This window comes from Ovis aries, chromosome 3, assembly GCF_016772045.2.
Source record: "Ovis aries strain OAR_USU_Benz2616 breed Rambouillet chromosome 3, ARS-UI_Ramb_v3.0, whole genome shotgun sequence".
Lineage (NCBI taxonomy): Eukaryota > Metazoa > Chordata > Mammalia > Artiodactyla > Bovidae > Ovis > Ovis aries.
In genome coordinates, this window is record NC_056056.1 from 196,572,579 (window position 1) to 196,716,757 (window position 144,179).

Consider the following 144,179-nt stretch of genomic DNA (forward strand, 5'->3'; position numbering starts at 1 on the left):
ATAAGATGTCCATATATGTGTGGATTTATCTCTGGGCTTTCTATTTTGTTCCATTGATCTATATGTCTGTCTTTGTGCCAGTACCATACTGTCTTGATTGACTGTGGCTTTGTAGTAGAGCCTGAAGTCAGGCAAGTTGATTCCTCCAGTTCCATTCTTCTTTCTCAAGATTGCTTTGGCAATTCGAAGTTTTTTGTATTTCCATACAAATCTTGAAATTATTTGTTCTAGTTCTGTGAAAAATATGGCTGGTAGCTTGATAGGGATTGCATTGAATTTGTAAATTGCTTTGGGTAGTACACTCATTTTCACTATATTGATTCTTCTGATCCATGAACATGGTATATTTCTCCATCTATTAGTATCCTCTTTGATTTCTTTCATCAGTGTTTTATAGTTTTCTGTATATAGGTCTTTAGTTTCTTTAGGTAGATATATTCCTAAGTATTTTATTCTTTTCGTTGCAATGGTGAATGGAATTGTTTCCTTAATTTCTTTTTCTACTTTCTCATTATTAGTGTATAGGAATGCAAGGGATTTCTGTGTGTTGATTTTATATCCTGCAACTTTACTATATTCATTGATGAGCTCTAGTAATTTTCTGGTGGAGTCTTTAGGGTTTACCATGTAGAGGATCATGTCATCTGCAAACAGTGAGAGTTTTACTTCTTCTTTTCCAATTTGGATTCCTTTTATTTCTTTTTCTGCTCTGATTGCTGTGGCCAAAACTTCCAGAACTATGTTGAACAGTAGCGGTGAAAGTGGGCACCCTTGTCTTGTTCCTGACTTTAGGGGAAATGCTTTCAATTTTTCACCATTGAGGATAATGTTTGCTGTGGGTTTGTCATATATAGCTTCACACTGTGCTTTCTTCAGTGTTTTTATTTTCTCTTCACTGCTATCAAAATTGCCTAATCTGGGTTGAATTACTTTAAGGCTCAGTTTTCTGATTTTAGATATAATTTGTTTTTTTTTAAAAAAGATAATTCTGGGACTATAACAGATAGGATGAATTGTCTCTTTGGTTGTTCCATACTGCAATCTGCTGAGCTATGGGACAGTGAAATGACCCTGTTATATTTTCTCAAGTATCCTCGTATTAAGGGCTTCGCAGATGGCACCAATGGTAAAGAATCCACCTACCAATGCAGGAGATGCAAGAGATGAGGGTTTGATCCCTCGGTTGGAAAGATCCCCTTGGAGAAGGAAATGGCAACCCACTCTAGTGTTCTTGCCTGGAAAGTTCCAAGGACAGAGGAGCCTGGTGGGCTACACTCCGTTGTGCAGCAAAAAGTTGGGTGTGACTGAACACAGACAGAGCACGTCCTTCTGTTCACTGTTTTCTGGACATAGTAGGAAAAGTAGAATTGCCTTGCTCCCACTTGTTGAGAAAAATCCCATTCAGTTCAGTTCAGTTCAGTTGCTCAGTCATATCTGACTCTTTGTAACCCCATGGACTGCAGCACACCAGGCCTCCCTGTCCATCACCAACTCCCAGAGTCCGCCCAAAGCCATGTCCATTGAGTCGGTGATGACATCCAACCATCTTGTCCTCTGTCGTCCCCTTCTCCTCCTGCCTTCAATCTTTCCCAACATCAGGGTCTTTTCAAATGAGTCAGTTCTTTGCATCAGGTGGCTAAAGTATTGGAGTTTCCAGCTTCAGCACCAGTCCTTCCAATAAATATTCAGGACTGATTTCCTTTAGGATGGACTGGTTGGATCTCCTTGCAGTTCAAGGGACTCAAGAGTCTTCTCCAACACCACAGTTCAAAAGCGTCACCACAGTTAAAAATCCCATTAGGATATTTAAATAGCCAGAACATGTTACATAACTTGTCAGCCTGCATTTTGATGGAATATACATCAAATGGTGATTGAGATTAGTTTCAGAATTGAATCCCTGACAGGCAGAAAGATGAAGTCACTCACCTCTTTTATGATGTCGAGATAGTGTTTGTGGGTGAGTGTACATGGGTTCTTATTTCAGGTGTATGTGGTTTTAAACTCAGATCTGCAAGTCACTAGGGGTGCTTCCTTAGGTGTTCTTTTGATATAAATTATTAAATGCTTTACAGTCCTGGCAGTGGATTGCTTGTTTTGCTAAGAATAACTTTAATCTTTGAGTTCTCACCAAATTCAGGCTTAATTATTCTGCAACCAGATATTCCATACCATCTGTTGGTGTTGTTTACAAGGGAATGAAAGGAGGCATGTATAAATCTGAAGCAAATTAAGTCATGTAGAGAATCCTTAAAGCTTCCAGGTAAAGGAAAAAACAAATTTCATATAGGGGAGGCTCGGTAATTTTTCTTGCATTAGATGATATGAAAACAAGGCTTCACAGATTACTAGCATCTGTGCTTGGTGCTGTAAAATTTTCATGATGATGAAGCATTTTTACTCTTTCCTCAGTCTTACTGCAGGATTTTAGGAGTACTGATGTAAATGGGAAAATGTGTTGAGTAGTCTTTTGACAAGATTGCTAGAGAATAACGGAATAATTATAAGAAAATATTTAATATGAACATCTAAAATTATTATTCTCCATCCCCTTCTTTTGGGAGCCTAAAGCCTGACTGGTGATAGTTGTAGGACTAAAACAAACAAGAAGAAATTAAAGTCAACCGCAACACTTCCCTCCTCCACTCAATATCATGGCGAGATTTGATTTTACTGGCACCTTGGCACCTTAGGCACCTAAGCCTAAGTCACCATCATCTCCTTCCTGGACTATTCCAACAGCTTCCTAACTTGTCCCCATCCAGTTTGTTTGCATTTTTCCAAATGATCACATGATAGCCAGAGTATTTCCCCAAAACAGAAATCAGATCATGCCACTCTCCTCCTTAAAACTTCTCAGTGGTTGTTCAGTTGCCAAGTTGTGTCCAACTCTTTGCAACCCCATGAACTGTAGCCCACCAGGCTCCTCTCTCCTCTCTCCTTGCCATTTCTTTCTCCAGGGCATCTTCCCAACCCAGAGATTGAGCCTGTGTCTCCTGCATTGGCAGGCAGGTTTCTTACAGCTTAGCCACCCAGAAAGCCCTGTGGTTAAGTGGTTAAAAATCTGTCTTGCAATGCAGGGGATGCGATTTCGATTCCTGGTCAGGGAAGTAAAACCCCACATGCCACAGAGCAACTAAGCCTGCTTGCCACAACTACTGAGCCCACAGGCAGCAGCTGGAGAGTCCATGTGCTGTAACAAATGATCCTGAGTGACCCAATGAAGATTTCACGTGCTACAACTAAGATCCAGTGCAGCCAAATAATAAAAATAAAATTAAACTTTCTGTATTAAGTTAAAAAAAAAACCCTTCCCAGTGTTTCCCACTGAACTTAGACTAAAAGCCAACTCTTTTCTCAGGTCCTACAAGAATCTGCATTTTCTGGCTTCTGTAAATCTTTCAGTCTGGTCAGCACTTCTTAATAAACAAGCTTGAGACCCACAGTCTACTCAGTAATGCTTTCCCACTCAGCCTCTGTCTTCTGCCTTTTCCCACTCTTCACTGGGTATTTTCCTCATCTTTCAGGTCCCAGTTTAATGATAACCTTATCCAGGAAGCGCTTCCCAATTACCCCCTCCTTCTTTCTCTGGTGTCCTCTATTACAGCACCTGTTTTCCTCTCAGGCCTTTGTTGTTTGTATTGAATAATTAGCTACTGATTTGTTTATTGTGCTTCTCTCCCACTAAGGTATAAGCTGCATAGGGTACAGAGACCATGTCTCTTTTGTTCACCACTCATTACTTGACCTCTGGAGGATGCCAGGAACATAGTAAGTGCTCAGAAAATAGTTGATGAGTGAATGAAATGAACAGTGCTTACAAAAACAAACATCTCTTAGACCCTTCTTTTGTGCTGGATAGCTGTCCTGCCATGATCCTAACAAGAAACATTTAAGATAGGTGCTAACATCTATGGTTTATGGATGAAGAACCCAAGGTTTGGAGAGTCTCAATAGCTTGTCCAAAGTTTGACAGCTAGTAGATCATGAAGCTAGGACTCTGACTTAATTCAAACTTAAAGATCATGCTGTTAACCACTGTGCTGTATTGCTGTCTATCCATTTATCCTGCAAATGTTCAGTAAGGATATAAAGTGAATAGAACTATTAGGAAACAAGGAGCAATAGTAGTAGTGGTGCTTCATTTTGAATTTGTAAATGACTGGCATTTGAAGCATATTTATGGATGAAATGACCAGATGATATTTGTAAGGCAGACTGGAATCCAGCACAATATTGAAGTTTCCTGTCCAGAGGGATTACAGGGCAGAGATAATTGAGAGTGAGAAGTGATTGATGGGAGTTGGCTCTGCCGTGAGGAACGTGATGGGCGAGACTGCAAGAAGCCTCTGATTGAGCTTGTTCTGCTACTAGAGAGGAGACCATGGAGATCGTAACAAATGACAAGGCTGTGTCTAGGGTGATAGGAGCAGAGCCAAAATCAGGTTTTCAGTCTACTGTTGAGGAAACAAATGGTAATGTTTACTTTATAAATGTTTGTTGCCTCCATGGAGAAAATGCCCCTTCAAGCCATTTGAAAATGTTCCATAGTTTTGTGTTGTTATGGTGATGTGATAGAGCCGCTGTAGAATGAGATTTGTGAAGGAAAAAAAAGACTCTTAAGCCTCAGTGCTTACAGCCTGTCTTATCAATTGACTTTATTTCTCTTTGAAAACATGGAGGGGTTCTTGGGGCATTAGAAAGTGTGCAGCCATCGAGAGATTGTTCTAGCTTTTGGATATCCAGCAGGTTGAATATTCTAATACACAATTACATTAAAGCACAAAGGTCCCTTCTAGGTTTATCGGTATTAAAGTAGCAACTTTAGAGGTTGTCTTTAAAAAGGAATCATGAACTAATTAAACAGGAGGAAGTTTTACTTGAGCAAAAGGTCAAGATGCTTAAAATTATACTTTCCCATATATCTTGAAAAATCTCAGAAAAAAATGATTATTGTTTTGTCAATCATTTGGTTATTTGCTTTTAAATTCCAGTTATTACATTTAGGCTGAGAAGTACTTTGTACAAAAGCACAGTTCAATTAAATATTTTAATACTTCCAGTTAGGTGTTTATTTGTAGACAGAAATATGACATTTCAGACACTGATTGGACTGATTAATGGTGCTCATCAGGAAGAACCAAGGGATCATAATTAAACACCAAACCTACATGGTCTGTTGGTTTTATGTTATATAAATTATGTATGAGTTTGGCATTTATATTTCATGGAAAAATTACAGTGCTGTTTCCTCAATGCATTTTCTACATAAAGAATATTATATGTGTGTGAATGTGAATACGAATTTTCAGAACCTGATGTATTACCTTTTTTTAATAAGCAAAAATTTCAAACAAAGATTCATGAGTTTCTGCTTGAGGATGCAGGAGGCTCTACTTCTGGTTGTTCTATACTATTGCCTCTTACAAAATAGTCAATTGTTTAAGATAAAAAGCAGTCTAGATACTGTTACCTTTTGAGTCAGTTCCTAGACTTGTGTATTTCACAGAACGCAAGAAAATACCTCAAAGTCAGATGAAAGTAGTTTTGCGGGTGCAATAGAGTTGCTCCTTTTTGATTTTCTACGTAAAGACATTGAAAATAAAACCGACTATCATCACTATTATTTCACAAAAAACTAATAAGGACACAATTATAAAATTCAAAATTGAATGAATGTATTAACAGTTCTCTACATTGTCCTGTTTTTCTTGCCGCACTTCCAGGCTCTAAAATTTATTATTCACGATATGGCACAAACCTGCAGACCACACTTTGGAAATTATTTGCTTCATAGGTCATTAATTTCTATTTCTTAGGTAGTATTTGCACGTTATTGGCGATTAGTAACAGCATGGCTATAGTAACATATGCCTAGCCTCTCAGGATAGGCGTTCTATGCTAGCTATTATGAAAAAGGCATATATCTTAGTATCTTATTATATGCCCCACCTGCTGATTAGACCACAGCAGCCTTCTTTCAGCTCTAAGAATGTACAAGTCTTCTCCTTCAGTCTCATACTGCTTTTCCTCCATCCATAACAATCCGTTGAGCATTCTTACCTGCCTAATACCTCCTTATTATCTTTTTTGGACTCGCTTTAAATGTTTTATCAGGGAAACTCTCCCAGACCATGCGTTTCAGTAAGGTTTCCTTGATAGACCTGCGTATTAAACTTGTGGGCTTCCCTGGTGGCTCAGATGGTAAAGAATCTGCCTGCAATGTGGGAGACCCAGGTTCTCTCTCTAGATGGAGAAGATCCCCTGGAGAAGGGAATGGCAACCCACTCCAGTATTCTTGCCTGGAGAATCCCATGGACGGAGGAGCCTGGCTGGTTACAGTCCATGGGATTGCAAAGAGTCATACACGACTGAGCAACTAACACTTTCACTTTCACTAAACCTGTGGCTTTCCTCTGATGAACTTAATGCAGTTAATAGACTATAAGATCTCAGAAAGTACAGAGTAGGGATGTGCTTATCTTTGTATCCTTGCTACCCATCATATGCTTGTCACATAGCTGATGCTCCAAAAACAGTTGAATGATTACTAATTATACAAAATGATAACAAAAGTATTACTATTTGTTGAGTGCAGACTTTGTTTCTGGAACTTTATGTGTAATAGTTGTCTCTAGTCTTCACAATAAACTTGGGATGTAGTTCTTTCAATGCTTGCTGTGTGAAAGAAGAAACTTAAGTTCACATATTGGTTTTTTGGTCTATGATTAGCTGGTAAATGACAGAGTCAGAGTTTTAACACAAATGTGGCCTGTTTCAGAGCTTGTGATCTTGGCTCTGTAATGCTATTTTTTTTTTTTTTTTACTAAAGAACATGGAAATTACTAATACACAAAATAATTTCTTACTTTTAAGTTTTCAACTACCTCCCATACAAAAGCATTTATTGTTTCAATTATCACTCCAAACCCTTAGTGTCTTAAAACAACAAGAGTCATTTTGCTTGCTTATAACTCTGAAATATGAACAGGACCTGATGGGATAGTTCCTTTCTGCTTCACATGACATCAGTTCTGGCAGCTTAATTATGGCTGAAGGATCCAGTTCCAAGAATCCTCATTCGTATGCTGGCAAATTGATGCTTGCTAGGAACTCACTTGGAGCTATCAGCCAAGGTCTTGATGGCCCTCCACATGGCCTCTCTACAAGGCTAGGTTGGGCTTCTCACCACATGGTCATTGGGTTATGTGAGAGAGTCTCCTGAGGGCAGACACTCCAAGTGGACAGACTACATGTGCAAACATCTGTTTTCATCATGCCCATTAATGTGCATATGTGCTCAGTCATATCCAACTCTTTGTGACCCCATGGACTGTAGCCTGCAGGCGCCTCAATCCATGGGATTTCCCAGGCAAGAATACTGAAGTGGGTTGCCATTTTCTACTCCAGGGGTCTTCCCAACCCAGGCATCAAACCCACGCTCTTGCATCTCCTGCATTGGCAGGCGGATTCTTTAACATTAAGCCACCTGGAAGCCATCTGTTAGTGTACTGTTGGCCAACAGCAAATCCCAAAGTCAGGGTTGAAGTGGTCTAAGCCAGGTCTACCCAAGGAGGCATGGTTCACAGGAGGCCACCAGAGATATCATCTGCTGACTTGCTGTTCAATGCAGAGTCGTAGGAGGAAGATTCTTGGTCTCATTTGCTTTTAGCCTTTTTTTCTTAAAACTGTGAAGTGATGGCTGACTCATAGGTGCTTATTTTTCTGATCACTACTCTTCTGAGAAAAAGTACAGTCATCTCTGTATTGGTCAGGATAAGCTAGGTTTCTAGCAGGAATAACAGACAACCCCCACATTTAATGAACTCAGTGCAACAAAGCTTCCTTTTTTTTTTGCCTTAAAAATTTATTTTTAATTGGAGGATAATTGCTTTATGATGTTGTTTACAACAAAGTGAATCAGCCATAAATATACATATGTTGTTGCCTCGCTCTTGAACCTCCCTCTCACCCCCCTCACCCCACCCCTCTAAGTTGTAAAGAGCTTTCTCCCGAGGGCAAAAACTTATTTCTTGTTCTTGCTGCATTCCCAGTGCCAGTCAGAAGGGAGGCTCTGCTAGTCACAGTTCTTCAGTGACATTGACTGATGGAGGATTGATCTTGACATGTACCTTGACATGACCTGAGCAGAGGGGAAAGAATGCCCTGAATCACACACTGGCCTTTAAAACTTCATCTGGAAATGGTACCCATCACTTTCATTCACATTTTATTGGCCAAACATAGCATATGGCCACACATAACTTCAAAGAGGCTGAAGAAATACAATTCTACGTGGACTCAGAAGGGAGATGGCTGGAAATATTTGGTGACCTGCACTGTTATGAGTTGAATTATGTGGCACCCCCAGATTCACGTGTCAAAGTCTTAACTGCTAGTATCTCAGAAAATGACCTTATTTGGAAGCAGCATAGTTACCAAGATAATTAGTTTAGATGAGGTCATAGGGTGAACCCCCTAACTCCCACTTGACTGGTTTTCTTATGAAAATGGAGAATGTGGACATAGCCATGCACAGAGGGAGAACACCATATGAAGCTAAAGGCAGAGATTGGCATGCTGCAGCAGAAGCCAGAAGGAACACTGAAGGTTGCTGGAAACCAGCAGAAGCTGAGACAGAGGCATGGAGCAGATGGTCGCGTACAGCCTGCAAGGAACCAACCCTGTGGACACTTTGAACTCAAACTGGTATCCTCCATATCTGTGAGACGAAGCTTCTGTGTTGTTCTAAGCCCCCCCATTTTCTGATACTTATTGCTGCTTTAGCAAACTTATACAAGCACTAAGGACCACCACCATCTCTAACCCTCTCCTATTTTCCCTTTAAAATGCTAACTTTCTCTTGGTAGTTTTCCTTTCTGTTCTCCTTCTTCACATATTGTGCACTTGGGTGTTAGTATTAAAGAATAACCCATTTTTCCAATTTAAGACTTTGAAGTTATGTGCAACTCTTTTTTGTTTGTTTGTTTTTTGCATCTAATTGGAGTCAGTTTCTGATCCACAATACTTCTTGCATGTTCTTATCTTTCTTTTAGCCTAAACCTTGTTGCCTCTTGCATGTCAAGGTGATAGGTTTCTACCTACTTTTTTTGTCTCAAGTCATGTGCTACTTCTATCCACCTCATGTACAGTTTTCAGAATTGCCTACTGTCAACACTAAATCTCTATATTATTTCTCTAGTTGGTCTAATGTGTCCTGTTATTTCCTAGTCGAGTTTTTACATCTCTGGACTTATTATGTCTCACTCTCTCTTTCTCTGTAGCTTCTTTCTAAATTTTCATTATGAATAGGTATCGCCTGTCTAACCCAGCAGAATATACCTGATGGTTACCCATTACTATATTCATCTTGGTAATTTTACCTCAGTGCTTTTGTCTGACATTTTTCTGTATGGAATATTCTCCCCAATAACTCATGTCTTTCTTTAATGGTTTTCTCAGAAATCACCTCCCCAGGGAAACTTAATGGATAATACCATCAATACTACTCTTAACCTTCTCAGCAGTTATTTAGGATACATTATTATTATTACTTTGATCTGGGCATTGTGCTAAATGGTCTGTATGAATTATTTAATATAATTTTCTTTCCAGTACAGTAGATAGTATCATTCATATCTTCTAGACAAAGTTTCAATGAGGTTGAAACCCACTGAATCTTTTATAATAGTGAAAATGGTCATGATGAAATAAAATTACTTCAGGTCCAATTTATATAAAATAAAATGCACAGATTTTAACAGTACAATTTGATGAGCTTCAACATGTGTATGCATATATTCTGTTTAATCATCACTCCAGAGAAGATAGAAAATATTTTCATAACCCCAAATCCTTTTCTCATGCTGCTTAGCAGCTAGTTCTCCATCTCCAGGCTCAGGTCTGATTTCTATCACTGTTGGTTAGTTTTGCTTTTTCTAGAACAGTGTGTAAATGGAAGCAAACTGTACATTGACTTTTGTTTTTGGCTTTTTTGGCATTATGATGTTAAGATTCATTCATGTTGTATGTGCATTAGTAGTTCTTTTCTTTTAATGCTGAGTGACCTGCCTCTTGAGAAACCTATATGCAGGTCAGGAAGGAACAGTTAGAACTGGACATGGAACAACAGACTGGTTCCAAATAGGAAAAGGAGTACGTCAAGGCTGTATATTGTCACTCTGCTTATTTAACTTCTATGCAGAGTACATCATGAGAAATGCTGGGCTGCATGAAGCACAAGCTGGAATCAAGATTGCCAGGAGAAATATCAATAACCTCAGATATGCAGATGACACTACCCTTATGGCAGAAAGTGAAGAGGAACTAAAAAGCCTCTTAATGAAAGTGAAAGAGGAGAGTGAAAAGTTGGCTTAAAGCTCAAGATTCAGAAAATGAAGATCATGGCATCTGGTCCCATCACTTCATGGCAAATAGGTGGGGAAACAGTAGAAACAGGGTCAGACTTTATTTTTTTGGGCTCCAAAACCACTGCAGATGGTGACTGCAGCCATGAAATTAAAAGACACTTACTCCTTGGAAGAAAAGTTATGACCAACCTAGATAGTATATTCAAAAGCAGAGACATTACTTTGCCAACAAAGTCCTGTCTAGTCAAGGCTATGGTTTTTCCAGTGGTCATGTATGGATGTGAGAGTTGGACTGTGAAGAAGGCTGAGCACCGAAGAATTGATGCTTTTGAACTGTGGTGTTGCAGAAGACTCTGGAGAGTCCCTTGGACTGCAGGGAGATCCAACCAGTCCATTCTGAAGGAGATCAGCCCTAGGTGTTCTTTGGAAGGAATGATGCTAAAGCTGAAACTCCAACACTTTGGCCACCTCATGCAAAGAGTTGACTCATTGGAAAAGACTCTGATGCTGGGAGGGATTGGGGGCAGGAGGAGAAGGGAACGACAGAGGATGAGATGGCTGGACGGCATCACCAATTCGATGGACATGAGTTTGAGTGAACTCTGGGAGATGGTGATGGACAGGGAGGCCTGGCGTGCTGTAATTCATGGGGTCCCAAAGAGTTGGACACGACTGAGCAACTGAACTGAACTGAATTGAACATTCCATTATGGGCTTCACTGGTGACTCAGTGGTAAAGAATCCACCTGCCAATGTAGGAGGCATGGGGTGGCCCTTGGGTTGGGAAGACACCCTGGAGAAAGAAATGGTAACCCACTCTAGTGTTTTTGTCTGGGAAATCCCATGGACAGAGGAGCCTGGTGGGCTATAGTCCATGGACTTGCTACGACTAAACAACAACATTCCATTATACCACATGCCACAATTTCTTTACCCATTCATCAGTCAATAGGCTTTGGTTTCCATTTTTTACTATTTTGAACATAGTTGCTATGAAAATTTTTGTTGAAGTTTTTGTGTTCACATATATTTTTCTTTTGGGGAAATATCTTTGAGTAGAAATGCTGGATCATATGATCAGTATACACTTAACTTGAGAAACAACCACACTCCTTTCAAAGTGGTTATAGCATTTCACATTCCCTCCAGTATATCAGAGTTGTTGTTTTACATCCTTGTCAACACTTGGTATTGCCAGCCTTTTAAATGTTCACCTTCGTGTAGTGAGTATGTAGTGATAGCTCATAGTTTTTTATTTTTTTTTGACTTTTTATTATTTATTTATTTATTTATTTATTTTTTGGTTAATTACTTTTCAATATTGTATTGGTTTTGCCATACACCAACATGTATCCACCACAGGTATACACGTGTTCCCCATCCTGAAGCCCCTCCCTCCTCCCTCCCCATACCATCCCTCTGGGTTGTCTCAGTGCACCAGCCCCAAGCATCCAGTATCCTGCATTGAACAACGAGTCCAGGTTCAATGCACTGTAGTTTTATTTCTCACTTCCCTGCTGTCTAATGGTAGGGAATATCTTTATGTGCTTCTTGACCATTTATCTTGTTTTGAGAAATTCCTGTTTAAATATTTGGCCTGTTTAAAACGAAGTTATTTGGCTTCAAATAGTTGGAAGAGTTCTTTATATATTGTGGGTACAAGTGCTTTGTAAGACATATCAATCATGAATATTTTCTCCCAGCCTGTGACTTATCTTTTCATTTTCTCAATATTTTTGAAAGAGCAAGAGCTTTAGTTTTGTTCAAGTCTAATTTAATTTTGTGGTATTTTATAGGTGGTATTTTCAGTGTCCTGCCTAAGAAAAATTTGCCTTCCCCAGTGTCATGAAGAGGTCTGATAAGTTGTGTCTTTCAAGAAATTTGTTGATTTTATCTAAGTTTATGGGCATAAGTTTGCTGAAAATACATCCTTAATATTTTTAAGAACTGTGGAAAGCTAAGATTTTACTCTATTTGTAAGTTATTGAGTTGCCAGCTACAGTTTCATGGATGCTGGTAGAAGACACAAGAGCCTTGGGTCAGAGGTGAAGGATAGTTTATTACTCGTAGCAATAACAGTAGTTAGAGTGTTACTGTTTTTTAATCAGTTCCCAAAATCTAGTTCCCATAGGGTGGCATATGGAAGGCCAGATGACACTTGCGCATGCAGTGGGTTGTATTATAGGAATTGCACGCTAAGTTTAGGAAATCCAAAAACTTTCTCTTGTTACAGAGGGAATCACTCTGTCTTCCATGGCTATAAGCAAGTCCTACCCTTATGCTGACCCTTCATTAGAAAGTTCATTAATTAACCTAAAGATGCCAATTTAATATATTTAACAAGTATTCATCTGGCTCTTATTATTTGACAGTCATTGATCTTAGCACTTTGGAAACATCAACACATTTAATGCTCTTAATGACCCTACAAGGTAGGCATAATTAGCACTCCTATTTTACAGACAAAGGATAAGAGGTACAGAGAACTTAAATAACTTGCTCAGGGTTATGTGGCTAGTAAGCGGCAGAGCCAGATTTGAAACCAGACAATCTGCCTCCAGAGCCTGCATCCTCTAAGATTATACTATGCTACCTGTTGGAAATAATTTTTTCTTGGTGAAATAAGTGGTATTTTAAGATATTGTTTGTTGACCAGAAGTAATGTTCAGATATCTCTGTAAATGTTACATAATGATATTATATCATAATATTATGCATTAATAAGAATTAGGGAGCCCATCAGCCTAAAACTCTTTGAAAAAGGACTCAGTACATTTAGTTCAACACTCCACCACTTAATGGAAAATTATGTTGTCTGCTCTAAGTAGAGGATTCGTTGATTCTGTTGCTAAAATATTTTTATGTCTACCATGCTTATGAGATACATGTTTGAGTGTCTAAAGGACTTCCCCCAGGCTCTGAGATTGTGTGGCATTTTTAGTGCCTGCCTGCTAATATATATTGTACATGTCACAGTATTTGGCCTAGGGTTTGCTCTCCTGGTGGCTCAGACAGTTACATATCTGCCTGCAATGCAGGAGACCTGGGTTTGATCCCTGAATCAGGAAGATCCCCTGGAGAAGGAAATGGCAACCCGATCCAGTATTCTTGCCTGGACAATCCCATGGACAGAGGACCCTGATGGGCTACAATCCATGGGTTCACAAAGAGGCAGACACGACTGAGAGACTAACACTTCCTTTCATTATATCCTCCTTGTTCATAAGACTGTAGGTAGAGTTCTCTATTGGAAAAAGACCTTGACACTGGGAAAGATTGAGGGCAGGAGAAGGGGGTGACAGAGGATGAGACGGTTGGATGGCATCACTGATTCAATGGACATGAGTTTGAGCAAACCCCAGGAGTTGGTGATGGACAGGGAGTCCATGGGGTCGCAAAGAGTTGGACATGACTGAGCAACTGACTGACCTAAATTGGAGACAGTGAAGGACAGGGAAGCCTGGCATGCTGTAGTCCATGGGGGCCGTGAAGAGTTGGACGTGGCTTAGTGACCGAACAACAACAACAGGATTCTCATCTACTATTAATTTCTGGAGATTGTAGACATCTACCAAGAAGAACCAGATAATTTGGAAAGTCTTTTTGGCTTAGATCTGTTAGCAATGCCAGGTTTGTCTGAGTCCAAAATGCTTTTGTACAGATTATAGCTAGCTTATAACCCTTCATTCTGTACTTCCTTTAGAAAAAGAAAACTCATTTATTTTGTTTTTCAAAGGGTAATACAAACACATGGCAAAAAAAGTCAAAGTGTATAAATAACTGAGAGTGAAGTGAAGCTGTCCCCACCGTGGCTATCTTTCACTCCTCTTCTGTAGAGGAAACCATTGTGTTTGTGTATTGTCCAGAAGTATTCTATGTGCATGTTAGAATATATTCTTGATTGCCTCTTAATTGTTCTTTATGTGTCATTTCATACCCCCAAATATCTTTTGTGTTCATTAATGGAAGACTATTTGTTAAAAAATTTTTTTCCACACTGCTCAATGTAGTTTCTTAAAAGAAAAAAAAAAAACTCTCAATAAATACATATTTTTGTTTTCTATTTGGGTAAAATGAATAATCAAGAGAAAGGAGAGTTGGATTACATTAAGGGGTATATTCTGGTGTCAAATAGCTTGAAAGCTTCAGACTTATCGTGAAACAATATACACACACATGCACCTACTAGAATGGTTAACTTTTTCTTTTGGCCTATCCGTTCAGGTAAAGAAAATCCTTTCTGTCTTACATTCCTCATACCAAGGAGGGTCCATGGGTACTGTGGAATACCACTTTCTTTCCTTCCGTAAACAAACACAAAATGGTTAACTTTGAATAAGAAGAATATCAATTTACTCATTATGACTGTAGACCACATATCCCCAAACTTCAGTGGTTTTTGTTCCAAATGAGGCTGTGTTTGCTTGTATATTTATTTTGTTAGCTAGTTGACTCCCACCTGAACAACCTCTGAAACTCCCCCGTCGTTCTCAGATTCCCATGTATGCCTAGCATCCCTCCAGTGCTCTTCCATCTAACTCTTCCTGTTGAGAGCTGCTGGCTGCAGGCTGCTTTGCAGCAGCCTCTGGGAAGGCTGCTTCTCTACCCACTGTACTTTCTCACAGAGCTCCCAAAGCTGCAGCCTCTCTAAACTGCCAAAGGCGACTGAATTCCTCTCCAATTTCAGGGCCACATCAGAGCCATGCTGTGTTATTTACAAGACTGATAAAATGTCCTTTGCTCAGCTCTGCCTGGGACATCGTTAACCTGGCACCAAGCTCATGACATGCTTTCTGCAGACAGCCACTTCAACTTTTCTCTTCAGCCCTGTTCTCTAGGATAGTTCAGACTGAGTCTTGGGGGGCAGGCTGTCAAAAGAACTAGATGTTATCCCTTGTCTTTGTTCCTCTCTGGACCCAAGACTCCACATATAAAACCATTCTTCTCTATCCCCATATTCCATCTGGCTCCCACAAATGGATGCTGAAGCTGGGAGGCGTAGGGATGGGTGTTGCCAACCAGACACATCCGATCTCAGCTATGTTAACATTTATTCTAGTTATTCAGTGGAAATATGGAACATGGGTTTACCAAAATGTCTGTTGGCTTCACGTCCTATTTAATGACATCTAGAATTCTCTATTTTGGGGTATCTCTCTAACATCAGTGTTTTTCTTATTTTTTTCAAGTGAAGGATCTTTGCACACTAGATTGTAAATAATGTGTTTGTGTATTTCACATTTTAACTGTTGTGCTGAAATCAGTGGAGACATACTCTGAATACTGATTTGATAGAAATGCTTCACTGATTTTCCTAGCACTGGGCCAAATTCATTAACAGCCTGGATTCATTAGGAAGGCACCATCAATTCAAGGAAAAAAAAAGGTTACATTCTTTTATTATATTTTGTAAAGGATTACACATTAATCAGAATTTAGTATGTTTGGTTTTAAGACTACTTCCATTTCATCTATGAATCTTTACAGAGAATACATTTATTAGTTTGCTTACCAAATATTTATTTGTGCTGGTCTCTATGTTGAGTTTTGTTGAGCTATGTGAATTGCAGGATAGGGTTTTAAAATCCTCATTCTTTCATAGGTTAAGTTCTTAACGTCCCCTCCTGGGGGTTCTGGCTTATGCTAAACTAGAATAATACAACTTGGTAAAAATGGGAAAAAAGACAGAAATTCTTTAGAATCAGAGCTGTGCAGTGAGATGAAGACGCTTCCTGTGGTTCTTAGAGAGAGGTAGTTTCACTTTGTCCCTTCTCTCTGCACGTAAGACCAAGCTCAGGGGATGGAGTGAAATTAGAAAAGAGGTGGATAAGTAATCATGGGAGGAAGACAGGAGGGGAGTTGGAGGCAAGTAAGAGACACTTCCTGATATTCTTCTGAGCTGAACTCAGTAGGGACTGGCTCTGACTTCAGGGAAATGTAGACATCTCATTCTCCATCTCTAGAAGCTGGGTTTATCCCTCCTCTTTCCTTAGTACAGGGCTTCCCTTGTGGCTCAGCTGGCAAAGAATCTGTCTCCTGGGTTTGATCCCTGAGTTGGGAAGATCCCCTGGAGAAGGGAAAGGCTACGCACTCCAGTATTGTGGCCTGGAGATTACTGGACCTATACAGTCCATGGGGTCGGGTTGCAAAGAGTCAGACACGACTGAGCAACTTGCACTGCGCTGCACTTCCTTAGTACAGTTTATTTTGGGGCAATGTGCCTATCAGCTGAGGCAGTGCTAAGGGGATTTTAGGGGTCTTTAGAGCCATCAACATCTCCATCAGAATCCCAAAGCCACCTAAGCAGCTGAGGTGAAAACAGTTTGCTAACCAAGCAAATGCCTCTTCCAGCCAAGTCTTCCATGTCCTCCCTGCCTCCACAGCCAGATTTCTAAACTTCTTCTTGATAGGAATTCTGGAGCCTACTGATTCTTGTTGTTCCAACATTTAATGGCATAGCTAAAGGATTCTTCTGTATGAATAAAACACAGCCCCTTCCTTTCAGGAACAAACAATTTAGATGAAAGTAATGATGTTATACCAACAGCTGAAGTAAAATCAGAGAATAACCCGTGTTAACTTCTGTTATGTCCTTCCCAGGTGGCACAGTGGTAAAGAGTCTGCCTGCCAATGCAGGAGACACAAGGGACACGGCTTTGACCTCTGGGTCAGGAAGATCCCTTGGAGAAGGAAATGGCATCCCACTCCAGTATTCTTACCTGGAAAATTCCATGGACGGAGGAGCCTGGTAGGCAGCAGTCCATGGGGTCGCAAGTGACTAAGCACAGTGCCTGTGCCTGACTTTTGTTACATGCTAGGAAGGGTGTTGAAAAAGCAGGTAGAGATTTGAAAGATTTGAGCCTGACTGATTTGAAGTATGGATCAAGGGGAAGCAAGGATGAAAGCAACTTTAAAGTTTTGTGTCAGGTTGATCTGAATGTTAGTGATGTTAACAGTGAGTTGTCTCAGGGGAAGATAAGAGGATCTCCAGTAGAGAAATGTTGAGTTGAAGGAATGAAGGGATAGATTGGAGGAGATATAGGAGGGCATCTGATGTTTGATTCTGGAGATCAAGAGTGTTCTGAACTAGAGGCATGGATTTGGTGTCACTGAATATGGTGAAACCTGAACTCTGAATAGGATAAAGTGGATGCTGTTCCTGCAGAGAAGGGGTTGACCATTAAAGCACATCTTTAGTAGCAGTTAGAGGAGGAAGAAAAGACAGAAATGAAACCCAAAAGAACAAGTAACATTTTCCCAAATGCAAATGAGAAAAGAGAAAGAACAGGGGGAAGAATCCATGGTGTGAACAGCTGAGAAGTTAAAAGGGACGAGGGCCGAGGAAGCTCCATTAGACTTGATGACAGAGAGGTTATTGGTTTGGAAGAGTGGGTGGGAAAATGGAACCAGACTGTGTTGGAATAAGGAATGATGAGTAAAGAGGAAGTAGGAGCGAGTGCCGATTTCACCACCACCACCGCCTCTGATGAGCACGTGTAGAATATTTTTTAAAAAATGAGGCAATGGTGTCTTGATTCTGTATGTGCCTTATCTGAATTGCTCTGAGATCTCAAATGTATGTATTATATCTTTAGGGGAAAGCAATCTTATATTATTTTATAACAGGAATAAAAAGGTAGTTTTGATCTCCAGTTCCTTAATCCCAAATCAGCCAACTAAATTATTCATTTTCCAGTATCATATTATAGAGAGTAGGTTTCCAAGGTCTTAACACTTATTAAGAAATAGATATTGGTATAAATGAGATTTTTTTTTCCAGCTACCTTAGATTTCTAGAAACAATTAGAAGACTAATGTAAAAGAAACTTAATTAAGAAAAAAGTCCTAAATGTTTAGCTGCTCTTCTGGGTCTTCCAGTTGAATTGCAAATATAACTTGATGAGAAGAATCTCATTTCTCATAATTAGTTGTAGGACACTTAACATAGCTTTAGGAAAAATATAAACTAATTTAAAACGTAGGAACACCTATCAGCCTCATGTATAGGGACTCTTGATTTTAGTGAACTGGTTTTGGTGCCTTTAAAATCCTCCTTGTGAGCTCTGACACTTCAGTTAGGAGCGGGTCAAGAGTCACAGGGACAAGGCTCTTTTTTTAGGTTGACATCACATGGAGTGAGGGCCTAGCTGGAGACAGTCTGAGAATTCTTTAGGAACAATTTTAAAGCAAAAATAGTATCACCCTTCAACTTTGTTGAGCATGAAGGAAAGCTATAGTACTCATCTTAATCTTTTCTTATCTGTAAGTACTAAATAGATATGAAAAGTGTCAGTCTCCGTGAATTTACAGTCTAAAATCTACAGGATTTTTGAGTATCCTGAATTCAGAAACATTTGCATTGCTCTGTCACACATGGATGACAGATACCTTAAAATATCAATCAATCACTTACTTTTACAGGGAGGCGAGGATTGGGTTTCTCCTCCAGTATACTACATGGGGGCAGGAAATTGTCAGTGACGTCACCAGGTGCCCTCTTTACTACCGTGTGACCTGGCAAGATTCTTTTTCCACCATGAGTTTCTACCTGTAAAAAAAAAAAATGAGAAAGTATGCATCTCACAGGATTGTTGTGAAGAGTAAATGAGACAACAGATGTGTGAGTCGTTACTCAAAGCACACCATTTTGGTGCTTTTCCATGCATTTATTTCCTTTTAAAGTGCATAACTGAAAACGGAAATGCTATATATAACTTCACTTAGAAGAAGCTTTAATTAAACAGTCTACTTGTTCATGGATTTCCGTTCCCCATGTGCCCCATTGCTGCAGAGTCCAAACTTTCTTTTTCACATAAAAAAAGAGACCTCCCAGCTATTAGGTTGAACAATATAAAATTGCTAATATTGAACCCTTCTGACCTGTAAAAACCCGATGGCTTCATGTGATTCAGTCTAATAATTTTACTCAACTATAAAGTCCAGCTTAGATCCCAGCATCCAGTTTGAGACTGGAGATGGAAATCATATGAAACACAGCATCTTTTCCTGCCACATTACCTGTTCCATTTATTTGGACACTTCTTGTGTACTGTTTTGTATTGTTGGCAATACTTTCATATGAATGAGTCTTGCTTTCACAGCTGTTTTGTATATTCCTTGAAGGTGTTCACTGTCTATTCTCTATTATGGGAAAATTTTTTTATGATGTTAATAATCATATTTCATAACTATTGACATGACTGCTCTGAGGATAAAAAATTTATCCTGCACTTTCTCCCAACATTTAACCTTTTCCTCAATGTGTCTCACATCCAAGAAGGAAAATTCTTTGGTTTGGAGGTGTCTTCTAGTGATAATATAGGTAATATAATGATAATGCTATCCCTGATACACAAAGATGACTCTTGCTGATCAGTACGAGTCTTAGACTGTTTTCCCACTAAAGGTCTTGGAGTCCTGTTAATCATTATGGTTTCCCCGTAGGTTCCACTTGGTTGGAGAGCTTGGAGAAGTAACATGTTAGCTAAGGTGATGAGGAGCCAAGTTAAATTAACTGGTCCGCATGGGGACTGATCCCTTGTTCTTGGTATGAGTTATGTTGTGCTTTAATCAACAACCCATTCCCGTATTCTTGCCTGTAGAATTCCATGAATAGAGGAGCTTGCTGGATTACAGTCTATTGGGGTCGCAAAGAGTCAGACACAACTGAAGCAACTGACACTTTAATCAATAAAGGTGAGTACCAAATAAAGCTTATTCTAGAAGTAAAAATGATGTATTTTTAGGGGGGATTCTAATCTCATATTTCCAGCAAGAACTTTATGGTTGTTGTATGTCCCGTAGGGCAGGAGCTGGCAGAAAGATTCTCTTGCATGTAGAGCTGGGTTTGATAAAAGTGAGGAAGAAGGCTCAAAGCAAGAGCTGAGCTTCAAAGTTAAAGAAAAAGGTCTAAGTGAGTCACCAACGTGAGGAGAAGGGCTTAAGCCAGGGCATTGTTGAAGTTTGAGGGGGTCAGTGAATCATACACCTTTCTACTCTGGGTTCAGTTTTACTAGGAAATATGATCTTGAACAGCGCCTGTGCTCAAGGTCTAAGTAGCTTCCTGCTCTTTCTTCCAATGAATCAGACTGGTTTGGCTTAGAGTGGACAGAGCAGCTGGGCACAAACCTTCTGGGCAACCCCTGCACTTCATGCCACCTGGGAACAGGCTGATTTATATGAGAGAACAAGAAGCACGGAGGAGGATCGGCCGCCTACCTTCCTAGAACACTTCCTCTCGCAACCTAAGCCACTAGTTATGTTGCTATTCTTCCTATGTGGAGAAGCTAGTGAGAGCTAGAGAGAAAGAAGTTTCTTCTTAAAATTCAGGCAATGTAATAGCTCCCAGTTTCAAGGCTGGCAAAAGTTTTCAAGTAGGAGGAGAAACTGCCTTCCCCTCCTCCTAACCCAGTAAGAATAAACTTGAAGGATTGAGGAGAGAGGTTAAATGTCAAACTGGCAAGCAGTCTGGACAAATGCCAGAGTGAGGGGCTCAGCTGAAGCCAGCACTTATGGGCCTCCTGAGGAATGAATATGGGTAGCTGGCCTCATCATAAGGGTCTGAGACAAAGCAGATGTCAGAAGTGGATTGAATTTTCACTTTGTTGTTTCAGTATCCCCTTATGGTTAATGTCTTTAGTTTTCTGCTTCTGAATGTGATTAAGTTATTGGTACAAGGATAGCCTCATGCCACACACTGTAATGAAACTGGACAAGATGTACGTGGCAATGTTTTTTAGGCTTTGGACAGCAGGTTAATGCAAGACTGTAATCTCTGAAAGAGAGGATACTCACAAGATAAGTGCCATGCTTCACCTGAATGTCAACCTGGGAAACATTTCCCAGTCACAACAGAAGATGCTAAAGAGATAAAGATTAGAGTTCAAGATAGCATAGCAGGTAGAATATTTGGGTACTGGAGAGGAAAATGAGAACCTCAGAAATATGTATGGAAGTTCCCCATACCTACCTTGGCTGAGGACTGGGCTTCATATGTCCCAGCTGAGACTACTCAAGCTTACCAGAGAGCTCAGACTTGCGCCCGTGGGAGATGAGAGTGGAACAGAGATGCTGGAGGTTGAAATGTGCTGGGGACATTGGCGTTCTAGCTCAGTTATAGGGAAAAACCTATGAATAGTTAACATCTCATGAATATTTATTATAATAAAATCCAGCTAAGACATCAGAAAGACCACAAAGAACCACATCCTATAGTAAAAACTGGAGGAGAAAAAGTTTGGAGGGTGAATTTTGCCAACTTAGAGAAGCTTGGAAAACACCTTGTGCTTTCTACCAATCCTTCCTAATGAAGCATAAACCCAGGCACACCAGGTTTTCATACAAGGTTCAAGATAATCACTAAGTAATTGAGCCACCTAAGAAAACAAGTCAACTCTTCAAGGGAAAGATAATAGAATTCAGAGTCTTCATAGTGATTTGTCCACAATATTGAGTGCAAGAAACCCTCCATTATTATAAATTAAAAAAAATACCCAGGAAAATATGGTCCATAACCAGGAAAAAAAATTAATGAAAGCCAACTCCAAGATAACTCATGTATTGAATTTAAGGGACAAAGACTTTGAATTGACTATTATGAATATATTCAAAGAAAGAAGGGGAAATATTACCTTATTAAGGGCAGAGGGAAAATCTTAGGAGAGAATTTTAAACTTTAAAGAAGAACCAAATGGATATTCTTGACCTGAAAATGAAATGTTCAGTGGAAAATTCATTGGGTGGTTTTAACAGCAGATTGGAGATGGAAGGAAAAAATTTATAGTCTTCAGAGTGAAAATTCACCCAGACCAGCCTTGGTCTAAATTTCCTCAGTGATCTCTGCTGAAAGATTTGGAATCATTTTGGAGGTAATTTACTCTTTTTTGTTTGTTGTACTTAGTCAATCTCTAGGGCCTGTTGATCTTGTCTTTAAAATACTTTTCATATAAGAAATTTTAATTCCTGTTTCTACTTCCCTAGTTCCAAGATGTTATTCTCTTGTGCCTAGAGTACTGCTGTAGCCAACATTCTGGTCTCTAATCCTTTTAGTCCAATTTTCACTCCGTCTAGTCTCACTGCTTTAAACATTTATTCATTGAACAGATGCTTATAAATCACCTAATCTGTTTCTGATATGCATCTCTATTCTGTTTTGAAATCGTTAATAGTTCCGATTTTCCTTCAGTAGGAAGCTAAATTCTTTTGTCTAAATTTTAAGTCCTCTATATTCACTTCTTCACCCTCCATTAATTATTCCAGTCATATTTCTGCTTGTCATAAACACTGTAGTAGACTTATGGCCAGCCACTAATGGAATTCCAACCACTAATGGAGCCATTTAACTATGGGAATCCCCTGCCTTATGAAGCAGAACTACACCCCTGTTATGGAAACTGAAGATACCAGATAGTCACCTTTCCTGCCTCCCTTGTGGTGTCATCATCTGTCATGGCACGTAATCTAGGTTCTCTCTTTTGGACATACTTCTAGACTCTGAATCATAAGATAGAGATACAGAGCAATGTGGCCCTCCCAGAATGCACTGTAATATGTGGTGGCAGTGGCAACACCCATCCAGCTTCCAGAGGCATCAGTGATGGTGTCTGGAGTCAACAGTGCGTCCTAAGGTGTCTGTGTCCATTGGTGTCTACATTAGAATCTTCTAGGCTGGTCTTGCATTACATTTTTGGTCGTTGATTCTGGCTGCTTAACCAGTAAACCTAGTTCTGTGTTTCTCCTGTGAGTTTTGTGATCTGTCTGAATCCTTAAATTAGGCAGAGTTGTTTTCTCATTGGATGTGGCTAAATTTTGACTGAACACATGCACACACATCCTACCCTAGACAGGTTAATCTTCTCATCCCAAGAGCATGCAGAACTCATCCTGGTCTGCGTGCTTGGCTGAGGTCATTTTAAAAACTAGGAATTCCTCCATTTTTTATGTCTGTGTTTATTTATTTATTTGCTAGTTTATTTATTTTTTAAAAATTTATTTAATTGGAGGCTAATTACTTAACAGTATTACAGTGGTTTTGCCATACATTGACATGAATCAACCAATGGGTGTACATGTGTTCCCCATTCTGAACCCCCCTCCCACCTCCCTCCCAATCCCATCCCTCAGGGTCACCCCAGTGCTCTGGCCCTGAGCACCCTGTCTCATGCATTGAACCTAGACTGGTGATCTGTTTTATAAATCCTGCATGCCTCCAAGCTCCAGTGCTTTAAAGAGATCTTTTCCCTTGACTTTTCCTAAACCTGAATAATCACTGTCTTCTCTGTCATTCACATCTTAACCCTAGGTTACATACAATTTTATGTTCTTCATGAATTTTAAATATATAATAATTTTCATTGTTTATAAAAGAGACTACAGTACATGCCCTATATGCTCATATCCCTCATCTTGCTTGGCACTCTGTTCAGAACATTATAGTCATTCACTGTGCCTTAAGAGGAGGATGAGTTTTATGAAAGATTTTGCTTTTAGTAGTATTTTGTGAGTACCAGTAATATCCAGGATAATGCTAAAACATGACAGCCTTTGTGTAGGAAGATGGCGCTGCTGACTGGTTGAAACCATCTGACATGAGTGCATTCAGCTTCTCACATTCCCATCACAATATTTCCCAAAGGCCCTGATCTTTCTTCTTCTTGCCTTAGAGGAAGAGGTGCGACTCTTTATACCTTGACCCACTTCCAACTCCTTTGAAATCTTATTCTGTTAATCTTTTCCCCATCCATATTCTTTCTTCCTTGGGACTGCTTCCCTGTACTAAAGCAACAACAAAAGGTCTCATAATCTAGTTCTCTTTTCTGTTAACCTTTCAAGTTGCTGAATCCTTTCCATCTTTTCATGACCAGATTTACTGACACAATGATCTTGCTGAATATGTCACTTTTTCCCATCCTATCACTTCTTGGCACCTCACAAAACAGATTTTTTTTTTCCTCACCACTTTGTGAAACTGCTTTCTTGAGGGTTCCCCCAAATCCTGCTCTGTCAGTCACTTAAAACCACAAAAATTAGCTTCTCAATGTGTGTTACACAGACAACCACTGCAATGTTGGGAGTGGCCTGGGGATGCTGCCCCATGGCAGCATCACTCTCAGATCCAGGCTGATGAAGTAGTCCGTATCTGGAACATTGCAGGTTGCTTTGGCAAAGGAAAAGAGAATTCCACGGGGTTTTGTACTCGCAAATTACATTTTCTCACCTGGAAATGAGATACGGTGCTTGTGCTGAAACTCATTGGCCAGAACTAGTTACATGGCCCCATCTAATTAAAGGGGTCCGTTGAGGAAGTACCAGCTCTCTGTGCTCAGAAGGAAGAAGAAAAGTGGAAATATGTTCAGTGAACTACCAGGTCTCCTCATTATCAGATAGATTTTTCTCTCTTCATTCTCCTTTATCTTCTGCGGCATTCGATATTATTGACTTTCCCCTTCTTACAACTACAGATCTTTCTTGACTTATGAAGGGATTACCTCCCGATAAGTTCCTTGTAAATTGAAATGATCTTATGTTGAAGATGCTTTTTAATACTCTTAATCTACTGGGCATTATAATGTGGCCAGCCTACCTTAAATGTGCTCAGCACTTAACATTAGCCTACGGTTGGGCAGAATCATCTAACACAAAGCCCATTTGATAATCAAGTGTTGGATATTTCATGTAATTTATTGAATACTGTACTAGAAGTGAAAAGCAGATTGAGTGGGTACAGAAGGGTTATAAGTGTATTGAGTGTTTACCCTTGTAGTCATGTGACTAACCGGGAGCTGTGGATTGCTGCCACTGGCCAACAACAGGAGGGGTATCACTGCCTGTCGCTAGCCTGGGTAAAGATCAATATTGAAAATTCAAATACTGTCTTTACTGATACAAACTGCTTCTGCACCATCATAAAGTAGAAAACAAATCGTAAGTTGGGAGCATCTTTAAAGCCTATTTATGAATCCGGTTGAGTATTTAGCCAGTACTTCAAACTCACTGTATATAAACACAAATTCATCATCATTATTTACCTTTCTGATTCCTCCTGGCTCATTTTATCCCGTTTATTTCTAGTCTTTATTTCTGCTTATGGTACTACCATTACCCCATCATTGGATTTTGAATCCTCATACATTTTTAATTTCCCTTCCTTCAATAATTTCTTCCATCTGATCCACTGCCAAATCCTGGCAATTTCCATTTTCCCAGTATTTTCTGAATCTGTTTCTGTTTGCACTGAGTCTTGGATGTAGCTACTGGGAAAGCCTTATTTTCTCTGCTTTTGTCCCGAGTCCCTGTCTCCATGGTTTGCCAAGCCACAATCGGTGTAGTCACTGAACTCTATTCAGGTTATTGCTGTATTAAAATTTTCTACTAATTCTCTGTTTCCTTTTTTTTTTTTTAAGGATTTTTTTTTGATGTGGACCATTTAAAAAAATCTGTATTGTATTTGTTACATTATTGCTTCTGTTTTATGTTTTCGGTATTCTGGCCGTAAGGCGTGTGGGATCTTAGCTCTCTGATGAGGAATCGAAGCTGCACCTCCTGCATTGGAAGGTGAAGTTTTAACTCTAGGTGCCAGGGAAGTTCTTACAAATTCTCTGTTTCTTAAAAGATAAAGTTTATTTATTTAGTATTCAAGGCCTTCTGTTATTTAGTTTTTACCTATTTTCTAGACTTCCCTCTCAATTTTTCCCATAAGCCCCAGACCAAAATTCCTTTTTTTCCACTAAGTCACTTTTGATCACACTAGCTGAATATGAACTCTCTGTTGTTTGTAAGACTATGGAGCTTTTAAAATTTCATGCTGTATTATAATGTAAGAATTAAAGATTTTAAAGTAAAAAAATGAAAAAAATAAAAAAAAAGATAAAAAATAAAAAAATAAAAATTAATATAAAAAGTAGAAAAAAAAAAGAAGTAATTAATAACTCCCCCCCACCTCTGCTGCCAAAAAACGCATAGTCAACCACATTGCTTTTGCTCCAGGGAAGTCCCTGGGAGGGAAGGAAAAAAATTCCTACTTGACAAGAGGTGCTTCCTGGGAAATTCATATATGTAACTAGAAACACACTGACGTTCTGGTCATCACAGAACTCTCAGGGCAAGGCAGCTAAGCTTGAACTTGGATGGGCTCTGTGTCTTTACACAGGTTACCTAAATAGCTGTGTGCTGGCTTTTCTTCCACAACTTTGATTCTTCTTGCTCCAGCAGGTATCACCAGCACTTCTACATAACCTGTAAAAGTCAATAAAACATGAAATACAAAAAAAAAAAAAACAAAACAAAAAAACAAACCTATTTTAGGGCTTCCCTGGTGGTTCAGATGGTAAAGAATCCACCTGCAATGCAGGAAACTTGGTTTGATTCCTGGGTTGGGAAGACACCCTGGAGAAGTGAATGGCTACTCACTCTTAAGAGTCTTCTTGCCTAGAGAATTCCATGGACAGAGGAGCCTGGTGGGCTGCAGTCCATGGGATTCAAGAGTTGGACACAACTAAGAAATTTAACACTTTCACTTTCGCTTTTCATTTATGCCTATTAATTACTCCTTGCTTGTATTGTAGTTTCTTTTTTATATATCTCAGCCTTAATATTTAATTCTTTGTTGGACAGGACTGCTCCTGAAGTCAAATGGCAGATTGAAACTGCTCTGCTCACCTTAGTTTTCTTCCTATCTACCACTGACCTGACATATTACATTGCACGGAGCAGATGTGGGATATTAATTGCTGAGTGAATGACCCACTAATTTCCCTCCATTCTCTAAACAATGATGGTGACCTTCCTTGAGCTACCCACACTCTTTCTCTAAATATTCTTTTGAGCTCACTGGCATGTTTTCTTACATGGCTGACTGGGTTTAGAATTTTAATCTGCATCTGTGGAATGGTGGTTTTGTGTAAGTGAAGTTAATTGGCTCATGTGGAGATGAATCCACAGCCTTGGCCTCATTAGCACCTTGTTCTAATCAGTTGAGCTTTCTGGCCCAGTGCTATAAACTATCCACAAAAGACATAAATATAGGTAAGTTTTAACCGGGCTCATGCTTTTCCCTGTGTACTGTGGCAGGGGTGAAAATTAGTTGCCTGTGAAGCTTTGACAATTGGTTTAAATTGAATCGTGGAATTCAATTTTGAATGAATGAATGAATGAATTTAATTGAGTCAGAATAGGCTAATTAAAAGCGATGGAGCAGACTGAGCCTTTGAAATACATAAGAAAGACATTTTTGTGTGATGTTTTGCACTTTGCACACTTCAAAAATGCTAGACAACTACTCAGTGGGACTTGAAAATTTTTGAAGAAACTGCCTAAATGCCCCAAAGTGGTCTGGCACCACAAGAAACTTCTCTAAAGCCCAAACTTGCGAGCTTTTTTTGGAGCAAAACTTGAAAGCAGCTGCAGGTTGGTCATGTTGACTTGGGCGGGGTGGGGGGTGGGGGCACAGTCTTGAGCCACAGCTGTGAAGAGCGGCTTTGATGAGGGGCTTTGGAACAGTGTTAACATGGCATCGCTTTAAAGTTAACAGGCTCATGCTCTGGGCTAGGAAGGTACCTGATGGGGAGGGAGAACCGTGGCTGACTTGTCTATAATCTATTGCTTTGTCTAGTCATGGCAGACAGTCTAGGGCAGTCAAAGGGCCAGATCATAACTTACCTCCAAAAATCAGAGGATAGAAACTGACATGAGGGACCTGGCACCTGGTCTGAGTTAAAGGGATTTTAAAAAAGCCTACAGTTATTTATTTGCCTGCTGTGTATATTTCAAACTATTTCATTGTCTTGAAAGAGCTCATTAACTTACATCCTAAGTTGAAAGTTTAAATATTTATCATGGATACATTAGTTGGTTTGTTTATATGCCACCTCGTTACTGATTTAATATGGAGCTGGAAATACATGTCTAAATTTGACATAGTTGTAATTTTGCTCCAGGATAATAATTGCCAATTTTTTCCCCCGCACATACTTGAAATATTGAGAATTGATGTATTTGAAGTAATTGTGTTCTGAATGTGGTGCTCTGAGGGCATCATCACTGTCTCTGAAAGGTGAACTTGTATATATGAGGGCCCTCTGAACAGGTCTGAGAAGTTTGTGATATGAAAATATTCATTACTCTCAGGCCTTGGGGAAAAAGGTCAGTCTAGGCCTTTGAGAGAAAACATCTGAAAGGGTTGGGGGTTGGGTAATCTCCATGAAATAAAAATAATTGGCAGAAAGTATTCTTGAAAAGAAGTTTTGGTGAATATTTTGAGACACAGCGAGGAAGATGAATGTCTGTCTTTGTTTCCTATGAGGAAGAGTTTAACTGAGAAGAGTTTGATAACCACACTGCCTCAAATATAATTTCCTTGTTCTTAGTTTATTTTTCCTGGTTATAAAAGTAATCAATGTTCATTGTAGAAAAATGAGAAGTTGCTAATCTAATTTCAAACAAAAGGCTGAAATAAGCTTAAGAGGAAAATGAAATCAGACAAAACTTAATAGCTTTTAATACTGTATCCTCTATATGAAGTGCATCAGAAGAATATTAGGAAGAAAGCTTATGTTGATCAAAATTTGACCACAACGGACCTTCTTTCCTGAAATCTCTACTGGCTGGTATTGATTCTGTTTCTAAACTGGGGATGACAGCCACAGGTAGGTGGGCTTGGGAACTAATTTGTGGACAGCAGCTTTCTGTCTGCATGTGATTCTGACAAGAACCTCTTCTTGCCTCCTTCAGTGTCACTGGACTGTTCCAGGCAGAAACCAGCAGAACTCTGTTTTCACAGCAGAGCTCCCTGTTAAGAGACTGCAGAGTCATCCACTCTGTGGGCACTTCAGTATTCTCTCTCAAAAGGACCAAGCAGTCATTACATTCACAGCCGGGCCTGTCGCTCTATGAGCACAAAACAGGATGCTTTTCTTCTGAGCTGTGCTGTTTGAGTCACCAATTTTATTTGAAAATCTACCCAGTGGACTAGATGCTGCAAAGAAGACGCAAAGTGTTTTCTAGCCAAGAAACATACATAAGTACATAGCAACTGATGAACAAGATTTACTTTCATTGAACTATATGTATTTATATATACAGACACATACACACATATATATGTATATATAGTAGTAAGTCTTGTAAAGGACTAGGACAGGTGGAGGGTTTTATTTTTATTTTGATTGATTTATTTTTTATTGGACTATAATTGCTTTCTAGTGTTGTATTAGTTTCCACTGTACAATAAAGTGAATCAGCTATATATATACATATATTCCCTCCGTTTTGGATTTTCCTCCCACCTACACCCTGTCTCACCTGTCTAGGTCATCACAGAGCACTAAGCTGAGCACCCTGTGATGCCCAGCAGCTTTTCGCCAGCTATCTGATTTACACATGGTAGTAGATATGTGTTAGCACTACTCTTCCAATTCGTCCCACCCTCCCCTCACCCCTCTACGCCCCATGTCCATTCTTTACATCCATGTCTCTGTTCCTGCCCTGCAAATAGGTTCATCAGTACCATTTTTCTAGATGGTGGAGAGTTTTTAAATGCTGTGTATTTTGGACTGGTAGATATTTTGTTGAAGTCTTTCTCTCTGACACTTAATATAATTATGAGTTAATTGAAACAAACCATTTTCTGTCTAAAAGAGCTTGGAATAAAAGGCTTTACCAAACAGTAGTTTTCACTGAAAATAGTGAGGTCTTTGTCTTTCCTTTCTTTAGAACTCACTTCTCAATTGCAGTGAAACACTGCAGTATACCTGTATTTGCAGTGAGGTGTTTTAGCTCAGTGTCAGAAGCGTAAGATAAAAAAGAGAATAGTTCTTTGGGTAACGAGTGCAAATGAACAAGTTTATTACCTAATGAATGTTTCTTAAGAGAATGTCAGAAGTGGATTGTTTCTGTGACTAATGGTAATTCATCTTTGAGGTGCTTTCAAGTAGTGAAACTATGACTTCTTTGTTTTGTGATCAAAATAAAACCAAAACTTGCAGGTGCAATAGGGTATGTCATTAGACTTTGCTTCTGAGCATTTTCTCTTCTCCTTAAGGTAGCTTTTATATTGAAAGTTTAGAATAAAACAGTCTTGTGATGAAGTAGGAGCGATTAATACGAGGAAAATGTTGGTTCCAGAGTTGTGCTATTAGCAAGACTTTCACATAGTGAGAAACTCTTAAACTGGAGCCTGGGTCCTGCTGTGGTCTAAATGTGATTAAAACTATCCCAGAATACACCTTAAGAGGCTGGGTCAGTTGTGGTTGATGATTTGCCTTCTTTTAAATAAATGTTGAGCAAATATCATTTGATCTGAAAACCATGACTGGTTAGATTCCCATCATATAGCCAGATTGTAATCAATTTCCGGCTCTTGTGTTAAGGAAGAAGCTTTGATATTTTTGTTTACCTGTGTAGCTGCTTCCTGTTTATGGAAGTCTATTTTTTTTTAAAGCCATAAATTCTATGTGGCTAAAATCTATTTGGGTGAAAAACAACATGTGTACATAATGAGTTATCTGTATGGCACAAACAAGATAATTGGTGTCAGATGATTAACCCCCAAATCGATTTTTATAAATGCAGTAACAGAGAGTAACTTTGGTCTGCTGAGCATAAACAGGCACACAAAACAACAAAGATTAAAAACAATTAAGTGTCTATAAAACAGAGAGCAAGCAGGTCCTGAGTGTAATAAGCTGCAGAGCAATGGCTTACGACATAATTATCTGATGGTCATATTTGTCAAGTTTCTAGTGAGAAATATCTCACTCTAAAATAGCTTATACAGTTTGGCTGAAATGTATAGGAATTTCAGAAATGGTTCAATTCAGCTCAGTTCAATTGCTCAGTCATATCTGATTCTTTGTGACCCCATGGACTGCAGCACGCCAGGCTTTCCTGTCCATCACCAACTCCCAGAGCTTACTCAAACTCATGTCTGTTGAGTTGGTGATGCCATCCAACCACCTCATCCTTTATCGTCCCTTTCTCCTCTTGCCTTCAGTCTTTCCCAGCATCAGGGTCTTTTCCAATGAGTCAGTTCTTCACATCAGGTGGCCAAAGTATTGGAGCTTCAGCTTTAGCATCAGTTCTTCCAATGAATATTCAGGACTGATTTCCTTTAGGTTAGACTGGTTGGATCTTCTTGCAGTCCAAGGGACTCTCAAAGAGTCTTATCCAGCACCACAGTTCAAAAGCATCAATTCTTCAACATTCAGCTTTCTTTATAGTCCAATTCTCACATCCATACATGACTACTGGAAAAACTATAGCTTTGACTAGACAGACCTTTGTTGGCAAAGTAATGTCTCTGCTTTATAATATGCTGTCTAGGTTGGTCATAGCTTTTCTTCCAAGGAGGAAGCGTCTTTTGATTTCATGGCTGCAGTCACCATCTGCAGTGATTTTGGAGCCCCCCAAAATAAAGTCTCTCACTGTTTGCATTGTTTGCCCATCTATTTGCCATGAAATGATGGGACCAGATGCCATGATCTGTGTTTTCTGAATGTTGAGTTTTAAGCCAACTTTTTCACTCACCTTTCACTTTCAACAAAGACTCTTTAGTTCTTCTTCGCTTTCTGCCAGAAGGGTGGTGTCATCTGCATATCTGAGTTTATTGATATTTCTCCCGGCAATCTTGATTCTGGCTTGTGCTTCGTCCAGCCCAGTGTTTCTCATGATGTACTCTGCATATAAGTTAAATAAGCAAGGTGACAGTATACAGCCTTGACATACTCCTTTTCCTATTTGGAACCAGTCTGTTGTTCCATGTCCAGTTCTAACTGTTGCTTCTTGACCTGTGTATAGATTTCTCAGAAGGAAGGTAAGGTGGTCTGGTATTCCCATCTCCTTAAGAATTTTCCACAGTTTGTTTGATCCACATAGTTGAAAGCTTTGGCGCAGTCAATAAAGCAGAAAAGGTGATACTATACAATTAGCTCATTGTCCGTCCTGGTGATAAACTCTTCAAAATGGTCCTACGAGGTCTGCTCTGCTAGGATGAGGTTTTAAACTATTCTGCACAACCAAAAAGGCTCTGCATGACTTGGCCTCTGCCTTTTGATTCTGGCTTCGTTTTTCCAAGAGGCTTCCCCTAAGCTTTGTTTCTTGGTCTAGGTAAGTCCTACATTTTGCTTAAGAATCATTTTGGGAACCTACTTCGCTGGGAAACTTCTCTTGTCTTTTTTTGCCAACATGGCACCATTCAGCCATAGTGGTTATTACTGAAATTTCTATGTAGTAGGTACGTTACGTTGGGGTCATAAACTGCTTATTTATTCCTCCCAGAGTGTGCATGTCAGCTAGAGAGTTAAAGTTACAACTGTATACTCATAGTTTTCTGGTATTTTATTCTCAGAAGAAAGATATTTGAGAGAGGGTAAGTGGAAGCAACATCTCAGAAGCAGGCTTGTTGCCTGGGTAGCCCAAAGAAGGAGATTTTGGGGGAAGAATAAAGACAAACTAACCTTCATTTTAGAGTTTCTTTCAGAGTGGTATTTTAGACACTTTGTTGATCCAGCTTTTTCCCTTAGTAATATCAACAGCATTTAATGAAAACTTGACTAGGTGGTGAAAAACTGCTATATTATGGTGTTTTTCCCCTAGGTACAGGGCATTTAACTTTGTGATCTCATTTTTTTCCTTTCAATTCTTTGGAGAATTCATAGATTTCCGTAGATCTTTTTAATGTTAAGTCATTTTTCTAATACTGTAGAATTCTTCTTAAACCCTCTTAAGTACGGTGGCTTGCACTGTACCTGTTTGACCATTACAAACTCATGTAGGAAAAGGCCTCTGGTTTATTGCTTGAATATTCAGTTAGTTCATGAGATAATATACGTCCATATCTTTCTCATCTGCATTTAGCTATTTAGCTGTAGCCTTGGCAGCATCAAAAAATGAAACACTGATTTCCCCCTCCCCCATATTTTGGAAGGAGTTGGAGGTTGAAGGAGGGAGGAAGCAAGTGAAATTTTGGCACAGGTTCAATCAGTGAAGTCTTTCAGGGAGCGCGTCTTTTCCTATATGCTTGTAAGGCTTCTCGTATAATGTCCTAGTACTCCCTCTGAGAGGGGAGGAAAGGGATGATTTGAAATTCTGTTAAATTCTGCATGGAAGCTAGTGGAAAGGGCCAAAAAGAAAAGATGCAGACTTCTTTTCTTTATGGTCTTTAACACTATAAAAAAATGACAACAATATCATATACTGTGTTTACAGGGCTGGTTTTTTACAAAGCACTTTCTTTGTCTCACCTTATCTCATCTGACAGGAAAGAGACATCAGGTCTAAAAGTAAATCTCTCAAAATGTTTATTTGTTTTTCATAAGAATTTAAAAACTATTATATAGCTTGCCTCCCTGATGGTTCTGCAGATAAAGAATCTGCCTGCTAAGGCAGGAGATGCGGGAGATGCTGGTTCCTGGGTCAGGAAGATCCCTTGGGGGAGGAAATGACAACCCATTCCAGTATTCTTTCCTGGGAAATCCCATGGACAGAGGAGCCTGGCGGGCTACAGTCAAAGAGTAATGAAGAATCAGGCATGACGAGCAACTGAGCATATAGTTTGCAGTTATGAGAAAACATAGGTCACTTGTCCCGAAGTATGCATTCACTGGAAATAAGAAATATCCCCCTGACAGTTTTTTCCTTTTTTTTTTTTCTGTCTTCAAAGAACTTAAAATTCTAACAAATAATGACTTTTATTCAAAGACTATTTTAGAAAGAAACTGAAGCATTTGCTTTGTAGGGAAATTTGTAGGAAAGATCAGCCACATAGGATTGGATCCCTAGGTTGTAGGATCCCCTGGAGGAGGGCATAGCAACCCACAACAGTATTCTTGCCTGGAGAATCCCGTGGAGAGAAGAACCTGGTAGGCTGTTTAGTCTATAGGATCATAAGAGTTGGACACGACTGAAGCGACTTAACACACACACACGCACATAGTGGGAATTAGACATCTTACTTTACTTCATTTATTCATTAGGTGCCTGTGAAGGAAGTAGTGCTTACTAAGCACTGTGTCACTAAGGCTGGAGACCCAGTTTTTGCTGTTAGGGATCTTAGAGGCTAACATGGAGAAATCAACAGACTTCTGTGATGATGTTACTTTGAAATGTTTCATTACTGTTCTTTGCTGTGCGTTATCAGGAGAAATTGTGAAAAACCTTCAAATGGGCAAATATTGTGTGTCTGCTTGCTACAAAATGTGCTGCTATCTTCACATAGTCAATTTATTTAGAATTTGACAGTTTGCTCTTTAGAACTTCAGAATTTTCCATCCATCCATCCATTTAATTAGCAAATATTTATTCAGTACCTTCCACGTACTACATAATGTTCTGGGTCCTGATGATACAAGTAGTGAATAAAATTGAAAAATCCCTGCTCCAGTGGTGCTCACATTCTGGTGACTAAGTCCTTAAAATATGTGCATACCTAAAATATATAAGATATTAGATAATGATGTATGTAAGGAGAAAAAAAACTTACAAGGAATGAGGTTAGGGAGTGTGTGTGTGTGTGTGTGTGTGTGTGTGTGTGTGTGTGTGTGTGTAGGTGGAGAGTGGTGGTTGAGAAGTTTTGATAATATGACTAAACAAAGCCTCACCAAAAGGTGATGTTGAATTCCCTTTAGGTTTTAGAGTCCTTCTGGTCCTCCCTCCTCTATTTGTCACTTCTGCACATGACACATATTCCTTTGGAGATAGTTCTTCTGTGGGTACCCATTTCATTAAATATGGGCTCAGCTCAGAGTTCTGCAGGAAATGACTTTCACATCTTTTAGAAAGATTTTGCTGTTTCATAATTCTTGTTGCATGTTGAAATGTTGTTTTGACACCTTGGAAAGGGTACTAGTCATCTCTTAAAACCAGATCACTGTAGCTGGACCTCAACCTCAACTTTTTTTTTTTTCTTGAGCTAAAAGAACCCTGCCAAACTGAAAGGCTCAGAGCTTTCTAGGGGCAATTTGAATTCAGCTTTAAGGTAAACTGTTCTTTTGTTTTAAGAAAATGTCTTGACTAAGGCTTTTAGATATGCAAATGAAAGGCTTCTTTCAAGAACCTTTCTTTTTTCTGCCCCCACTCCAGTACTCTTGCCTGGAAAATCCCATGGACACAGGAGCCTGGTAGGCTGCAGTCCATGGGGTCGCTAAGAGTTGGACACGACTGAGCGACTTCACTTTGACTTTTCACTTTCATGCATTGGAGAAGGAAATGGCAACCCACTCCAGTATTCTTGCCTGGAGAATCCCAGGGATGGGGGAGCCTGGTGGGCTGCTGTCTATGGGGTCGCACAGAGTTGGACTGAAGCGACTTAGCAGCAGCAGAAGCAGAGTTGGGGAAGGTCTGAAGGTGGTGCAGTTAACTGGAAGCAGATGTTTCAGAGGGAGGTGCTGAGAGTTCTGTGTAGTCATAAAAGTCAAGAGTATCCTTTATGTTTTCTTTGGAGAATTTTTTCCTCCCTCTACATATAGACCCTCTGCTGCTGCTACTGCTGCTAAGTTGCTTCAGTCGTGTCCGACTCTGTGCGACTCCAGAGACGGCAGCCCACACTAGGCTCCCCTGTCCCCGGAATTCTCCAGGCAAGAACACTGGAGTGGGTTGCCATTTCCTTTTCCAATGCATGCAAGTGAAAAGTGAAAGTGAAGTCGCTCAGTCGTGTCCAACCCTCAGCGACCCCATGGACTGCAGCCTTCCAGGCTTCTCCGTCCATGGGATTTTCCAGGCAAGAGTACTGGAGTGGGGTGCCATTGCCTTCTCTGATAGACCCTCTAGTCTCTGAAAATTATTGTTTTTTCTTGTGAGGACTGAGTATATATTATTACTCATGGCTTTGTCTAAGCACTTGCTAAAGATTGTGTGCTAAGTTGCTTCAGTTGTGTCTGACTCTTTGTGACCCTATGAACTGTAGCCCTCCAGGCCCCTCTGTCTATGGGATTCTCCAGGTAAGAATACTGGAGTGTGTTGTTATACCCTCCTCCAGGGGATCTTCCTGAGCCAGAGACTGACCCATGTATCTTGTTTCTCTTGCATTGGCAGGCAGGTTCTTTTACCACTAGCGCCACCTGCCAAAGATTAAAGGAGAGATATTATTACAGGAAAAAGGATGCAAATAGACACCACAAACTTGGGGGAGGGGTACCTTAAAAATGAATTGACTGAAGTTGTTGAAGCTTACTATTCTGGATTGTTCCGTTGAAGCCCCACAAAGGATGTTATCAAAAAATTGAACAGCTGTAGCACTTCCCTGGTGACTCAGTGGTAAAGAATCCACCTGTCAATGCAGGAGACACGGGTTCCATCCCTGATCTGGGAAGATCCCACCCACATGCCTCGGAGCAACCAGCCCATGCACCACAACTATTGAGCCTGTGCTCTGGAGCCTGGAAACCGCAACCGCTGACGCATGTGCACCCTAGAGCCCATGTTCTGAAACAAGAGAAGCCACCACAATGAAAAGCCTGCACACCACGACTAGAGTAGGCCTCCACCCCCTCGCCGAAGTTAGAGAAAAGCTGGTATAGCAACAAGGGCCCAGCATAGTCAAAACTTAATAACATAAATTTAAAAATGCATATTGAACAGCTTTAGACTTTAGAAACTATGCAATTATTGAGTTGTCGTGGATTGTTGTGTTACAACTCTTAGGCCAAGAATAACCCCCAGTGGGTTGAAAATGGTATGTTTGTGTGTGTTGTGTGTGTCCTTGGTTGTATCTGACTCTTTGTGGTCCCATGGACTATAGCCCACCAGGCTTCTCTGCCCCATAGAATTTTCCAGGCAAGAATGCTGGAGTGGGGTGCCGTTCCCTTCTCCAGGGGTTCTTCTTGACCCAGGGATTGAACCTGCATCTCTTAATGTCTACCTGCTTGAGGCGTAAGTAGGTAGGTAGATTCTTTAAAACTAGCACCACTTGGGAAGCCCTGGAGATGGTATATCCTTTGTAATTTAATTGGAAGAGGCCAATTCTAGGGCAGAGAAATAAAAATTCTTGGAGGTAAATTTTAGATTCTTCTCTCTGAGTCAAGTAACGGTTTTGCTTGGACTGTGGGTTATCGGCAGAGTTCTTAAACCTCCCCCGTGGTGGAAGGGGTGAACTGACATCTGTTACCTGGAGAAATCATGGAGACTAGGCAAGAGGTTCTGAAAATGAGTTTGTATTTTTAGTTTCAGAAGAAGAGTGGTTAACTTCTGGTAGCATTTAAACCACTCTTTGTTTTCTTAGTCCCTTAGTTATCCTTTGTCATTAAGTATGTTGGGCTGGTTCTGAGTTGTGGAGAACTGGGGACTGAACGGACTCCCCTGTGCTTAGGAAGCAGGAACAGCAGTGTCATGGCGGTCAGGATGGGGTCGGGTATGCCCAGCAGAGCAGCCTTGTCATGCAGGAACTGGCACCTACAGTTGGACTAAATGTGGTGAGGATTTAATTTCTGAAACTGAAACTGCTGGGAGCATGAGCTCTTATTAGTTGATATTGAAAAACATGACCTGCTTTTGGTGTTCTGTGTCTCTGAGGCCTGTGACGTATTTACCTAGTCAACAAATGTTTATTGAACTCCTGATCTCTTCCAGGTGCTGTTTATGTGCTCGAGATATACCCATGAACAAAGCAGGCACAGTGACTGAGCTCATGGAGACAGATAGTAAAGAAGCAAATTATGTAGTAGAGTTGGAAGGTAGTGGCTCCTACAAGAAAAAGGTAGAGTGGGTGAGGTAAGGTGGAGGGAATCAGGAATGCAGGAGTGAGGAGTGGTTGACTGTTTTATTTTTATTTTATTTTATTTATCTTATTTTATTTTTTGACCACGCTGTGCAGCTTGTGGGATCTTAGTTCTTTGACAAGGGGTCAAACCCAGGCCCTGGCAGTGAAAGTGTCAGTTTCTAACCAATGATGCATTCATGATAAGTCGCTTTAGTCATGTCTGACTCTTTGCAGCCCTGTGGACTGTACCCCTCTGTCCATGGGATTCTCTAGGCAAGCATACTGGAGTGGGTTGCCATTTCCTTCTTCAGGGGGTCTTCCTGACCCAGGGATTGAACCCATGTCTCTTAGCCTCCTGCATTGGCAGGCAGGTTCTTTACCGCTAGTGGCACCTGGGAAGCCCCTCTAATCACTGGACCTCCAGGGAATTCCCTGTTGTATTTTAAGTAGGATACTCTTTGTTGGTTTTTTTGAGAAGGTGGCACCTGAGAAGAAATATGAATGGGATAATGGAATCAGCCAAGTAATTATCTAGAAGAAGAGTGTTCCATGCAGGGACAGTAGCCAGAGCAAAAGCCCTGCGGTCAGTATAGTAGGCTGAATTATGTAACTGCCACCCACCCCCCCAACACCAATATGTTCATGTCATAATGCCCAGAATCTGTGAATGTTATCTTATATGGCAAAATGGACTTTGCAGATGGGATTAAATTAAGGATCATAAAATGGGGAACCTATCCAGACTATTAAAATGGACCCAGTGTTATCACAACCCTTCTTATAAGAAGCACACTGAGAGGTCTGAGTCAGAGGTGACATGATGATGGGAATAGAGGTTGGAGTGATGCATTTTAAAGTCAGAGGAAGGGGCCACAAGCCAAGAAGCTCAAGAGGCCACTTACCAACTGAAAAAGGCAAGAAAATGGGCTTTTCCCTGAAAGCCTCTGGAAGGAACCAGGACTGCTGACCACTTGGCTTTAGCCCAGTGAAGCTGATTTCGAACTTTTGACCTCTAGACTGTCAGAGAATGAATTTGGGTTGTTTTAAGCCACTGTGTTTGTGGTAATTTGTCGTAGTGGCAAGAGGAGATTAATATAGTCTGCCTGCATCAAAGATTGTTCAAGCAACAGATAGGCCAGTGTGGAGGGAGAGAGGAAAGGCAAGAGAGAGAGCAGTGGTGGGGCTGCTCTCATGAGTTTCATTGAGGTTTTATGCAGAGGAGTGAAGTGATGTGACTTTTACAATAGACTCTGTGTGCCTGTGTGTTTTGGAAGAAGATTGGGGAGCCTAAGGTGGTAGAAGCTTTCCTGTTGGTGCAGTGGTAAAGAATTCACCTGCCAATGCAGGAGATACAAGAGATGTGGGTTTGATTCCTGAGTCAGAAAGATCCCCTGGAGAAGAAAATGGCAACCCACTCCAGTATTGTTGACTGGAGAATCCCATGAGTAGAGGAGCCTGTCAGTCTACAGACCATGGGGTCGCAGAGTTGGACACGACTTAGTGACTGACATGCAAGGTGGTAGTTCAGTAATCAAACAGAGAGATGATGCTGGATCAGATCAGGGAGGTAGCAGTGGAAGTAGTGAGATTTGCTTTAAAGATAAATCCAACAAGATGTCCTGACAGATTGGATATGGGATATGAGTGAGAGGGGGGCAGGGCAGGTCAACGATGGCTCCAAGAGATCTGGCCTGAGAGATTGGGATAGAATTACCAGTCAGCTATGCAGAGGAAGCCACAGGTAGAACGCAGATCTAAAGTTTGAAAGTTTGAGTTTGGGTTAGATATCCAAGTGGAAATATCGAGTGGGCACTCAGTTATACAAGTTTGGGGTTCAGAGGAAGATCTGGGATGGAGTTACAAGTTTGGGAGTTGTTGGCAATATAAATACTATTTAAGTGATGGGATTAGATCACTGATGGGGTCACTGCAGACAGGGAAGAGAAGTGCTAAGGCCTGAAGCATGTCAGTGTTCAGAGAAGAGAAGGGGCAGGGAAGAAGAAGAGCAGTGGGTGAGATAGGAAAAGAAAACATTTTCTTATCCAAAAGACAATAAACTCATATTTATTATTATTATTATTATTTTTATGGCTGTGCCTGGTCTTTGGTGCTGTCCACTGTCTCTAGTTGTGGCGAGTTGGGGTACTCTCTAGTTGTGGTGCATGGACTTCTCATTGTGGTGGCTTCTCTTGTTGTGGTTGGTGGGCTCCAGAGCATGCAGGCTCAGTAGTTGTGGTGCACGGGCTTATTTGCCCCATGGTTGTGGAATCTTCCCGGACCAGAGATTGAACCCATGTCCCCTGAATTGGCAGGGAGATTCTTAATCACTGAACCACCAGGGAAGTCCACCATAAAGTCTTTTACTTAACAGGAAAACACAACACTCCAGAACCCAAGAAGGGAGGCTACTGTTGGGGATGTTTCTCCATAAGACTTTTGTTTCTGCACAGTTTGTTTTTAGTCCAGGCTGTCTTTGTGAAGATATTTGTATAGTGAACAGCTTTGGAAGATAGAGATAGTGTCTCCCTTCTAGAGCAGAGAACAGTTTTATTTACTGTCCAGTATAACAAGGACGGGGCTGTGTTCCTTCCTTGTTGTTTGGCCTGAGGCTAAACTACAGTAGAGGTAATGAAGATAATGGGTTTCCTTGGTGGTACAGAAGGTAAAGCATCTACCTGCAATGCAGGAGACCTGGGTTTGATCCCTGGGTAGGGAAGATCCCCTGGAGAAGGAAATGGCAACCCACTGCAGTCCTCTTGCCTGGAAAATTCCATGGACAGAGGAGCCTGGTAGGCTATACAGTCCATGGGACAGCAAAGAGTCACACATGAGTGAGCAACTTCACTTCCTTCAAAAGGTCTCATGTATGCATTGCCACACTCAGTGCCCCTGGCCCTGCACCAGGCCACTGCTGACCCATGCTGGAGACTCCTGGACGCTTATGGGCAGGTCTGGGTCAGTCTCTGTGGGGTCACTGCTCCTTTCTCCTGGGTCCTGCTGTGCGCAAGATTTTGCTTGTGCCCTCCAAGAGTCTGTTTCCCCAGGCCTGTGTAAGTTCTGGTGGCTCTATGGTGAGGTTAATGGCACCCTCCTGCGAGAGAGCTTAGGCCATACCCAGGTCTGCTGCATCTAGAGCCCCTGCAGCAGGCCACCGATGACCCGCACCTTCACAGCAGATACTCAGACTCTCTGTGGGGTCTCTGGGTCCTGTTGTGCACAAGGTTTTGTTTGTGCCCTCCAAGAGTCTGTTTCCCCACACTCCTGGTCATGGTGGATACTTCTGACAAAACATGGACCACTGGAGAAGGGAATGGCAAAACACTTCAGTATTCTTGCCTTGAGAACCCTATGAGTTCAGTTCAGTCATTCAGTCATGTCCGACTCTTTGCGACCCCATGAATCACAGCACGCCAGGCCTCCCTGTCCTTCACCATCTCCCGGAGTTCACTCACACTCACGGCCATCGAGTCCCTGATGCCATCCAGCCATCTCATCCTTGGTCGTCCCCTTCTCCTCCTGCCCCCAATCCCTCCCAGCATCAGAGTCTTTTCCAGTGAGTCAACTCTTCACATGAGGTGGCCAAAGTACTGGAGCTTCAGCTTTAGCATCATTCCTTCCAAAGAAATCCCAGGCTTGATCTCCTTCAGAATGGACTGGTTGGATCTCCTTGCAGTCCAAGGGACTCTCAAGAGTTTTCTCCAACACCACAGTTCAAAAGCATCAATTCTTCAGCGCTCAGCCTTCTTCACAGTCCAACTCTCACATCCATACCATGACCACAGGAAAAACTATAGCCTTGACTAGACAGACCTTAGTCAGCAAAGTAACGTCTCTGCTTTTGAATATACTATCTAGGTTGGTCATAACTTTTCTTCCAAGGAGTAAGCGTCTTTTAATTTCATGGCTGAAGTCACCATCTGCAGTGGTTTTGGAGCCCCCCAAAATAAAGTCTGACACTGTTTCTACTGTTTCCCATCTATTTCCCATGAAGTGATGGGACAGGATGCCATGATCTTCGTTTTCTGAGTGTTGAGTTTTAAGCCAACTTTTTCACTCTCCTTTTTCACTTTCATCAAGAGGCCTTTCAGCTCCTCTTCACTTTCTGCCATAAGGGTGGTGTCATCTGCATATATGAGGTTATTGAGATTTCTCCCAGCAATCTTGATTCCAGCTTGTGTTTCTTCCAGTCCAGCATTTCTCATGATGTACTCTGCATAGAAGTTAAATAAGCAGGGTGACAATATACAGCCTTGACGTCCTCCTTTTCCTATTTGGAACCAGTCTGTTGTTCCATGTTCAGTTCTAACTGTTGCTTCCTGACCTGCATACAGATTTCTCAAGAGGCAGGTCAGGTGGTCTGTATTTCCATCTCTTTCAGAATTTTCCATAGTTTATTGTGATCCACACACTCAAAGGCTTTGGTATAGTCAATAAAGCAGAAATAGATGTTTTTCTGGAACTCTCTTGCTTTTTCCGTGATCCAGCAGATGTTGGCAATTTGATCTCTGGTTCCTCTGCCTTTTCTAAAACTAGCTTGAACATCAAGGAGTTCACAGTTCACGTATTGCTGAAGCTTGGCTTGGAGAATTTTGAGCATTACTTTACTAGCGTGTGAGATGAGTGCAATTGTGCGGTAGTTTGAGCATTCTTTGGCATTGCCTTTCTTTGGGATTGGAATGAAAACTGACCTTTTCCAGTCCTGTGGCCACTGCTGAGTTTTCCAAATTTGCTGGCATATTGAGTGTAGCACTTTCACATCATCATCTTTCAGGATTTGAAATAGCTCAACTGTAATTCCATCACCTCCACTAGCTTTGTTAGTAGTGATGCTTTCTAGTGCCCACTTGATTTCAGAATCCAGGATGTCTGGCTCTAGATTAGTGATCACATCATCATGATTATCTGGGTTGTGAAGATCTTTTTGTACAGTTCTTCTGTGTATTCTTGCCACCTCTTCTTAGTATCTTCTGCTTCTGTTGGGTCCATACCATTTTTGTCCTTTAGTGTGCCCATCTTTGCATGAAATGTTCCCTTGGTATCTCTAATTTTCTTGAAGAGATCTCTAGTCTTTCCCATTCTGTTGTTTTCCTCTATTTCTTTGCATTGATCGCTGAAGAAGGCTTTCTTATCACTTCTTGCTTTTCTTTGGAACTCTGCATTCAGATGCTCATATCTTTCCTTTTCTCCTTTGCTTTTCTCCTCTCTTCTTTTCACAGCTATTTGTAAGTCTTCCCCAGACAGCCATTTTGCTTTTTTGCATTTCTTTTCCGTGGGGATGGTCTTGATCCCTGTCTCCTGTACAACCCCATGAACAGTATGAAAAGGCAAAAAGATAGGACACTGAAAGATGAACTCCCCAGGTCTGTAGGTGCCCAATATGCTACTGGAAAACAGTGGAAAAATAATTCCAGAAAGAATGAAGAGATGGAGCCAAAGCAAAAAATAACACCCAGTTGTGGATGTGACTGGTGATGGAAGTAAAGTCTGATGCTGTAAAGAACAGTATTGCATAGGAACCTGATATGTTAGGTCTGTGAATCCAGCTAAATTGGAAGAGGTCAAACAGGAGATGGCAACAGTGAATATCAACATTTTAGAAATCAACAAACTGGAATGGGTAAATTTAACTCAGATGACCATTATATCTGGTACTGTGGGCAAGAATCCCTTAGAAGAAATGGAATAGTCCTCATAGTCAACAAAAGAGTTCAAAATGCAGTTCTTGGGTGCAGTCTCAAAAACAACAGAATGATCTCTGTTCGTTTCCAAGGCAAACCATTCAATATCACAGTGGTCCAAGTCTATGCCCCAACCAGTAATGCTGAAGAAGCTGAAGTTGAGTGGTTCTATGAAGACCTACAAGACCTTCTAGAACTGACACCCAAAAAGATGTCCTTTTCATTATAGGGGACTGGAATGCAAAAGTAAGAAGTCAGGAGATACCTGGAGTAACAGGCAAATTTGGCCTTGGAGTACAGAATGATTTAGGGCAAAGGCTAACAGAGTTTTGCCAAGAGAACACACTGGTCATAGCAAACACCCTCTTCCAACAACACAAGAGAAGACTCTACACATGGACATCACCAGATGGTCAATACTGAAATCAGATTGATTATATCCTTTGCAGCAAAGATGGAGAAGCTCTATACAGTCAGCAAAAACAAGACCAGGAGCTGACTGTGGCTTGGATCATGAACTCCTTATTGCCAAATTCAGACTTAAATTGAAGAAAGTAGGGAAAACTACTAGACCATTCAGGTATGACTTAAATCCCTTACGATTATATGGTGGGAGTGACAAATAGATTCAAGGGATTACATCTGATAGACAGAGTGCCTGAAGAACTATGGATGGAGGTTCATGATATTTTATAGGAAGTAGTAATCAAGACCATCCCCAAGAAAAAGAAATTGAAAAAGGCAAAATGATTGTCTGAGGAGGCCTTACAAATAGATGAGAAAAGAAGAGAAACTAAAGGCAAAGGAGAAAAGGAAAGATATACCTATTTGAATGCAGAGTTCCAAAGAAAAGCAAGGAGAAATAAGAAAGCCTTCCTGAGCAATCAGTGCAAGAAATAGAGGAAAACAGTAGAAGGGGAAAGACTAGGGATCTCTTCAAGAAAATTAGAGATACCAAGGGAACATTTCATGTAAAGATGGGCACACTAAAGGACAAAAATGGTATGGACCTAACAGAAGCAGAAGATATTAAGAAGAGGTGGCAAGAATACACAGAAGAACTATACATAAAATATCTTCACAACCCAGATAATCATGATGGTGTGATCACTCACCTAGAGCCTGACATCCTGGATTCTGAAATCAAGTGGGCCTTAGGAAGCATCACTATGAACAAAGCTAGTGGAGGTGATGGAATTCCAGTTGAGCTGTTTCAAATCCTGAAAGATGATGCTGTGAAAGTGCTGCACTCAATATTCCAGCAAATTTGGAAACTCAGCAGTGGCCACAGGACTGAAAAAGGTCAGTTTTGATTCCAATCCCAAAGAAAGGCAATGCCAAAGAATGCTCAAAGTACCGCACAATTGCACTCATCTCACATGCTAGTCAAATAATGCTCAAAATTCTCCAAGGCAGGCTTCAGCAATACATGAACTGTGAACTTCCTGATGTTCAAGCTGGTTTTAGAAAAGGCAGCGGAACTGGAGATCAGATTGCCAACATCCTCTCGATCATTGAAAAAGCAAGAGAGCTCCAGAAAAACATCTGCTTTATTGACTATACCAAAGCCTTTGACTGTGTGGATCACAATACACTATGGAAAATTTTTCAAGAGATGGGAATACCAGACCACCTGACCTGCCTCCTGAGAAATCTATATACAAGTCAAGAAGCAACAGTTAGAGCTGGACACGGAACAATAGACTGATTCTAAATCAGGAAAGGAGTACCTCAGGCTGTATATTGTCATCTTAATTATTTAACTTATATGCAGAGCACATCATGCGAAATGCCGGCTGGAAGAAGCACAAGCCAGAATCAAGATTTCCGGGAGAAATATCAGTAACCTCAGATATGTAGATAACACCACACTTACGGCAGAAAGTGAGGAAGAACTAAAGAGCCTCTTGATGAAAGTGAAAGAGGAGAGTGAAAAAGTTGGCTTCAAACTCAACATTCAGAAATTAAGATCATGACATCTGGTCCCATCACTTCATGGCAGATAGTTGGGCAAACAGTGGAAACAGTGAGAGATTTGATTTTATTTTTGCTCCAAAATCACTGCAGATAGTGACTGCAGCCATGAAACGAAAAGACACTTGCTCCTTGGAAGAGAAGTTATGACCAACCTAGACAGCATATTAAAAAGCAGAGGCTTTACTTTACCAACAAAGGTCCATCGAATCAAAGCTATTGTTTTTCCAGTAGTCATGTATGGATGTGAGAGTTGGACTGTAAAGAAAGCTGAGTACCAAGGAATTGATGCTTTTTAACTATATTGTTGGAGAAGACTCTTGAGAGTCCCTTGGACTGCAAGGAGATCCTGCCAGTGCATCCTAAAGGAAATCAGTCCTGAATATTCATTGGAAGGATTGATGCTGAAGCTGAAGCTCCAAATATTTGGCCACCTGATATGAAGAACTGACTCATTGGAAAAGTCCCTGATGCTGGGAAAGATTGAAGGCAGGAGGAGAAGGGGAGAACAGAGGATGAAATGGTTGTATGGCATCACCGACTCGATGGACATGAGTTTTAGTAAGCTCCAGGCATTGGTGAAGGACAGGGAAGCTTGGCATTCTGCAGTCTATTGGGTCACAAAAAGTCAGACATGACTGAGTGACTGAACTGAACTGAACTGTAACATGGACAATGTTTCCTCCTTCCAGAGCTAAGTTCTGTTCAGTTTGCTAACTCTCCTTATAAAAGACTGGGCGTTACTAGGCTTAATGGCAGCCCACTCCAGTACTCTTGCCTGGCAAATTCTATGGACACAGGAGCCTGGTAGGCTGCCTTCCATGGGGTTGCTTCCATGGGGTCACTATTAGTTGGACATAACTGAGCGACTTCACTTTCACTTTTCACTTCCATGCATTGGAGGAGGAAATGGCAACCCACTCCAGTATTCTTGCCTGGAGAATCCCAGGGACAGGGGAGCCTGGTGGGCTGCCGTCTATGGGGTCACACAGAGTCGGACACGACTGAAGCGACTTAGCAGCAGCAGCAGGCTTAACTTTGCTCAACAATGGCACAGACTCATCTTGGCTCCTCTGTGCAGCCCTTGTGGAAGTTGGGATGGAAGCAACTTGCACAGATAAGAAGCTCATGCTTCCTGCTGTGCTGTGACTAACAGGTTCTTTGTCCCTGGGCCAGAAATCTCCGGTCTTCTGCCAGCATGAAACTGTAGCAGTTGCAACTAGGCTGAAACCTCAGGCCCTCCACAGTTTGTGACAGTCACAGTTCTTCCATTATCTGGATGTCTTGATAGTTATCCTGTTGTACATGAAGATAACAAATAATAAAAAATATTTGTATATTAACAGTTTTCAAGGATAACCATTCTCAAATTGATCACATCCTTTCCCACTTTCTAAGAAGAAGGTTCTGAAATCATCTTTGCCTTTTGAGGGCTTGGTGTGTGGTTTGGCTCTGAAGGCCTACTGAGTTATGTAGGGCTGTCTGTGTCTACACCTGTGATTCTCAAACTGCCCTTTAGGAAAGAATCACCCTGTATGCTTGTGAACACTGGACTTTCCCACACTTCCAAGGATGCTAATTCAGGGCTCAGTACCTTATGAGTTTAACAGATCCCCAGATGATTTTCATGTGCATGCTTCACCCTTTAAGAAACTCATGAAATGACTCTGGGATTAACCAGGGTTTGACCTCTTGGGACAGCATTTTATAGCTGTGTATCTTTTCCCCTTACTGTCATTGCAAATTATTGTTGTTGACAATGTGACTGCTTCTAGCAGCTTTTCACTCCTGCTTCATGTCTTCTGTGCCCCAAGGAACGTGATAACCAAATTTGTTAGCATAGGTCTAAATGAATTAAAGCAAGCTTTAAGTGAAGGACAGAGTCATTCTTCTGGTGCAACTTGTGTGATCTTTGTTGCAGAGCTTTTGTAATGTTTAGAGTTTTCTTTTTTAAAATTTTATCTTTTTGATGATCACAACTGTGTTTTACAGCAGCGTTCCCCAATCTTTTTAGCACCAGAAACTGGTTTCATGGAAACCAGTTTTTCCATGGACCTGGACAGGGGATGGTTTTGAGATGATTCAAGTGCATTACATTTATTGTGCTCTTTATTTATAATCTAATGCAGCCACTGATCTGACAGGAGATACCCATCCCTGGCCTGGAGGTTGGGAACTCCTGTTTGAGAGAGTCAGTGTTGCCATGTATGTACTCTCTGGATAATTTAATTTGCTGATTCCAGTCTCCCCCCCCCAAAGAATTTGAAGTGGTGTTTGCAGTGTTAATAAAAAGATAAATAGAAATTCAGAACTATGGAAAAATGGAGAATTCAAAATGATGCCCTGTGGGAGTCTGGAATAGAGCACAGTGCTCTATCTTAAGTGGATAACCATCAAGGACCTACTGTATAACAGAGGGAACTTTCCTCAGTGTTATGTGGCAGCCTGGATGAGAGGAGCGTTTGGGGAGAATGGATAATATATATATGTATGGCTGTGTCCCTTCTCTGTTCACCTGAGACTATCACAGCATTGTGAATTGACTAGACCCCAATACAAAATAAAAAGCTTAAGAAAACCCCAAACAACAGAAAAACCGAAGTGATGTCCTATGGATTAACTTACTGCCATATTGAACTTCAGACTTACTTGTGGGATTTCTGGCAGTCAGTTTAAAAGGAGAAATAAAAGAAACTACCTGTTTCTTCTTATTTAAAAGGATGAAGCCCAGGCCTTAGAAAAGATGAAGCTTTTCTGGCAGCATTTTCTGGAATAAATTTTGTCCAGGGGCTTTTCTTTATAGAAGACATTGTGATAGGTTCTATAACCTACCTAATTATTATTATTTTTTAAACAGCAGATGCAAAGACAGATCTCTTTTGAATGTTTCTTATAACAACATTTCATAGATGCTTAAGGCAGCATTAAAGCATATCTCAGTCAAAGCAGTGCTGGGAGGTGATGAATTTCTGTGGCCCAAATATATATCTTTTTCGTAATGTGATAAAGTGAGGTATAACTAAGTTTAATTTTTCAGGAAAGAAATGTTTGCAGAGAAAATGTGCACATTCATCTTCTGGAATGAATGGCTGATGTGATATCTCTCAATGATTAAGGGTTAAATTATCCCTGATCTATAACTGCCCTGACCCACCCATTCAGTTTATACATCCCATATTTTGTTGCCTTTCTTACCTAAAGCTCTGTAAAGACTGTATATGGATCCTGGCTGGTTGTGGCTTTTGACTTCCAGATTATTGCTCTGCTCAGCACATGGATTAAACAGCCACCTACTTTTATCTCAAACCTTTAAAGCTTTCAGGTACTCTTGTACTGTGATCATTTGCGCTTGTGCTGTATGCTTTGAACAGGTCATTCATCACAGAGTTCTCTGGGGCACTGCATAAAAATTACCACCTTGACTCTAAGACATTATGTTACCCAACTGTGACTAAAAAAGATGTTTAGATACTAGCTGTCAGCATGGTTGGAAACTCCCACCTAAAGATGGAAATTGTTGCAACAGCAAAAGATTCAACATACCTCTAAACAGTGGCTGTCAATATTAGTCAGAACGATTTGAGAAGGGGAAGGACCAGTGAACAGAAATTTGCAGTGAGACAAAAAGGTAGGCATTTGTCTTTTTAAGTATCCTGTTTAAGTTGGAAATAGACAACTGGTTGCATGGACTTTTATGACGTGTCACAGCAAGATCAAATTTCTGCTGTGGGTAGAGCTCAGTGCTTTTGTATGTAGTAAACACTCTGGCTTTTGTTGTTCAAAGCAATATTCTTTGTACTTTCTTATGGTTCTCTCAATTCGCACCAGTCAACGTCCTTCTTAGGATGTGGTGGTGGTGGTTTATTCGCTAAGTTGTGTCTGACTCTTGTGACCCCATGAACTGTAGCTCACCAGGCTCCTCTGTCCGTAGGATTTTCCAGTTAAGGATACTGGAGTGGGAAACCATTTCCTTCTCCGGGGGATCTTCACGACCTAGGGATCAAACTCGGGTCTCCTGCACTGCAGGCAGATTCTTGACTGAGCTACCAGAGAAGCCTTCTTAGGGTATGGGGAATTTTTTTCCCAGCTAGAATAATATTTGTGTTTTTAATTGGAGGACTGGCATAAAATATCTAGCGTTTCTACTTGAGCAAGGTTTTGATGTCATGTTGAGATGCTCTGTGCCATTCTCCAGCAAGAAGCATAGCAACGAAGATAATTATATAAACATTCCATGTGAAAATATTCTATCTAAATCCGTGTAATTATATAATAACATAATATAGTAAGCTATATATTCAGACCACCTTGCAGGGAGAATTGCAAAGCTCTCATACAGAGGTGCTCTGGGATATATAGGAGTCCGCAGGTAAGGAGGGACTTTAAAATGGGAAACAAAGTGGAAAACAGTTAATGTTTCCAGGTTTCACAGTTGGTGCCTTGAATCTTAAAATGTTATAGCAATAAAAAATTATTTTCTATATCTCAAGAAAATTTTATCTGCTCTCCTCTAATGATAATGTGAATCAAATGGTTCGACATTATGGTCGTAAATTCTTACCCTCTGAGTGAGCAGGTTACATATTTTTCAGAATGCTTGATGGGGCATTGAAGAACCTTTCGGAGCTGTCATGTTGAGCAAACGGGGAGTCTACAGTGGTGGTGAGCTTGGATTCCAGTAGTTTAATGCATCTACTCTCCCTCCCCTCAGAGGACTCCCTGCTACTTCTTGCAAGCCAGGGCTTTTGGGAAAGAGTCCAAGCAGTCCAGAGAAAACAGAAGGATGTGTGTGTTAGTCACTCAGTTGTATCTGACTCTTTGCCACTCCATATACTGTAGCCCGCCATGCTCCTCTGTCCATAGGATTCTCCAGGCAAGAATACTGGACTGGGTTGCCGTGGCCTCCTCCAGGGAGTCTTCCTGACCCAGTCATCAAAGTCGGAGTCTCTTATGTCTCCTGCATTGGCAGGTGAGTTCTTTACCACTGGTGCCGCTGGGGAAGCCCCAGAGAAGGCAGAGAGTCGAACTAATTAGTAAGATAAGCAAAATGGCTTTTAGGTGACTATGACTAAGTGATAAAAAGCAATATGTAAAAAGCCATCTGTTTTTCTCTCTTTAGTTTTGGGAATTTGTTGATCTTGTCATTAGTTTGTGATTTATGGACTAAGAAAAGAAGGAAATTGAGTGGGGGGGGGGGCGGGGAGTGGTGAGGGAAAAAAGCCCGTACTATTTAAACAGGAGGTTAAATTAAGAAGAGTAATGACTCAGTTTGATTTTCCTTCCTTTGACAGCTTGGTGTTAACTTTCTTTTTCCCTGTTGGTTTTGTATGAAAGTAAATAGGGTTCTTTAAAGCCAAATTGTATTTTAAAATAAGTAAAACTACTGCTTATGAAGCATTACCGTATCTTTTTTTTTCAAGACTAAGACCTCCTTTAAAAAAAAAAAAAACTTTATTGAATTTGTTACAGTATTGCCTATGTTTGACTTCTTGGCTTTGGTCGCAGGCATGTGGGACCTTAGCTTCCAGACCAGGTGTGGAACCTGCACCCCCTGCATTGGAAGGCGAAGTCTCAACCACTGAACCAGCAAGGAAGCCCTTACTCTATTTTTTAATGGGAGCAATGTCACAAATTGTCTTGAAATTCCACTTGAGCAATTTTTTTCTGTGTAACCTGGATATGCTTTTCATCATTCATAAAAAGTAAAAATATTTTTAAAATATCATATGAAAGTAAAGTAATAAGCAAAAGCATTCATTCTGCTCTGTATTCCATTATCAATCGTTGTAGGGTGGGCATTATACTCTATGTCCTGTTACAGCTTTATAGGTTAACAAAATTGAGGGTAAGTGGGTGTAAGGAATTCACTCAAGGTTATGTGGTTATTAAATGTATTGTGGGGATTATACCCATTTGTCTAAATGGGAATTTAAACCCAGGTTTATGTAATTCCAAGGCTAGTATTCTTTCCCTGAACTTCCTAAATAATAAGCTCACACAGCTTTAGCTTGATTGATTATATTGGTATCAGCTAAGCTGAATGACTTTTACTACAGAGCACTTATAAAAAGAAAAGTAATCCTAGAGACTTGCTTCATCAGAGGTGTTCAGAAGAAAGCAGGTTTACTCCAGGGAAAAGTTCAAAGGGTTCAAAAGTTCAAAGACCCATAGCTGGGAGGCTGTCCTTCAAAAGGAAGGATTTACTTCGAGGACAAATGTTGCTGTAGGGCAATGTGGTCTAAATTTCCCTTATTAGAAGGCTCACTTGTGATGCTTGTTAAAAAGCATAGACTGTTAGCCCTCCCCTTTAGAGACTCTGATTTGGGAGGGTTTATGTGCTAGAACCCAACAACCTGTATTTTAATGAGGACCCCTCCTCCCAAGAGTTTGTGATCATGGAAGTTTAGAAAACATTGCTTAAAAAGGATGGGTCAGTATTCTGAACTCCCAGAATCTAACAGAGACATGTATTTTAAACAGATGTTAGAAAAAGAGTATCACAAAAAAATCATCAAGGAGATTTTGTGTAAAGATAGCTGTAAATAGACTGTGTGAAAAAAAAAATAAATCAGAGTAAATGAAGTTCAAATAAAATACAGTAAGGTCCTCTACATACCAACCTTCAAGTTTCGAACTTTGAAAGATGCACAGAGTGTTCACGTGTCCAGTCGTGTAAGTTGGTTCCCGAGGCTGGCGTGCGCTGTCACGTGCGTGCCTCCTCTGCAAGTGGTTGTGCAGCTTGCCCTCCGTCTCCTGCTGCTCATGACCATTTAGCTTTACCACCTCCACCTCCCCTCCCTCCTCCAGTCATAATTCTTGCCTGTTTACCCAGTGGCAGCCCCTGTATGCCGGCTGTTGTGCTGTATTACTGTACTGTACCTCAAGGTACTGTACTGTAGGATTTTGGTTCTGGAGAAGACTTTTGAGAATCCCTTGGACTGAAACAAGATCAAACCAGTCAATCTTAAAGGAAATCAACTCTGAATACTCATTGGAAGGTGATGCTAAAGCTGAAGCTCTAATAGTTTGGGCACCCGATGCAATCCACCAACTCATCGGAAAAGATCCTGGTGCTGGGAAGGATTGAAGGCAGAAGGAGAAGGGTGACAGAGGACGAGATAGTTGGACAGCATCACTGATTCAATGCACGTGAACTTGGGCAAACTCCGGGAGATGGTGAAGGACAGGGAAGCCTGGTGTGCTGCAGTCTGCAGGGTTGCAAAGAGTCAGACATGGCAACGCTGTAAGATTTAAAGTGTTTTCTGTATTTTTTTAAATGTATTATTTGTGTGCAAAGTATTAGAAGCCTATTACAGTACAGTACTACATAGCCAATTGTGTTAGGTGGGTAGGTGGGTACCTAGGCTAACTTTGTTGGATGTACGAACAAATGGACCTTTGTGCTTTCAGAACAGAACTTGTTCATAAGTAGGGGACTTACTGTAAAGGATAGTACACATACTATTTAGAACTCGTTCAGGTACATGTGACCAGCTCACACTAGTTTAAGCAAAATAGTTTGGGGACTCGGATCTACTGGTTTACAAATAGTGGAAAGATCCAGGGGTTTAAATAATGTGTGGGTTCTGCTTCCCTGATGCTGCTTCGTTCTCAGGGAAGGCTGTGGCTGGCCATGTGAGTCATGTGCCTGCCCCTGTGGTGATGGTTTATGGTCAGTGATTGACAGTCACGTGTACCTCCTGAAGAGGAGACGCAGGGTTCTTCAAAGAAAAGCATGGTGGTATAACAGAAGGGCGTAGGGAGAGAGATCTAGGGTTGGGGAGCGAGTGGTTCAGGTCAGTCTCTATTGTACCGTCACATACTGTCATTATTTTCCCATTATTTTGTGCCATATTTAAGAATTTCCTTAAATCATATAAGCTGCTTAAAGTATTACAAATAAAATTAAGTATTGTAATTAAAAATGTATACACAATCCTGGGGGTGAAGGTGGCATTTTCCTGAAAATTTCCTATAAACCAGCACCTTAAAATCAAAGCTCTAATTGATCATGCTGCTTATTTTTCACTGCAGTTGAACAGAAAAAGGACATGGCTTCCAGGGCAACCAACAAACCTCTTTTTTTTTTTTTTAATGTGAAGTATAGTTGACTGATAATAGATTAGTTTCAGGTGTACAGTATAGTGATTCAATATTTTATAGATTACACACCATAATCTATAATAACAAAGTTATTATAATAGTATTGATTACATTCCCTGTTTTACAGTTAGCTGCTGCTAAGTCACTTCAGTCATGTCCGACCCTGTGTGACCCCATAGACGGCAGCCCACCAGGCTTCCCCATCCCTGGGATTCTCAAGGCAAGAACACTGGAGTGGGTTGCCATTTCCTTCTCCAATGCATGAACGTGAAAAGTGAAAGTGAAGTCGCTCAGTTGTGTCCGACTCTTAGCGACCCCATGGACTGCAGCCTACCAGGCTCCTCCATCCATGGGATTTTCCAGGCAAGAGTACTGGAGTGGGGTGCCATTGCTATATTCCCTGTTGTACAGTACATCCCTGTAAATTCTTTATTTTATATCTGGTAGTCTAATGTGCCTTTTTAGGGCTTGCTCCACTCCCAAATAATTAGCACATCATTGTTTCATTTACTTTTATATCTAGTATTTCCTTAAAGTACCTATTTGAGCTCATAAATTCTCTTTGGAAATTGAGTTTTTTTCCCCAAATTAAATGCATCAATTTTGCTAGAGTTTTCCAGAAATATTTCCAGTAAAAATTCTGAGACTTTACTTTGTTGACTATGCGTTAACCTTACGAAAAAAGGCTTTGTTCTCAGTAGTTGCAAAGATAGAGCGATAAGATAATATTTGAGTACCTTTTACTGCAAAGTTGTGAAGCTTTTAAAATATTTTAAGCAGACTAAAAATATTGGTTATATTAGCAACTTTTTAAAGCAGGATGTCCTTTGAGACCAAAAACAAAGTGACGATGGAAGAGAAGCTCTTTGTTCACTGAACATATCTTAAATACAAAAGCTTACTGTGTGTCACGTCACAGTAAATAGTTTAGGAGTTTTGGTGTGTGTTATTTGTTATCTGGATAAGTGTTTCTAGAATATTAGTCCTCTAAGTCTCTCAGAAATCTGTTGCATATCAGCTTTTGCTCAATAAAAATTGGAGATTGGGGGCTTCCCTGATAGCTCAGTGGTAAAGAATCCACCTGCCAGTGTGGAAGATGTGGATTTGATCTTTGGTCCAGGGGGGTCCTGTGTGCCTTGGGGCAACTAAGCCCGTGTGCCACAACTACTGAGCCTGTGTTCTGGAGCCCACACGTCCTCGGGGCTGTGCTCCATAACAAGAGAAGCCACCGCAGTGAGAAACCCATGCGCTGCAGCTAGACAGTAGCCCCCACTCACCGCAACTAGAGAAAAGCCGGCACAGCAATGAAGGCTCAGTACAGCCAAAAATAATAATAAAAAAGATTGGAGAGTCATGGCTGTCGCCATCACCAGAAACACAGGGAGGCAGAGCCTGTCCTCACTGCCTGCTTGGCTCCCTTTGGGGACTTCTTGCTTTCCTTCTGTTCCTTCTCCCTCTGGTCAAGCTTCTGCACAGCCCATTCCTGAGTGCTGACTCTCTGGGACTCCAAAGGGTCTCATTACTGCCTCCCTGCCTAGCTCTCCTCTCTCGCAGTGTGCCATCTTTCCAGAATTACCCCCTTGTACCAGTTATGATAAGTATTAGTTGGTTTTAAGATGATGTTATTGTTGTTGGTATTTAGTCGTGTTTAACTCTTTTATGACCCCATGGACTGTAGCCCGCCAAACTCCTCTGCCCATGGGATTTCCTGGGCAAGAATACTGGAGTGGGCTGCCATTTCCTTCTCCAGGGGATCTTTCTGACCCAGGAATTGAGCCTGTGTCTTTTGCATTGTCAGGCAGATTCTTTACTGCTGAGCCACTAGGGAAGCCCTGTATTATGGTTCTCAGGAACACGGTAATACTTGAATCCTGCCAGTCTTTCAGGTACCCTCTTTCTCCAAGTTCCCGAGGGGGATGCAAGCATCTCAAAGTGAATGAAGAAAATGCTTTTCTCCCTGTATTGGGAGAGAAAACCATGAATCTTCCTGCTATATACTCAGAGGCCCATCTAACATACTCACTTCTATGAGAGGATTAAGCTAGAGGGACAGAGCGCCTCCTAGGAGGCTCTGGCCCTGCTGCCTTGTGGGACAACAAATCCTTCAATATGTCCTTAAGATCTGTCTTCCTTCCAAGAGCACTTGTTTCAGAGATGGTTTTGAACAGTGAGCTTTTCCTAATGTTGAGTTGGTTTATTTTTTCCCCTCGGTTCTTGTCTCATCATAACAAATATTTGGAATGATGATCTAATTACAACTCAAGCAGGTAGGATTTCTCAGCTCCTGTCTTGTCATAGCAAGGATTCAAAACTGGTTACAGCTCAGTTACAGCTCAAGCAGACAGATCTTTTATTAAGCAGACAGGGGATAGTACACTCCTGACACAAGGGAGTGAGCCAACCCTGAAGGAGTGGCAGTGATCTCTCTTTGCTTCCCTTTTTATATTCCATTTCCCCCTCTTGGTTCTGCCCTGTGCAAAATAAGGCTTGTACCCACCACCAATCAGGAAAGGCAGTACATGGGCATATGCTCAAGTCTGACTGATAGTTGCAAGTTATGTAACAGTAGGCTCTATTGTGCATGTCTTTCCCATAATTCAGTCTGGTATAATCAGATGTATGTATGGATAGGGTTCATAGCATTTATGAACCCTAATGAACTCCTGAGACTCCCTTGGCTAGCAAGGAGATCAAACCAGTCAATCCTAAAGGAAAGCAACCCAGAATATTCACTGGAAGGACTGATGCTGAAGATCCAATACTTTGGCCACCGGATGTGAACAGCCAACTCATTGGAAAAAGACCCTAATGCTTGGAAAGATTGAAGGCAGAAGGAGAAGAGGGAGACAGAGGATGAGATGGTTGGAGGGCATCACTGAGTCAATGGACATGATGAACTTGGGGCAAACTCCATTAGATGGTGAGGGACAGGGAGGCCTGGCATGCTTTAGCCCTCGGGGTCACAAAGAGTTGGACACTACATGGACACTGAACAACAGCAACAACAATGGGCTCCTGGCTGTCTAAGTTTACTTGAGGACACAGCTGAGCATCAAGGGGCAGGTGTGCTGGAGTTGGAGAAGCCCCTGGGGTTAGTTTGTATCGACTGTGTACCTAGGGCGCATATGCAAAAGTTAAAAAGTCTCTGTTTTTTTAAGAGACTTAAATAAGTCTCTAAATAAGTTAACTTAAATAAGTTAGCGTATCTGTGAGCTCTGCTGGGTGTGTTTGGGAAGGGGTTTAGAGATCAGCTTGCATCCTTTTCAGCTATACCACCCCTCCTTGCTCATGCTTAACTTCCTGCTTAACACCATGAATTGTTGTATACCAAATCCCATGGACAGAGGAACCTGGTGGGCTGCAGTCCATGGGGTCGCTAAGAGTCGGACACGACTGAGTGACTTCTCTTTCACTTTTCACTTTCATGCATTGGAGAAGGAAATGGCAACCCACTCCAGTGTTCTTGCCTGGAGAATTCCAGGGACAGGGGAGCCTGGTGGGCTGCCATCTATGGGGTCGCACAGAGTCGGACATGACTGAAGCGACTTAGCAGCAGCAGCAGCAGCAGCAGCTTTTCCCTTGCACGCTGCACAAAGTGGTATTAGTGGATTAGACCTTACTTCTGAAATGCTGGCTGTCAGTATTTATGTGACCTTCTTATCTAAGGCCCTAGGGTGACTGTAGAGAGGAGGAAGCTGAAAGGCAGGCAACTCATTCCCCTTCTGCTGCTTGCTGCCCCTCGACTTTAGGCAATTCACTTGACTTCTCTGAACCACAGTTGCCTGATCCGTAATCTAATATAATGACTGCCTTTGATATTTTCCTGAAGGCAAGATAAACTCTTGACATATCTGCCACCTCCCAATTCCTAAACCTCTTATTTAGGCTTTGGATGAGCCCCAAAGTGTGAGGATTTTCTTTTTTTCATATTCATTTATTTACTTAAAAGGGAATGAAAATGAAGGTGGAAGCCTCAACTGCTTCTATGATGTCAGAATAGGTCATCCAAATGGCTTGCTTGCATCCAAGTCTCCAGGCCTCCTGGGAGAACAGATGCAGAGAGCTAGGAGGCCTGAGGCCTGGTCTTGGGAATCGCAGGATGGAGATGTTCTAGGAGAAGGGACTCCCCATAGCCCCAGCATCTGGCAGTGCCTCCAGTGGTGGGGTGCTGCAAGAAGGAGCCAGGAGCTCAGTGGCAGCCTCCAGTTCGTGATTGGCAAGAGTAGAGCTTCTGAGAACCATGAAATGTTTCTCAGGAGATGAAAGGCAAACACATGAACAGCAGTAGAATCAATTCCTTCCTGATTGAAAAGTCCACCTGACTTAAAATTCTAAACTATGTAAACCCATTTCTGAATACCTTTCTGATAACCTTGGGGACTTGTTGGGAGCATGGAGAGTTGAAAACTCTAGCTCATAATAATCATCTAATATTTGGACAGAAGGAGTTTGCAGAAGAAAAAGTATGATCTAAAAATGAACTCTGGGTTTTTGTGTGTGTGGTTTTTTTTTTGGCTGTGCCACTTGGCATGGAGGATCTTCATTCCTCGACCAGGAATTGAACCCACACCCCCTGCGGTAGAAGCACAGAGTCTTAACCACTGGACCACCAGGGAAGCCCTGAGAATGAACTCTTACTTAGAGTCTCATTAGTTTCTTGGTTTTCTTTTTATATCTATTTTTATGATGATGATTTATATCCTTTCCCTCTTAAGCCACTCCAGTGTTCTTGCCTGGAGAATCCCAGGGGTGGGGGAGCCTTGTGGGCTGCCGTCTATGGGGTCACACAGAGTTGGACATGACTGAAGTGACTTAGCAGCAGTAGCAGCCTCTTAAGCCTCCCTGCCCCCCTCCCCTTCCATCATTCGTCAGAGTGCGAGGCTGGGCTCCCTGTGTTATACAGCAGGTTTCTGCCAATTATCTATTTTATACATGATAGTGTATATTTGTCCTCCCCTTCTCCTTGGAGAAGGAAATAGCAATCCACTCCCTCTCCTTCTCCTGCTGTGTTCACAAGAGCAGAGGGCAGCCCTGTCTCTACAGATGGACTAGACCTGCGTTCCCTGGGCCTCTCCATCTGTGCACACGCATGGGCTCAGGCTGGTGGTCATGTCCATGGTTCTCTGTCTCTTTCCTTCACCTGGCCACAGCCAGTTCTCTGATGCTCCTCAACTTTTTGACCACTTATTTCTAGCCATATCTGGTGTGTGTCTCTTGTGCTTAGGAGCAATTCTGTTGGCTAAAGATGCTGCCAAGTCTGCCATGTTCTTTCTCCCTTTGGTCCTTTTGCTCTTTGTGACCCCTCTTGGGGGTGGTCACTGCTGCCTGCTGCTGTGGCTAGGATCAGCGGGGGTGCTCTAGGCATGGTCAGTGAAGGGCATTAGGACCACCTCTGAAGTCTCCAAGCAGCAAGGTGAGAATTGGGGAGGGAGGCTTCTTTCACCTCCTCTGAGTCACATTGTTACGCAGTGTTTCCTGTTACTTGGGTAATTGTAGACTCACTCATTCAGCCTGAGGCCTATAGTCAGTCTCTATAAAATGGCTCAGCATGGGTCTCTGGGCGCAGGCCTGGGAATCCCATAGGGGACAGATGCTGTGTATGTCTCCTTCCTGCCTTCCTGCCTCCCCTTTCTCCCTCCCTCGTTCCCCTTTCCCCACCTTCTTCTCCCTCTCAGCATGTGTCTTTCCCTGTCATGTAAATCAGTTCTTGCAAATAGATGCTTGCTGACCACTTGCCTTTTTGTTTCGTGTTTATGTCTTGACCAGTAAAATTTTAGCATTTGGGATCCTTACTATACTAACAATGTGTGTTATTGGTATATTCATTCAAGTATGCTCTCTCTATATAGAATTCCAGATAAAATACAGGATGCCCAGTTAAATTAAAATGAAAAATGAATAAAATTTAAAGTGTAGGAGCTTCTCTGGTGGTTCAATGTTTAAGACTCTGCCATTTCCAATGCAGGGGGTGTACGTTTGATCCCTGGTCAGGGAGGTAAGATCCCACATGTGTTGCTGCTAAAGAAACCAAAATATATAACAGAAGCAGTGGTGTAACAAATTCAATGAAGACTTTAAAAATAGCCTACGTTAAAAAAAAAAAAAAAAAAAACCTTGGAAAACTTTAAACTGTTAAGTATGTTCCCCGATGTTGCATGGGACATTCTTATACCTTATACTAAAAAAAGTATTAGTTGTTCATTTGAAATTCAGACTGAACTAGGTGTTCTGTATTTTTATTTGCTAGTTCTGGCAACTCTAGTCTGTTACTTTATTTTTGTGATTATAAAATATTGAAGAAGCTTTTTATGATCATTCTAGATGTTAGTCCAGTTTTATCTTTGTAAGGTTTTCTTCAGCCAAAATCTCTCTACAGAAGTCTTTTAGAAACCCAAGCTCAAAAGTTGGAAGGTTGACTCTCATAATCAATTTCTTCCCCAAAGCTGAGAACCCAGCGTTGGAAAGCAGAAATGAAGGAGACAGTGGGCTAGGGCTGAGGGACCTGACTTCAGCAGAAGGAGGGTGGTCTGGGGAGTTTGGAGATCTTGAACATTTTTCAATAGAGCTTTGGGAACAGAGATCCCTGAGGTATTGCTCATGACCTTGGTTATTGCTCAAAACACGTGTGATGTGTTTAAGGAAGATTTACCCAAAGTTAGCACTAACAAAACAGGAAATATATGAGAAAAGCATCCAAGCAGTTCTGATGTTAACAGTTATGTCTCCTGAGTTCTCATATTCCGTGTTGAAAAATTCCAAGCTAAGGCTCTGTGGATTTATATAAAATGACAGAAAATACTTTTCCCATAGAGAGATATGAAAATAGAAATAGTGCCTTGAAAGCTTCAGCCTTAGAAATATAATCTCTATCGATCTGAATTGCTAATGCAAAAATATTGTGTTTTTATTTTTAAATCTATATGCCTCTGCCTTAAATTTTTCATAAATATTGTAGCAGAATATTAGCTTTCATTATTTATGAATGTGTTGAACTTTGCAAGGATTTGCTGACAGTTAAAAGATTACAGTTTTAAGGATAGTTCATTTTACATCATAAATAACCTAAAAGGTCATTCAGTATTTTACAGTAACATCCAAAGAGCAGATATTGAGAGTATTAGAAGTAGAAGCATTGATGATTACTTTTAGAAAGATCCATTGATTAAAAGAACTTGGAAATAAAAAAAATAGAAGTTCAATGAGGGTTAATATATGTATTTGCAAAGTGATTGTTTTTGTTTATGTCTTTTCTGAAAGTCCTGTTATTTTGTTAGTATTTTCCTATATTTGAGCTTGCTGTTTTCTGGTTTGTGGGCATTAATTACGGTATAGTCTAGGCTGCTCTAATAAGTGGACACAAAGTGAATGTGACTTAAGCCAAACAAAAATTTCTCTCTTTCTCTCACGTAGACATAGACGCTGCAGACACACATAGACAATCCCACATACTGACACACGTTTGCTTGCTGTGCATGCTCAGTCGCTTCAGGCGTGTCCAACTCTGTGCGACTCTATGGACTGTAGCCCACCAGGCTCCTCTGTCTGTGGGGTTCTCCAGGCAAGAATACTAGAGTGGGTTGCCAGACCCTCTTCCAGGGAATCTTCCTAACCCAGGGATTGAACCCATGGCTTCTCCTGTGTCTTCTGCATCACAGGCAATTCTTCACTGAACAGCCACCCAGGAACACAGGCCTAAATGTTCTGGGACTGGCAAGCACTCTTCCTTTTCTCAACCCGTAGCCTCCATGTTTGGGTCCAAGTTGGCTCTCTCAGTAATGGAAGGGTACAAAGGAACCAGGGGATTTATGTTCAAATGTGTTGAGACCAAGACTCAGAAGCGACACAAATTATTTTTGCTGACATTCCACTGAGTAAAACAAGTAGCCACATGAAACAGTGGGAAGTATCTCGGGCCCTCCCACAGTGCTGTTTTCTGATTTATTTCACTAACAGCTGTTGACAAAATAAGTAGTGAAAATTTTGTTAAGCAGAAACTCTTTTTTAAATATGTCTTTTAGTTTCTAGTAAAATAATCTTAGTTAACATCAATTTAAGATAATAATAAATCAATTCTTATTATATAACTTTATAATAGTATCTGTTCATCATGATATTTTGTGATAATTATTAACTCCATGTAGGATGTGATTGTGTGTGTGTGATAGTCACTCAGTCGTGTCCGACACGGTTTTGTTCTATTTTCTTCCTCACGTCTATGTATATTTTTAAGAAACTAATAATCCTTTTAAAAGTTACTTACTGTGTGGGTAGTGAGATATAGTACATTCAAAATTTAATTATATTTCCAAACTTGAAATGGCGTCAAACCTGTTTAATAACAAATTTGTTGCTTATGCTTCTATTTTTAATCCTCTAAGACTACTGTTGTTGTTGCTAGTCACTCAGTTGTGTCTTGACTCTTTGTGAACCCCAAAACTGTAGCCCCTCCGGGCTCCTCTGTCCATGGAACTCCAGGCGAGAATGCTGGAGTGGGTTGCCATGCCCTCCTTCAGGGGATCTTCCTGACCCAGGGATCAAACCCACATCTCCTGCATAGCAGGCAGGTTCTTTACTGTCTGAGCTATGAGGGAAGCCTAGGATGTGATTAATAAAATATGATTGTTACTGTAAATGAAAAATAAGGTAATATCTAGATTTAATCCTAGATGGGGGTTTTACATGCTTATGTTTCTGTTGGATTTACCATTCAGTGTGCGATTTTCTGTTTTCAGAAGTCTAGTATACTGAAACTGGTTTTCAAATACTATGCCAGCAGAAGCATTTGTTTTGACTTTCTACTCCAAAAACACTTTTGGAGACTTAATGGAAACAACTTCTCTAATGGAACACTGTTTCCTTCTATGCTGCTTAATTGTATAATGTAGTTTAAATTATAGATGTTCTGTTACTTGGTGACATGTAAGCTGTGCAGCTAAGAGTGGTGATGATATGAAGGGCTCTCAATGCTTTTGGAAGCTTGGCAACAAGGTACCACTCAGGCCATTGCATAGGACCTGCCACCCCATTGAGGTTGGTGAATTATGAAAAAGGACCTAAACTGTACTGTTTTCCCTAGCCTCTTGAAAAATAAAACTCTTCTGAGGGCACTTATTCAATATTTAACTTTCCAGGTCCCTCACCTGGAGATTCTGATTCAGTGGTTCAAGGTGGGGCTTGGGTGCTTGTGCGTCTGTCAGTTGCTTGCGGTAGTTCTTATCATCTACTGTGCTGAAGGGCAAGGCAGCATCTTCCTTCAGGGGGTCCTGTGCTCCAAGCGCTAGGTGGGTGGCTGCCAGTCACCACCCAGTAGCTTCTTAGGCTCTTTCTCTGCCGTGGAAAAGCTGAGATGACTGTGGCCAGTCCACTGTCGACACCTTGAGGTGCGCACCTTTGTTATTTGACAGGGAGTTGAAAGATAGCATAAAATGTTTTCTCTCTGGTCCCAGACTCACTACCTGATGGCAACTACTTTTGTTACTGACCAGGATTCTTGGACTTCCCACATCGATAGAAATGGACTTGAGACCAGACAAGAAATTCAGGCAAAGGCTTTGCTGGGGCCCCTGCTGCAGCATGGGGGAGTGAGAGCCAACAGCAGGTTCCCTTCCTCACTTGCTTCCTGAGGTGGGGCAAGCTTGCTCCTTATGTGGGCTGAGGGTAGGGGCGAGGGTTGGGCTGGAGGGGTGGCTTAGATGTTTTGCTTGCCCTTTAGGTACCTGGTGGAGTGTACAGGGGGGCATGTACAGCACCCAGCTTTTGTTCTAGGCTCTTCAGATGTGGCAGTTGGGCTTTTTGGTCTCTTTGTATCTTTTATCCTGAATTTGCCCCTAGTGCAAGTGCATGTGGTTATTTTTAGTCCCACTGTTGCTCAAGGGGAGTTGTGTCCAGGTGCAGGCATTGTAGCTCTGCAGCAAGGGGTCTGGGGGTCCTAGATTGTCTCACTTTCTACAGAGAGGAGATCCTTTTATGACTATGGACGCTGCCTTAGGTGTCCATCCTCACACCCCAGTTCCGAAGCAAAGTTGACAGTGTATGTGCTCAGTCGTGTCCAGCTCTGTGACCGCATAGGGTATAACCTATAGAATTCCAGGCAAGAATACTAGAGTGGGTTGTCATGCTCTTTCTAGGGGATCTTCCTGCCTCAGGGATCGAACCCGTGTCTCCTGTGTCTCTTGCAGTTTGGGCAGATTCTTTACCCAATGAGCCATTGGGGAATCTCACACTACCTCAGAATTGTGGATTCCTCAGTCTACCAACAATGGCTGCTTTACTTTTTACAATCCTTTCATCTCTAGATTCTTGGTGGCAGAACATTTTCCTCTTTTTCTTTTTCACTTGTGGGAGCAGGAAAATTAATGGTCTATGTACTGAAGCTCTCTAACCTTTCTCTGGCTTCTGGCTTCGACTAGTTCACGTTATGGCCAGAGTCCACAATAGGATAAAAATAGCCAGGGCCTATGCTTAGCAGACATGTGGAGACTTTCTTTATCAAACATCTGAACTGAAAACCTCTTCTTCTTCTAAGATTCTGTATCCTTGGTCCTCCAAATGGGGCGCTATTCAGAATCTGATTCTAAGCAGGGGTTTTCACACACGTCTCTCTCCAAGATCTCTTTGCTCTCCAAGATCCAGTGCATCTGTGCTCCACAGAGTGGGGTGACCATCGACTTCGAGTTAATTCCAAGTGGAATTGTGCTGCTGTACCATGAATAAAGAGCCTTGAATCAATAGCGAGATTTTTTTTTTTTTTAAAGCAGCATCCTTTCATGTGGTATGCAGTTGCTTTGAATAGTTAGTAGGCAAGAACTTTCTTTTCTGATGCAGGATGAATGACAAGTGGCTCTAAAAACACACCTCTATTTCTTAGAGTGTCTCCTTGAGGGAAACCACATGGGGCAGTTTCCATTCCGTGTGGGGTAAGTACCATTTTGATGAGGTGGCTCACTAAATTTTAGAAGGCACAGAAAGAATCATTTTGAAACCCTCTTACGGTACTGAGCAGGCACTCATATATAGCAAAATAGGGGGCAGGAGCAGAAGGGGATGACGATGGAGGATGAGATGGCTGGATGGCATCACCGACTCGATGCACATGAGTTTGGGTGAACTCCGGGAGTTGGTGATGGACAGGGAGGCCTGGCATGCTGCAGAAGAGTCGGACATGACTGAGCGACTGAACTGAACGGAACTGAACTGAACTGAGGGATGCAGCAAGTATGTTTTTACAAACAGCATAATGAACAACCATAAGACCCACCTTCTGGAACACTGAAAATTATCATTTGTGGTAGTGTGGGTGATATCTTTCTTTCTGGAGAAATAGTGGCCATTCAGTAAGCATGGAGAGGCAGTCTTTCTTCTTTTATTTTTCTTCTCCTCTTTGCCATTCCTCAAATGCAACTGTCTTCTCGTTTTTATTGTAAACAAAGGGAAAGTGTTAGCAGAGAAGAGTCTGAAGGCCCCCTCCTCCCGTGGGCCGTGGTTCTTTGTAAGGACACCAAGAAGAATCTGAGGTCTTACCCATAGTGAGAAAGTTTATTGATGATAAGGAAAGAAAGAATATAGAGAACACTTCAAAAGAGAGGTGGGTCACACCAACAGAGGCAATGGCCCAGGAGGGCTGGAGTACAGAATTTTTAAGGCAAGGTCATAAGCTAGGAGGTGATTGATTGATAGTCTTGATTGACAGCTGCAGGTTATATAATAAGATGTTCTACTGTGCATGTCCTTCTTATAATTCAGCCTGTTATAATCAGATGTATGTATGGTTTTCCCAGGCTTCCCTGATGGCTCAGATGGTAAAGAATCCATCTGCAGTACAGGAGACCTGGGTTTGATCCCTGGGTTGAAGGCTTAAAGAATCTTTGAATTGTGGTGCTGGGGAAGACTCCTGAACATCCCTTGGACAGCAAGGAGATCAAACCAGTCAATCTTAAGGGACTACTGCTAAGTCACTTCAGTCGTGTCCGACTCTGTGCGACCCCATAGATGGCAGCCCACCGGGCTCCCCCATCCCTGGGATTCTCTAGGCAAGAATACTGGAGTGGGTTGCCATTTCCTTCTCCAATGCATGAAAGTGAAAAGTGAAAGTGAAGTCGCTCAGTCGTGTCTGACTCTTAGTGACCCCATGGACTATAGCCTACCAGGCTCCTCCGTCCATGAGATTTTCCAGGCAAGAGTACTGGAGTGGGGTACCATTGCCTTCTCCAATCTTAAGGAGATTGCATTGGAATATGCATTGGAAGGATGAATGCTAAAGCTGAAGCTCCAGTATTTTTTTTTAAAATATAGATTTATTTATTTTAATTGGAGGTTAATTACTTTACAATATTGTATTAATTTGAACAACTGACTCTTGAACAACTTTTCCAATGGGAAAAGTTCCTGATGCTGGGAAAGACTGAAGACAGAAGGAAGAGAGGGCATCTCAGGATGAGATGGCTGGATGGCATCACCGATGCAATGGACATGAACTGGGGCAAACTTTAGGGGATGGTGAAGGATAGGGAGGCCTGGCATGCTGTAGTCCATGGGATTGCAAACAGTCAGACAAGACTGGGCTACTGATCAACAACAACAACATGGACTTCCCAGGTGGCGCTGGTGATAAAGAATGGCCTGCCAATGCCATTCAGAAGGCATTCAGAAGAGGGCATGGCAACCCACTCCAGTGTTCTTGCTTGGAAAATCCCATGAACCGGGGAGCCTGATGGGCTATGGTCCATAGGGTTGCAAAGAGTCAGACATGACTGAGTGACTAGGCACACACACGAGTCTGATGGCCATCAAAGGTCACTTTAGTGAATGTTACTTTAGTGTGTGAGATCTGTGCATGTGCCAGAGTAGGGAAAGTCCCACCAGTCAGCCGGTGGGGGATTTTTCTTACCGCCTGACTATTTTGGAGTACTGATGGGGGCATATTTGGGGCAGGGCTGGTAAATTGCTTGGTGGGATTAGGTGGCCATTGGATGGTTAGCTTTAAGGAAGGGGCCACCTCTTTAAAGTTAGCCACCTCTCAGCTAACTTCCTGCCTAACAAAAGAAATAAGAGAATCTAGGCTCTCATGGGCTTGAAAGGATATTAATGGTTGTTTAGTTGTCCCACCATCTCTTTAATGCTGGGGAAACTCTTGCATCTCACCAAACTGCCCTGCTCACATTTATCTTACTCCAAGGAACTAGAAGCAGCTTCCCATTCTTGAGACAAACCATTCTTATTGTGAATGACTCAGACTGTTGATCGCTTTTTCTCTCAACTGAGCTGAAAACTGCTTCTAAGTTCTACCTATTCTTTCTCTTTCCCGCATGGCCACTCTTCACATGTTTGCTGCCACCATTGATAACTTCACATGAATCTTTTAATAATAACAACTGCCAGTTAGGGTCTTCCCTGGAGGCTCAGTGGTAAAGAATCTTCCTGCCAATGTAGGAGACATAGGTCTGATTCCTGGGTCAGGAAGATCCCCCGGGAAATGGCAGTCCACTCAAGAATTTGTGTCTGGGAAATCCCGTGGACAGAGGAGCCTGGTGGGCTACAGTCCACGGCGTCGCAAAAGTGTCGGACACGACTTAGCAACTAAACAACAAGAAGACTTTGTGGTTAGCAGTTTACAGGCATCATCTTGCTTAATTATCACAATAAACCTGCGTGTAAGGTGCTGCTGTGATCTTCATGTCATAGATAAAGCCCTGAGGCTTAGAGTGTTTAAGTGATTAGCCTAAAATCACAGAGTTAAGAAGCCACAGAACTGAGAATTGAACATGGCTATATTGGGGTTTGAATTTGGGTCAGCTTTACAGTGAATTTCCCGTTATTTGTTTAAGCAGCTCAAGTTGCTCTTTGCTACTGGTGGTTACAATTGACCTAACAAATGTACTTGCTAGTCTGTACTTTGCAGTATCCAGCTTAGATTTAGAAAAAATGTCAATTTTTGGTTTTCTGTCTCCAGTCTTACAGCCTTTCCTCCTTCTTCCTGGATTCTTCAAGATCACTGGATGTGCTTTGAACTGCTTCTAATAGGAATGGACTATGTCTACGGAGCATGCCTGCCTGTTAAGTCACTTCAGTTGTGTCCGACTCTGTGAGACCCTATGGACTGTAGCCCGCCAGATTCCTCTGTCCATGGGTTCTCCAGGCAGGAATACTGGAGTGGTTTGCTGTGCCCTCCTCCAGGGGATCTTTCCAACCTAGAGATCGAACCTGCATCTCCTTACATTGGCAGGCAGGTTCTTTACCGCTATTGGCACCTGGGAAGCCCTGTCTACAGAGCAGTACAGGTAGGTTCCCACTCTGCCAGGCTGCTGGGCAGTTTCATGGGTGGCCCACGTCTGCTGCTCTGCCTCCTCCTTTCACTAGGTGCAAAACCGGTATGTCACCCAGCAGGGGAAGGGAGAATGGTGGGAAAGTTGAGAAAAGGAATACATTTCTGTCTTGTTTTGTCCTCTCATTTGAATACATTCCCTGTGGCTAATAAACAGAATAAGACTTATGAGTTACTCAGTTTTCTGAGCAATTTTTGACATTTATAAAGCCATCGTTTGAGTATTTTACATTGCTGGGTTGACTTAATCTAGACAGATCACCACAGCCTTTTATCAGAGACAGCATAGTACCCACCTGACTACTGATACATGAAGAGATTTCCCCAAAATATGGGAAGCATAAGTGACCCTAGAGGTAGGAAAGGGGCTTCCCTGGGGGCTCTGTCGTAAAGAACCCGCCTGCCAATGCAGGAGACAAGGGTTCAGTCCCTGGGTTGGGAAGATCTCCTGAAGGAGGGAATGGCAACCCACTCCAGTATTCTTGCTTGGAGAATCCCATGGACCGAGGAGTCTGGTGGGCTACAGTCCATAGAGTCTCAAAGAGTCAGACATGACTGTGCACTAGAAGAGGGAACAGAGGAAACACATTTGGCCGTGAAAGTAAAAACGCCAAATGCGTCGGTACACAATATCCAAAATTCCTCTTTCATACGATTTCTGGGGAGCAATATCTTTGAGTGATCTTAAGAGTGATTAATATTTCTGTGCTTCTTATCCACTCAGGTCCATTCCTGGTGTGGCCCTTGCATACTCCGGTTCAAGTCCTCTGTGCTTTCACGTGCTGTGTAATCTGTTTCCTTATTTTCTGCACTGGCTGCTCTCAGTAATGTCGGATGCAGAAGTCCTGGCTTGCCCACCACGCTGGATGGGGTGCACTGGCCATCGCTGCTAGTGCCTGACATCCAGAGAACTAATACTGCTCCCAAGGGGGCTCTGCCACCCCCAGGCAGGCCAGATGTTTGAATCCTATCACACAACACGGCGTAGACTCAAGTTTGGAAGATGCCCTTCCCCACTGCGGAGCATTGTTTATTTTTTATAGGTGCTAGTGAGATTTCGCCAGTTCTCGTTACTGCAGTGGAGAACAGTCTCATTTGTAACATGTTGATTTTGATCCTCTAGTTACTGCCATTTTATCATTTATCTACTTACTGTTTTATCATGTTCACCAACGAGTTAGCATGGTCAGGAGGGGAAATCAGAAATCCAGTTAATTTGATTGGCAAATTTTGTGGAATGTTCGGTGAAGTTCTGAAAAGGTAGTGCTAGCTACAAAGAGATTTTAGTATTATTCATGGGCTCTGCTTATCTATGCCCTTCCAGTCATGCACCACCGCAGATAATTGGAAAAGTGCCGTGTATGCGTTACCACGTCAGGACACTGCATGATGACACAGTGTGAAATGGCAGATGTGGGTGATGACGGTAGCTTGGTCTAAAGCAGCATGATAAAATCATCGAAAAACACATTTAGAAACAAAAGACAAAGTACTGAACAAAACAGAATGCAAAATTAGTTTGAAACGGTAACAGAAGAAAATCCATGTGTTTAATATTCAGTGTATGGATCCGTAAAAAGTCAATTAAAGGTTTAAAATTTCAGTGCTGATCCATATGTTACCGCATGTTTCCTTAAGCCTTGGTGCAGAAATGAATGTTTCCGAGAATAATCCTTTCCTCATGAGGTCCCTTAGGCTTGCCCTGCTCACGAGTTGGAGTCTGTCGGTCTAGTGAGAAGAACTGTTTGAAAAATTATAATAGTCCTTCAGGTCTGAGAAATGCAACAGTAAAATGTATTGTAGCCAGCACAGTTGATATTATTTTCAGCTTTAAACAATTATGGATTTTCTTTTTATCATCATTCGTTTGTAACCTCCTGAGATAGTAACCTGTAGTTTTATTCATTAGTTTTTTATCCCTCTCAAAGGGGGAAAAAAGAAGTTAACTGCCAGGGAGCTGATATGATAAAGATGGCAGGTTGGTAAGAGAGTTCTGAATTCAGAAACTCTCTGCAGGAAGCAGTACTTCATTAAGAAGGTGCACACAAAATTATTTCAACTCTAATTTCAGATTCTGTCTAAAAAAGTAAAGGAATTTGATTTTATTATCGCTTCCCTTCCCTTGGGGCTAGAGGTCTGATGACTAACACAGTGAAATCCATGTGATGAAAGTAGAGCTCAGAGGCTCTATACTCTCCTCGCCCCACCACCCCAGCCACAGGGATGTGCCCAGGTAGGCAGGAGCTGTCCCAAGAGCTGATAGCCTTGAAAACTCACGCCTGCTGTCCCATTCTGTGCCTCTCCTGGCTATGTGCCAGGACAGAAGAGCAAGCAGGAGTGACTATGCTATTACTTGATTCCTCAAAAATTCAAATGTGATTTCCGAGACACACAGGCCCCTGTCTTGACCCTGGTCCTTTGTCTTCTCAGCATGATAGAGGAGAAAGAAGAGAGGCAGCAATGCCACTTGAAGTCATCCCATGATACTGGAATGTGGACAAGATGGAGAGAGGTTCCTGAGCATCAGTGATGGAGTCATCTCTTAGATCTGCAGACATTATTTTAAAGAGGAGAGAAAGGTGGTAGGACTTAGAGGGAGACCTGCGTGGGATGCTGAGGGATGGAGGAAGCCAGGTGAGGGCAGCTCGAAGGATTATAGAATGATGGGGTTGGAAAGACAAGGGGGAAACATCTTTATGATCTGTTTTTGGCAGATGAAAGAACTGGGATGCACAGAGGCTGTGACTTTTCCAAGGTTTCAAAAAAGTAAGATTGACTTTTCTTTGGGTAGGTTTTGATGTTATGATAACAGGTTCCAGCACTTCTGTTTGTAGTCTGTGTTGCAGACAGGTGTGAGTGCTGACAGGTGAGGAGGGGAGCGGCTGTGTTGAGGGTCTTCATAAGAGACTCCATTCTTTTATTGTGTCTCCAGTCGGGGCATTGTTCTGAGGCTAGATCTTATCCAGATAATCTCTCTTCTATTTTGAGCTTTAATTTCAAAACGGAGTAACAGGAAGCTATCCGAGCTTCAGTTTCAATTTGCATTAGTGCTACTGTAGATGCAAGTGACACGCATACCATGGAGAGCACAGACTGCCACCTCCCATACAGTAAGAAAACCCTCCTTCCCCAGGCAGGACTGAGAGTGGGCTGGTACTAAAGGTATTAAGCATCCATCTTTTCAAAATGCCAGTTTCCTCTTGGTCCCATGATTCTTTGTATAATTGGAAGAGTTCCTGGAGCAAACCAAAGCCGTGGTGGTAACTCAGTCATCCCTGAATTGGATTAGTCAGACCATTACTGATGTCTGTCATGCTGAGATTACAAACCTCCAGGGCATGGGCTAGGTTTTCTCTTCTGTTTTATATTATTTCAAACTCAATATTGGCTCTTGAGAAACACTGATTGGTGATTTAGCATATGATTTAATACACAATATGATTTAATCTAGTATATGATTTAGTGTTTCACCTCAACCACTGTATATAAAAAATGAAAAATTTAAGAAGAATTCTAGTTAACTTTGTAAGTGAATGTCAAATCGAAACAGAAAACTAAAACCTCCTGTGAAACTCCCATTTTAAATTAGTGTGACATTCCAGTAGACTACTGCTTAGCTCAGTATAAAATGTGACAGTAGCTTCTAGAATTGGACCAACACCTATCATTTGACACCCGTGTCCAATTAGATTTCAACACCTGTAGCTTCCTACATAGTATTGCTGGCATCTGCTTCTTATCTATTTGGGGTGATAAATGTTCACTAAACTTCTTGTTATCATTTCATGATATATGGAAGTTAAGCCATTATGCTGTTCACTGTAAACCTATACAGTGCTGTATGTCAATTATATTTCAATAAAACTGCAAGGAAAAAAATAACCAGTCATAATTACCTAGTTCTAGATTCTAGTATCTGGCAGTTGCAGATTTTCATAACATCATTTAAAATTATACAATAATTTAAAAGTTTTAATATTATATTGATTACGGTTAATAGAACTGACAACTGTCTTTATCATTCATCCACTTTTTAAAAATTTTTAAGTTGCTGCATGCAGACTCTTAGTTGTGGCATGTGGGATCTAGTTCCCTGACCAGGGATGAAACCTGGCCTTCCTCTGCATTGGGGGTGTAGCCTGTTAGCCATGGGACCATCAGGGAAGTTCTGAACATAACACTTTTAATTATACTTAGAGGGAGTCTTATCTTTCATGCTTGCTTTTCAGGTTGTGTTGGAAGCTCTGAAGTTTCTTGCGACTTTAGGGAGATCCACTGGGCTCCAAAGCAACCAGATAGGAATGCTTGTCCATCACCATCCTTTGATCCTCACGTTTCATTGTCTCCTTGTTCTTAGTCCTCCATAAAGACAATTAACCACCCCTCCCCTACTCTCCTTAGTTACTTCCTCTTTCGTTCCCTTGACCCCCCTTTTCTTCCTGTGTCCAACTGGAGCCGTTCATTAACTCTTTTGTAAATGCTTCATTAACGACCATGATTAATCACAGCAGTTTCCCTCCATGATGCTAAACTTCCTCTGTCCTTGGACAGTGTGTGTGTCTTGACCCAATTCTTGATGAGCTTCAGACTCTATTCATCTTTGAAGGTCTTGAGTAGTTAATTCCAGTGTATGCCTCTGGTTTGGGCAAAGTCAGAGCTGTCACAGTGTATATTTGTACAGGGCTACAACCAGCACCTGGTGGGTGCCATGTAGTTCTTAAATGCATAAATAAATAAATCATGCCCTATATGGATTTGGTTTCCCAGCCCAGACGTTGGTTTGCTTCCATTCTTTTTTGCCCTCGTTAAGTCCCCTGTTGGGAGCAGTAGTCAGTGATGTGCTGAAGCGGGCTTGCACTGGGTTACCGGTAACTTGTTAAATTTTCAGTTTTGTGAACTGGTGGTTAAACAAAGCCATAATTAAAAATTAACTTAAAATTAAATAATTTATTTTTAAAACAGAGGTAATACTCAAGACCCATCACTTCCTAGTGGTATTTCTGCAATTTAATATCATCTATATGTTGAGACTGGGTTTTCCTGGTAACTCAGTCAGTAAAGAATCCAGCTGCCAATGCAGGAGACCCAGATTTGATCCCTGGGTCAGGAAGATCCCCTGGAGGAGGGCACAGCAACCCACTCCAGTATTCTTGCCTGGAAAATCCCATGGACAGAGGAGCCTGGCGGGCTACAGTCTGTGGGGTTACAAGAGCGGGACATGACTTACTGACTAAACCATCACCACCGTTGCCATGTGTTGAGGCTATTTATGTCCGTCGTGTCTCCCATAGGTAGCTCCCAGCCACTCGGCAGCACATAGCCGTGGTTGCTTTCCTCAGTGGCTATTCTTCATCAGTGGGTAGAAGGGCACCTTTTATACTCTTTCGTGCATTGCTCCATACCAGCAATTGGCTTCCAGCCAATTCCAGTGAAATCTTTTTTTCTCAAAGGAAATATTTAATGTGATATACATTCAAGCAAGTATGTAAACATAAATGTGTCATTTAATAATGAATTTGCAGGAAATACCCATGAAACCACTACCCAGGTCAAGAAATGGGATACTGTCAGCACCTTAGAAACCCTTAGATGCCTGCCTCTCCACAGATCAAATTCACCTCTCACCTGACTTGATAATTGTTTCCTCACCTTTCTATAGAGTTTTACCATTTAATTCTGCATCATGGTTTGTGTCTGACTTAGACACAAACAGTCACCGAAATCATGCAGGATGTATCACTTCAGTTCACTCATTCAGTCATGTCCAACTCTTTGCGACTGCATGAACCACAGCACGACAAGCCTCCCTGTCTATCACCAACTGCCAGAGTCTACCCAAAACCATGTCCATTGAGTCAGTGATACCATCCAACCATCTCATCCTGTCATCCCCTTCTCCTCCCACCCTCCATCTTTCTCAGCATCAGGGTCTTTTCAAATGGGTCAGCTCTTTGCATCAAGTGGCCAAAGTATTGGAGTTTCAGCTTCAATATCAGTCCTTCCAATGAACACCCAGGGCCGATCTCCTTTAGGATGGACTAGTTGGATCTCTTTGCAGTCCAAGGGACTTTCAAGAGTCTTCTCCAACACCACAGTTCAAAAGCACCAATTCTTTGGTACTTAGCTTTCTTTATAGTCCAACTCTCACATCCATACATGACTATGGAAAACCATAGCCTTGACTAGATGGACCTTTGTTGACAAAGTAATGTCTCTGCTTTTTAATATGTTCTCTAGGTTGGTCATAACTTCCTTCCAAGGAGTAAGCATCTTTTAATTTCATGGCTGCAATCACCATCTGCAGTGATTTTGGAGCCCAGAAAAATAAAGTCTGCCACTGTTTCCACTGTTTACACATCTATTTGCTATGAAGTGATGGGACCAGATGCCATGATCTTAGTTTTCTGAATGTTGAGTTTTAAGCCAACTCTTTCACCCTCTTTCACTTTCATCAAGAGGCTCTTTAGTTCTTCTTCACTGTCTGCCATAAGGGTGGTATCATCTGCATATCTGAGGTTATTGATATTTCTCCTGACAATCTTGATTCCAGCTTGTGCTTCCTCCAGCCCAGCATTTCTCATGATGTACTCTGTATATAAGTTAAATAAGTGGGTGATAATATACAGCCTTGACATACTCCTTTTCTTATTTGGAACCAGTCTGTTGTTCCATGTCCAGTTCTATTGTTGCTTCCTGACCTGCATACAGGATTCTCAAGAGGCAGGTCAGGTGGTCTGGTATTCCTATCTCTTTCACAGTTTTCCACAGTTTATTGTGATCCACACAGTCAAAGGCAGGATGTATATGTTTGGCTGTGCTTCAGACATACTGTCATTTTTGTTCAAAAAATTTTAATGCTTGTAACTCTTGTGACAAGTGGGCATTTAGTCCATTTTAATGGACTATCCCACTAAATAAATAGATGGGGAAACAGTGGAAACAGTGACAGACTATTTTTTTGGGCTCCAAAGTCACTGCAGATGGTGACTGCAGCCATGAAATTGAGACGCTTGCTCCTTGAAGAAAAGTTCTGACCAACCTAGACAGCATATTAAAAAGCAGAGGCATTACTTTGCCAACAAAGGTCCATCTAGTCAAGGCTATGGTTTTTCTAATAGTCATGTATGGATGTGAGAGTTAGACTATAAAGAAAGCTGAGAGCCAAAAAAATGATGCTTTTAAGCTGTGGTGTTGGAGAAGACTCTTGAGAGTCCCTTGGACTGTATGGAGATCCAAATAGTCCATTCTAAAGGAAATTAGTCCTCAATATTCATTGGAAGGACTGATGTTGAAACTGAAACTCCAATAGTTTGGCCACTTGAAGCAAAGAACTGACCCATTTGAAAAGACCCTGATGCTGAAAAAGACTGAAGGTGGGAGGAGAAGAGGACAACAGAGGATGAGATGGTTGGATGGCACCACTGACTCAATGGACGTGAATTTGAGTAAACTCCGGGAGTTGGTGATGGACAGGGAGGCATGGCGTGCTGCAGTCCATGGGGTTGCAAGGAGTCGGACACTGTGCAACTGAACTGAACTGAGCTGATCCCACTAAATGAAGGTGAAATTTAACTGAAGTGCTGAAAAGGGGCACCTTCATCCATTCCAGGTGTTTCCAAACTGCCCTTGGGATCCTTCCATTTAGGCCAGGCCATCAGAACCAAAGCACCTAGCCATTTTGTGCAAAATGACCTCATTACCTACATTTTTCTCTCTCCTCTTCTCCCCATGGTCTCAGAACCAAAGTCCTATAGAGGTGTAGACCCCATGGCAATCATCTAAGGGCAACAACTGGCTGGTGACAGTTGGTCATAACCTTGGGGACCCAGGTGGACACTTGTCATTTAACTAAAGGATGCCAGTGTTGCTACCAAGGAAGCCTCCTTCTCACCCCATTTTGGGGGGGGTGGCGGGTCAGGCCTGCTCCGGTTGGAGCAAATCAGAACCATAGTGAGTGGTGGCAGGTCAGCATGCTGGTCACTGTCAAAGTGCCTTCCCTGTGGTGCCAAACTTGACCTCCTTGGGGCTGGGGAGAGGGTATGGTACAGAAAAGTCAGGCTTCTGTGGTCCTTGCAAAGAATCTGTGTGCAGAAAGTGGAAATGTGGGGTGCCGATGTTCACAGGCACTCAATAATCAAAAAGAAATTCTCTTTTAGCACTAGAATAGAGTTCTGGAGTCCCTCTGGAATTCCAGAAATAACTCTTTTGCTTCTGAATTGAGAGAAGTTATGATATTCCTGGGGCAGCCTCAGAAATGCTGACAGTACATAACCCTCAAAGGAGTTGTGGCAGTGGTCTTTACCAGTGATTAAGGAGGTAACTCGGTCTTTTAATCACTTCAACCTTATTGGAGTGCAATGGCTATACCAGCCCTGGGTATGTGTGTGGTAGGGAAAAGAGTCTGTTCTCCAAGGACCCTTAATGCTTCCTGCTGGCTTTCAAAAAAATACATCTCTCCAGTTATGAAGCCAAAAATTCAAAAGAAAACAAATTCACTTGACTCTATTGTACTCTCTAGCTACCATTTTCTTGGTTTTGTTTTTCTTTTTTTAAAAAAATTATTTATTTATTTTACTTTACAATATTGTATTGGTTTTTCCATACATTGACTTGAATCTGCCATGAGTGCACATGTGTGCTGAACCCCCCTCCCGCCTTCCTCCCCATCCCATCCCTCTGGGTCATCCCAGTGCACCAGCCCCGAGCACCTTGTATCATTTTTTTTTCAACCAAGATTCACAGCAAAAGTCTCCAGTGAAGGATCTGTACAATAGCCTTAGCTTTCTTACCAATCTTCTTAGTCCTCTTAAATCTGGTTACTTTCCCAGAGACAACAAGACTCTGAAACTAACAATAGGCTACCTTAGGGAAGGAACTGTTAAAGAAAGGAGTTTTTGGTAATTAAAAATATGGTTCTTGATTAGCAACAATTTAAGACAAATGAAGAATCTACCCATGAGCTCCAACAAACATCTAAGGAAAGTCCTAAGAATAGAAAATTGAGGGAAAAAAGAAAAAAATACAAAATAAATAATTCTCAGGATAAATGAAATATATGAGTGATCAAACTGAAAGGCCTTTGAAATGCCATACTGAAGAATACTTTTTAACATCTTATGTGAAGTACGGAGAAGGCAATGGCAACCCACTCCAGTACTCTTGCCTGGAAAATCCCATGGACAGAGGAGCCTGGTAGGCTGCAGTCCATGGGGTCGCTGAGGGTCGGACACGACTGAGCGACTTCACTTTCACTTTTCACTTTCATGTACTGGAGAAGGAAATGGCAACTCACTCCAGTGTTCTTGCATGGAGAATCCCAGGGACGGGGGAGCCTGGTGGGCTGCCGTCTATGGGGTCACACAGAGTCAGACACGACTGAAGTGACTTAGCAGTAGCAGTAGCAGTATGTGAAGTATATCCCTGATTAACTTCAGAAGACTAAATTTATTCTGATGAATAAAATGAAGACTGAAAATTGTTCAGAGGGAAAGCTACTTACCTACAAAGGAAAGGGAATTACATTGGCCTCAGACTTTTTATCAATAGCACTGGATGCAGGAAGATAATGGTTCAATAACTTTAAGTCTGAAGGGAGAGATTTTTATTCTAGAATTCTCAGTTCAGTTCAGTTCAGTTGCTCAGTCGTGTCCAACTCTTTGTGACTGCATGAACCACAGCATGCCAGGCCTCCCTGTCCATCACCAATGTCCGGAGTTTACTCAAATTCATGTCCATTGAGTCAGTGATCCCATCCAACCATCTCATCCTCTGTTGTCCCCTTCTCCTCCCACCCTCGATCTTTCTCAGCATCAGAGTCTTTTCAAATGAGTCAGCTCTTTGCATCAGGTGGCCAAAGTATTGGAGTTTCAGCTTCAACATCAGTCCTTCCAGTGAACACCCAGGACTTATCTCCTTTATGATGGACTGGTTGGATCTCCTCGCAGTCAAAGGGATTCTCAAGAGTCTTCTCCACCACTATAGTTTAAAAGTGTCAATTCTTTGGCACTCAGCTTTCTTTATAGTCCAACTCTCATATCCATATATAACTACTGGAAAAACCATAGCCTTGACTAGATGGACCTTTGTTGGCAAAGTAATGTCTCTACTTTTTAATATGCTGTCTAGATTGGTCATAACTTTCCTTCCAAGGAGTAAACATCTTTTAATTTCATGGCTGCAATCACCATCTGCAGTGATTTTGGAGCCCTCCAAAATAAAGTCAGCCACTGTTTCCCCATCTATTTGCCATGAAGTGATGGGAGCAGATGCCATGATCTTAGTTTTCTGAATGTTGACCTGGCCAAAAAGACACTTCCAGAAATTCTAGCAAGAAGTCCAGAAATTTTGTCTCTCATTCATTTTTTATGAAGAGCATATTTGAAGATATGTGAAGAGAAATAAAAATGAATCCAAGAGAAAAGAGGATACAGAACCCAAGAAACAGTAAAACTAACCAAGTAGTATGATAAAATCCTTGGGTGATCCAAATTCTAAGATGAAGTCCAAGGTATGCAGAAAGAATGTCTTCAAGAAGAAAGCAAATTTTATGACAATTTTTTAAATCAAGAAATTATATCATTTTGTTGATAAGATATTGATTTGTTTTACCAACCAGAAGAAAGAAAGACAGGACAATTAGGAACTCTGGGCAAGGGAAGATTTTTTTTAAAAAATCATAATCCAAATGTTGAGCAAACTAAAATGTATCATGCCTTTGAGTAACTGATAAATTGTAAAAAAAATTCACTACTTTATTTGACCCTAAATGTTTGGGATATTTTCCTTCCACACAGGCTTAGCTGAGATTTAGGGTTTGTTGAGAAATTTAAATGTGATAACACTGAATGTAACCATCATACAGTAATATACTCACTATGCAACATCTATTGTATAGTAATTTCTCAAATATTACTTCCTTCATTATTCCTACCCCAACTCCTAGTACGTCTAACTGTTTGTGCTCAGTTGCTCGCTTGTGTCTGACTCCTGTGGCCCCATGGACTGTAGCCCACCAGGCTCCACTGCCCATGGAATTTTTCAGGCAAGAATACTGGAGTGGGATGTCATTTCCTACTCCAGGGGATCTTCCTGACCCAGGGACTGAACTCTTGTCTCTTGGGTCTCTTGCATTGGCAGGAGGATTCTTTATTACTAGCATATAACACTTCCCAGTTGTATAGATGAAATTTCAATCATTTTAAAAAAAATTGTTAAATTTCCCTTTGGGAAGAGATGAAAGCAGCTTGACCAAATATGTAATCAAATGATTGCACTGGGTTGACTAGAAGGTTCTAAAGCAGTGATAATATTTACAGACCAGGTTATTATCTTTTTTATGTGGATTGTTAATGCCCTGAATACCTTAAAGGAATAATGTAGTAATTGAAAAGACAATATTAGAACACAAGTACCTGTTCTCTCTAAAGGAAAAGCAGTATATCATGACAGACCAAAGTGATACATTTCTGATCGCTTTACTCTTTTTCTTTCTTTATAGCAAAGTATCTATTCCCACTGCTCTATTGCTGTAGACCTTTCAAGGAGATTGGTGTGTTTCAATAGGTTTCCTGTCCTTCCTTCAAAAGAAACAGAGTGTATGAAAAATCCTAGGCAGATCATTAAAATTGTAATAATACCCCAGTGTGGAAGATGAAAGGGAAGAACTCTCCCTCATGCTGGATTTATTTTTAGTACTCAGTGGTGTGTTTTTTGTATGGTCCTGGGATCAGGTCATCCAGAAGGAAAGGATCATATTAACACTGGTGTTTGCAGTGAAATGGAATATTATTTAGTAGGACCGTAGCCTTTGAAACCCAGATGAAAATGAATGGAGATGGTGCTGCATCCAGTCCCATTGATTGAAATTGGTTTTTCTGGCCAGTGACATGCCTGACAATTCAATGTAAACTTATCTCTCTCTCTCTCTCTTTGACAATTTATTACCCAATTTCAGAAAGCAATCTATTGCCTGATACATGCCAGACCACATTCAAAATATCAGTCATGTTCACCCGAGAGTCTTAGAGTCATAATGTATTTGCTTCCACATCAATAGAACCTTAATCACTCCTCAAAATTTTCTGAAAATGCATAGTCAATAGGGTTGGATGTCCTATCTGCTGAGAAGAGGTGGCTCAGTTATTGATGGCTACTTGAGTTCAAGTGAATCCTGTAGCTACTGTCTTTCCTCTTTGTTTCTGCCGTACTTTTCTAGCTCTGCCCTTGTAGGAGGGCCTCAGTAGAGTGAGATCCGAGGAATATGAATCTGCCTTCAGTGCAGAAGACCTGGGTTCGATCTCTGGGTTGGCAAGATTCCACCAGAGGAGGAAATGGCTACCCACTCCAGTATTTTTCCCCTGAGAATCTCATGGTCAAAGGAACTTGGTGGGCTACAGTCCAGGGGGTTGCAAAGAGTTGGACAAGACTGAGTGACTAACACTTTCACTTTCATAGGTGGCCAAAGGAAGGCAGGCTAATTTTTTATTATATGGGGAGGTTTGGAAAAGGTTGATGAAGAGGAGGTTTTAGAAATGATCTGAAAACTAGAAATTTACTTTTGATTTGTGTACCATTATCATTGCAGGATTAGCTTTGAATGTTCACTTAAGAACAGTATATTTCACAATGACACATTTTAAAAATCACATTACTCAAAAATGTTAATAGACAATGTTCTTTTTGCTAACTTTGTGATTCTGGCAAGATACTTAATTCACTCGGTTTTGTTGTTTAGTTGCTAAGTTGTGTCTGACTCTTTTGCAACCCCCATGGATTGTAGCCTGCCAGGGTCTCTGTCCATGGGATTTCACAGGCAAAAATACTGAAGTGAGTTGCCATTTCCTACTCCAGGGGATCTTCTCAGCACAGGGATAGAACCTGGTTCTCCTCTATTGGCAGATGAATTCTTCACCATTCCTCACTTATAAATATAGCAAAAATAGCACATACTTCATATGATGGTGGGGAAGATGAACTGGGTTATAAAACATGCTTCTGGTGGTACTTGTGCATATTAAATATAAATATAATGACATGATTTAAATATTTACAGGGTTAGAGTAACAGAATATGACCTTTAAAATAAACAAACACTTGCTGAATTTTTCTGCTGTTACATTTTAATGTATAGATTTGTTAAATGCATCCAACTTTCAGGTCTATGTAATTTAAAATTTTAGTAGGAGACAGAGTTTCACCAGATTTCTTTCTAGGTGTAAAAAAGTGCTAATTATGCTTCAATTTCATTTAGATTCCTTTCTCTTTCCTATTACCACAACAACCAATCTGCTCTCCTCTTCTTGTATTGATGGGGGTTGCCTGTAGATTTTGACTGAGAACCTGAAATCAGTCACAAATTTATACAACTAAGTTCTGCCCTCAGGAATGCCAATTTTATTTAATCTAAAAATACTAAAATTCTAGTAGAACAGCAGAAACTAAACATTATAAAGCAACTATACTCCAATTAAAAAAATAGAATTATATTAGATAATTTTTATATTCAACCTTGTGAATCATAGAAAATGATATCTGAAAAAATGTAAAATGTTTCTCAGCTGAAGTATTGCATGTTTAAAGCTTTAAAGTATGTGACTGTGTATCAATATTAACACATTTTTTTTCAAAGACTTTTATTTTTAGAGCCCATTTCACTAGATTGTTTTCTAGATCAGTCACATTGTTTTTTTTTTTTTTTTTCATTTCCTAGTCTCTTCTTCTGTAATTTCAATTAGGATTATGTTACTCCTAATTATTTGGTTTTCCATATGCCTGATTTCTGCATGTTTTGCGACCCTCTGTCTTCTCTGCTTCATTCTGGGTAATTTCTTTGTGTGTATGCGTGCATGTGTCTGTGTGTGTATTAGTCATTAATTCTCTCTTCAGCTGTGTTTTATTTTTAGTTTAACCCCTTGATTGAGATTTTTTTATTCCAACAGTGTATGTTTCTGTACATGTTAATGCAGATATATCTGGTTAGGGAACTAGATCCTTGTTCTAGATCTAGAACAACTAGATCCTTGTTGTTCTAGATCCAGGGTTCTTAATAATCTCGTTTTGGCATTCGATCTCTGATTTTATCCTCTATTTCATGAATCATTTTGTATGTCATTCTTCTGTGTTCTGTAGCAACAGCCCCTGGACCTGTTGTTTACCCTTTCTCTGAATGGTGGCTTTCTTTCAAGTATGTTTCACATCAAATATTGTGAGTTTGTTGCTTAATCCTTTATGCCTTAATTGAAAAATTGAGTAATTGCTTTGTAGCGAATTATTTTGTTTTCCTGCTGACTATTTTTGTTCAGTTGCTCAGTCATGTCTGACTCTTTGAGACCCCAAGGACTGCAGCATGCCAGGCTGCTCTGTCCTTCACCATCTCTTGGAGTTTGCTCAAATTCACATCCATTGAGTCAGTGGTACCATTCAACAATCTCATCCTCTGCCGCCCCCTTCTCCTCCTGCCTTCAGTCTTTCCTAGCGTCGGGATATTTTCTAATGAGTTGGCTCTTTGCACCTGGTGGACAAAGTATTGGGGCTTCAGCTTCAGCATCCGTCCTTCCAATGAATATTCAGGGTTGATTTCCTTTAAGATTGACTGGTTTGGTCATACTGTCCAAGGGACTCTCAAGAGTCTTCTCCAGCACCACAGATTGGAAGCATCAGTTCTGAAACTACCTAAGCTGTGCATGTGAGATCCAGCTCCTTGTTCTGAGACTCATCCTGGCCCAAGGCTGGCTTGAGGCTGAATTTCCTGACAGTAGCTACTACAATACCTGCCTTCTGGGAACTCTGCTCCTCCTGGAGGTCTACTACCAGTCTGGCCCCAGTGATGTCTTAAGAAAAAGAGTATGTCCTTAGGAAAGACTTCCCTGGTGGCTCAGTGGTAAAGAACCTGCCTGCCAGTGGAGGAGATCCAGGTTTGATCCCTGAATCTGAAAGATCCTTTGGAGAAGGAAATGGTAACCCACTTCAGTATTCTTGCTTGGGAAATCCCATGGATAGAGAAGCCTGGCAGGCTACATATAGTCCATAGGGTTGAAAAGAGTTGGATGCAACTTAGCAACTAAACCACCAACACCATGTCTTTGGAAAGTGTTCCTGTTCTTTGAGGTCAGCAACAATTTTCATATATTTATGTTGTTTACAAAATTCAGTTGTTCTGTAGAGGGATATTTCCCTGAATCTTCTAGTCAGGTGTATTGTTGGAAGTAGAAATCTATTATATGTCATATATACACACACCTCACAAGCAACCTGAGCATGTTTTGCCTTATCATTCCTATTTATAGGCGTTTGAATGAGTATATGTTAAATAGATGGCATCTCTATCTATCATCTCTCTCACTGTTTTATTAAGCTTTTAGAAATCTTCTATTTGAATTTATTTATATATTTGACTTCATGTGGTCTTAGTTGCAGCATGTAGAATCTTTTCTTTTTGGTTTCTTGTGACATGAGGGATCTAGTTCCCTGATCAGTTATCCAACCTGAGCCCCCTGCATTGGGAGCACAGTCTTAGCCACTGAACCACCAAGGAAGTCCCTGACCTTTTCAGTAATATTATCTGTGAAATTTGAAATAGTCAGGTTTTTAAATAGTCAATATTTGTTTTTATAATTTATTTATATTCTTTGGTATATAACAGATATTTCATTTATCTAAAAAAATTGGGTACATAGGATTGAAAGTAGATGTAGAAAGAATTATCAGTCACCTCACAGAAAATTTTGACACGCTCAGCCTGATTGTTCACAATTATTTTATAGTGGTTTGGGTGAGCACATAAAATGACAGCAAGGGGAAAGAGAATATTTGGAAATAGGATGATAAGATTATTTGATAAAACTGAGAATTACACAAAGGCTTGGGTTACATCTATAAAAAGAAGCAAATAAAAAAAAGAAAGCCAGGTATGTTTCCAAGGTTTTGAGCCACCCAACAAGTTCAAGAATATAGATTAGCTCTGAGGCCAACTTGAGTGAATGGGCAGTGTCTTCGGAGATGGTCCAGGGCTCATTTGACTGAATAAATACACAATAGACTTCTTTCTGGGAATCAAGCCAGCTCATATCAAATGGCAGACTACAAACTTCAGTAAAACTACTAAAGTATTTTATATTTGAATATTTACAGTATCATCAGTTCTTATAAAAGAATTATCTCCATAAGGCTTTAAAATAAAATTTTTCTTTATACCGAAATTGACATTCCTGTTCTACTCCACAATTACCGTGCTTTGCTTCAGGGTGGCATAAGCTTATACTCTGAGAAACCTGACTTTTATTTTTCATTATGTAAAAATCCCAATGAAATCATGCATTTGTGTGAAAAGAGAAGGCTCATGATCTACGAGTCTATCTTTCACCAAAAACAAATTCTCAAACTATATTGAGGTTCATGGGAAGGATTATGGCACAGTTTGCCAGAAGTAGCCTTTCGAAAGTGCTGATGATCATTCTGCAATTGGTTTTTAAATTTTAATGGACCTGATTTTTATTTGACAATAACATTTATGTATAACAACCCTCTTATAAGGTCCTAAAGGAATCCCGAGGCAAATAAGACCCAGGTTGTCTGCATTTTGTTTGCTTCAGTTCACTTTAGTTGCTCAGTCATGTCCGACTCTTTGTGACCCCATGATTCGCAGCACGCCAGGCCTCCTTGCCCATCACCAATTCCTGGAGTTCACTCAAACTCATGTCCATCGAGTCGGTGATGCCATCCAGCCATCTCATCCTCTATTGTCCCCTTTTCCTCCTGCCCCCAATCCCTCCCAGCACCAGTCTTTTCCACTGAGTCAACTGTTCGCATGAGTTGGCCAAAGTATTGGAGTTTCAGCTTTAGCATCAGTCCTTTCAAAGAACACCCAGGACTAATCTCCTTTATTTCTTTATTTATTTTTTCAGATTTTATTTTTTTTTTACTTAATATTGTATTAGTTTTGCCATACATCAACATGAATCCACCATGGGTGTACACGTGTTAATCTCCTTTAGAATAGACTGGTTGGATCTCCTTGTAGTCCAAGGGACTCTCAAGAGTCTTCTCTAGCACCACAGTTTAGAAGCATCAATTCTTTGGCACTCAGCTTTCTTCACAGTCCAACTCTCACATCCATACATGACCAGTGGAAAAACCATAGCCTTGACTAGACGGACCTTTGTTGGCAAAGTAATGTCTCTGCTTTTGAGTATACTATCTAGGTTGGTCATAACTTCCCTTCCAAGGAGCAAGTGTCTTTTAATGTCATGGCTGCAGTCATTATCTGCAGTGATTTGGGAGCCCAAAAATAAAGTCTGCCACTGTTTCCACTGTTTACACATCTGTTTCCCATGAAGTGATGGGACCAGATGCCATGGTCTTAGTTTTCTAAATGTTGAGCTTTAAGCCAACTTTTTCACTCTCCTCTTTCACTCTCATCAGGAGGCTTTTTAGTTCCTCTTCACTTTCGGCCATAAGCGTGGTGTCATCTGCATATCTGAGGTTATTGATATTTCTCCCGGCAATCTTGATTCCAGCTTGTGCTTCATCCAGCCCAGTGTTTCTCATGATGTACTCTGTATATAAGTTAAATAAGCAGGGTGACAATATACATCCTTGACATACTCCTTTTCCTATTTGGAACCAGTCAGTTGTGCCATGTGCAGTTCTAATTGTTGCTTCCTGACCTGCATACAGGTTTCTCAAGAGGCAGGTCAGGTGGTCTGATATTCCCATCGCTTTTAGAATTTTCCACAGTTTATTGTGATCCACACAAAGACTTTGGCATAGTCAATAAAACAGAAATAGATATTTTTCTGAAACTCTCTTGCTTTTTCCATGATCCAGCAGATGTTGGCAATTTGATCTCTGGTTCCTCTGCCTTTTCTAAAACCAGCTTGAACATCTGGAAGTTCACGGTTCACGTATTGCTGAAGCCTGGCTTGGAAAATTTTGAGCATTACTTGACTAGTGTGTGAGATGAGTGCAATTGAACGGTAGTTTGAGCATTCTTTGGCATTGCCTTTCTTTGGAATTGGAATGAAAACTGACCTTTTCCAGTCCTGTGGCCACTGCTGAGTTTTCCAAATTTGCTGGCAAATTGCAAAGAAACATGTAAGCTGCAAAGTTTATGACACATTAGGGGCAAAGAATGTGATTTGCATTTGTGAATTTGAGATGGTACGACTCAGTTAATAAACATGTGTTGTAGCATTATAAAGCCTACATTTTAATAAAGTTTGAAATAATTTAAAAATAATGTCAACTGAGTGATTATTTCTGGGTGGTGGAATTATCATGCATGAATTTTACTTTCTTTTGTCTCTTTAAAACATATTTTCTGTAATGAACATAAATTACCTGTTAATAATCATTGGAATGGATTGTTATTATTAGCTGACTCATTGGAAAAGACCTGATGCTGGGAAAGATTGAGGGCAAGAAGAAAAGGGGGTGAAAGAGGATGAGATGGTTGAATGTCATCACTGACTCAATGGACAAGAGTTTGAGAAAACTGTGGTAGATACTGAAGGACAGGGAAGCCTGATATGCTTCAGTTCATGGGGTCACAAAGAGTTGGACAGGACTTAGCAACCGAACAACAACAACACACCAACAAAGTATTCCACAAGCAGTGACAATGGCCTTTTTAGGTAGGTTATCTTTAATCTTTAAATTGTGGCCGTAAAACAGACCACATGCTTCTTGCTGTGGATACAAAGCTAGATTCTACCTTCATGGGGGTCTAAGAGTCCAGTGGACAAGGCAGTTAAATGGACAGTTCCAAATGTGGGAAGTACTGGACTGTAACAGGAAAGGTACAGACTTTATGGAGTTAATGACAATGATAACAGCTATATACCAAGTATTTAAGATTTAACCTAAGTAACTCTATTAAGAGTGTCTAATTATCACTCCTTTCCCAGGTTTCACTCATGGAGGAACCAAAGCTTATGGAGGTTGAAGTAAGTTGCTCAAGATTACATAGTTTATGTGCCGAAGTGTCATGAGGTCTGCAGCCTTTTTTCAGATGGTTTGGCCACCAGGCAGTGTGTGTCTGTTTGTGTGCGTGTATCTATATCCCTCTTTCTATATAATAATAATATGGCAGGCTACTAACTGTGCTGCTCATTGTACTTTTCTTTCAAATTTACTATGGGAATAAGAAATTTCAAAATTAAAAGGAAGATCACACAACTGAATCAAATACAACCCAAACTCATATACTTAAGCACTCAGCTACGGCCATCTTATTGTGTGTAATCTCTCTATTCTCGGGCTTATGTATCATTTTGTATGAGGAATCAGGAACAACGTGATAATATATAAACTGACTGAAAAGTCTTGATTCTCTTAGAGTCTCAATTGAGTATTTTAAAAGATTATATTCAATCTGGACGTTGGAAGAGCTGATTTGTAAACCTGTTTTGAATATGCTTTCCAGTATGTGCTCAGTTTGACTGATTTGTTATTCAGTGAGCATTTGTTAATCACCTAGTATATACTCAGCCCTGTGGTAGAGGTAGCTAATATGGAAAAGTTCAGGAGTTCAAATTATTTATCTTTTAAAGAGTTTAGAGTCTGTTTAGGGCTTCCCAGGTGGTGGTAGTGGTAAAGAACCCACCCACTAGTGCAGGAGATGCAAGAGACGTGGGTTCAATCCCTGGCTTGGGAAGATCTCCTGAAGGAGGGCGTGGCAATCCAGTCCAGTATTCTTGCTTGGAGAATCCGATGGGCAGAGGAGCCTGGTGGGCTATGGTCCACAGAGTCACACAGAATTGGACACAACTGAAGAGGCTTTGCATGAACACATGCAGAGTCTGGTTAAGTAGGCATGATAATACATGCCAAACAGTAGTGACCGACACCAACACAATTGTATAAGCAGGATTTTGATGCAGTGCTCTGTGCTCTGAAAACTAAAAAGATAAAAATCAGTGTGATCTGGGATCATTAGGAAATGCTTAATGAAGAAGGCAATCTCACAATCTCTTTGAAAGATGGCTAATTAGAGGGTTTAGAACAGAACATTCCATTTGGAAACAATACAAGTTTTGTACACAGGTATTTTGTGTTGATGGAGCAATGATGCTGCGTGATAGAAAGGATTAATTAGTACAGAGAGGGTGTGTAATGGTGGGGAAGTTGGATTGGAAGATACGCTAAGGTGAGTAGTTTATTCTTGTTATCACCAGAAAAAGTAAACTCTTGAATAAGGTTGTATTTATCAGAGGTGCTCCTGATGAAGGTTTCTTTTTGAAAATCTTTATGGTCTGCTTCTTTTGTTGTTGAGGCCTCTATCAGAATGGCTTTCAGGTTTTCTGTGTCACCATCACAGGTTCCAGTAAGACATACTGTATACAAATCAGTCTTAGAAAATGCTGTATACACGTGTTCCCTATCCTGAACCCCCTCCCTCCTCCCTTCCTATACCATCCCTCTGGGTCATCCTAGTGCACCAGCCCCAAGCATCCAGTATCGTGCATCGAACCTGGACTAGTGATTCATTTCATATATGATATTATACATTTTATACCTATGGTGGATTCATGTTGATGTATGGCAAAACTAATACAGTATTGTAAAGTAATTAACCTCCAATTAAAATAAATAAATTTATATTTAAAAATAAAAATAACAAAAGAGAAAATGCTGTATGTATTTTTTAAACTTTTTTATTTTTTTGTACTGTATTCACTGCAGGGAAGTTGTCAAATATCTTGTCTGCCACATCCCTCAGGGACTGTGATTTTGGGGAGCAAGGAACTTTTCTCCAATGTCCTTGATTCCAAGTGGAGACAGCTGCAAACTGTGTATGTCTTTGCCCCTCATTCGCTCCTCCTTTGGGGAGGTGTGAATTAATGGGCAATTTTGGAAGAACTGGGTAAGGGTAGCTCATTCCTTCTCTCTGTTGTTCTTCTTTGGGAGTGAGTCTGTACACAGAATGTGCCCTCAACTTTTCTCTGCTCTTCTGAAAGCTGCGTGGTAAAGGAGGGCCCTGCCTCCATGGGGCCGTGGGCAGGAACTGGCAGAGGGAGCTGACCTAATCCTGGCTTCAGTGTGTAAGTATGTAAGCCCATTCGCCTGCAGATGTAAGTTGCATTCTCAAATTACAGCTTTATCAGTGGTAATCTTGTTATTTCACTAGTGTATTCCCTTCTTCTAATTTCTCAGTTAATGGAAAACCTGGGTAAGAGAGAGGGTTTCTATTTGTCAAGCTTTTTCCACACCCCAATAGCTTATGAATCGAGAACGATGAATGGATAATATTTCTTCATCAAATTGTTGGAAACCAGCTTTTTACTAAATTCGAACACTTGTAAATGCCTTTATAATCTACATATCTATGCTTCATGGCTGTCTGATATTATATTTGTATTCTGATTTATACTTTCTGTAGTTCTGATTTTTTAAATTTATGATGAATTATTTTATGTGCTTTCTATATGCCACTTCAAATATTTTTGTGGAATTAGGCCAAGTTTAAATCATATAATACTTCTGTGATATACTGACAGACTTGAAAGATGGCTGGCTGTAGAAAATGAAGGAGAGAAATTAATTAGAAGTGTGTCGAAGTCTCATCTAAATGACTCTAAGAAGGTGGCATCGCTGTGAGACGTCAGTAACCTCGATCTCACAGATTGAGGATGATGGTTTTCAAGTGAACAAGGGACATCTGAGTGAAATAACAAGAAGATGGGGCATTAGAGAGGAGCTCAGGTTAATGAAAGAATGAGAACAAATTGATAAAAGCGTGTGAATAGGGAGGGGGAGGGGGGAGAGAGAAAATAACTCTATGCGTTGGAGGAATGTCCATAGTTGATGTAAATAAAGAGGAAGCATGACTAGAGAATAAAGTGAGCAGGAATCAGAGAAAGTTATGTTTCTGAAACCTTGGGAATGATCAGGTAATGTCAACTGCAAAGGGAAGTTTTAGGAGAATGATGCTTGTAAGCCCATTGCTAGGCAACAGTCTCTTTGAGGGATCTATTTTATCTTTCAATAATTTGTTTACCCCATTCCAGAAACGTTTGTATAGTGCCCAGCATAATGCTATATCATATGTGCTTGGACTGGATAAGAACTAACCACAGGATTCGATGAATGAATCTAGCAGGCTGGTGTGTTCTGTAGGGTGGTTCTTCCTATATGACGCTTCTCTTACACTGGATGGATGGCTGTGTGTGAATACAGTACGTGGGTACATATGGCTGGAGTGTATGTATATAGCCAAGGAAGGGAGTATATAGCCAAGCTGACCCCTCTCCTGGATGGTTAAATAAGAAGCACCTCGTTATGTGGTATCTCATCCACGCTGGGAACCCTGCCCTTTCCAGGCATATTGTGCAATTTGTTTAGAGAGTGTTTCTTTGATTTTAGTCTATGGCAAAATATTGCTGTTACCAGTCACTTTGCACATGTGGAAGTGGTGGTGGGTAGTGGAGGACGGGCTGCTGGGATGGCTGTTCTAGATACTGTACTTCGATCACCTGAATTCTGCCCCCTTCCCACTCTAATTCAAGCGTTGGGGCTTCTCTGGAGCTGACCTTATCTTCTCCGTATATATATATTTTAATTTTATTACTGGAGTGTAATTGTTTTACAATGTTGTTGGATTCTGCTGTACAACAAAGTGAACCAGCCATATGTGTACATATCCTCTGTTCTTTTCATTTTGTTTTGTTTCCTCTGTATATTCTGGACTGCAGTCTGTCCCCCCCAGTTCCTTCTTTTCCATCTACATAATTCCACCTGCTTTCTGTTTTTCAGAAATCATTCAAATCCATTAATGTCACTCTCCCTCTTAGAGCTGCTATGAATTTGTTGTCTTTTTGAATAAATTGTCATTCAATTAGATCTTTGCAGGAAGGTATGGTAAATATATGATGTGTTCTCTGCCATCTTGAACTGGCAGTCAGTTCTCAATTTAAAAATATATTGACAAGACTCTTACTTTTTAAAAATTATTTTCCTTATGGACATTTGAAAGATCTTTATTTCTCAAATTTTGCTTATGATAATGAATTAATTGTGATGATAAAAACATATTTTTTCCCTTAAAAATCATTATTTCTAAGGTCCAAACAGACCTTACAATCAGCAAACGTAAACTGTGACATCAGACTGAATTGATGCAATTTCAGGCAAGCACAAGAAATTTGATATTTCTGTTTTCTAACATAGCTATTGTGATGGAAAATAAATTATTAATATCAAGAGCTGATTCAGATGTTCCAAACATTTATCAATAAAAAGTTACATGTTAAGCCCTTTGCTAGACCCTGGGTGTATTGGTGAATAAAATAGACATCTGCCCCAAGGCATTTGCGGACTAGTGATAGAGGAAGACGTTAAATACACACAAGTAGAAATAAAATTGTGGAAAGTCTTCTAAAGGATAAATGTAGGTTACTATGAGGAAGCATGTTAGGAGGAACCTAACTTAGTTTGGAGGCTCAGGAAAAATCCTCTTTGGAAATTGACATTTAAGGAGAAGCCCAAGACTAGCATTTAAGCAGAATAGTGTGGGGAATACTGAAGGTGATGGGACAGCAGATCAGATCCCCAGTGGGCTGGGAAGGGGCCAAAATGGGGAGGAGAGGCCCAAGATAAGGCTGGAGACAAGGGGAAAGACCCAATCAAAATCCTGCCAAGTCTTGGGTTATTTTCTAAAATCTGTCAAAGGATTCTACCCTTGGCATTGGCTTGTTCTGGTCTGTACTTTTAAAGGTTTATTCTCTTTTAGCTTTGTGAAGAGCAGTTTGGTAAGATGGTACTGTCATTATAGCACAGATGAGAGATGATGGTGGCATGGCTAAAAAATGTCCAGGGACATTGAAAGAGGTAGCAAGTTGGAGACACACACACATACACAAATACACGCATGTTGAATTGATAGAACGTAGTGATGGTTGTGGTAATTTGAGGAATGAGAGTTGAATGACTTCTAGGTTTCTGATTTTGGCAACTGGTGAGGTTGAAGTTTACTGCAGTGATGGGTATAGAATAAAGATGAATTTGGGGGACAAAAATGAATTTAGTTTTTGATTTTCCCTTGGAAGGGAGACAGATCTAAGTAGAAATGCTAAGAAGGCAGTTGGGTGTGTGAATCTGATCTCAGAAAAGAAATCTTGGCTGGAGATATAAATTTGGGAATTATCATCATATCTATGATTATTTAATGCTGCAGGAGTGGAAGATATCAGGGAGAAAATGAAAATGAGAAACCACATGGCTAAACCCCAAGGAGCCTCAACATTCAGAGGTTGGATAGAGAAGAGAAGCTGCTCTGAGAATTTGAAAAGAGCCAGAGAGGTTGAAGAAAAACTAAATGAGTTGATGTCAAAGTTTCCAAGAGAATAGAGTATTTTAAGAAGGAAGAAATACATGATAAACCCTTTAAAATATTGCTAACAGACCTTCTGTGTTCAAGGATCCATATTGTCTTTCTCCTATAAAAATTTCAGTCTGAGATGAAACCACATTCTTCTTTTTAAATTTAAATTTATTTATTTAATTGGAGGATAATAGCTTTACAATTTTGTGTTGGTTTCTGCCATATAGCAACATGAATCCATGTTCTAAAGTTAGGGAGAGATTCTGGGAGTGGAGCTGGGCAGGTGGTCTTGGTGGTGTGTGTCAGTGGTTAATGGGAGACAAAGCAAAAAGATGTGTGTCAGGGATCTAGCTTATCTTGTGTCTTCCTTTCCTCCACCTGCCTTCCCACCTCAAACATCTTTGCATCGCAATCTCAACAACTAGTATGCTGACATAAAAATTGTTGTAAAGACAATACTACTGGAGAATTTCTCAAACAGAGAAATTTCTGCTCCTATTACTGTCTAATATGGTGCTCTGCACCAAGTTGAGAACAACTGAAGTAGTTAATACAGGTGGTTTGGGGAAAAAGAACACTCAGGTTTAACTCAAGTTTTCTGAAAGATTGCACTATGTGAATCAGGTAAGTCTTTGACCGTGTTCATCTGAACACTGGCCTTCCTTGGTGGCTCAGACAGTAAAGGATCCAGCTGCAATGAAAGAGACCTGGGTTCGATCACTGAGTTGGGAAGATCCCCTCTTGCCTGGAGAATGCCATGGACAGAGAAGCCTGGTGGGCTGTAGTCCATGGAATCGCAAAGTGTCAGACATGACTGAGTGACTAACACTCTCACTTTCTTTTCACTTTCATCTGAACATTAGTTGAAAGTTGAATATCAACTTCTTTTGAGTCCTTCTTCCCCTGGCTAGCTTACCATACTTTATGCAGATAAGATTATAAAGTATTGTCATGGTTTTTCTTTTTGCATGTAGTTTTCCAAATCAGAATAATAGACCAAATATTACCTTTCTGAGTGTTTTGTAGTTATGCAAATACACAAGAAAATACTGGGTGAAATTATATGAAATTGCATTTGATGAAAAAATGGCTAAATATGGGCAGTTTCTTATAGTTCAACTTAATACTTGACATGTGTCTAGCAGTTTATTCCAGAAATGACTCTTTGTTCTTGTTGTTCAAATAGTTTCTTTTAGTTATGGTGAGCTATGGTAAATTAATTTGTACTAGACTTAATTCTATTTTGTAGTAGTGGATATAATATTTTGAACTTTTATCTCCTTACATACTTTCTTTGTTAAGTGGTTTCAGACAGCGCTAAGGAAGGAACTTCATCCAGACTATAGTGAAAAGTTTTCAGGTTTACTCGTTCTTTCCTAGTCCTTTCCTTATATCTATGATGTAAATGGATGAGATTTCATAGAAGCTCATCCTGCGCCTCAGAGCTGTATTCTAGAATGTTCTTGAGGAGTAAAGGCAACAGCTCAGAAAGATTCCTTTGGCTGTGTTGAAGGATAGTAGCTATTCTATTGTTCTTCTCTGACAAGATGATCTTTAGCTATTTTATGAGAAATTTCATAAGAGAGCAAATTTCCAGTGCATAATCTTGTTCAACAATAGTATTTCATTCTTGGCCAGAATCAACCCTCATACAATTGAATTTATCTTTGAGTTTTTTTAACTTTTCAGTTTTTAAATCTTTTATTGAAGTATAGTTGATTTACAGTATTGTGTTAATTTCTGCTGCACAGCAGACCGAGTCATTATACATATATGTGCTAAGTCACTTCAGTCATGTCCAACTCTGTGCAATGCTATGGACTGTTGTAGAATGCCAGACTCTTCTGTCCGTGGGATTTTCCAGGCAAGAACACTGGAGTGAGTTACCATGCCCTCCTCCAGGGGATTTTCCCAATCCAGGGATGGAACCTGTGTCTCTTAGGTCTCCTGCATTGGCAGGCAGGTTCCTTACTGCTAGCACCACCTGGGAAGCCCTATGCATACATATATAAATATATATATTCTTTTTCGTATTGTTTTCCATTATGGTTTATTACAGGATATTGAATATAGTTCCCTGTGCTATTCAGAAGGACCTTGTTGTCTGTTCATTCTATGTGTAATAGTTTGCATCTGCTAACCCCAAATTCCCAATCTGTCCCTCCTTACTCCCCCAGCAAACACAAGTTTGTGTTCTGTCTCTGTGAGTCTGTTTTTGTTTCTTGTGCTTTGTAAATGGGTTTATTTTTGTCATGTATCACAGTCCACCTATAAATTTAACTGAAGCTGGAATTGTTTTTTGGCTGCCAGATTAGTAATTTAAAAAATTGTGGGTAGATTTAGTACTTGGTAAGATTATATATTGATTTTATATATGGATGTATACACATAAAAAAGGAATGTCAAGTTTTGTTATAGTTGTAATAGGTAAGTATGTTCTAATTCACAGAGTCTGAGTTTTATTTACTTGTGTGAACATGTTTTAAATTTGAATAACTGTCATTGGGAAATACACTGAAACTGAAGTTAGCAAGGACTTGTTAGTTCCTTGCTTCTAATATAGACAGATCATTTGAAAAAGCATAAACCTGTGGACTCTGATACACACAATTGCATTTTCTTATGATTTGTACATGTAGTATCTTTCAGAAGATTAGGAAATCAGAGACATTTACTACTAAGAAATAAAGCCTATAAATGTTGTGGTGTGTTTTGTTTATACGTATGTAGCAGAATGTGACCACTTAGACTCTCCTGATGTATTTTTCTGTACTGCAGATGAAAGATAGCATACAAATACTTCTTCTTATCTTTTGGAAGGAGTTAAAGATAAAACTTTCTCTACACTCAAGATTAGGAAAGCTACTATTAAATATTGTTAAATAACTTTTCAGTGTCCTAACTTTTGCCTTTTCATACTGTTGTTGGGGTTCTCAAGGCAAGAATACTGAAATGGTTTGCCATTCCCTTCTTCAGTAAACCACATCTTGTCATTCTCCACTTCAGTATTCTTGCCTTGAGAACCCCATGAATAGTATGAAAAGGCACAAAGATAGGACACTGGAAGATGAACTCCCCAGGTTGGTAGGTGCCCAGTCAGTGTAGAAATAACTCCAGAAAGAATGAAGAGACTGAGCCAAAGCAAAAACAACACCCAGTTGTTGATGTGACTGGTGATGGAAGCAAGGTCTGATGCTGTCAAGATCAATATTGCATAGGAACCTGGAATGTTAGGTCCATGAATCAAGGCAAATTAGAAGTGGTCAAACAGGAGATGGCGAGAGTGAACGTCAATGTTTTAGGAATCAGCGAACTAAAATGGACTGGAATGGGTGAATTTAACTCAGATGACCATTATATCTAGTACTGTGGGCAGGAATCACTTAGAAGAAATGGAGTAGCCATCATAGTCAACAAGAGAGTCCAAAATGCAATACTTGGATGCAGTCTCAAAAACAACAGAATGATCTCTGTTTCCAAGGCAAACCATTCAATATCACGGTAATCCAAGTCTATGCTGCGACCAGTAATGCTGAAGAAGCTGAAATTGAATAGTTCTATGAAGACCTACAAGACCTTCTAGAACTAACACCCAAGATGTCCTTTTCATTATAGGGGACTGGAATGCAAAAATAGGAAGTCAAGAAACACCTGGAGTAACAGGCAAATTTGGCCTTGGAGTACAGAATGAAGCAGGGCAAAAGCTAATGGAATTTTGCCAAGAGAACATACTGGTCATAGAAATCACCCTCTTCCAACAACACAAGAGAAGACTCTATACAGGGATATCACCAGATGGCGAAACTAAATTCAGATTGATTATATTCTTTGCAGCCAGAGATGGAGAAACTCTATACAATCAGCAAAAACAAGACTTGAAGCTGACTGTGGCTCAGATCATGAACTCCTTATTGCCAAATTCAGACTTAAATTGAAGAAAATAGGGGAAATGACTAGACCATTCAGGTATGACCTAAATCAAATCCCTTACAATTATACAGTGGAAGTTAGAAATATATTTAAGGGACTAGATCTGATAGAGTGCCTGATGAACTATGAATGGAGGTTCATGATATTGTACAGGAGACAGGGATCAGGACCATCTCCAAGAAAAAGAAATGCAAAAGAGCAAAATGGCTCTCTGAGGAGGCCTTACAGATAGCTGTGAAAAGAAGAGAAATGAAAAGCAAAGGAGAAAAGGAAAGATATATCCATTGAATCAGAGTTCCAAAGAATAGCAAGGAGAGATAGGAAAGCCTTCCTCAGTGATCAGTGCAAAGAAATAGAGGAAAACAATAGAATGGGAAAGACTAGAGATCTCTTCAAGAAAATTAGAGATACCAAGGGAACATTTCATGCAAAGATGGGCTCAATAAAGGACAGAAATGGTATGGACCTAACAGAAGCAGAAGATATTAAGAAGACATGGCAAGAATACACAAAATAACTATGCAAAAAAGATCTTCATGACCCAGATAATCATAATGGTATGATCACTCACCTAGAGCCAGATATCCTGGAATGTGAAGTCAAGTGGGCCTTAGGAAGCATCACTACGAACAAAGCTAGTGGAGGTGATAGAGTTCCAGTTGAGCTATTTCAAATCCTAAAAAATGATGCTGTGAAAGTGCTGGACTCAATATGCCAGCAAATTTGGAAAACTCAGCAGTGGCCATAGGACTGGAAAAGGTGAATTTTCATTCCAATCCCAAAGAAAGGCAATGCCAAAGCATGCTCAAACTACCGCACAATTGCACTCATCTCACATGCTAGTAAAGTAATGCTCAAAATTCTCCAAGGCAGGCTTCAGCAATACATGAACCGTGAACTTCCAGATGTTCAAGTTGGTTTTAGAAAAGGCAGAGGAACCAGAGATCAAATTGCCAACATCCGCTGGATCATGGAAAAAGCAAGAGAGTTCCAGAAAAACATCTATTTCTGCTCTATTGACTATGCCAAAGCCTTTGACTGTGTGGATCACATCAAACTGTGGAAAATTCTGAAAGATATGGGAATACCAGACCACCTGACCTGCCTCTTAAGAAACCTGTATGCAGGTCAGGAAGCAACAGTTAGAACTGGACATGGAACGACAGACTGGTTCCAAATAGGAAAAGGAGTACGTCAAGGCTGTATATTGTCACCGTGCTTATTTAACTTCTATGCAGAGTACATCATGAGAAACACTGGACTGGATGAAGCACAAGCTGGAATCAAAATTGCTGGGAAAAAATATCAATAACCTCAGATATGCAGATGACACCACCCTTATGGCAGAAAGTGAATAAGAACTAAAGAGCCTCTTGATGAAAGTGAAAGAGGAGAGTGAAAAAGTTGGCTAAACACTCAACATTCAGAAAACGAAGATCATGGCGTCCAGTCCCATCACTTCATGGGAAATAGATGGGGAAACAGTGGAAACAGTGTCAGACTTTATTTTTTCAATCACTGCAGATGGTGACTGCAGCCATGAAATGAAAAGATGCTTATTCCTTGCAAGGAAAGTTATGACCAACCTAGACAGCATATTAAAAAGCAGAGACAGTACTTTGCCAACAAAGTCAAGGCTATAGTTTTTCCATTAGTCATGTATGGATGTGAGATTTGGACTGTAAAGAAAGCTGAGTGCTGAAGAACTGATGCTTTTGAACTGTGGTGTTGGAGAAGACCCTTGAGAGTCCCTTGGACTGCAAGGAGATCCAGCCAGTCCATCCTAAAGGAGATCAGTCTTGAGTGTTCATTGGTAGGACTGATGTTGAAGCTGAAACTCCAATATTGTGACCACCTGATGCGAAGAGCTGACTCATTTGAAAAGACCCTGATGCTGGGAAAGATTGAAGGTGGGAGGAAAAGGGGAAGACAGATGATGATATGGTTGGATGGCATCACCAACTCAATGGACATGAGTTTGAGTAAACTCCAGGAGTTGGTGATAGACAGGGAGGCCTTACGTGCTGCAGTCCATGGGGCTGCAAAGAGTTGAACACAACTGAGCGACTGAACTGAGCTGAACTGAAATAACTTTTAATTGTTTAAGTTTGTTTAATTTCTTAAAGGTATGGATTAAAGGTTTAATGGGGCTTCTGCGTCTATTATTAAAGAGAAGAGGAGTGTAAGTTTTGAGGATGGATGAAGTGTCCCTCAGGGAAGCCTGAAGAAAGAGATGGGCTATAGGAACATGTGGTATGGATTGGTAGTGGAGACATGAAGAAGAATAGAGTGGCACTTGTTAAGGTGGGAAGTTTTGTCCCAGGAACGAGAGGCCCAGGTTTCTGGGAAGTCTCAGATGAGTGAACCTGACAAAAGTGGTGCTGTAAGTTATTGAACCTAACAGGAGGTACATTGGACCTAAGGCCCTGCCCAGTAATAACTTAGTCCATCGCAGGGGCTATTACCCTTTCACTCTTTCCAGCAGGACGAGAGAGGCATTTGTGTTATGTCTGTAGTTACTATTATCACTCATTGACTGCCCAGCAGAAGTTATCCTGCCCATGACAGACGACTTTACTTGGTTGCTGTTTGAGTATCCCATGTGGACATCCCTCCAACATAGACCAGGGAGTCTTTCTTAATTTGGTTTCTTCTAGAAGTAAATCCTGAGATGAAGACTGGACTGCAAGTAATTTATATGAGGGTGATTCCAGGAAACCTTGTTAACAGGGTGGGAAGGTAAAAGGCTTCCTTGATAGCTCAGTGGTACAGAATCTGCCTACCAATGCAGGAAACATAGGTTCAATTTCTGAGCTGAGAAGATCCCCTGGAGATGGAAATGGCAACCCATTCCAGTATTCTTACCTCGGAAATCCTGGCAGGCTACAGTCCATGTGATCACAAAGAGTCAAACACAACTGAGCGACTAAGCACACATGCACAATAGCCAATAAAGAGATCGTAGTCAAGCAAGTTGCCTGTAGATAACTGGAGCTCCTGAGGAACTCTGGGAAACTGCAGAACGTGTGCTTGAATTGCCCTCCCTTCACATGACGTATGGACAGTGAGGCTTTGACCACCGGACAGAGTCATTGCACAGTTGGAAGTCAGCTTTATGCCCCACAGTGGTATAGTTTCAGGGTGTATGATGGTACACAGACAGTCTTTGCTACAGTCTGCCCCTTGCACTGCTCAGGTGCACTTCTGCTCCGTTCTGTTCTGTCATTTATTCTTCAAGATGGCTGTTGAAATTCTTTTTCAACAGTTCAGTTCAGTTGCTCAGTCATGCCCAACTCTTTGCGACCCCATAAATCGCAGCACTCCAGGCGTCCTTGTCCATCACCAACTCCCGGAGGTCACTCAGACTCACGTCCATCGAGTCAGTGATGCCATCCTGCCATTTCATCCTCTGTTGTCCCCTTCTCCTCCTGCCCCCAATCCTTCCCGGCATCAGAGTCTTTTCCAATGAGTCAACTCTTCGCATGAGGTGGCCAAAGTACTGGAGTTTCAGCTTTAGCATCATTCCTTCCAAAGAAATCCCAGGGCTGATCTCCTTTATAATGGACTGGTTGGATCCAAGGGACTCTCAAGAGTCTTCTCCAACACCCCAGTTCAAAAGCATCAATTCTTTGGCGCTCAGCCTTCTTCACAGTCCAACTCTCATGTCCATACATGACTACTGGAAAAACCATAGCCTTGACTAGACAGAGCTTAGTTGGCAAAGTAATGTCTTTGCTTTTGATATGCTATCTAGGTTGGTCATAACTTCTCTTTTTCAACAAGTGCTGTCTAAATCCCAAGTCTGAAACATACTTAAGCCCTTTATCCGTTTTGTAGAAGAAATTCTAGCTTCTCGTGAGTTGGTCACGCTTGCTGGTATAATAACTCACTTTGTCTGCTGGTCTGTTTTTGTTGTCCAGTCACTCAGTTGTGTCCGACTCTTTGCGACCCCATAGACTGCAGCATGCCATCTTCCTTGTCCTTCACGATTTCCTAGAGTTTGCTCTAACTCATGTCCGTTGAGTTGATGATGCCATCCAACCATCTCATCCTGTCCCCTTCTCCTCCTGCCCTTAATCTTTCCCAGCATCAGGTTCTTTTCTAATGCGTCGACTCTTCACACCAGGTGGCTATTAGCATGAACAATGAAAATGACTGTGAGGCAGTCATGGCTTTAGGCTTAGTGGACCCTTACTTTGTCCTTTACTGTATTTTCACTCACCCGGGAACCAGGATCTTCAGCCCAGTTGACCTTAAAGTTGGAGGAGTAGTAGGCACAAATTCCCTGAATAATTTACTGGGATTGATGGTGAGAAGGGCCACCCTCACTCTCATTCTTTGGTACCCATTTAAATTCTAGCTGTTGACACAGATCAGCAGATGATGGCCATTGGTTCAAAATATGTACTGCATTCTAACCTCATGGGGTATCATCCTATAGTTGGCACTTCAGCGGTGCCTTTAAGATGCTGTTCAAACATCCTAAAAGACCAATAGCTTTTGGCATGAAAGCGTATGGTGGGAATGAATGTAAGCTGCTGTCTAATCCAAGCAAATGTACACTACTTGAGAACTTCTTTCCTGGAGGGAATTGAAGCAAACTCCTAATCTGTAGCTTCATTCTAGAGTCTGTGCTAATTTCTTCTAGTAAAGATACTACTTATGGCACTGCTGTAGTGACTAACATTGCCATTTAGTCCAGTTTGTATATATGCTTAGTTGTGCCCAACTCTGCGACCCCCTGGTAGCTCACCAAGCTTCTCTGTCCGTGGGATTCTTCAGACAAGAATACTGATGTGGGTATTGAAGATCCCACTCCAGGGGATCTTCTCAACCCAGTGATCTAACCTGTGTCCCTTGCATTGCAGGCATATTCTTTACCATTTGAGCCACCAAGGAAGGCCAGAAGATGTTCACTGTTGGTCATTTCCAGCCTGTCCCAGGTACAGGCAGAGCAGATTCTGAATGCCAGAGAAAACCCTAAGGCAGCTGGAACCCAAACAGGGTACCCTGCCCTGTAAGAACTGAGAAAATGTGCTGGGGCTGACAGTGTCTACTCTGGCACCCAGAGACTCAGCAGAGAACCCTGGACACTTTGTGGGTCACATAGGTATTTTGAGGTGTCTGAACTCAACAGGCTTGAGATCCCCAAGTTGGGGGATGGCTAGATGCTGTCATAAACATATACATGCTACATGTCCAATTTTATACCTTTCTATAACTTAACCTTGTATGATGAGTATGGTTGGGCTTCCCTGGTGGCATTAGTTTTAAAGAACCTGCCTGCCAGTGCAGGAGACAGAAGAGATGTCGGTTCGATCCCTGGGTCCTCTCTTAGAGGAGAGCATGGCTACCCACTCCAGTATTTTTGCCTGGAGAACCCATTGGCCGTGGGCCTGGTGGGCTACAGTCCATGGGGTCACAAAGAGTCGGAGACAACTGAAGTGACTTAATGCGGGTGGGCGCGTGCGCACACACACTCACACACACGCAACGAGTACGCTCATATTACCTGAAACGGTATTAAAAAACCATTTTTAGGTGCCATCAGGAGGTGTTTCATCTTCAAATGAGAAGGCAAGTTATATTCCTTTACTGACAATTCTTGGAATTTAAAAAGCATGACAGAATGTCAACAGACATATATTTATGGCTATAGACAGGTAGTTTTGAATCTGTGGGCTTAAAGTATGTCCCATATTTTAAAAATGCAGCATGCACACTGAAGTCCAGATGTAGCTTGAATTGTACTTCATCATGGGAGGGTTCCGTTCCCTCTCTGCCCGGGCTCCCTGCCTGCTCTCTCATGGCTGCAGAAGTGCCATCTGGGTAGGAGCTCCTGAGAGACAAATTGCTTCCTATCCTGGGCCTCCATCGCTTGCCTGGAGTAGTGCTTAAGAAATAATTGCTTCAGGGATCTCAGAGTACTCTGACCTGATGAATTCTTCTGGCAACTTCTCGAGGAGTCACAGGACTTGTGACTGAGGCCCCCAAAGATGGATTTGAAACATAGGAAGCAAAGATATGATGTTTAGGGTAGAAGGCGTTTTGTGATGCCCATTCCAAAATACCGAGTTATGTATGAATACTCCTCAGGTGTTGGAAGAGGAAATGGCAACCCATTCTACTTTTCTTACCTGGACAGAGGAGCCTGGCAGGCTATAATCCAAAGGGTTGCAAAGAGTCAGACATGACTGAGCGACTAACATACACGCACACACACTCCTCAGGTGTACAAGGCTACGAGGTGCTAGTTTCCTTAAGTGGAGCTGAGATGGGGTAGGGTGGCCAGATAGCTATGAGCAAGCGGAGGGAGGGCTGTAGGGAAAACAGTATATACCAGATGTGACAGGAAGACCTTTAGAAACTTAATTCCCCTAAAGAGTAGGCCAAGGGAGAGGGCATTCCATAATGCCCTCTTGAGGCAATGCTGAGTTTATATCAGTTACCTGAGGGGATGAGCTGGATTCAGAGGAGCTGAAAAGCATAAGACAATTTTGACTTGTTTCAGAAATGCCTCTTACATAGGCTCGGTATCTATTCCCTCTCCCTAGTTCTCATATAACATTTCAAGCAGGTTTCATAGTTTTAAAACTACTTTGAGATGAATCAGTGATCCCCTTGTTTTAGTGTTAAAAGCCCAGATCAGTCTAATAATCAGATAATTCCTGTCTAGTCCACTGTTGTATAAAAAGGAAAAATAAGTCCAGTGTAGTTCAAACTCACTTACTCAGCTCCAGCCTGCTTCAGGCTTGTCAGCCCACCGTGGGAGAGTGGCTGTAATCATCTTCAGGCTCTTGATGTGTTTCTTTCTCCCTGGAAAGTAACTGCTTGACCCCTTCCAGAGCCGGCCCAGTCAGAGAGTAGATAGGGAGCAAAGGGGGCATTTTATGTGGAAACACAACAGCTCTTCTTCAGAAAAACCTACCCCTTTCCTACATCAGTAGCAGAACAGTTCACTCCTGATACATCCCCCTTTCTTCAAGCCGCCATCTTTAGTTTTGTCCAGTGTGAATGAGTGTTTATTTTTCAAAGTTGAAGGGACACGCGTCAGGCTTTTCCAGTGTCCTGTGATGTTCCTCTCTTTGGCTTGAGGCAATGGAGACTTGGGCTTCCCTGGTGGTTCAGTGGTAAAAACAATTTTCCTGTAGTGCATGAGACATGAGTTCGATTCCTAGGTCGAGAAGGTTCCCTGGAGCGGGGAATGACTACTCACTACAGTATTCTTTCCTGGGAAATGCTATGGACAGAGGAGCCTGGCAGGCTACAGTCCATGGGATCACAAAGAGTCAGATACAACTTAACAACTGAAAAACAGCAACAAAATAGGGACTCCTCTTCCTCCTCCTCCTCCTGTCCCAGGGTAGAGAGAGGAGAGGGGCCATGGTAACGCAACAAGTCTCTCTAAAAGAAGCATTTTCTTTAGTGTCCTCACTCTTTAAACCCTCAAGGTATGAGGTAGGCTAAGGTTGACAGAACTGGTTTTCTACTTTCCCAGCATGCCACACGCTTATTGGTGCTCTGGAATCTCACTTAAGGGTCGGGGGCAGTGCTTGCCACTTGTATTATCCTTGGTCTTTGGAAACTCCACTGCAACAGTTGTTTGGTCGCTAGTTGTGTCCAACTCTTGTGACCCCATGGACAGTAGCCCACAGTCTCCTCTGTCTGTGGGATTTCCCAGGCAAGAATGCTGAAGTGGGTAGCCATTTCCTTCTCCAGGGGATCTTCTGACCCACGGATGAAACCCAAGTCTCTTGCATTGGCAGACGGATTCTTTACTGCTGAGCCACCAGGGAAGCTAGCTGAAACTGAGATATGTATAATTTTACCACCTGTCTTCTGTGCTTTGGGGTCAGATGGGCGTAGGTTCGAATGGGGTTCTCCTACTTGTAACTGAGCCACCTTGGGCAAGTCACTTAATTTCTTTCAGCTTCAGTTCTTACTTCTGTAAGAAGGGGAAGATAATATTTCTCAGCAATAGGTTTGTGATGAGGAATGTACTGTTATGAACTGAGGATGTGGGGCTGCTCAGATGATGAATGTAATGATGGCATTGGCTGGGTTTCTTTAGGTTCTTGACTCTCTTCCCACCATCATCTACTAAAGAGAAAGCTGTAGCCAATGATGAGATGTCCTGCCTGTGATAATTCCCCCAGCCCTCTACTCTTAGAGTGGTGGAAATGCCTGGGCAGTGTCAGGGTGGCACTCCAGTAGAGTCTTGGAAAGAGATGAAAAGAAGTAAGAGACGGTCACAGTCCATTATTCTTTGCTCTCATTATTCCTATCATGTACCCATGGGCAGTGTTGGAGGAGTCCCCTCCATGGACATTCATTCTCTCACCAGCCTCCTTTGCCAATCAGGAAGGGGATTTGTGGAAACCCTGGCTGGTGGCGGGATGCCAGGCAGTCACTGCTTGCTGGAAAATTTGATGTGGCAGCTGTAGCTTATTGTCCTTGCAGCTACCTTGCAAATGCCAGAGAAAAGAGTGTTGTAAATAAGTGCGAGGAGCTGATAGCAAAATTTGAGCTTGCACTGCAGTGCTTTGAACACCATTACAGGGCACTGATTTAGTGCTGGCTTACAGAAGGGCAGGCTACCTTGAGTACTGAATTAGCATGTCCCCAGGGTGTTCTTTGGCATTCTACCCAGGCTGCTAACCAAGTCCTCCACGCTTCATTTATGGAATCTGACACTATCACAGACTCCAGCAGTATAGCTGCAGGCTCTAGTAAACTCCTAAATTAAAAGTCAGCCTAGTCAAGGATATTTTGATGTCCAGGGCTTTGTGTACAGCTCCTGTGAGGATTAGTGCCCAAGTAACTTCTGACTTATTGAAATAAATGCAGACCCTCCTATCCCAGCTTTACATTTTTGCACAGGAGTTTTTTAGGGCTGAGATGAGATTTTTCATGTAGGTCAATCACTTTAAGAATTATTCATTTGGGGACAGGAGGCATATTACATATGTAAGGCACTATTCTGCAGAAAGGATAAAAATACTATTCCTGAAAATAAACTCTTTCTTTAGTTTTTGGGTTTTATAGTCCACATTCTAATGAATTCCACCTAACGTAGAGCCATTGAGGAAAAAGGAGAGAGAAAAACCTGTTAATGAAACAGTCTTGAAAAGCATGGAGGTTGCCAGAGAGAAGCTCTCTCAACTTCTTAATTCATGGATCTAGATGGTTCATGGGTTTCTCAGGTGGCACTAGTGGTAAGAACCTGCCTGCCAATGCAGGAGACATAAGAGATGCCAGTTTGATCCCTGGGTCTGGAAGATCCCCTGAAGCAGGGCATGGCAACCCATTGCAGTATTCTTGCTTGGAGAATCCCACGGACAGAGGAGTCTGGTGGGCTACAGTCCATAGGATCGCAAAGATTCAAACACAACTGAAGTGACTTCGCACGCACACCAGGTTCATAGATCAGGTGGTTCATCAGAAGCCACCAAACCCTTAACTTCAGTACAACGTAAGTGTCACAGACTGATCCTGCGCCAGCTTGTTGGCAAGATAGAAAAAAAAAAAAAAAAAACAACAACAAACTGTACCTTTCAGAGCAGTACAACCAACTAAAGTTTTTATTGCTTCCTTTTTTCACCCTTGTCCAAGACACACAATTTAGAGTAGAGTATTGTCCCAGTTACTTAGTGGTAATGTGTAATGAATGCACTCAGTGGCCATGCAGGCATGTGTGAGAGAACTGCATTTAGAGGCTTTGATCTTGCACAGGCTGGTCAGCTAGCAATTTACAGATACGGTAAAAAGAAAAAGAGAAGCAAAAATGAAAATAGAAACAGACCTTGTGAAGCTTTTATTGTTTGTTAATACTTTTTGGGTGCCAGAACTTTCACTTATACTGTGTTGGAAGCGGGAGATTTGGGTTTGATCCCCTAGAGGAGGAAGTGGCAACCCACCCCAGTATTCTTGCCTGGAAAATTCCATGGACAAAGGAACCTGGTGGGCTACAGTCCATGGAGTCACAGAGAGTCAGACACGACTGAGTCACTGAACACTCTGAGCTTGTTTCTCTCTCGGGACTTCTACATGTTGCATTTAGAGAAGTTAAATGGCTTAGAAAACAGGACTCTGTGGAAAGTCTGTTGTATAAAGTTTGATCTGTAGGGGCAATAAGTGACTTCTTTTCAATCTTCTCCCCTACTGCAAATTATGACAAATGATTCAAAAAATTCCATTGACCAGAGTTCGTTTGATTTTTTATAAGATGGCACTAATAGCATCTAGTTGTCTTTCAACTTCATTTGAAATAATTTTGTTAGATTGTATTTTGACAGCTGTGCTATCAGCATGCATAAAAACAAAAAAACCTTACCAAAATGGGTGAATTTTTGTGTAGGTATTGAAGGTGAAATTGAAGGTGAAAAAGAAGCAGCACTTTTGGCATATTATGCTTTATTATTACAAGAAAAGAAAGATTGCAACTGAAATGCAAATAAAGATTTGTGCAGTGTACGGAGAATGTGCTGTGACTGATCAAATGCATCAAAAGTGGCTTGTGAAGTTTCTAGCTGGAGATTTCTCGCTGGATGATGCTCCATAGTTGGTAGACCAGTTGAAGATGATCACACTTGAATTGAGACATTAATTGAGAACCATCAGTGTTTATAGCACATGAGAGATAGCTGACCTACTCAAAATATCCAAATCAAGTGTTGAAAATCATTTGCACCACCTCAGCTATGTTCATTGCTTTGATGTTTGGGTTCCACATAAATTGAACCAAAAAAATCTTCTTGACCATATTTCTTCCTGTGATTCTTTACTTAAATGTAACAAAATGTTCTCTTTTAAAAACATTGTGACAGGCTATGAAAAGTGGATACCCTATAATCAAGTGGGGCTATGAAAAGTGGATACTGTACAATCATGTGGAACAGAAGAGATCATGGCGCAGGTGAAATGAACCACTACCAACCACACCAAAGACTGGTCTTCATCCAAAGAAGGTGGTGTGTATATGGTGGGATTGGGAGTCCTCTATTATGAGCTCCTTCCAGAAAACTGAACAGTTAATTCCAACAAGTACTGCCCCCAGTTTGACCAACTGAAAGCAGCACTTGCTGAAAAGCATCCAGAATTAGTCAATAGAAAACACATAATTTTCCATCAGGATGACACAAGACTGCTTGTTTCTTTGATGATCAGGCAAAAACTGTTACTGCCTGGTTGGGAAGTTCTGATTCATCTGCTGTATTCACCAGACATTGCAGCTTTAGATTTCCATTCACAAAATTCTCTCAATGGAAAAAAAAATTCAATTCCCTGGAAGACTGTAAAAGACACGTGGAACAGTTCCTTGCTCAAAAAGATAAGTTTTGGGATGGTAGAATTATGAAGTTGCCTGAAAAATGGCAAAAGGTAGTGAAACAGAGAGTTGAATATGTTACTTAATAAAATTCTTAGTGAAAATGAAAAATGTGTCTTTTATATTTATTTAAAAGCTGAAGGAACAAAGCAAGCATTTTTATGAAAAATGAGCATACTGCTAATTAAAACACTCAAAAAGAGGTTTGATATTGAACTGAAAATTTTAGAACTGGAAGGTATCTTAGAGAACATCTATGTAAAACTTTTTCTCCTTATCTTTGTCCCCATTCTGTCAAGAAGAAAACTAAAACCCTAAGAGATGTGGTTGCTGTCCCAGTTCACAGCACAAGATAAGAAGACCATTGTCTGAGGCTTGTGGCTATTTGATTCATTATATCTAATGGGAGAGTTTTAGGACTGTGGTTAGACAAACCAGTATGGAAATATTTGGGAGGTGGGCAAGGTGGACAGAAGACTATTTCTAAAGTTCTTATGCAGCACCAAATAGAATTGTCAAGAAAATGCTCTGAAAGAAGAGCAGTGATGGGGGTGGAGAAAGACAGGGAAGAATTAACCCTGCCAAGAAGTTAAAATATGTTATAAAGCTTTATTAATTAAAATATTAGTTGTTCATTAGTGTCCGACTCTTTGCAGCCCTATGGACTGTAGCCTGCCAGGCTTCTCTGTTCCTGGAATTCTCCAGGCAAGAATACTGGAGTGGATTGCCATGCTTTCCTCCAGAGGATCTTCCCAACGCAGGGATCAAACCCAGGTCTTCCACATTGCAGGTGGATTCTTTGCCATCTGAGCCACCAGGGAAGCCCAATTAAAAGATGTGGTGCTGGTTCATAGACATATAAACCAATGGAACACACTAAATCCAAGTATATTTAGAAATTCAGCATATGACAAAGGCATCTCTGGTAAGTAGGGAAAAAGTAGCCTAATTTAATATATGATCTTGTGATAGCTTGTCAGTCATCTGAAAAATAATAGTTAAATGTAAAAAAAAGAAACCTTAAACATTCTATAGAAAAAAAAATAGTGAATGCCTTCAGAACCTTGGTGTGAAGAAGGTCTTTTTGAGTAAAACACAAAATATGGAGGACATAAAAAGAAACGACTGGTAAATCAAAATATGTAAAAATAAATTCTTTATGGTGAGACCATCAAGAAGGCCAAAAGACAAAAAAAAAAAAAAAGGTGAAAATATTAGCATTCTTATGTTATATATAGAGTAACCTCCTTAATATCTGAGAACTCTTCAATGATACAAAAAGACCAACTCGATCAAAAACTAGTCCAAAGATATACGCAGAGCTTATACAGCAAAGGAAATAAAAAGAACCCAAAGATATAGCTCTTGTCTTTGCTACCCTTTGTTATACATTCTCTCCATTGACTATTGAGTTAATACTAAAACAAATATTCTCTGTCACTCTGATTAAGAAATACAAATATATATCCACTGAAACATACTTTTGTAATTTATTGAATTGGCACAAATGCCAAAGATCAATGACACACTTGTATAGCTGAGGCTATGGAAAAACAAACATTTCCTAAAGAAATACTTTCTTCACCTATAGTGGGACATTTAGGACAATGTAGGAAAGTTTCTCAAAATTGAAAATGCACATACTCTCTGACATTTTAAGTAATTCCCCTTGTATGTTGTTCTATTGCTCAAAGTATGCAATGATTATACAGACAAAAGTTATTATATGCAGTTCTTTCTATCCATCTATTTATATTTTTAAATGTTTTAAAGGATATTCCCTTGTGAATAATAGCAAACATGTTGAAATAAGCTGAATGTTCACCAGTAGGTGACTGGTTAAAGAAATCATGGTATGGACATGCAGTAGAATATAATACAGCTGTGAAAAAAGGATAAAGGTGTTTTTGCATACTGAAATGGAAAAAGCTTTCAGAAATATTAAGAAAAAGAGACAGAGTACAGAACATTGTAAAGAGTAGGCTACCTTTTCTTCTTCTTCTTTTTTTTTTTTGGCAAATTGGTGGGGATTGGAGGAGATGTAAATCTGTATTTCTTTGCTTATATATAAAAATATAGAATTATTTACAAAGAAAAATCATAGTGGTTACATATGACAGATGGTAGGTTCAGACCTTGGAAGATGGGAAAGGGAGTTGGCAGAAGTCTTATCACTGTGTACTTTTATATAAATAAAAGGAACAGGAGAACATATTACCTTCTCAGTTAAGTAAATGTCAAAAAGAGAGGAAATATTAGAAGACAAAAATACCACTGACCCTCTGTAGCAGTCAGAGTTCCAACAGAGAAATAGAACTATAGAATATTTATAAAAGATTTTATTGTAAGAAATTGGCTTATGTGACTGAGAGCTGGTTAGGCAACTTCAAAATCCATACCTCAGGCTGTCAGGAAGGACCAGCTGGAAAGTCTCTGGTAGGGTCTGATGCTGGGGAAGTTCACTTCCTCATGGAAACCGCGGTTCTCCTCTCAAAACCTTTCAACTGATTGGACCAGGTCAACCCAGATTATGGAGGATAATCTCCTTAAAATCTATTGATGGAGGATGTTAACCTCATATCTACAGCACACCTTTACAGGAATACCTGGATTAGTGTTTGAATACATGGAGACTAGATTCCAGGCAAGGTGACACAATAAAACTGACTGTTACACTCTCCCTCTTAAATCCAGTTTGGGTTTAGAGAATTACAAGGTTTGAACCTGTGTATTGAACATGACAGAAAATCAGATTGCTTTTCCTGAATTTTCTGGGATAATCCTGGGGTCAGATTGATCAAATCTAAGATGCTATTGATTGTAAGGCATACCGTTACTTTGTATACCACAAGTCAAGAAAAAAGTGCTATCAGTTAAACCCACATGTTAGTGATTACAAGACACATTCTTATCCTTATTTCAGTGATGTCAGAATAATAAAACTATGCATCTATTAGCATTGATAAAAATATTCTGTGTTCTTTTTTTTCAAAATCTGTATTTTTTTTTAACTTTAAACTTTTTATTTTGTATTGGAGTATAGCTGATTAACCATGTTGTGGTAGTTTATTCTGCACTCTTGTTTGACTGTAGACTGCTTGGCCAATGTGTCTGACCAGTATGTTTCCATTTTGATTCAGAAAATCTAATTATGTTATCCATAACTCAGGTTTTTAAATTGTCTGCTCTGCTTTCTGGCTCAAGAATGGAAAATGAGCTCTGTCTAGAGTCTATAGATGTGTCTCCAAAGGTGGAGCAGTGTTGGGAAGAATTTTAGATGGAGTGTGGAGGATGGGAGAGAGTCCTTTGCAGATTCTTTCCTGCCCCCTTTTCTCCATCCTCATCCTAAGCTGGGAGGAGGACCGCAGCAGTTGGGGGCACTGTTCGCCACATGCTGAGACTAGTTCTAGCTAATCACTGGTGTTTGGCTTGTCCTACTTTCTTTTCTTCCTCTCTGATAGCCAGAGAGTTCAGAGAGAGGCCAGCCTGAAGTATCTCATGTTTGCTGCTGCTGCTGTTTAGTTGCTAAGTCATGTCCAGCTCTTTGCTGCCTCATACATTGAAGACTGCCAGTGAACTGTCCATGGGATTTCCCAGTCAAGAATACTGGATTAGGTTGCTATTTCTTCCTCCAGGGAATCTTCCCAAACCCGGGATTGAACTCACATCTTCCAAACTGCAGGCAGATTCTTTACCACTGAGCCACCAGGAAAGCCCAAATATTAAAATATTACTCTATGTCATCATATAGATATTTGTTGTTATTCAGTCGCTCAGTCCTGTCCAACTCTTTGTGACCCCGTGAACTGCAGCATGCCAGGCTTCCCTGTCCTTCACTACTTCTAAATGTTTGCTTAGAATCATGTCCATTGAGTCAGAGGTGCCATCCAGCCATCTCATCCTCTGTCACCCCCTTTTCCTCTTGCCTTCAGTCTTTCCCAGCATCAAGGTCTTTTCCAATGAGTTGGCTTTTCGCATCAGGTGGCCAGAATATTGGAGCTTCAGCTTCAGCACGAGTCCTTCCAATGAATATTTAGGATTGATTTCCTTTAGGATTGACTGGTTTGATCTCCTTGCTATCCATGGGACTCTCAAGAGTCTTTACCAGCACCACAGTTCGAAGGCATCAATTCTTTGGCACTCAGCCTTCTTTATGGTCCCGCTCTCAAATTTGTACATGATTACTGGAAAAACCATAGCTTTGATTAGATGGACCTTTGTTGGCAAAGTGATGTCTCTGCTTTTTAATACACTGTCTAGGTTTGTCATAGCTTTTTTCCGAAGGAGCAAGTGTCTTTCGAAGGAGCAAGTGTCGTGGCTGCAGTCACCATCCGCAGTGATTTTGGAGCCCAAGAAGATAAAATCTGTCACTTTGCACTTTTTCCTCATCTGTTTGCTGTGAAGTGCTAGGACTGGATATCATGATCTTAGTTTTACGGATGCTGAGTTTTAAGCTAGCTTTTTCACTCTCTTCTTTTGTCCTCATCAAGAGCTTCTTTAGTTCTTCTTCACTTTCTGCCATTAGTGTGGTATCATCTGCATATCTGAGGTTATTGCTATTTCTCCTGGCAATCTAGATTCCAGCCTGTGAGTCTTCCAGCCTGGCACTTCACATGATGTACTCTGCACGTAGGTTAAATAAGCAAGGTGACAATATACAATCTTGACGTACTCCTTTCCCAATTTGGAACCAGTCTGTTGTTCCATGTCCAGTTCTAATTCTTGCTTCTTGGGCTGCATAGAGGTTTCTGAGGAGAAAGGTAAGGTGGTCTGGTATTCCCATTTCTTTAAGAATTTTCCACAGTTTGTTGTGATCCACATGGTCAAAGACTTTAGCGTAGTCAATCAAGCAGAGTAGATTGTTTTTTTTTTTTTAATTCCCTTGCTTTTTCTATGGATCCAGTGAATGTCGGCAATTTGATCTCTGGTTCTTCTGCCTTTTTTAAATCCAGGTTGTACATCTGGAAGTTCTCAGTTCATTTCCAGTTCAAGCTAGTTTGAAGGATTTTGAGTATTACCTTGCTGGCTTGTGAAATGAGTGCAATTATATGGTAGTTTGAACATTCTTTGGCATTGCCTTTCTTTGGGATTGAAATGAAAATTTATCTTTTCCAGTCCTGTGGCCACAACTGTGTTTTCCAAATTTGTTGCATATTGAGTACAGCACTTTCACAGCATTATCTTTTAGGATTTGAAATAGCTCAGCTGAAATTCCATTATCCCCACTCGCTTTGTTTGTAGCTAAACTTCCTAAGGCTCATTTGACTTCACACTCCAGGATGTCTGCCTCTGGGTGAGAGATTACTCCTTTGTGGTTATTCAGGTCATTAAGACCTTTTTATTTTTTATTTTTTTTTTACTTTGCAATATTGTATTGGTTTTGCCACACATCAACATGAATCTGCCACAGGTGTACAGCAGGATGCTTAGGGCTGGTGCATTAAGACCTTTTGAATATAATTCTTCTGTGTATTCTTGCCACTTCTTAATCTCTTCTGTGTCTGTTAGGTCTTTGGCTTTCCTGTTCTTTATTGTGCCTATATTTGCATGAATGTTCCTCTGATATCTCCAGTTTTCTTGAAGAGATCTCTAGTCTTTCCCATTCTATTGTTTTCCTCTGTTTCTTTGCATTGTTCACTTAAGAAGGCTTCTTATCTCTCCTTGATATTCTCTGGAACTCTGCATTCAGTTGGGTATATCTTTCCCTTCTCCTTTACCTTTCGCTTCTCTTCTTTTCTCAGCTATTTGTAAGGCCTGCTCAGACAACCACTTGGCCTTCTTGCATTTGTTTTTCTTGGTAATGGTTTTGCTCACTGCCTCCAGTACAGTGTTAGGAACCTCTGTTCATAGTTCTTCAAGCACTCCGTCTACCAGACCTAGTCCCTTGAATTGATTTGTCACCTGTACTATATAATCATAAGGGATATGATTTAGGTCATACCTGAATGGCCTAGTGGTTTTCCCTACTTTCTTCATTTTAAGCCTGAATTTTGCAACAAAGTGTTCATGTTCTGAGCCATAGTCAACTCCAGGTCTTGTTTTTGCTGACTGTATAGAGCTTCTCCATCTTTGGCTGCAAGGAATATTATCAGTCTGATTTTGGTGTTGAATATCTGGTAATGTCCATGTGTTATATAAATATATATTTATATCTCTTGTATGATATAAATATAGGAATGTGCAAATTTCACTTCATGATTATGAAGTATACTAGCTCCTACTTGGGGCTGGGCAGCAGAGCCTGGAGGACTATAGTCTATGGGATCGCAAAAGTGTTAGTCACAACCTAGCGACCAGACAGTAACAACAGCAATAACAATAGCAAGCTCCTAATTAGTTTAACTTTAGAACAGAAGGGTGGCAAAGCCCCCGTGCAATCCAATTTAGAGTTATAGAAAAAAAAAAGTTGGGTGCCATGATTCTAGCCAGAGGGAAGAAATGAGACTGGAAAGCCAGCTGAGTGCTCATAATCAGGTACGGTGACCTGCAAGCCCAGAGGAGTGGATGGCTGGACCTTCTATTTGCCAGGGCCAAATTCATCACCACTGTTATGAATTGGAGCTCCTACATGTTGCAGATGTTTGAATATTATCTCATTGAGGATAGCCTACTGTTTGTAGAAAACTGGTTCTGATTGCTCACTTCAAAAGGGCCAAAAAGATTGCTAACTTTAAAAGGCATATCAGAATCATGCCTAGTTCAGCTTTACTCACCAACCTTCCTGTGCCCCATTTTACTCGGTTTTATGGAGCACACAAAGGCATCTTGTTTTTAACACAATGGATTCAACAAAGTAAGCCATGATGCTGACTACTTTTAATGCTCAATTAGTAAGAATATAGAGCTCAAAAAAGATCAACTTACTTTTATTCAAACTGATAGTAACAATATAAAGAAAAGATAAAAACAAAAATAGCTGAGTCACTTATAGACTGTTATTTCTGAAGAGCTCGGTAATAATTTAGGATGGACTTATGATGTTTAAAAAGGTGGCATCATAAGCTCTCTGTCCTTTGAAATTTGCTTCTTTTCTTTATTGGTTTTCTTCTTCCTAAAAACAAACTGACAATGATTTAAATGCTGAATTTATTCCCTAATTTAACAACCACTGGAGGTATTATTGTAGATACGAAGTCAAAAGAAGAAAACTAAATCCTGTTAAGAAGCAAGAATAAGTACCCCTAAAAAATGAGTGCTTGTGAGAACCACTGTTAATATCTATTGTATTGAAAATCTACTTAAAATGTACAGGTGTGTATAATAGTGTCATAGGAGCCTGAGGAGCTCTTTTGTGTCTAGCATATAAGTCTTCTGAATGCATCAGGAACAGTATTGTGCCTCAGAAGTATATTTTATATTAAAGGTATTTGAAGACAAAAAAGAAAAAAATAATAACAGCAAAGGGCCAAGTCTCTCCCATGCAAAAGAGGAAAAAGTCATAAGAGGAGCGAACTTGGAAGCTGATGACCTTTGGCACTTATTTTCATTATTTTTGACAATAGCCTCCCATTGTACCTCTGATTCTACTGTGAAATCTAATTTTTACCCATACCTTTGAAAATGTGGTTCTGAAGTGTGTTCAACATAAGAAATAAAATTTTGAGTAGGCTCGTTAAGTGAATCTGTTACCTGAAAAGGCAGAGTGCATATTCAATAAAAATACTTATTGAGCATCTTCTATGTATAAGATCCTGACTCTGGGATGTGGAAGATGCAAAGATAAATAAGACACAGCTGCTGCCTTTGTGAAGCTTGCAGAAGATGAAGGAGAGAAAACTGTAAAGATAATTACCCGTTGTGCTGAAAATAAGTTGTACAAATAAATGCAATGGGTATAGTACTTTCTTACAAATGCAGCCTCTGTTTGGACTTGAAAGCTGGTTGCAAACGTTGTCTCCTCACTTTCCCTTCTTATACTGTGAATGCAATGTTCTTCATTTTGTTGTTATTTAGTCGCTAGGTTGTGTCCGATTCTTTGCGACCTCAGGACTGCAGCCCTGGCTGCTCTGTCCATAGGATTTTTCCAGGCAAGAATACTGGAGTGGGTAGCCATTTCCTCCTCCAGAGGATTTTCCCAACCCAGGGATTGAATCCACATCTCCTGCATTGGCAGGTGGATTCTTTATCACTGAGCCACCAGGGAAGTTCCGTTCTTTGTTTTGAAGTCCTCCATTTGCAGAGTCTGAATTCCAAGTAGCACTTGTTTGTTTCCCCCAGTTTCCAGCAGTGCTTTGAAAATTAATGCATGAACTTCTAACTAAATGACTGTGTAAGAAAGGATCTTTTTCTTTTCTTTCCATTTAAGTATGCTTTTCAACAAAGGCTAGCAGTGCTGTCTTCTTTTCTATGAAGGATTGATGCCAGTACATGGCATGAGTTGCAATTTGACTATTTTCTGTACTTGTAGAGGCCACATTAGGTTTTGGTTTTAGGCATCCTTTAAAAATGGCTTCCCAGGTGGCACTAGTGATAAAGAAACTGCCTGCCAGTACAGGAGATGTAAGAGACAAGGGTTCAATCCCTGAGTTGGGAACATCCCCTGGAGGAGGGCATGGCTACCCACTCAAGTATTCTTACCTGGAGAATCCCATGGACAGAGGAGACTGGTGGGCTACAGACCATTGGGTCACAAAGAGTCATACACTACTAAAGTGACTTATCACAGACGCATCCTTTGAAAAAATAAAAATCCTGAAAAAGAGATGGGATTCCTCAAACTTGCTAGTTTTCTTTTATTGGCTAATGGAATCAGACCTAAGATGGCTATGTTGATCTGAAAACCGGAGGAATACTGCTACACTGAGAATAGGCGAGTGCAGGATGGGGGAGGGAGGAGGGTAAGGATGAGGGAGAGGAAGGAGGGCAGAACTGGGGAGGGAGAAGGGCCAGGAGGCGTGGGGAGCATGAAGGTTCACTCACCTGCGGGTTGCATCATGGCACTGTGGGGAGAGTACAGATTCTGGAGCCAGCACACTGAACTTGAAGCTTGAGCATTAGTTGTGCCTCCTTGAACACTTAGATTCTTTAAGTCTCAGTTCCCTAGTAAGTAAAATTGGTATAATACGTCATAGTTGTCTAGAGTGTTGAGATAGCAAGTGATATAGCATGGGCTACTTGTTTATTTCCTGGTGTCTAGTGCATAGTGAGTACTCAGTAAATGTTTTTTTCTCCTCCAGGGCAGGGGGAAAGTACTGGAAAGAAAAAGGATGAAGGAAATGCTAGAGAGAAAAGGGAAGAAAGGATTGGAAGATGAAGTTCATAAAGTAGCTGGAGGTGGCATTAATTTTGAGTATTTAGTAACTATAGAAACCTGGGACTGTCTAAGAAAATACTTATCCTTTTTCCAGGCTCACAGGTGGATGGGTTGAAAGACCACTGGATTGGGGTTTAGGAGCCTTGTGTTTTATAATCTGCTCCTTCACTAAGTAGCATGGCCTTGGTCAAATCCCTGAACCCCATTGAGTCTCTGATCTACTGTTTAGTCAGTGAAGAGTTCATTTAGATGAACTCTTCTGGTCCTATAATTCTTGATGACATATTTAAGATGAAAATAACTGAAAATCTACCTATGTACTTCATCTCAATCTAAAGTAGTGACCTTGTAAAAGTCAGGAATGTGTCTATGGGGTCGCACAGAGTTGGACATGACTGAAGTGACTTAGCAGCAGCAGCAGCAGCAGTGCCCATATGGAGAAGGCAATGGCACCCCACTCCAGTACTCTAGCCTGGAAAATCCCATGGACGGAGGAGCCTGGTGGGCTGCAGTCCATGGGATCACTGAGGGTCAGATACGACTTCACTTTCACTTTCACTTTTCACTTCCATGCATTGGAGAAAAAAATGGCAATCCTCTCCAGTGTTCTTGCCTGGAGAATCCCAGGGACAGGGGAGCCTGGTGGGCTGCTGTCTATGGGGTCGCACAGAATTGGACATGACTGAAACGACTTAGCAGCAGCAGCAGTGCTCATACTGGGACTTCCCTGCTGGCTCAGGGGTAAAGAATCCACCTGCTGATGCAAGAGACTGGGTTGGGAAGATCCCCTGGAGAAGGAAAAGGCAATCCACTCCCATATTCTTACCTGGGAAATCCCATGGACAGAGGAGCCTGGCAGGCTTCAGTCCAAAGGGTCAGACGGGACTGAGCACAAGAGCCCTGAAGTGTTGGCAGTATCAAAGAGCTCTGAAACATGTAATCATTAGTCTGATCCAAGAACCAACGATACATAAAATCTATCTAGATATTATATAAAGGATACAGATTCTACCTGTGTTCCACTCAAATTGTCTTAAAAACTAAAGAGGGCAGATATTTTGCCTCTGGCAAAGTAAGTTTTATTCTGATGCTCTGTATCTTCAGGGCATTTCTGGTTACTTTCAGAGAAAATAAATAGTTGCCAGTAATTGAGAGCGGTCTATGCACCAGACATGGTAAGTATACTTCACACATGAAGTGATATAAAAATCACGCCAGTTTCTTCTAGATTCTAAGAGGGGTCTGGAAAGACTCCTGGGGCAGATTCTTCTTACTAAGTGAAACATTGGAAATATAAGACCTGTTTGCTGTCTCTAGCTATGGGAGGGAAGATAAAAGAAAAATTTACCTAGGGATCTTACCAGTGGACTTTCTTGGAAGAAGGGGTGTGAGAACTCTCCTTTCAGAGATTTGAAATTTAGGAACTGGGTCTTCAAACTTTGCTCTCAAGAAGACTCTATAGGGACTTCCCTGGTGATACAGTGGGTGTGAGTCTGCCTGCCAATAAAGGAGGGACAGGTTCAATCCTTGGTCCAGGAAGATTCCGCATGCTGTGGAGCAGCTGAGCCTGGGCACCACAACTACTGAAGCCCATGCTCTGGAGCCCATGCTCTGTGACAAGAGAAGTCACCTCAGTGAGAAGCCTGTGCACCTCAATGAAGAGTAGCCCCTGATAACCAAAACTAAAGAAAGCCTGTGTGCAGCCACAAAGACAGTGCAACTAAAAATAAGTAATTACATAAATTATTTTTAAAAAAGGAGAATCTTATAGTGGATTGAATAGTGTCCCCCCAAATTCATGTCCACTGGAACCTAAGGATGTGATCTTTGAAATAGAGTCTTTGCAGGTATCTGGATGCTTGAGTTATTAACTGAATGAAGAGACTTGGCTGTGTGTTTATCCTGAGTTGGTGAAGCTAACTATGCTGTTTATACCTTTTAACTTCCGGGGTAGGTGAGAAGTATTTATCATGTTTAGATTGTTTTGGCGACTTGGAGTGATAAGGTAACTGGTTTACTGTCACAGAGTCTAGTTGTGAATTCAGATCTGAATTCAGGGCTTGAGATTTTAGTTACTGTATGTTCCCTCTCCTGAAATCCATTGTCTCATACAGAAATATATCTTGCCAACCAACGTTGGAATTGGGTGGGAGGGAGTGGTCTACACCTTGAGCTTGAAGTAGGGTCCTGAATGTGGGCCTGAGTCTGGTGGAAGCTAAGAGGGGTTAAAGGGAACTGGGAAGCAGACTTGGGCTGGGCAGAATAGAATACTGCCTCAGAGATGGTGACACCATGAGGTGGGGTTTCCTAGGTAAATCCAGGTGTAGCAGCCAGCTAGCAAGCATGGCTCCACCAGGACTGGGTTGTCATAGAAACAGAGAGAGATCCAAAGGCCAGAGCCTGGAATCCAACCAGTGAGATGTTAACTGAAGCCACAGCTGGAGCAGAAAGAGAGCAGACACACAGGCCGGGGCCCACAGATGTCCTCCATGTACCTGCCTGAAGCTCTGATGTCGCTGGTCCCTGGTTACTGTTCTGGAGAGTCCTCTGGCCCTGAGGTGCCTTAAAGGCATGCTCATAGTTCTGGTAGTGCAGTAGAGAATCTGCCTTCAATGAAGGAGGCTTAGGTTCAATCCCTGTATTGGGAAGATCCCCTGGAGAAGGCAGTGGCAACCCACTCCAGTACTGCCTGGAGAATTCCATGGACAGAGGAGCCTGATGGGCTACAGTCCATGGGATCACAAAGAGTCAGACATGGCTGAGTGACTAACATACAGTGTTTCTGATAAGCAAAAAACCCTCTGTCACTTCTCTGTAACTGGTTTACTGATCCTTGCTTAAATATATTCAGCAACAAGCTTCTGAGTTAATGGTTCTATCTTTAAACAGTTTGTGATACAGTTTTGTTACGTGGCACTGATATCTGCTCCTGAATCAATAGAGAGTATTTTCTTTTTCTCCTGGGGGCCAGCTCTTAAACTGTTAGTCACAGAGACTGGCTGGAGGAATCTTCAAATTCTCAAGGCTTAAGCAGCAGAAATTTGGATTCACTAAGTCAGAGGCAGGGCCAGAGAGAGTCTGTGTTTTTGAAAAACTCCCAAAATGTCTGCCATGTGCAACTAGAGTCGGAAAACAGTCATGTATTTTCCCTCATTAAAATCCAACCAAGTAGTAAACATTGTGAAAAGGAAGCAGTCTAACACTTGTAGAGAGCTAACCAGTTGGGCAGGGAGGGGCAATTTTGGAGTAGGGGAGAGGAGGTACAAACAATTGGGTGTAAAACAGAGGCTCAGGATGTATTGTGCAACACTGGTAAGATAGCCAATATTTTGTAATAACTGTAAATGGGAAGTAACCTCTAAAAATTATATTAAAATAAAAAAAATCTTGTTAATTCTACCTGCCGAATATTTCCATAAACAGCTGGCAAGGCTTGCCCTCCTTACCGCCTGTGCCATCTTAGTGCCAGCTCTCATCACTGCCTACCTCTGTTACTACACAGACTTCTCACTGGTCTTCCCATCTCCAGCTTTTCATCCTAATTTTAATCCATCCTTCTCACAGTTGCCAAAGGGATCTCTTACAACTACATATATGAGCATGGCACTTCCAATCCTGTGCTCACTGACCATGGCAATGATAAGGGAAATAAAATGAGGTGGATGAACCAAGAACCTATTATACAGAGTGAAGTGAGTCAGAAAGAGAAATATAAATATTGCATTTGCTAAAGCTGAAACCCCTGTACTTTGGCCACCTCATGCGAAGAGTTGACTCATCGGAAAAGACTCTGATGCTGGGAGGGATTGGGGGCAGGAAGAGAAGGGGACGACAGAGGATGAGATGGCTGGATGGCATCACTGACTCAATGGACGTGAGTCTGAGGGAACTCCGGGAGTTGGTGATGGACAGAGCGGCCTGGCGTGCTGCATTTCATGGGGTCGCAAAGAGTCGGGCAGACTGAGCGACTGAACTGAACTGAATGCATATATATGGAATCTAGAAAAATGGTACTGAAGAATTTATTTACAGGGCAACAATGGAGAAACAGACATAGGGAACAGACTTATGGACATGGGGAGAGGGGAGGAGAAGGTGAGATGTATGGGAAGAGTAACACGGAAACTTACATTACCATATGTAAAATAGATTACCAGTGGGAATTTGCTGTATGGCTAAGAAACTCAAACAAGGGCTCTGTATCAACCTAGAGGGGTGGGATGGGGAGGGAGATGGGAGGGAGGTTCAAAAGGGAGGGGATATATGTATACCTATGGCTGATCAGGTTGAGGTTTGACAGAAAACAACAAAGCAATGTCCTTCAATAAAAAAATAAAAATGAAAAAAAAGTAAAGTAAACAGACAGTCAGTGACTTGTTAGGGCTCCATCTGTCTCCGTTCACCCCTGGTGCCCTGGTTGTGCCACATCACTTAAGATTCTCTGATGTTTCTTCCTTTGTCAGGGTCATGCCTTTGCCTTCTTGCTTCAGCCAAGAATGCTCCTTTCCTTGCCTAATTAACTTCCTATTTGCCCTTCTACATTCAGCTTTGGCATGACCTTCATAAATAGGTTAATCCAAGACTCTTCCTGCACGACATCATTTGTTGTGAGAGATTTGGACTCGGCTATTTTGGTAAATTTTACCCTGAGGACGTTTTGATTCCAGGAATATTTTTATACACCATCATTTACTTGAGTTCACTTTGATGGAGCCTGAAAATGTGAACCACTAAATTCTTGACTTCAAAAAATCCTGAGGAAAAACAGTTATTCGTATCCTATTACTGACCTTTACAGCATTGCTGACCCTCTACTCTAGGGGTGGAGAGAGCGATGGGATTTGATTTAGGGATGGTGTGAAGATGAGAGTGAGGACTGGAGTGGAGTCTGAGGTGGAGGAGTGGTCCATGATGAAGGGAGGATTGGGGTCAGAGGCCCCTGCTAATGTGGGGGTATCACTTTTCTTACAGCTTCTGTTTCAGTTCAGTTCAGTCGCTCAGTCGTGTCCAACTCTTTGCGACCCCATGAATCGCAGCACGCCAGGCCTCCCTGTCCATCACCAACTCCCGGAGTTCACTCAGACTCACGTCCATCGAGTCCATGATGCCATCCAGCCGTCTCATCCTCTGTCGTCCCCTTCTCCTCCTGCCCCCATTTAGATACTTACAAAATAGAAAGAAAAGATATTTTGACATCTTTCAAATTAGCCATGTGTTGGGAGTTGAACTCTGTCCCCATCCCCCCAAAAGGTATGGAAGTCCTAGCCCCAGTACCTGTGAATGTCACCATATTTGGAAATAGTCTTTGCAGATGAGCAAGTCAAGATGGGGCTTCCCTGGTGACTCAGAATGTAGAGAATCTGCCTGCAATTCAGGAGACATGGGTTCGATCCCTGGGTTGAGAAAATCCTCTGGAGAAGGGAATGGCTACTCACTCCAGAATTCGTGCCTGTACAGTCCCATGGGCAGAGGAGCCTGGCGGGCTACAGTCCACGGGGTTGCAGAGTCAGACATGACTGAGCAACTAACACTCATACACACAAGTCAAGATGAGGTCATTAGGGTGGGCCCAAATCCAAAATGACTGTCCTTATAAGAAAGGGGCATTTGGCTAAGGAGACACACATAAAGGAGAGACTACGTGAAGAGACACAGGGAGAACACCATGTGAAGATGAAAACAGATCAGGGTGATGTATTTAGAAGCCAAGCAACACAGAATTGCCAGCAAATCACCAGCAGATAAGAGATTCATGGAACAGATTGTCCCTCTCAGCCTTCAGAGAGAACCAACCCTATGGACACGTTGATCTTGGACATCTAGCTTCCAGAACTGTGAGACAAAAAAATTCCTGTTGTTTTCACTGCCAAGTTTGCGGTCCTTCATTAAAACAGCCCCAGGAAACTTAATATATCATGAAAAACAACCGTATCGAGAAGACCTGGTCAAAATGTCCTGTTTCAGGGTGAACTGTCTGTCCTTTGAACTCTCAGAGGATCATTACTTTATATGTTAATGGACTGAAAATTGTCTATTTTGGGCACCAGACTGTTAGTTCTCTAAGATCAAAAGCTTGCTTTTATTCTGTTTTTAGTACCTGACGTATTGAGCCTAGATAATTTAAGAATAAGCAGACCGTATGGGCTGAGGATCCTGGGAGGTTGAGATGAAATGGTTGCCCTGGTTCTCAGAGTGTTAGGGCTAGGATAGAACTCTGACTTGGTCTGTAGACCGTGTACTTTCCATTATACCATGAAGAGTGCTAGCCAATTTACCTCTAGTGTTTTCCTCTTCAGACTGAATTTCCTCTGTTTTTCTACCTTTGCCTTATGAAGGTCTTCAAAGCCTTCATTGTACTGGTTACTGTATTCCAGATAAACTTTAAAAGAAATAATTTTAGACATAAAAGGTGCGGGTTCAATCCCTGGGTTGGGAAGGGAGAAGGACGTGGCAACCCACTCTGGTATTCTTGCCTGGAAAATCCCATGGACAAGGAACCTGGTGGGCTAGCAGTCCATAGGGCTGCACAGAATTGGACCCAACTGAGGATGAGATGGCTGGATCAACATCACGGACTCGATGGACATGAGTCTGAGTGAACTCCGGGAGATGATGATGGACAGGGAGGCCTGGCGTGCTGCAATTCATGGGGCTGCAAAGAGTCAGACACAACTGAGCGACTGAACTGAACTGAAGTGACTTAGCACTCAGGCATTTGTTATTTTTGGCCCTGCTGGGTCTTCATTGCCATGTGGGCTTTTCTTGGGTTGTGGTGAGCAGGGCTACTCGCTACCTATGGTGTGCAGGCTTCTCGCTGAGGTGCCTTTCCTTATTGCAGAGCACAGAGCACTGGTTCAGGAGTTATGGCGCTCTGGCTTAGTTGCTGCACAACATTCGGACCGGGGATCAAACCTGTGTCCCCACATTGGCAGGCAGATAGATTCTTTACCACTGAGCCACAAGGGAAGCCCTGAATAGACTTGATTTTAAATAGTGGCATGTAAACGGAACACAATCTTCCATCACCATTACCTCCTTTGATACAGACTCTGGGCTAGTCCTCATTTACTTAAGTCTGTTTGCACATTCGGCTTATTATGGGCTGCAACCTACCTTCTCTGCAGTGCTTTTTCACACAGGAGGTTTATCTATGCCTTCTTCACTCTCTTTTCAACTTCTGCAAGTTTTGAAATCAAATACACAACTTTATAGTTAACTCTGTTAAAGTTTGCTGTTTTTTCTGAGTGTTCTGATTTGTTAACATAATTTTATACATAAAATTATGTATCACAGTATAGTATCTTAATTATATTAGCTCTCTCATTCAGTTTGAGCCATCTGAAAATACAGTAGGGATCTTATTTGTTAATATGTTTTCAGATCACTGCTAAACATGTTGGATGGATGGTTGGATGTTTAAAAATAGCTGGTTAATCATCAACTCTCAGCTTTTTTTTTTTCTTTCTGTGTAGTCTGGGCTCAAATCAGCACAGAACTGGAAAGCAGAGCAAAGCCTTTTTGATATGATGTGAGGCAGACAACTATGTGCACACACTTGAATAATGTATAGTGAGATTTTGTGACCTACAGATTTTTTTTCTCAGCTGGGATTGTCTGGTTCCAGCAGTTTGGCAAGAGCTCCCTCCATACCCAGCTGTGCCAGTACAACCTGGCAGAAAGATGGCTCTCCATTCTAAAATTTTCCAGTTGTAGAAAATTTTGGCTGAACTTCCCATTTGCTTTCTTACCTTCAGTCAAAACTCCTGTTGATGGCATCTTAAGTAGTAAATTGGCCAACTCTTTCCAAACTCTTGTTACCATCTCTGCTGCTGCTAAGTCGCTTCAGTCATGTCCGACTCTGTGCGACCCCATAGACGGCAGCCCACCAGGCTCCCCTGTCCCTGGGATTCTTGAGGCAAGAACACTGGAGTGGGTTGCCATTTCCTTCTCCAATGCATGAAAGTGAAAAGTGAAAAGTGAAAGTGAAGTCTCTCAGTCGTGTCTGACTCTTAGCAACCCCGTGGACTATAGCCTACCAGGCTCCTCCATCCATGGGATTTTCCAGGCAAGAGTACTGGAGTGGATCGCCATTGCCTTCTCCCAGTTACCATCTCAGGTGCCAACTAATTGGTAGGGTATTCAGTTAACTTGGGATATAACATAATCTAATGAAGAGTGGGAATTACAGAATTTATTTCGGGTCCAATTTCAGTTCTGCTAGTGAACTGTGTGGCCCTAGCTAAGTTATATAGCCTCTCAGTACTTCTGTGTTCCCATCTGTGACAAGAGGCTATGAATATCTGTTAGTGTTAATGAGTTTTAAATTGAATTAGGTGGGATGGGTAAGTGCTTATTGCAGGGGTTGGCACACAGGAGACATTTAATCATCATTATCAACATCAGTATTATTTAAGCATAAAGCGTTTACATCTTTTAAAAACACTAAGACTGAGGAAACTATACATGAAATACTTAAATTTTCCTTTACCATTGCTAACATAAGAGCTTAATGCCCCTATTAATCTTTGCATAAACATGAGCTTATTCAAACTATTTCACACATTTAAGGAATGACTTCAAATAAGTGGAATGGTTCACCTAATTACCAAAGTCCTTTCATTTTGAGCAGAACTGATTCACTCTTCTAGTATGCCTTGGAGATCTACGAAATCCAAAAAAAAAAAAAATAAAAAAGGCATGGGGTGGGTGGGCAATCTCAAAGCAGCCCAAAACTTCTAAGACAGAAACTAAAAAAATATTGTCTACAGAGTCCTCAAAAGAATGAAGACTGGCTCTGATGAGATCCATCATGCACTATTAACTAAATAGGAATGTTTCTTTAACATCTGTACTTTGGACCAGTGCACTTATTAAGGACAGTAAGAAAATTGTTCTTCCATGGAACTGACTTTTATAGTCCAGTTTTTTATTGTCTTAACCTGCCTACTTGATTTTTCTTTCTTTTTTTTTTTTCAGAAAAATGTGGGTTTTCTTGTCAGATTAAGAAAGAGTAGCAGTATAGGTTGATAAACTCATATTTGCCCTACGTTATGAAGATCACTGTAATAATGGCTGAAGTCAGCAGTCAAAATTCAGTTCGATTGAGTGAGCATTTATCATATGCCTTTTTATATGCAGATGCCACATTAGAGCCTCCAGAGGGTGCAAGGCTGACCAAGAGTTGGTTTCTGTCCTCAAAGCAATTATGAACGAAGAGGGACAATTCTAGGAGAAATCGCATGAGCAAAAACATAAGGGAGGCAATGAGGATTTGCAAGATGTTCAGAGAATAGAGCTGGAGGAAATGATTTGTTTTGGGAAGAATGAAGTTGCAGAAGGCAGGCCAGGGACCTGACTGAGGGCTTAGCTGTAATTATTTCGCATGCTATTTTCTATTTGATAATTGATCTGATACACCAAGTGTCAGTTTTCATTGAACAAAACACTGAAATCGTGGTGCTCAAATGAGATGAAGTTAGTGTTAAATAGATTTTGGTATGTGTGTCTGTTAGTTATCTCAGTATTAAATTTACTTGTCTGACATATCATTATTTATTAATTAGTGATGAAAGCATTCTAAAACTTCTAATGAAAAGCTTCACAGATTGAAATTCAAAACTCAGACCTCTCTCTGTCTTTAAATTTAAACTGCTTTTCCCCCTTGTAACATTTGCTTCACATCTGTAAATCTTTAACCAACTCAAAGTAGATGGGTTACGTCATTGTATTTCCATTGCATAGGATTTGAAAGAAATGATTTTGACCGCAGACAGTTTGTAAGGATAACATGGAGCTCTGATTTTTAGGAATAATATTTAGCCTTTGATACTTACTAAGAGGGCTTCCCTGGTGGCTCAGTTGTGAAGAAAGTGCCTGCCAATGCAGGAAACGTGGGTTTGGTCCCTGATGGGGAAGATACCCTGGAGAAGGAAATGGCAACCCACTCCAGTATTCTGGGAAGCCCCGTGGACAGAGGAGTCTGGTGAGCTACAGTCCATGGGGTCGCAAAAGAGTTGGACACAACTTAGTGACTAAGCAACAGCAACAACAAATTACTAAGAATTTCTGAGATGACCAGTCCATAGGCAAAATAAAATCTTCATTAAAAAGGTAACATAAATGCTAAGCTCCTAGAGAAAATGTGGTAGGTCACATGCTGATTCCAAGGTCCAACCCAGGGCACCCTTTATTATTCAACTATTTGCTTTCCTATCTTCATTCTCCCTGAGATGGTGATCCCTGTTTTCTGTGCTCTCTAAGAATTTGGATAGAACCCCTGGCAGCTTTGGGGGTAGGTAGCCCTCAGGCTTTAGGTATTTTTTTAGACACTTATCCTAAGAACTAACATCATAATATCTGTGAGATGTCCCTGTCCACCATTTAAAAAAAAAAAAAAAAGAAATCTCAAGGTAGGCAAAACTGTATGGAGAGAAGTAGAAAGAGCTCTCCTTTGCTAATGGCTTCATAAGTCTGGTACAAGTCCTAATCTTTTAGAGTACAGATTTTCAACTATATGCTCCACTGTATAGGAACTGACACATTTCTTTCCCCCTTTTCTAACAATATTTTTTATTTACTTTTGGCTGTGCTGTGTCTTTGTTGCAGCATGTGGGCTTTCTCTAGTGGCAGCGAGCAGGGGCTGCTCTTCGTTGCAGTGCATGGGTTTCTAATGAGGTGGCTTCTCTTGTGTGCCACAGGCTCCGGGCACTTGCGCTTCAGTAGTTGCAGCACTCGGGCTCAGTAGTTGTGCCTCATGGGCTTAGTTGCCCCTTGGCACGTGGAATCTTCCTGGTCTAGGGATCAGGCCCATATCGCCTGCATTGGCAGGTAGATTCTTATCCACAGTACCACCAGTAACATTCTCTTTTACCCTTACGTCAACTCAGATCTGCCTCTGAGCTCCATCCTGTCGGCACTGGTGGCACATTTGATCTTCAATGTTGTCTGCCCTCTACTCCACCAGACTGCACACAGCTCCAGGGCATTCGTGGCTTCAGCAGAATGTCAGGGAAGCTCCTCCAGTCTCGCTGATAACCCTTGTGATGCCTGTTGTCCACGATCCTTCCAAGACAAACGACTGTGCTACTTTTGTTTCAAACTTGAAGATGTGAAAATCATTACTTTTGACTTAGGGCTCAGTGTCCTTGAGCGACTGCATAGCAGTGGTCTGAGTTTAGCTGCCTTTTCCAGTCACTGTTATAGAGCCGGGCTATCCCTTGTCTTCTTAAGATCCTGGTGTGATATCTTCAATGAAGTCACTCCTCTGCTGTCTGCACAACAAAACACTTGAATTAAGAAATCTAAAGTAGGTGTCCCCAATCCCTGGGCCATGGACTGGTATCGATCCATGACTGGTTAGGAACTGGGCTGTACAGCAGGAGGTGAGCAGTGGGCAAGCGAGTGAAGTTTCATCTGTATTTACAACTGCTCTGCATCACTTGCATTTCCCCCATCCATGGAAAAACTGTCTTCCACGAAACTGGTCCCTGGTGCCCAAAAGGTTAAGGCCTGCTGATCTAAAGCATCTAGCTACCTGCTTGGTAACATGGAAAGAAAATGGAAGGGAGGTGTGATATGATTAAATATAGCTAAAATATCTTGCCTCATTGTCACTGAAGGAAGTAGAATTCTTAGTGAGACCCACTTTCTCTTCTGAATTTTTTCTTTACTACATTGCCTTACTTTCAGTATTTTTATAGATCCTCAGTGTTTTCTACATCTTAAAGCTACTTCAGATCTCTACTAAAAAACATTTGCCATTTCTTCCCCTAAATGCCTTCTTTTTGAATAATGATAATCATTAATTGCACTATATTAGTTTAACTCTTCTGTCACGTGTATGCTCATGCAGTGTATTTCTAGAGAGGAAACAATTTTAGAGTAGTTGGCCATAAACATGTTTTCCAGAGAAGGCAAGTGAGGGTGAGCGACCATTTTACTTCTTTCCCTTTCCTGTTGACTTGCCACTTCTGAGTTAAAGTTATTGGGGTTTTGCAAGTTCTCTCTCCCTATTCTCTTCTGTTCTACACAAGTCCCAGTTCTGCTGGTGCACAGAAAAACCAAGGTCATAATCACTTTTGTTTTGGACTGGAATGTCTGCTATCAATTCTTATGGTTGCTTGGTAGTCATTAGAGTTGTTTCATCTCAATACTGGCAGGTGGTAGGGTTGTACTATCTTGATTTTGTAGTTAGGCGTGGCCATAACTTGTTTTGACTAATGAAATGTGTACTAAAGTGATGTGTGTCACTTCCAGGGGTAACTTTACCAGCTGGTGCATGATAATTTTTGTTGCCCCACATAATTCTGTGGATCATCAAGGAAACCTGTATCAAGATGGACCTCCTTTTCATCTCATCCTTGAGTGATTAGAATGAGCAGAATTCCAACATCAATTCACACTGGGCACGAAAGAGGGAGTGAGAAACAGATTTGTGCTGTGGTTAGTCACCGTGATTTTAGTGTATGAGTTGCTCATCATGTCTGACTCTTTGTGACCCCATGGACTGTAGCCCGCCAGGCTCTTTTGTCCATGGGATTTTCCAGGCAAGAATACTGGGGTGGGTTGCCATTCCCTTCCAGGGGATCTTCCCCACTGACGAATCAAACCCACATCTCTTCCTGCACTGGCAGGCAGTTTCTTTAACATTTGAATCAGTAGACACTGAGATTTTGTGGTTGATTTTTACTGAAGCATAACCTGGCTCATACTGACTGACACAATCTTCTTTAACAGTGGATTATCTGTCCTAGATTGTTTAGAGTGGAACATCTAGAGAGATAAAATAAATATCTTGTCTTACTAATATCCACACACTCTTCAGTTTGAAAGAAAACAAAAGAAAAACTTACAGTGTCTTTGCCTCTTTCCTTGATCTTTCAAAGATTCCCTTTCCATCTGAATGAGTGTAGATGGGATGAAAAAAGATTGAATGGGGTGGACAGTCCCTTTGTGCCATGATGGGTCTTGGTGCCCGTAGTCTCCATTTTCCCTAAAGCTTCATATGTCTGAAATGATCAGTAGACTTTAAACACATGTACTTTATTTCTCTCTTTTGATAAGTCTTTTGGTGGTTCCAAGATTTTAATCTCAGGAATGCCAGTGATCTGAGATCAAAAACAAGAGCATTTTGAATGTGGGTGCTCTGTGTTAAACAGAAACTTCAGGTATAGAATGGCACACACTGCATGCTCCTCATTCAGTCTTCAGTTCAGTCAGTTCAGTCACTCAGTCGCGTCTGACTCTTTGCAACCTCATGGACTGCAGCACGTCAGGCCTCCCTGTCCATCACCAACTCCCGGAGCTTACTCAAACTCATGCCCATTGAGTCAGTGATGCCATCCAACTGTCTCATCCTCTGTCATCCCCTTCTCTTCCTGACCCCAATCCCTCCCAGCATCAGAGTCTTTTCCAATGAGTCAGTTCTTCACATCAGGTGGCCAAAGTATTGGAGTTTCACCTTCAACATCAATCCTTCCAATGAATATTCAGGACTGACTTCCTTTAGGATGGACTGGTTGGATCTCCTTGCTGTCCAAGGGACTCTTAAGAGGCTTGTCCAACACCACAGTTCAAAAACATCAGTTCTTCGGCACCGAGCTTTCTGTATAGTCCAACTCTCACATCCATACCTGACTGCTGGAAAAACCATAGCTTTGACTAGATGGACCTTTGTTGGCAAAGTAATGTCTCTGCTTTATAATAAGCTGTCTAGGTTGGTCATAACTTTCCCTCCAAGGAGCAAGCGTCTTTTAATTTCATGGCTGCAGTCACCATCTGTAGTGATTTTGGAGCCCCCCCCCCCAAAATAAAGTCTGTCACTGTTTCCACTGTTTTCCTATCTGTCTGCCTTGAAGTGATGGGACCAGATGCCATGATCTTTGTTTTCTGAATGTTGAGTTTTAAGCCAACTTGTTCACTCTCCTCTTTCACTTTCATCAAGAGGCTCTTGAGTTCTTCTTCGCTTTCTGCCATAAGGGTGGTGTCATCTGCATATCTGAAGTTATTGATATTTCTCCCAGCAATCTTGATTCCAACTTGTGCTTCATCCAGTCCAGCATTTCTCATGATGTTCTCTGCATATAAGTTAAATAAGCAGGGTGACAATATACAGCCAATATACATTCAATCTTACAGACTTATGAATGGCCTAATATGTACTAGTGTAATGTATGGATGTGAGAGTTGGACGATAAAGAAAGCTGAGCTGCGAAGAATTGATGCTTTTGAACTGTGGTGTTGGAGAAGGCTCTCGAGAGTCCCTTGGACAGCAAGGATATTCAACCAGTCTATCCTAAAGGAAATCAGTCCTGAATATTCATTGGAAGGACTCATGTTGAAGGTGAAACTCCAATACTTTGGCCACGTGATGTGAAGAACTGACTCATTTGAAAAGACCTTGATGTTGGGAAAGATTGAAGGTAGGAGGAGAAGGGGATGACAGGATGAGACAGTTGGATGGCATCACTGACTCAATGGGCATGAGTTTGAGTAAGCTCCGGGAGTTGGTGATGGACAGGGAGGCCTGACGTGCTGCAGTCCATGAGGTTGCAAAGAGTCAGACATGACTGAGCAACTGAACTGAACTGAACTGATGTGCTAGTACCATTGCTAATCATAATCCATGATAAGTGCTCTGAATAAAAATTACACAGGAATATAAAGGCACGTATTGGGGAGAACTGATCTGTTTAAGGGCATCAGAAGGCTTCTTGAGGAAGCAACATTGGCGTTGAGAGCTGAAAGATGAGTTGCATTTGGCCAGGAACATGATGGGAAGGAGTTGGGATCCAAGGCTTTCTGCTGAGTAAGTAGCGCTATCTTGTGAGGAATCTGAGGCTGGAGCATGCATGCTTGCTAGCTCAGTCCTGTCTGACTGTTTGTGACGCCATGAACTGTAGCCTACCAGGCTCCTTTGTCCATGGGATTCTACAGGCAAGAATATTGGAGTGGGTTTCCATACCCTTCTCCTGGGGATCTTCCCGACCCAGGGATCAAACCTGAGTCTCTTATGTCTCCTGTATTGGCAGGCAGGTTCTTTACCACTAGCACCACCTAAGAAGTCCATTGACAACATGAGATTTGGGCTTATGACTGGATTTAAGTTTGTTCATTTAGTTATTTATCCATTCAGCTTTACCATGGGAATTACATAGCAAAGTGTTGCATCAGCTGTGTGTGTGTGTGTGTGTGTGTGTGTGTGTGTGTGTGTGTGTGTGTGTGAAAGTCGCTCAGTTGTGTCCAGCTCTTTGCGACCCCATGGACTGAAGCCTGCCAGGCTCTTGTGTCCATGGGATTCTCCAGGCAAGAATATTGGAGTGGGTATCCTTTCCCTTCTCCAGGAGATCTTCCCAACCCAGGAATAGAACTCAGGTCTCCCACACTGCAGGCAGATTCTTTACTGTCTGATCCACCCAGGGAAGCCCTAAAGCTGCTGAATCAGCTGGGGTTATCTTTATAGAAGCCAGAGAAAGGGCAGGGAAATTGTCTCCAACGTGATTAGTTGTTTGTGATTTGCTTTGATGTGGCAGCTAAAGTGTTGGTCCTGGGATAGGTTTTATGTTGTAGGCTAAGACATATAATAGTAAACCTTGTCTTTTTAATATATTCCTCAGGGACAGGCTATAATCCTAAAATATTGATCCACTAACCAGGTTAATCAGGGACTTTACATAGTTGCAGGCAAAAAATATGTTCAGATGTGGATCGGTAGTACAGTTTCCAGAAGAAGGCCATAAATTTTTTTTTCTAGTTTTATTGAGCTGTATTTGATACATAATATGATCTAACTTCCAAGGTGTATAATATAAAAATTTGATACATGTGTATATTATGAAAGGGTCACCACAATAACATTTATCACCTCATATAGTTAACATATCACCACATATAGTTAGAATTTTTGTTTTTGCTTATGATAAGAACTTTTAAGATCTAGTCTTTTAGCAACTTTCAAATATACAATACCGTATTGATGACTGAATCAGGCCACTACTTCACATTAAACTATATCGCCCAGGACTCATTCAAGCTCTCCTTGACGTTTTGGTAGCAGCTGAATCATAGTTTAAAATAGTCTAAACTTAACCTCTGAGCTTTTATGGTAGGAAGCAATTCAGCATTGGCAGGAAACTGAATTGAATGCTCTATAGATCATTTCCGCATATGAGTTTCCGTTGTTCCAAACAAATCCATATTCATTCCAATGATTTCCCCTTCATTCATTGCAAATTCCTGAGCAGAAAAGTTTAGACTCAAGTTTCCTCTCATAAATTACACAGTTTTAACTCAGTAAATTTGCATAAGCCTTGAATACCAAAGTTCCTACTACTGGTTGAAAAAGACATAGCATTTATGTATCGCATTATCTATTCATAGATTTTCAAATTATGAATTATCTGACTTTTGTAGAATATAACTATGAGGAAGGTCAGCCTCAATTCCCACAACAGAGATAGAGCCAGAAGGGTTATTTTACTTAATGAGCCTGAGACCCATGAATTAGAGCCCAAGGAAGAACAAGGAGAGTCGAGGAACAGAACAGTATCCCAGTGGAGCCAAATTTAAAACAAAATAATCCTTTGGAGGAGTGTCTGGAGATGAAGCCTTGTGTTAAGCACAGGATCCAAGCCATCCACTCATGTTCACTTCATACCAAGCCTGATATTTGATACCATGAATTGATGCTGAATTCCTCTAAGGGACTCTGGGGAGCCTTGCCTAAAGATGGGCCAGACTCAGGGCATTTGGTTGTGTGTGCCTGGCAGAGTGCTGACAGGTTTATAGTTCCCGTCCTCTTCTCTTCACCGTGCTGTGCTTCACTCTTGTTGCTTCTACCCATCACGGGTTCTCATTCCTCTCTTCCTTGTGCCTTTCATTTCCCCCATCAAATGTAAATCAATGGCTTTCTTGTCTTTATTCAGTCAACTTCTGTCTTCTGAAATAATGTCTCTCGTCTTCTAATCAGACCATATCAATCCTTCTTAGACCTTCCTGAATTCTCTCTCCTTCAAAAAACCTTTTATGACTGCCATTCAGCCTGCCCCTGCTTTCCCTTTTCTCTGAATATCTATTGTTCTTATAATCAAAGCACAAAATTTCCTGCCTAACTGTTGTGAATTTTTTTAAATGAGGTATGTTGTATCTCTTAAATGAGCTATAAGCTTTCTTAGGACAGAGTCCTTGTCCTAGACATTTTTCTCTTGTTGAGCAGGCTTCAGATGGGCATGAAACGGGTACTAAAAACCTATTGACTAATTGTATTATTTTCCCTTTTCTTCTTGTCAGGATTGTGTTGTATGATTTGAGGTTTTTAGTTCAGCTGCTTTTGGGAAAACTTTACTATTATAGCATGGGTCTTGACAAATGCATTAAAATAAAACACTGTGCAAATGAATTTTAGTAATAATGACAAGTGAATTCTGAGTTTTCTCCATCACCAGTTTCCTGAGTATTCATTGCACTTACGTGAAATCACACCATTTTCTAAAATAGTAACTAATAATTATATATATTTCAGGGTACAGGTGATTTTCACGTCTATTTTAACAGTGCAGCTTAGGGTCACTTATGTAATCTATTCCAAGTGGAGGAATATCTGAGATTTACAAAAAATTTATCTTTAATAAAAAGAAGTTAAAGAAGATAAATCCTTAATTCTGTAACATATTTAGATTTTAATGTTTATCCACAGTGATTACTAAGTTAATAATTTCTATTAATCTGTTTCAATTTACTATTATCCTTTCCAGCTTATGTTGGTAATTTCCATGAATTATTGATTTGCTAGGCAAAATATGGCTCTGTTGACTATTGAGAGAAAAATTATATTTCTCTAAAATTCCTGATGAAATGAATTTAAGGATATGAAAAATGTGAAATTAATTTAGTCCTTTAAATAGGAAGACAGATGTTTGGTTACTTGCAATGCTCTAAAACTTATTTTCAAAGTAATGTGTGTTCATGTAGAAAATTTAAAAATATCCCCCCCAAAATTATCAATTAGCCTGATGTCTGAGATCATGATTATTAACATTTTAGTGTTCCTAGTTTTTTTAAACTAACATTTTATCATAAAGTATAGTTAATATTTTTGTCCTTAGTATACATGGAAATAAAGATAACTGCAAATATTGATAAAATTTTTTAAGCTTGTGAAAATATGAGCATATTTTATTAGTTTTTTTAGTTTTTGCTCTGATGAGTTATAATACAAAGCTTAGCTTCTTGAGTTGCAGAGTTTTAACTTTTACTATTATGTCTAGATGGAAAGCTGCTGATTCTGACCTTGAGGGCGATTAATTTTTAAAAAATATCTTGAAGCCTTCTGGGTAAATTGGATAGAACATATGCTGCAGTTAGAATTAGAGACACAGTGAATTTTCTCCTTCAAATTTTCAGTGAATTTTAAGTGTTTGAAAAACATGCCAGATTGACAGATTATGTTAACTCAAAGATATCATAAACACTGATAAGTACAGAGAAAACCTCTCTGCTTTGAACACACCCAGAAATCACAGCAAGAACTTTTATAAAGCACAAGACACATATGGGAGAAGTGTATGAGGAAAGATATTCACAAACAACAAAGAATTAAGGTTAGTCAGTTATATAAAAATTATGGTAAAGCAGACTATCGGTAATTCTTGCTTTTATTCTTGGAATGATCATGTGTACAGTTTTGAGGAACGCTTATTTCTGGAAATCCATGCATATGTTGGAGGTGGTTTAGAAACAAATATTCACATCACCAGGAAAATTAGATGTCAGGATCAAACTACAAATTCATTTAGATTGATGTGTACATGTCTACAGCATTTTGCCATGTAAGGGAACTGCATGAGTAAAGGTGACTCAAAATCCAAGCCATAGACTTTCTTGGTGGCACAGTGGATAAGAATCCTCCTGCCAATGCAGGGAACATGGGTTCGATCCTACGTCTGGGAAGATCCCATGTGCAGTGAAGCAACTAACCCTGTGCAAGAGAAGCCACCACAATGAGAAGCCCATTCATTGCAACTAGAGAGCAGCTGCCATTTGCTGCAACTAGAGAAAGCCCACATGTAGCAACAAAGACCCAGTGCTACCAAAAATAATTAATTAAAAATATTTAAAAAAATGAAACAAAAAATTCAAAGCATGCTGCTATTATAAAGTGAGGCCCCAGAATCATCTTTGTAGAACACCTCCTTCAACTATGTGTGACTAATATATCATAAGAAGACAATTTGCAGAAGTACATTTCTAGTTTTATTGTTTCCTTGATTCTAGTTCTCTGTGGTAGACCCAGTTGATAAATGCATGTTGGTTCCAGAGCTACAGGGAGAAATTTACTCTCTCACTCACCCCATATTTCTGAAATAATTTATTCAACAAGTATGACTGAATAAATGAATGAACAAGGAAAGTAAACCCTTTAGATTATGGCAAAATCACACATGTGAAGAGGAAAGCTGTGTACAACCAGAAGTGAAGCTTTGGTTGCAAAATATATGGATCTCCTCAAGAATTGTCCAAAAGTTATTCTTGAGAAAATTTTAAAGACACCTGGGCAGATTAGTCAGAAACACAATACAGAGAGCAGTTGTGTAGAGGGAAACGAGTGGGATAATTTGATAAGCTTTAATTATATCCCAGCACAGAGAAAAAGGTCTTTCACAACACAGATTACAAGAAGAGCAGAGGCGGAATGTAGAGTCTCATTTTTGCAACCCTGATGCAATTCACCCTTCATTTAGATTAAAATTTGCTTGGCCTCTACATAAAACCCAGCTGTGTCTCCACCCACTGGGGGAAGAGGGGAGTCAAGACAATTATGTTGCTAATCTCTCTAAAATGGACAAAATTGCAGAAATAGTTTTCTCATTTCCCCCTGAATTATCCAGATAGGGGGTCCAGCATGATTAAATTTCTGAGGGCATCTCTCTTTCCTCTTCATGTTTGCCTCTGTATGTGCAGGCTCTTTCCCCCATCTCTGCAGCTGACATTTGCCAACTGCTAAATCCTTTGAATTCCGTACCTTCACAGTTTGGCCATGAGGTCATTGTGTATATGTAGATCTGAGAAGTTCTGCTCAAACACATGCACACACACACACTCATGAAATGAGGTCCAGTCCCACCATAATTCGACTTTGATATACTCCACGTTGTAAAGGTGCCAGATGAAGAGCACAAGCTTATATAAAATAGCCCAAGGTTTAGCGGAAACTTAATGTAATCTTGCTTTCTGCTCTTTGACAGGAAGGACCATGTTGTATATTTCTCATTGTAACCTCCACTAACACTTAACACATGTCTAGTCACATAGCTGTATTTTAATAAAGTATTTTTAAGTTGAAATCTCAGTTTGAGTGCATGCTGAGTCACTTCATTCATGTCTGACTCTTTGTGATCCTATGGACTATAGCCCACCAGGCTTCTCTGTTCATGGAATTCTCCAGGCTAGAGTGGGTTGCCATGCTCTCTTCCATGGGATCTTCCCGACCCAAGGATCAAACCCAGGTCTCCTATGTTGTAGGCAGATTCTTTACCCACAGAGATACCTGGGAAACCCGAAATCCCAGTTTAGTGCTTATTAGTGTGGTGTAAGTCTTTAAGCAGAGTCTTTAACATGTTTTAAGCTCAGGTAGGGATGATCATGTGCTGTCTTAGTCCATTTCAGCTGCTATAATCAAATCTCAGGGCTTCCCTGGTGGCTCAATAAATCTGCCTGCCATTTCAGGAGACATGGGTTTGATCCCTGGGCTGGGAAGATCCTCTAAAGAAGGAAATGGCAACCCACTCCAGTATGCTTAACCTGGAGAACCCCATAAACAGAGGAGCCTGGTGTGCTACAGTTCATGGAGTAGCAAAGAGTCAGACACAACTCAGTGACTGAACAACCAACACCACCACCAAATATCACAGCCTGGGTGGCTTTCAAACAGCAGAAATTCATTTCTCATAGTTCTTGAGGCTGAAAGTCCAAGATAAGGGTGTCAGCATGGTAGGGTTCTGGCGAGAGTCCTCTTCCTGGTTGCAGACTGCCTACTTCTCACTGTGTTCTCACATGGTGGAAAGAGCAAGAAGTTCTCAGGAGTCTCTCTTATAAGGGCACTGATCCCTTTACAAGGGCCGCACCCTCATGACTTCAGTACTGCCCAAAGGCCCCACCTCCTAATGTCATCATTTTAGGGATTAGGCTTTTGACATGTGAATTTTGGGGGAGTGCCCCAACATTGAATCTGTAGCATGTGGTTTTCAGAGAACTACTTAGCCTAGCTTAATCTCTTCATGCTGTGGGGAGGGCAGCAGAAGAGATTGGGTGGTTGTAATAATGTAGTGATTGTTACTCTTCTGTGAATATTCCTTTAACTTTTATTTTGAGAAGTAGCTGAATAAGATGTGAGAGGAGGATACAGAAAGAGAGCCAATTGTGGCAGTTCTCAGCTTTTCTAAAATAATCCCCAGAAAGTCAGTTTTGGCTTGAAACTCACATTCCCCTCTTAGCAAAAGAAAAAAACCCCAAACCTAAAAAACCTTGAGGTCAATCAAACGTAGTCTCCTTGGAAGGAAGCAGGGTTAGCAGACTGTTACGATGTCTAACTTCCTCTGACCTCCCACCTTCTGAGTTTATTCTTTCTGTCTATAACCAGTTGGCTCTGAGAAGAGTCAAGATAAAAACAAATTTCCTCAACTCATTCTTGTCCAGTGACATGTAGTGACTTCATAAGTGGGTACTATGTACAGTTGCCTGGCCTGGGAACTGGGTTAGGGCAGAATTTGTGATGTGAAAAGTTTGGATCAAGAGTTTGGCTTCAGGACATGGCTGAGCCACACACTACAGTGTAATTGAAATATCCTGGAATCCATCTCAGTCCCTTCTAACCTTTGCAGATGACTTTTTGAACGCATCCAATTCAGAGATGAAAAAATCGAAACTCCTTGGATTGTAATTATTTTTTTCTTTCTTTCTGAGTTCTGCCTGAGAAAAGACAGACTTATAAAGAGTTTGTATTCTAGACACTCTCCACAATGAACATGGCTGAAGAAGCTGTGTCCTAGGACTTTTGGAGGTTAACTTCTCAGCAACAGGTAATCAGAAACTACCCGCCAAAAAGCCACAAAGTTGCACTCCCTGATGGCTCGGATAGTAAAGAATCTGCCTGCAATGCAGGAGACCTGGGTTTGACCCTGAGTTGGGAATATCCCTTGAAGAAGGGAATGGCTACCCACTCTAATATTCTTGCCTGGAGAATTCCATGGACAGAGGAGCCTGGTGGGCTACAGTCCATGGGGTCACAAAGATGGACACGACTGAGCTACTAACACTTTCTCTTTTCTTTCTTCTTTATAAAATTTTACCTTGTTAATCCTTAATCATAATTCTGCTATTAAACTGTATTGGTCTGAATCTGCATTAGCCTCCCCTGGGATTTAGAAGCAATTACATTTAGAAATGGAATTGCGGTCCACACATAAACAGGAATGATCTTTAAAGCAAATTAAACAAAGGCTCTAATTACAAATCCATTTAATTTACAGACAGAATTAACCTTTGGTTCACTAGTGTAAACTAATATGCAGAGAAACAATAATATACAATTTGATGACATGAACAAAGTATTTTTTATAAGCTGCAGGGCTGATATTTGATCATAGTTTTCCTTATCATTTCACCTTTTGAATTTTAAAAGGGCTGAGGAGAAATTAGTCTATGGAGAGAAGAGAATGAGTTCTAAGTTAGTTCCTGGTTACTCTTCCTTTTTTATTATGTCTGGAGATTATTTATATATAAAAGACCTCTTTATGATAAAGCATGTTTACAATGGGCCACCAGTCCTGACTTGTAATAGTCATCCTGTCTGGCTAAGCTATGAAGCTGTTCACATAAAATAGGTTCTGTGGCCAAAGATTTTAAGAGTGTGTCAATCAGAATGTTGCTGGGAAAACAGAGTGACCAAAAGTGGTATTGTGGCCTGATTATGTTCCCCTCCAAATTCTTATGCTGAAGCTTGAACACCCAGTACCTCAGAATGTGACTGTATTTAGAGATGAGATTTTAAAGAGCTTGTTATTCAGTCAGTAAGTCATGTCCAACTATTTTTGATCCCATGGACTGCAGCATGCCAGGCTTCCCTGTCCTTTACTATCTCTCAGAGTTTTCTCAAACTCACATCCATTGAGTCAGTAATGCTATTTAACCATCTTATCCTCTGCTGCCCCCATTTTGTCTTACCCTCAACCTTTCCCAGCTTCAGGGTCTTCTCCAATGAGTCAGCTCTGCATCAGATGACCAAAGTGTTGGGATTTCAACTTCAGCATTAGTCCTTCCAACAAACATTCAGGCTTGATTTCCTTTAGGTTTAACTGGTTTGATCTCCTTGCTGTTGCAGGGACTTTCAAGAATCTTCTCCAGCACCACAGTTTGAAAACATCAATTCTTTGGTACTCAGCCTTCCTTATGGTCCAACTCTCACATCTGAAGGTGTTACGGTGGGTTATGAATCCCATTGGATGAATCCAATATGGCTGGTGTTCTTAAAAACAGAGAAAATTCGGACATACAGGGGAGACCCCAGAGATGTGCATGCACAGAGAGGCAGCAAGACTCTCTTGGGCCACTTACAGGCCAAGGAGAGAAGGCTCAGAAGAAACATGTCCTGCTGGCATCTTTTTTTTTGACTGTGCTGGGACTTTGGTGCTGTGCACGGGCTTTCTCTAGTTGTGGCAAGTGGGTGCTACTCTCTAGCTGAGGTGCAGGGGCTTCTCATTGTGGTGGCTCCTCTTGTTGCAGAGCACGGGCCCTAGAGTGTGGGCTCAGTAGTTGTGGGGCACAGGCTTAGTTGCTCCACTGTGTGTGGGATCTTCCAGGACCAGGGGTTGAGCCTGTGTCCCCTGCATTGGCAGATGGATTCTTAAACACTGAACCACCAGGGAAATCCTACTATGAGCATCTTGATCTTGGATTTCCAGCCTCCGAAACTGGGAGAAAATAAATTCTATTTAAGCCACCCTGTTTGTGATATTTTGTTAAGGCAGCCCTAGCAAATTAGTTAAAGTATTAAGGGAAGAAAAAGTTTGCTGTATAAGTTGGAGCTTACACAAATGGGATCAGGGAGAAGAGTGAACACCTGAAGAGAATCAAGTCACTAACCACAGTGGCACAGAACACGGGTTCTCAGAATGCTGTCTGCTGACACACTGGCATTCCCAAGACTGCTCGGGGGTCCCAAAGACACCTTTCAAGAAGCCTGTGCATGCATGCTCAGTGGCTTCAGTCATGTCTGACTCTTTCTGACTCTATGGACTGTAGCCCGCCAGGCTCCTCTCTCCACGGGATTCTCAAGGCCAGAATACTGGAGTGGCTTGCCATGCCCTTCTCTAGGGGATCTTCTTGACGCAGGAATCAAACCTGCATCTGTCTCCTGTGTTGACAGGTGGATTCCTTACCACTAGTACCACCTGGGAAGACTCAGCAAGCCTATAAGATCAAAATATATTAATAATGCTGCTGAGATATATTTTCCTTTTTCTCTTTCAAGTCTCTAGTGAGGGTATGGTGGGGAATTTCCGAGGTTACATGACTTGAGATCTTACTGACATGAAATGTGTGTGTGTATATTTTGTGTTTTATTAATAAAAATGCCTCTTATTTTTTAATATTTCTAGATATATGATCCGTGTATAGTAAAACTCTTTGGGGGTCTGCATTTGTTTTTAAGAGTATAAAAGAACAAAGTTCTGAGACCAAACAGTTTGAAGCCTCAGACATGGAATTTGGTGAAAATGTGCAGGTTGGGGTTTGTAGGAGAGTCCCTCAAGCTGTGTTGTGCTCAGTCACTCAGTCATGTCTGACTCTCTGTGACCCCATAGACTGTAGCCCACCAGGCTCCTCTGTCCATGGGATTCTCCAGGCAAGAATACTAGAGTGGATGCCACGCCCTCCTCCAGGGAATCTTCCCAACCCAGGGATAGAACTCTGGTCTCCCACACTGGAGGCAGATTTTTTACCATCTGAGCCACCTCAGGTTACTGGAATGGAATTGCATTACTGGAAGGGGTGTTCATAAGAGAAGGGTGTGGAAGCTGCTGTCTCCCTGGGAACTGCAATCAAGCATCTGGTGGTTGGCTTGGGACCCTCCATCAGTGGGCAGGTCGGGAGTCAGGAAGACCAGAGAAATGTAGACCTCTCTGTACATCTCCACGTCCATCAGTCACTGTGTCTCACTGCCATTGCTTGTTGAAAGTAATGGCCCCTGTTTCACTTCTGACTACTGAACTTCTTACAAATTTCCCTCTTGGTCAACTCTAATCCAGACCATACTTAGTTTCAAAGCATAGACAGGAGATGAATGAACTAATAGACAAAACATGCTTTAGCACAGTCTTTGACAACAAAGGTTCATATAGTCAAAGCTATGGTTTTTCCATTAGTCATATATGGATGTGAGAGTTGGACCATAAAGAAGTTTGAGTGCCAAAGAATTGATGCTTTTGAATTGTGATGTTAGAGAAGGCTCATGAGAGTTCCTTGGACTGCCAGGATATCAAACAAGTCATTTCTAAAGAAAATCAATGCTGAATATTCATTGGAAAGACTGATGCTAAAACTGAAGTTTAAATACTTTGGTGACCTGATGCGAAGAGCTGACTCATTAGAAAAGACCCTGATGCTGGGAAAGATTGAAGGCAGAAGGAGAAGAGGACGACAGAGGGCGAGGTGGTTGGATGGCATCACCGACTCAATAGACATGAGTTTGAGCAAGTTCCAGGAGATGTGAAGGACAAGGAAGCCTGGCATGCTGAGGTCCATGGGGTTGTAGAGAGTTGAACATGACTGATCAACTGAACAAGAGCAAATTCCTTTTACAATGTAGCATTCTGCATACATATTTAACTTCGAATAAAATAAAGCCAGAGAGTTCCAGAAAGACATCTATTTCTGCTTTATTGACTATGCCAAAGCCTTTGACTGTGTGGATCACAACAAACTGTGGAAAATTCTGAAAGAGATGGGAATACCAGACCACCTGACCTGCCTCTTGAGAAACCTATATGCAGGTCTGGAAGCAACAGTTAGAACCGGACATTAAACAACAGACTGGTTCCAAATAGGAAAAGGAGTACGTCAAGGCTGTATATTGTCACCCTGCTCGTTTAACTTATATGCAGAGAACATCATGAGAAACCCTGGGCTGGAAGAAGCACAAGCTGGAATCAAGATTGCCAGGAGAAATATCAGTAACCTCAGATATGCAGATGACACCACCCTTATGGCAGAAAGTGAAGAGGAACTCAAAAGCTTCTTAATGAAAGTGAAAGAGGAGAGTGAAAAAGTTGACTTAAAGCTCAACATTCAGAAAATGAAGATCATGGCATCTGGTCCCATCACTTAATGGGAAATAGATGGGGAAACAGTGGAAACAGTGTCAGACTTTATTTTTTGGGGGGCTCCAAAATCACTACAGATGGTGACTGCAGCCATGAACTTAAAAGACGCTTACTCCTTGGAAGAAAAGTTATGACCAACCTAGATAGCATATTGAAAAGTAGAGACATTACTTTGCCAACAAAGATCCGTCTAGTCAAGGCTATGGTTTTTCCTGTGGTCATGTATGGATGTGAGAGTTGGACTGTGAAGAAAGCTGAGCGCCGAAGAATTGATGCATTTGAACTGTGGTGTTGGAGAAGACTCTTAAGAGTCCCTTGGACTGCAAGGAGATCCAACCAGTCCATTCTGAAGGAGATCAGCCCTGTGATTTCTTTGGAAGGAATGATGCTGAAGCTGAAACTCCAGTACTTTGGCCACCTCATGCAAAGAGTTGACTCATTGGAAAAGACTCTGATGCTGGGAGGGATTGGGGAAGGAGGAAAAGGGGAGACAGAGGATGAGATGGCTGGATGGCATCACCAACTCGATGGACATGAGTTTGAGTGAACTCCGGGAGTTGGTGACGGACAGGGAGGCCTGGCGTGCTGTGATTCATGGGGTTTCAAAGAGTCAGACACGACTGAACGACTGAACTGAAAATAATTTTATTTTAGAAGCATAGAAGAATCATGCTTCTGTAATATGTGATCTATCATATATTTCATATCAAAAGATATGAAACTATCCCTTGTACAAACAGAAACATGCTAATCCTACCCTCAAAAGAGAAAAGTCTCATATACCATTTTATCCACCTTTTGGGAATGTTAATTCCTCTTCTAGCTACGTCATACTTCCCATTTGAGAGACTG

General features: G+C 41.1%; 1 long non-coding RNA gene across 1 annotated transcript; it reads left to right on the forward strand.

Moving 5' to 3' along the window:
* Nucleotides 1-19,964: 19,964 nt before the first annotated feature.
* On the forward strand, nt 19,965-53,642 carry LOC132659478 (uncharacterized). The gene is made up of 3 exons (XR_009599990.1): nt 19,965-20,066; nt 50,571-50,676; nt 51,213-53,642. It is a non-coding gene; the product is annotated as an uncharacterized LOC132659478 (long non-coding RNA).
* The last annotated feature ends 90,537 nt before the right edge of the window (nt 53,643-144,179 follow it).